Source organism: Panthera leo, chromosome C1 (genome assembly GCF_018350215.1).
Source record: "Panthera leo isolate Ple1 chromosome C1, P.leo_Ple1_pat1.1, whole genome shotgun sequence".
Lineage (NCBI taxonomy): Eukaryota > Metazoa > Chordata > Mammalia > Carnivora > Felidae > Panthera > Panthera leo.
Window position 1 is genome coordinate 188,510,535 of NC_056686.1, and position 127,613 is coordinate 188,638,147.

Sequence of the window (127,613 nt, forward strand, 5' to 3'; positions counted from 1 at the left end):
ACTGTATACAAGAAAATGTACACTCATTAGTTTGCAAAAGTTTATACCCTGTCTAAAGTGGTTCGGAGGTCACCACAGAGCACGACAGTACAATATGTCATTTAAATGTAAACAAAATAGAGTTCGCCTACTTGGAGGAGAAAGAATAAATATATTTAGACCACACAGTCAAACAGATTATCACATTTGGGCAAGAAAGTGGCTGTAAGATTTCCAGTTGCTAAAGTTATAAGAGAAACACAGTACTATATACTTTTAATTTTCTGACAACAGGAAGCAAATAAATCCATCAGCATATAGTTTTTTTTCCCTTTGAAACTGCATGAAATCACAAATAAATATCATGGGGTCTTGTATGAAACATAAAGATTTATGGAGTGAATAGAATCTTAACTTCAGTAGCGTAAAGGATACTGAAACAAACCCTCAAATGATTCTTGAACCTATAAAGACAGAAGGAATAATTTTAAGAAGCAACAATGAAGTCAATTTTGTAACAGACTGTTGATAAGGAGAAAACATTGTTTTTCCAGGGTTTAAGTTTATAAAGAGATAGAATGTGAGGCTCTATACCAGAGATTCTCAAGCATTAGTGAATCACCTTGGGATCTTGATAAAAAGGTGGATTCATAGGTCCTTTTTACTAAGGAGCTTTGGATTCAGTAGGTCGGGGGCAAGACCCAGAAATCTACATTTTTAACCTCGCTCCACCAAGTGTTTGAGGTGGAGGTTGTCCTTGGATCTGATTTTGAGACACACAGATGGTGTAAGTGGGCTTGGGGCAGGTGCTGGATCAAGAGCTATTTACAATTTGTGGGAAATTAACTGGAGGCACTTCACAGCCTACGTGGAGCTGAGGTTCATTTGGAAGGGGAAAGTGTCAAGGTCTAATGAAGACCAGGCACAATCTGAGATGCTTTGCATACACTGACTCATTTAAAGAAGTGAGGAGCCACAGGCAGTATTTCTCTTTACAACACATTAGATATCTATTTAAAGTCTCTGCCACAAATTGCTTAGAGCAAAAAGTCTACCATATCATAATAGTTACAGAATTATGTGAGCTTGGTGTTATGTCCAAGAGTCCCAAGAATATTTATATCCTCAAATGGTTTCATTTTTTTTTTTTGTTGCTCACAGTTATGAAACACAGAAGTTTATAGGCTGTGTCCCCATGAAAATAATTCACACTTTGAAGTTTTTCCTACATCCGAGCAATCTAAACACAACAGTGGTCATCATGAACTGGAGGGGTACGTGGGTGATGGTGATGGCAAGGGAATCGGGGTCAAGATCAGAGAGTTCCTTCAACATTTCCCATTGCTGCCGCCGCAGGCAGTATCCAGGTTTTGAAAGCAGAAACAAAAGAGAGACAAAACTCCACCTCGCTCCTTGGGTCTAAGAGTGGTTAGCTTTTGAGGGGTTGTGTTGATACACACCCCTGTTTGTGATGGAGTGCAGGTTAGAAAGCATGTGTAGGAGAGGGAAAGATCCATGACTACTGCTCAGTCTAATCCATGCCCCAGCAATGGTGGTACAACAGGAAACCTTTGATGGTCCCCTCAAGAGATTTCCCCATCACGAATCTTATTTGTAAAGCTTTCATTATACCAGAGAACAGGACATTGACCTTGGGACAAAGTTATGGAAAATAAGGAAAAGTCAGTCTTCTGGATTCAGACCAATCAAAGACTAGACAATGGCAATGTATATTCAGTACTACCTTCAAACCAAGTTGAAAAGTTAAAGTGTTATCAGACATTTGTCTTTATAATATGAAACAATTAATTGAACCACTTTTTCTTCCCCTCCATTAAATGGCTGATTAAACATCTGTTTCATCTCAACACTCTGATTTTCATTATTTATTGTTTAACATTTAGCCCTGATAATACTATCACTTTCAAGTGCTAAGAATATGTTTAAACCAACTAAAATAAATCCATTATGTTTTATTTAAGGGATTTTTCTCTGCTTGTCTTTTAGTCTTCTAAAAAGCAGACAGCCAACTTATTAGCTCATCTATTTTGGCACAATAAAACAATGAATAGTTTTAAAGACTTGGAAAATGTAAGACTTCAGAGAAATCACAACAATATCCAGTTTATAATGCTGTTTATGTACTTTCTATGGGATGTATAGGTCCTCCTGTGGAAGGATTTCCTCATTCTGAATCCCCCAAGGTCTCTCTGACTGATTTCCCTCTTCCTCTGGCACTGTGTGTGTTTAAAAAATAATGGCCAGGAGAAAAATAACCATCTTTCTGTTGCTTTGTAGACACACATGCAGTCCCATACAATTTCTATTCCTTCTTCCTCATAAGGGAGGAGATGAAGAACTGAGTTTAAGCACATCATCAAAATTGCACAGTAAGTGGTCAGGAGTCTTCAAATGGCACTAAAAGAGGCTGAGTTACTAGAGGAGGAAAGCACAGCTGGAAGCTAGCTATTGCATCATCTGGCCTTCCTCTGCTGAACAAAGAAAATTATTCTGTAAAGTATTTACAGATGCTCTTATTTCGAGTGCCATAATGCATTTGTTTCAATGGAGGTTTTCAATCTGCAACTTTGAAATTTCCCTTATTATGGAAAACCCCATAACAATTCATTGTACCCTGGAGTATATTTGAGGGAAAATAGTTGAATCTTAAAGCTAAACTAGCAATTTGGATAACCTTGAAGGCTGATTTTTCTGGGATGTTTCCATTTTATATTACAACACGGAAGTTCTGCCTTTATTTCAAAAGAGAAGGCTTTAGAAAAGGCTTTCTGTAGCCATGAAACTAGTCATGCTGTGTAATTTTCAATCTGTGTTGAACACTATGGTGTGAGTATTCAAACTGATATTCTTAGAACTGTGAATTTGTTCGGGAAAGCCAAGATCAAGATGGGCTTCTAAATGCAATTGTCATTTATTAGGTTTTTAGCTTATTAGGTTGAAGCTTCCTTCAAAAATCCTATTTAAAATTTTTTTAATGTTTACCATTTATTTTTGAGAGGGGGGGAAGGGGCAGAGAGAGAGAGAGAGGGAGACACAGAATCCAAAGCAGGCTCCAGGCTCTGAGCTGTCAGTGCAGCTTGAACCCACTAACCGTGAGATCATGACCTGAGCTGAAGTCAGATGCCTGATCAACTGAGCCACCCAGGCGCCCCTCAAAAATCCTATTTTACACAGAGCAGCAGAGACAGGTGGCAAAAATCTAAATATTCTCATGTTTAATGTAAAGATTAGTGGTAAATACACTGCTGGTTATTTTAGGACCATGAATCATTTGCTCAAGAAATAATTTCACATTTAATAAGGGAAAAGAGGAGGTTCTCTATGAGTCAGTTCAAATAATGGATGTGCCACTGTCACCCTTCTCTCTAATGTAGGAAAGTAGCTTGTGGAAAGGAGAGACACACAAATTGTTTTAGCGGGCCAAGAACATAATGAAAATGTGCAAAAGGAGAAGGTTCACTTGACTGAAGTCACTTGTGTCTTTCTGATACAGAATCTTGGGGGAATTTCTCTGTGTATCTCCTGGTCTCTACCTGACAGACCAAAATAAACAGGAATAACAAGAAGAAGTTTTCAGATATTTTCGTTTAGTATTGACTTTCCAATTTCTCAGAATTGCTGGCCAGTGGTATTCCCCCCATATGATGATTCATCTCACCAACCCTCTCATGTGTCTTTAGCTTCATTTCTTATTAGAGTAAGTGCTGAATAAAATATATGTTGCATTGGAGTTGGGTTTAATTAATCAACCAACAATTATTTATTATCTTAGAAATGTCCTGTGCTAGGTCCTGCGTTGGGATCATATGGAAATGCAAGCTATGATCCTTTTCAATAGAGAATTTAAATTTTTACATTTGTCATTAGGGTCTTTCCAGCCAAGGACCAAGGCTCTAGCCAAGTCAATTCATTTTTTGTCCATCCACAGGATTTAAATTCCTTCCTCTGGGAAGTTGCCTGTGCTATCCACCTAGAATGCCTTCCCCATGTAATTCTGGCAATTCACATACTTCAAGAACATTTCAAAATTGAATTCTTTCAAAAAGGTGAAACTCACCCCACTTTGAGTTTTCTGTGTCACCTCTGCAACTATGTATGGCACTTTCCACTTTGTGTGCTCGTTATGAATTCTTTGAACATGGAGACCATAATCTATTCATTTTTGTGTCCCCAGTATAAAAAATAAGCCCATTAAGAAAGCCCATAAAAATGATAATGATATGCCTTTATTTTCAGTGAAAGGACTGATCAAAAAACCTAGCCTGTCATTATTGGAAATAGAAATATGAATCTCTTAAGAATATCATGTACCCTGATCTCCTGATCACCTTTCCCACATAATGGTATCTTTTGCTTGAGGAGATAATGACAAGAAGCCTCTGAAAACTTGGTAATACTTTTAAACAAATTTGTTTTTGTTTTTAAGAAAAACAGATTCATATATTACTCATATATATGAATATAATGATCAGCAGCATCTTTTTTTTTTTTTAGCTTTTTATTTTTATTTTTATTTTTATTTTTTTTTAATATATGAAATTTACTGTCAAATTGGTTTCCATACAACACCCAGTGCTCATCCCAAAAGGTGCCCTCCTCAATACCCATCACCCACCCTGCCCTCCCTCCCACCCCCCATCAACCCTCAGTTTGTTCTCAGTTTTTAACAGTCTCTTAGATCAGCAGCATCTTTTACAGATGCTACATAAAGATAAAAGTGGCAATACCCGTATCAATGGGTGTGCCCATTGACATAATTCCCTAAGCTCCTTAGGAGTTTTCTGCCCTCTGATTGGGAAATGCAGGTTTAAAATGTTAATTGTTTGACTGAGTTTGGAGTTGTAGAGTGCAAGTTTAGACTAACTTGTAACAAGACAAATGCCACCTCTTATAAATAAATAAAATATTTATCTTATAAATATATATATAAGATAAAGATATATATAAAAATATATATCTTATAAATAAAATAATCTTTTGACTTGAAATTTAGGGTCCAGATTTTGTTTCCTTATTTTCTTTTTCATTTTCTTTCTCCATCCCTCTCTCCTTTTCTCCCTCTCCCTCCTTCCCTCTCTCCTTTCCTTCTTATTTGCTGAACTAGATGACTTGACCCTTTAAATGATGTATCAAGTCCAGTTCATTTTGGCCTATACTAAAGGCAGATTTGAACCTTGTAATCAGTAAGAATCATTAAAGTAATTAGTAAACAAGTTTACCATGTGTTAGGCTTTACTGCATTATTTCATTTAGCCCTCAGATCTCGGAGGTAGCTCCTCCTCTTCCTCTTTTCCTTCTTCTTCCTTTTTCCTTTTAAATATTAGTCTGAATCCAGATTTCCTTATCTTCATCATGCAGTTTGACCTTCAGCCTGTAGATTTAGCAGTTGTTAAAAAGCAAAAATCAATCCAGTTCCTATTTTGTTCCCAAGCTGCTAACAATAAGGCCTGGGAAACCTTTTTCTGGCTGACAATTATTCCAAACCAGCTTTTCCTCTACGCTGGCTGGCAGAAGCAGGGAGGCGGCTGGGGCTCCCTTGATTGCCAGAGCAAGGAGGGCTCTGGGGCAAATGGAGCTCTTGGGTACATTTCCCTCCTGGGCTGGGCTGCTTTTCTGTTTCTCCTCTTATTGTCATTGAGTGCGTGTTTACTTTGGTCTTGATATGCTTCTCTTAACAAACTTGGAACTCCTTCCACAGCACAGAGGTAAACAAATCTTCCTTCCCTCCTTCCTTCAAGACATTGAAAGCACGAGTGGGGGAGGGGCAGAGAGAGAAGGAGACAAAATCCCAAGCTGGTTCCATGCTGTGGGTGCAGAGCCTGACATGGGGCTTGGACTCCTGAAACCCTGAGATCATGAACTGAGCCGAAATCAAGAGTGGACGCTTAACCACCTGAGTCACCCAGGAGTCCCTCCACAGAGGTAATTTCAAAAGTATGTTTAGGTGGCCATGTCTGGGGTTTATTCTAGGGACAAAGGCTCTGATTTCTAAACATATGTTCTATACACAGCATTTAAAGTCATCATCTTGACAATGACCCTGTGGCCGAGGTGTATGAGCAGCTGAGCTCAAACTGTGCCGGATCCCACCTATGGCTCTTTATGAGGTACAAAAATAATTTTTTATGAATCACAGGGCAAGTCAGTGAATAATGTTTTGTCACCATTCTTAGTATCTTTACTATAACTATAATAACAAGTTTCACAGGGCAGTTCTTTATAACATGTTTTAATATCGGACTATGGCACAATGCTAAGACTTGCATCAGTAAAATTAACTCTACGAGGGGCAAAACACAGTGTGCAAATTTCAGATGGTTTGATTTAATTTGAGGATAAATTTTTAGTGTATTCAGTGCAGTGAAGAGGTCTTTCACAAATATTACTTCTTGAACAGCTGTGAATTCTAGGTTATGTGGGTAAGTAAAGATATTTTATGTTAGCCATTTCCTTTAAGGCAACGAGGAACCAGAGAAACTCACTGAGGGTCTATATCTAAATAGATAGTCATTCCCATCTCTAAACATGTGTGAGGGGAGAATACTGGTTTGTATAAAGAGCTTCTACATGTTCTTTTAAAACAATTTGGGCTCAATTCCAGCACACAGAAGAATAGATAATTACAGAAATAAAAGAAAAACACAAACCCCAAAGTCGTTCATTTAGCTTGATTAAAATTCAGCTGAAATCAGAAATTGGAAATATTTAGTAAGTAACAGGACCCTTGAAATAATGAAGAACTGTTGATATAGGTGCTCTGGGAACACAAAATATTGAGTTGGCTTCTTAACATCTTGTTTTGAAAATAAAGTATGTTAGAAAATATTTGCCTATCAGCACCATAAAATTTGGGTTAATTTAATTCCTATTTTGTTTCTTAGCATTGAGTTTCTATTTTCTCTTTAATAGAAGTAAATAATTTTCCTAAAGTATTGAGATTTTAATGGTTTCAAGGATTGCTGGCTTATAATTTTGAGGGTTTGAATACTTGAAATAAAAAATTATATTCATAGAATCCTCAATGAAGAAAACTGTTAAGTAGAAAACTTTATTTTCCATAGGAAGTTTTATTCATTAACTGTGAAGAGATTTCTATTGCACCAATGGTCACTTACCCCTTTTTTCACAGCAACAGAATTTTTAGCTGAGTATAGGGATACCTAGAATATAGCTATGTAACTAAATTATGGCCAATAGGATGTAAGCAGAAGTAATTTGTAAACTCGTGGAAATATTCTTAAAGGGCAAGAATATGCCCTACTTTTCTTCTTTTGTGGAGTCTGGAATGTGGATGGAATGGCAAGTTGTCTTGGACAATGCAGTGCAAAAATAGAAGGACCTGGGATTCTGACACCATAGAGAGGGTCATACCTGCCTAAGACCTTTTATATTCACACTTCATTTATATGAGACATAAATAAATAGCTATTTTATTATAGCTACTATTATTTTGGGATCATTTGAATGCTGAAAATCCTAACTGATAAACCAGCTTTGTGCTAACAGATCTGCTGACTCTGACCTCATTGATCAAGTTCTAACTCACTCCAACAGAATAAGACTTGTCAGATCATCTTATAATTAGGAACGTGGAGCACCTGGGTGGCTTAGTTGGTTGAGCATCCGACTTCGGCTCAGGTCATGATCTGGCAGTCTGTGGGATCGAGCCCCATGTCGGGCTCTGTGTTGACAGCCTCAAGCCTGGAGCCTGCTTTGGATTCTGTTGTCTCCCTCTATCTCGGCCTTTCCCCCACTCATGCTCTGTCTTTCAAAAATAAACAAACATTAAAAAAATTAAAAAAAAACTTAGAAATGTACCAAAATATATGTTTAGTATAAAGAGGCTATTTTATAAGTTGAATAAGAAATTATAGAAACATAATATAGAATCTCAATTTTCTGTGACAACTGCCAAGCCCCCAAAGGTATGTGCTTTAGACCCAGAGCTATCCAATAGAACTTTCTGCAATGATGGAAATATGCTATATCTGTGCTGACTGTGCTGCTTGATTTTGTAGCCACTTGCTACATGTAGCTATTGAGCACTTTAAACATGACTAGAATAACTGATAGGTTGGACTTTTAATTGTATATAATTTAAATTAATTTAGATTTAAATAGCCAGAGGCTTAGATCATGACCATAATGATTTTAGTTCTCAAAACTTTTAAAGCTTAATAGTGTACAGAGAATATCTCTCTTTGAGACTTTCAACTTTCTAGAGAAATTTCCAATATAAATGGATTACAAAATATACACTGAGATGTCCTGACTTGACTTGCTTTATAAGATTGTTAGCCATAAGACCATTAAATATTAGAGAAGGGGTCATCTACCAAATATGATGTTTTTGATATAGTTGATATTGAGCTACATTGGAACAGTAATTAGAAGCAGGGCCAATGATGTACTGAGGTCTCTCCTGGATAATGACAGTAAAACCAAGTAATTAGCTGAAGGAAAATGCTTCCTTTTTTGTCTTCTCTGGTGGGAATGGCATGCGTGCAGCTTAGCCAAAAGTGGCAATATGCATAGTAGTTAAAGCACAGATGAAATTAGACCAAGATTCCGGTCTCAGTTCAGCTAACTCACTGTGTGGTCTTGGGCAAGTTGCCTAATTATCATTTTTGGATCATCATCTGTACAATGAAGAAAGCTATGGAGCTGTGAGGCTGAAATGAGATGATACTCATTAAGAACTTGGTGCAGCACCAGGATCAGAGGAAACATGCTGCACCTTACAGAAGGATAGGTCACAATCTAGGTCTAGAACCAAAGGGTGGAAATGAAAAGGATGAACAAAGGAGAAATTCTCCAAAGGAGACAGACTTAGCCACCAATGGAAATGCATAGATCTTGCAAATGCTTTGGGGTACTTCCCTGTGGAGGCAGAAATAGAATTTATGAAAGTTAGAAGAGTATCACATAATTAACATATGTTCAAATAGACAAAACGTGACTCAATAAAGGCGATGTGTTAGGAAATAAATATGAGATCTACTTTTCCAACAAGTTGAATCAGAACTAGAAATATCTGTCATATAGAGCCAGAAAATTAAAAGCGGTCTCATGATTTTGGCAAAGATAAAGGTGGATCAAGTTTACTTTGTTTATTTGTTTATTTATTTCCCTGAAAAACCAGAAGATATTAAAGGTCAAAACCAATGCGTATGGAGAATTGGACGTTCTCTAGTCCATGTCTCTTACAGGCACACAATTAATTAGAAAATCAAATACACCCTGTATGCACTAATCCACATTTAGGGAAACTATCTCTTTTGGTTTGTATTGAGGTGGTGCTGTAGGATGAGAAGGCTCATGTTAGAAATGAACAAATTGACTATTCTCATTTTCTAATATTTTTGGTGCTGAAGTATTTGACTAGTCATTTGCTATTTTCTTAGGTATATTGGAGGAAAAAACAGAAGTGAGTTACGAGTAAATGAATTATGATCTTAATAAAAGTACACAAATCTAAGAAAATTATGTGGACCAAAAAAAATTTTACCAAATAATCGCTGATAACCTTTGTCAGATTGCTTTATCCAGTTTCAACCTAATATTTTATTATCATAATATTTTGTATATTCTTGCACTAAAGCCAATGATATCCCAGAGGACGTTATTACAAAATCATATGATTCTCATCCTAAAATAAAAATATGAGCAAAAAAAAAAGTCATCTGAAATTTTGGATTTTCTTATTTTTGTGATCTAATCTGGCTGCATTTCAGGGGAGGACTGTTGGTCATTCCAGGGATTATAGTCACTGGAAGATAGGAGTGAGTGTAGGGTAGGGTAGGATTTAAAGGGATAGTGATGAGAAACTGGTGTTACTTAGAATTGGCTAAAACCATAGCTACTCGTGTAGTATGCCATCCTGGATTTGAATGAAGGTGATCTGGTTTGAGGTATAGCTGTTTAACCTGTTCCTAGATATAGGGGAGTTTTCTGGCATTGTAGATCCAGCAGGGTTTTTGGTTATAAGCATCAGAAATTAACCCCAGCTAACTTAAATGAAAAATAAATTGGCAGGCAACTCACAGAATCAATAGAAGGTCTAAAAACTTGGGCTTAGGCTTGGAAAATAGACAGGAACCAAGAGAGACTTGGCTGCAGTAAACATGGCCAGAGTCTCACCACCTCTTAATGCCACCCTCACTGGACTCATGATGCTGGCACTGTCACCACGTACAACTTCTCAGCCATCCCTAGATCTTTGTGTCGCCAGCAAGAGTCAAAGTCTCTGATAAAAGCATCTGATTGGTAGAACCTGCACCCTTTAATTTGTCTTTCATGGCTGAGTTGAGTATATTCAGTTCTTTTAGTTTCACTTCAAGATATAGACAGTAGGGGATTATCTCCCAGAGGAAAGCTGTTCAGATAAAAAAAATATATAAATATCCATGATACTTTCTGGACCATATATACCTTGGAGTTGGATTTACTGGTTCCTTGAATGAACAGGACTGCTCTTGGAGGAGGTGGAGTTGGACATGGTGGGTTTGGGATGGGGCCACCCAAAGGAGGAATACATATCTGTGACAACTATAAATGTTTTCAGAACTTACATAATCAAGATATATCTTAAACATGGCATAGGGGATGCGGGGGAGATGATGTCTGAGAAAGCCCACCTTACTGCTGATAACTCCAAGCTAAAACTTCTCCTGGGTTAACTGGGAGCTAGGGCTTGGAGGCCAAGCTTCCATTCCCCCTACCACTCTAAAGCCAGATAAAGCCCAGAGAAAGCCTGGGGACAGTTTGAAAGCTACAGTTCCTGGGGAGGGCTTGGCCCACGGACACCCCCAAGCACTCAGGGAGAAGGTTGACATTAGCCAGCATGAGTGTGCCTGTCTTTTTGTTCCCCAGGAAGACAAAGAAGGCTGTTTTTCTCCCACAGAGAAGGTAGGCATCCTCTCAATTTCTCAGAAAGGGATTGAAAACCTTTTCTTCAATGCAATGGACCACACAGTCAGAGACCCCTCTGCTTTCACCACTCTCAAGATTCTAGTGCTACAGTATCCTCAAGGACAAAGGAAAATAACACTATATCTCAAGGGCCAGCAGCCATAGAGAAGAGTAAATAAAAGAATCACAGCAGACTTAAACAAAATCTGAGGAATTTGCTAAAGGAAAGACTTTAAGCAAACAATAAATAAACTAAAGACTTCAAGAAAGGAAAATATATTCAGGGGAGAGACTCCTGGGTGGCTCAGTAGGTTAAGCAATGGACTCTTGATTTTGGCTCAGGTCATGATCTCTTGGCGCATGGGATGGAGTCCCGTGCTGGGCTCTGTGCTGACAGCATGGAGCCTGCTTGGGATTCTCTCTCTCCCTCTCTCTCTGTCCCTCCCCTGCATGCATGCTCTTTCTCTTGAAATAAATAAATAGACTCTAAAAAAAACTAAAAAAAAAAGATGTTCAGGGGAGAAAACAGTGGTAAGGTAGGAATCTTGCTATATATATATATATATATATACACATATGTAGTTCAATAAAAGTGGATAATCATAAACTATCTGAATGTGTACAACCTAAGAGGAAACTAATATGGAGGAAGGTTGAAATTAATGAAACAGAAATTTTAAAATGACACAGAGACTAAATAATTCTGAAAATTGGTTCTTTGTAAAAGTTGGTAAAATAGATAAGTTCATGAAGATTTGATTAAGGAAAAAAGAGAGCAAAAATATGTGAAATTGGAAATGAGACAGGAAGCATAACCACGGAAATGTACGAGATTGAAAGAATTGCAAGATAATGCCAAATAACTCAAGTGCAACAAATTTGCAAACTTAGAAGAAATAATTTTCTAGAAAAATAGAATTACCCAAATTAATTCAAAATTAATTGGGAAACTTGATTAGACTAATTACTATAGAGTTATGATACAAATCAACTGTGCTTGCTAAAACTATAAATTCCTACAACTGATTGTATCCCAGATCTGATGAACCAGAATCTCAAGTCTATTATTAGGTCAGGGCCCAATAATTTCTGTATTTATCAAGAGCCTGCACTGATTTCTATTATCAGTGAACTTAGGAAATGCTGCCATAGAAGATTTAGGCTAGGTAATTGTAGGCCTACAATTTACAAAAAGGCTTTAGGATGGGATGTTTTTATAGCTGAGTTCTATTTAGCCTTTAAATAACAGGTATTTTCAGGGCACCTGAGTAGCTTAGTCCATGAAGCATCTGACTTCAGCTCAGGTCATGATCTCACGGTTCATGGGTTTGAGCCCTGCATCAGGCTCTGTGCTGACAGCTCAGAGCCTGGAGCCTGCTTCAGATTCTGTGTCTCCTTCTCTCTCTGCCCCTCCCCTGCTCATGCTCTATCTCTGTCTCCCAAAAATAAGTAAATGTTAAAAATTAAAAAAAAAATAAATAACAGGCATTTTCAGTATTATATAACTATTCCAGACCATAGAAAATGATGGAAAAATTCTTATGATGTCAACATAATGTTAATACCAAAACTTGATATAGTACAAGCAATGTAATAAAATAGCACATAGAACCCAGCAGTGTATCACAATAATAACACACTATCATCATATAAAATTTATTTTATGAGTATGAGGGTGATTATTTCAATAATAAATTGAAAGAGAAAAAAATATGATATCAATAAGTGCTGAAAAGACATTTGATAACATTGGTTCCTAATAAAAACTACAAGCAAAATAGGAATAAAATGAGATTATTTAAATATAACAATTTCTGTTTTCTAAGAATTAATAGCAACTATAATTACAAGTAGCAAACAATGCTAAAATCCTACTATAAATCTGATAATTTATGAATATTTACATATATGTATACGCACAAATTTGCTTGTATATGGCTGTATGTATGTGAAAAATAAAGAGGGGTGAGCCTTAATGTTAACATGAGCTGTAAAGTTGGAAATTGAGTCAGGGTGAGTGGAGAGAGGATGGGATGAGGGACAGAAGCAAGTTAAAAAAAAAAGCAAAAGCAAACAAAAAAACTTTCCTAAAATGGTCCAATGTGTAAAATGTAATGCTATTTATGTAAAAATAAATGTGTGTGTATTTACCTATAAACAAATATTCAAGCAAATGAATATTTTTAAGCAAATCCCAAATGCCATATGATTTCATCTGGAAGTATTTCAGTAAGAATTTCCAACATGTATCTTTGTGTATGCTGTGCCAATATCATGAACCAGGAAAAAGGAAAACGTGGAAGGATGCACACTGGGTTGCTAGTCTTGGCACCTCAGGGGGTGGAAGTGGAGAGATAGGGGCAGGAGGGATATAATTAGCTTTGTTTTCATATGCTTTGGAACGGTGTTATTTCACTTGTTGCATTAAACATGGAAAAAACATGGAAAAACATGGAAAACTTTGATTCTTAGTTGGCTTTAGAATCAAAAAGACTTTAGTGAAACCTGCCATCTTTTCTCTCATACTCAAGGTAGGAAGCTTGAACAGTTGTGAATATGAAATAGTTGAGTAGAAAAATATTAGTGAGGAAACCAATGGATTTTTACCAAATGGATTTTACCAAACCTGTTAAAGTTAAGATAATATTCAATGGTCAGAGAAAGACCACAAAGCTGTCAGGGAAAGAGCTTATGAATTTTAGGATGAAGAATCATATCTAAGAATAGTTTACATATATTTATTTATATGTATAGAAATGTAATCATATATGTATATGTCTTTCTATACATATATGTATAGAAATAATCATGTAATACATGAGTATGATATATACATATAGTAAGACTACACCTAAGGAAATAAACCTAAATCTAAATTTTGAAATTTTTTTGCATTAAATACTTTCAAGCCTCAATTTTGCATTAAATGCTTTCAATTTTTTGCATTAAATGCTTAAATTCTCCAGTTGATGGACATATAGACTATTTTCCAAATGACACTGTAGTAGTTATCTTTTTTTATGTTGTTATTCAAAATGATGCTTAAGAAGAGTATGTAATAGCTAAAACCTTTTAAAGTTAAGTAAGAGAAACAAAAAAAGCCTAGGCAGGAAGGAAATCTAGCACACTACTGCTAACAATGCTTGTCTTTCAAAAATGATACCATATATATTCATAAAAAGTTATTCTATTTTGTTTTGTCAGACTTTCTGTAATTAGCATGTATTTTTATAATGAAAAAAGAAATCAAGAAACTTAACACCTTTTCTAATTCAAGTGCAAAAGTATTTTGACACAAAATATTTGTAAGCATATTGTGGAGGTTGTTAGAGTCATTCTTTCACCCTTTGTGGCATTACACAGTTGGTGAAACATTACAGAAAGGCAGAAATACATATGTTTTTAGTAAGGGTCAAAAAACAACTATAAGAAATTGCAGACAGGAAAATATGACAATACTGTGATATTAGTATTTTGGATCCACTATCAGGAAAATACCAGCCTGGCAGGAAGTATTAAAGAGAAGCAAAAAAAAAAAAAAAAAAAAAAAAAAAAGATATTATTTGTGACCCAGTATGACAAAAATAGAAGCATTACTGGACCAGCTCTAGAGCATCCCAATTCCCCTTTCATTTAATTAGTTAATTTCACTTATTCATTGTCATTTATTCATTCATATAAAAATATTAATTCATTCAAATATCATATACTAAATTAGACAAGTTAACCTCTCGGAATGGCGGTTTTCTCATGTGTAAAATAGGGATCTTATGGATTACTGCCTACAGTGTATCTCTGAAGGCTAGGGATAATGAACGTGAAGGTCCTGGCATATAACAGGTACTAAAATAATAGAATCTGTTGTCATTATCATTCTTATTAGGTGCCTAGCTTAGTGCTAACTACTCCTGACAGAAGGTTTCACAACCATTTTACTAAGAAGGCATCAGAGTGTATTAGATACTATTTGTAATTAACAGTGTACAGAACTGTGTATTATATCCCACAAAGTAGATTCAGTATTTGTCTACAGTTTTTGCAGTAATTTTTATTGTCTGTGTCAAATCCTTAATTGAAAGATGCCTTTAGTCCCTGTATCAGGGCCGCGTGACTGCCACTAGACAGGCCCAGTGGTAGATGAAAACTTTTTGCTGGCAGAGGAATCACCTCCTACCCACACTAGAAGTGATGTTGTGGACCTCTCCAATCCCTCCAGATTCTGTTGTTGGTTTCTCGCTAGGAACTGCTAGGGGCAGTTGTTCTATGAGCACCTGGTAATAGCAAACATGTGTCCCAGTGGCTAATGCATCCCATGGCCATTTGGAATAGTAACAAGAGCCTCCAGATGGAAGGATACTGCAAATGAGATTGTATATAGTTAAAAGGACATTTGGAAGTCTGGGAATACACATGTATTTTATGTAATTCCAAATCCAATTTAGACGGACACTATGACCTTCAGGCACCTAATAAGAGAAGGCAACTCAGATGTATGTTCCCATCAGGTGCTAACTCTTAATAGCTGGAGTAGTGGTTACAGTGAGTGCCCAGCATGGTCAGCTGTCAATCATAGGGACTATCATTTCTGTTGTTGCTAGCATAATAATCATCATTATCAAGCCCTGTGGTGATTGAGAGCTCTACCAAGAAAGAACTTGCCCAGACCTCATTCTGTTTAACTTCATGATATACTTAGCGTAAGGGAGGCTGCTTTTCTGGTTATAAAATCTGGTCTAGGTAGTAAAGGATTGTAATATATGGAGACATCTGCTTTTTACCCCAAAATTCAAATGTTGGCAGTTCTTTTTCTGTCCTAGAAATCATAATGCTTTGTTTAAAAAATTTTTATGTTTATTTATTATTTTTGAGAGGCAGAGCATGAGTGGGGGAGAAACAGAGAGAGAGAGAGAGAGAGAGAGAGAGAGAGAGAGGGAGACACAGAAGCAAGCTCCAGACTCTAAGCTGTCAGCACAGAGCCCAAAGCGGGGCTTGAACCCATGAACCACAAGAGCATGGCCTGAGTTGAAGTCGGTTAGCTGACTGAGCCACCCAGGTGCCCCAAAATCATAATGCTTTAGAACAGCTTTTCTTAATGCTCATCCCTCTCTTACTCTCGGATACACATGAGTGCTACATACCCCTGGTGAATGTATTCAGATTTGATTAAAACCCAGAAAACTGGTGAAGTAAAGCACTACAGTAATTTATAAGTGCCACAACTATACATAGTTCACCAGAACAGACAGCTGTTTTAGTTTGGGTCCTCTCTGAAGCAGAGGCCGAGACAAGGATCAGGGTGTGAGTTATTTGGGAGAGAGTTCTTTGAAACAAGAGTGAAGGAATGGAAAGAGTGAGGCAGGGAGGGAGGAAAAGCTAACATAAGTGTGTATTATTGAGGTTGTTGCTTTAAGCAATGGGGTCTAGATTCTCTCAGAACTTTGGAAAAGCATACAGAAGACTCTCAGAAGCATCCGTCTGAAGGACTGTGTCCAGTCACCCATAGTGGAGAATTTCCTAGGAGCTTAACTGCCCTGAAATTCTGGGGTTATATCTGCACCTAGCTGGGGTGGGATTCAGAGATGACTATGGGGTAAAACAAAAACAGAAACAAACAAATCAGGGGTGTAAAGACCTCCAAAAATCTGCTCTTCTTTATGAGCAATAAAAACTGTCAAAATCAACCTTTTTTAGAACTCTGGAAATTAACTAAAAGTTTGCAATAATCCAAGGAGTATTTACTCAGGAAAAATAGCTGAATCTCAGAACAGTAAGTCTTGTAGCATTTCAAGGCTGACCACAAAACTTAAGAGGAAAAACTGGTGAATTGGGAGGTTCTGAAAAGCTCTGACATATTCCAACAAATCTGGAAGGCCACATGCTTGTACAGGACCATGCACATACTCAAGAAAGGCCTGGAAGGCGTTGCTATCCCACACAAGCAAATAAAAGGGAAAATGAATGAATGGAAGTGGTGCAATTTATAATGATCACCTTGAATTGCCTACAGTTAATTTTCAAACACGATTCTAAATTTTGTATTCTAAATACACTGCTAAGCTTAGCTTTTAAAATTCATTAATGATTTTTTTTTTCTTTATAACACATCTTACCACAGAAAGCAACCTAGATGGTGGGAACATGGTAAGAGAGCCACCGTTTACGTGATCATCTATCGCAGTGGATCCCAAGTTTTAGTAGCATAGGAGTTACTTCAGCTATTTAAACTGTTGATTTTGGATTTCTCCTGTTCTCTAGACTCCCCCTGCTCTCTTCGTCCCCCACTAAGGAGTGTGACTCAGTAGGGGGGAGGGTCCTGAGTGTCTGTATTGCCAAAAAGCATCCCAGGTGATTCTGATGCAGGCAGTCTGTGGATTCCAGTTGAAGAAACAATGGTCTTGTCTAACTCATGAGTTTTATAGATGAGATAAATGAGACACAGAAAGGGGAAATGACTTCCAGGTCACACCGTGGAGGTAGAGGAATAGAGTGACAGTCTAATTTCAAGTCTCGTTACTTGTGGTTTTGTGTGTTTTCCAAGATATTACAGTTCTTATATATTTGGGTTAGGATAGCCCTGCGGTCACTGGTCAGATGTGCCAAGCGAGGCAGTGGACCATGTATGAGGGAGTATTAAACCTGCCACATACCAGCCCATGGCTTGGGCAATCTGAATTTGTGCTACAATTTTTTAAAAATGTTTTATTTAATTTTGAGAGAGAGAGAGCGAGTGAGTGCGAGTGAGTGGGGGAGGGACAGAGAGAGAGGGGGACAGAGGCTCTGAATCGGGCTCTGTGCCAACAGCAGCAAGCCCAATTTGGGGTTTGAACTCACAGACTTCGAGATTGTGACCTGAGCCGAAGTCTGACGCTCAACCGAGTGAGCCACCCAGGCGTCCCTGAATTTGTGCTACTATTGCACATTAAAAGCATCTTATGCAGAGCATCAGAATGTGAGCAATGCCACTATGGCCACCATGAGAGGACCAGTGAATGCAATGATGTATTTGAAAGTACTGGGAGATTTCAGAGTGTGGTGACCCAAGGACCCGTTAATACTAATTGCTTCTTAGACTAGAGCTACACAGTGCTAAGCATTCACATATTCTCAGACATGTGGATCACTGATTTAAGTGTTCAGTTTCCTGCTGGCATCTGACATCATGAAACCACAACTGTAGAGAATTCCAATTCACAGTTATAAATAAACTTGGCTGCAAAGATCAGAGACAACAGAAGCTATGAGACAGAGTGTTATGCACACTTTTCTAGGATAAAAGATCAGTCTTGAAACTATATTATTGTAATTTGATATCACTGGGCTGGTGTCAGTTGGGGAACAAGGAACAAAGGAAAGCCTCCCATGCAAAGGCATGGTACCATAGGAAAATATGGTGCACTGGGGAGCTGGGAGTGATAGGGAATTTGGAGTGGCTTGGTGAAGGAGAGAGAAAGAGAGAGAGAGAGAGAGAGAGAGAGAGAGAGAGAGAGAGAGAGAGAGAGGTGAGACTGGTGGGTGGATAGGGAGGGGCATGAACACTGATCATTGAGGTCAGAGTAAGAGGCAGGATCCAGATCACTAAAGGCCTCAGATGATATTTTAAGGAGGTTGGACATCATCTTATTGACAACAGGGATCCACAGGAGGATTTCAAGTGACAGACTGCAGTTTAGAAAGATGTATGGTTGGTGTATGGAGGGAAGCTCGAGAGGGGGTTCAGGAATAAAGACTGATTAGAAATGGTAAGAACCTGAGCTAGGTTAGTGGTTAGCAGCTCTTCCCATGCTTGAAGATGACCAACTTCAGTTTCTGTTACTGAGTCAGTCTTCAGGAGGCCCAATCCTGCGAATTTTTTGCCTATTGCCTTTATCCTTCTTTCTTTTTTTAATGTTTATTTATTTATTTATTTATTTATTTATTTATTTATTTATTTATTTATTTTGAGAGAGAGCGAGTGTGAGAGAGGGAGGGAAAGAGAGAGAATCCCAGTCTCTGCACTGTCAGTGCCTGATGGGAGGCTCGAACTCACAAACCATGAGATCATGACCTGAGTTGAAATCAAGAGTCAGATGCTTAACCAACTGAGCCACTCAGGTGCTCCACTACCTTTTTATTTCTTAGGAGACATTCCAATAATCTGATTCGAGGACCAAATTTCAGAGATACAAGCTTGAATGATGGGAATAACTGTAACAAGAAAAAGTGGTTAAAGAGAGGGGAGGAGGAGATCAGAAAAGGAGAAGGAGAGAGGAAGAATGGAAAGATACATGAACATGTAAAACTTAGAAGAAGACTCATCACGAAGCTGCAAAATTATCTTAAAAGGATTGCTTTAAGAAAAACACCCAGAATTTCAAAGTGGATATCTTCTGTAGTGATTAAATTTATTTCTAAATGCATTTTTAAAGAGCTTATTAAAATTAATGAATTATCTCATAGTGATCTCATGCATATAGATCATGCCAAAGAGGTAAAAGTTTACTGAGTTGCACAAAGGAAGCTGATCAGTGTCTTGCGGTTTGACAATATGCATTCTGAGTAGGAGCCAGAACCTAACTTCACATCTCAGAGGAGCTAAAATTTTCTGAGAAGGGGATGAAAAATGTGCACTCACTGGGGTTGGTGGAGGAGGCTAGGGCTGGAAGCCAGGTTACCAAATCACTGTCTGGAGCAAGTGGGCAGATGTAAAAAGTGGGAGGAATGTTCAGACCACACCGTTTCCTAGTGAAAATGCTAATGCAAACTTGTAACCATAGCAACACAATAGACCTATTAAAACAAAAAAAAAAACACCTCAGTGTCAATTGCACTTAATGGTCACGTAAAAAACAATCTTCCTCTTTTTACTTTTTACTGACAAGTAAAATTTTGTATTCAGTTTTGTTTCCTTTCCATCCATCGGATTGACAATACTTTGTTAGAAGATTGCAATTTCTTGATAATCCTTTCTCGCACAGAGGCAAAAGTTTTACAAATATAATCTGCCTGGTAATTTTGGATTGAATGTCAGACATTGTGAATATTACCTTGTTGGGTGCTGGTTATTTTTATATTCCTATAAATATTCTTGATGCTTGCTCTGAGCTCAATTACTTGCATTCCTTTGAGGCTTGCTTTTAAGCCTTGTTAGATGGGACCAGAGCAGCTTCTAGTCAAGGGCTGATTTTCCCCTAACTACTGATTCTTCCACCCAATGGGCTGTGAAATAGGAAACTTTCCACCCAGGTTGGTGGAAGCAGGAACTATTTCCAGTCTTAGGTAAGCAACCAGTATTTTTTTCCCCTACTAATTCTTTCCCTGGCCTCAGGTAGTTTCCTTACATGTTTATACTGATCACTTTCTACCTGAACATTCCAGGGAGACTCTCTCAGATCTCTAAAGCTCTCTCTGTGGAGCTCTCACCTGTGAAACTCTAGCTGCCTTGGCATCCCTGAGTTCTAGCTCCAACTCCACAACTTGGGGAGCCCTCCTCCCTGCACTGCCTCTTGGAAACTCTTTCTAGGCAATAAGCTGGGATGATCACAGAGCTCTCCTTGTTTCCTTCCCTTCCTCAGGGATCACTATCCTGTGCTGCCTGGTGTCCAATATCTGAAAACTGTAGACTCATATATTTTGCCTATTTATTTTTATTTTTTATTTTTTTCCAAAAGGGAGCATTAGCTAGGTTCTTGTTACTCTACTTTGCCTGCAGTAAAATTCTCCAATTTTATGGCTTCTGGATGTGTTTGATGAATGATATATTTGGAGAACAGAATAAATTACATCTTGAATGATGAATTAAAGCTTCTTAATGGTTTAGGATAGCTTAATAAAATTTACAACATTTTCAAGTGTCAAAACATAATTCTCATGATTTTATATTTGTAATTTCCATATAAATACTTAGTGAGCAAGTATCAAAGTTTGATTTCTCATTAATGAAGTAACCAGAAAGATGATAAAGCCAGTTAGGAAACTGAAACACAGAGAAAGTAAGTGATGTATTAGAAGGGAAAGAGAAAGAGAGAGCAAGAGAAATCAAGAGAGAATATAAATAGAAAATTATGTTGGAATAGGATTGATAAATTAGATACAAAACTGGTTCATGTCCCATAGGTAAATAAAATCATAACCTTTGGGATTATCTTCTCAGATGAATAGAAATAATTTTTATTTCTATTATACAAAAACTCATTTATATAGTATTCATTTTCACAAATTAACATCTAACCTTTACAGACTTAACATGTCTTTAAAATGTCTCATGTCTTAAAAGGTGATCCTTGGGTGGGCTTCAGTCCATGTTTTAGGGAGGCATTGAATGGACACAGTCATCTTTTGTGATTCATTTCCAAGTTTTGGAAATCTTCTTAACATAAATATTACCTACAAGTCAATGAGATCTGCCATTACCTAGCTGGTCACTCGGGGTCTATGTTTGCTCATTAAAAAAAAAAATAAACTACAGTAGTGTTTTAAAACTGCAGTTGCATGTTAGAATCACTTGGGAGAGCTTTTAAAAATTACCAAGACCAGTAATATTCCAATATATGTATATTACATATGTGTGTATATGTATACTACATTTTCTTTATCCATTCATCTATGGATGGACCTAGAGGGTATAATGAATGCTAAGTGAAATAAGTCAATCAGAGAAAAAAAAACATCATGTGATTTCATTCATATGTAGAATTTAAGAAAAAAAACCCCAAATGAATAAAGAAAAAAAAAAAAAGTCTCTTAAATACAGATCGCAAATAGGTGGTCGCCAGAGAGTAGGTAAGCAGGGGGATGGGTGAAAAAATAAAAGGGATTAAGAGTCCACTTATCTTGAAGAGCACCAAATAATGTATAGAATTGTTGAATCATTATATTTTATACCTTAAACTAATATAACACTATATGTTAATTATACTTCAATAAGAAGAAACACAAAACACCACCAAAGCCAGGGTCTCTTACTAGACCAATTAAATTAGACTCTGAGGGTGAGGTCAGAGCGTTGTTAATTGTTTAAAAGTCCTCTGGTTATTCTAGCATGCAGCCAGGGTTGAAAACTACTGGTTTAGACTGCGTTTCTCAGACTTCTTTCCATAATAATGCTCTGTAATTCTATGGCTTGAAATATAGGCAACCTGCTTTTACGCTGAAGAAAGTAGACATAAATATAAACTCTGGTAGCTTTCTTGCACTACCAGCGACGTGGAAATGATTTAGGGCTGCAGTATTCATTCCATGGTGTGGAAGCAATGGGAAAGGCCAGGGGTGGGATAGCTGAATGACCGGTCTTTGTGTTCCAATTAGATATAGTCAGCTGGAAAGAGATGGGAATGTCTACAGACAATTTCTTTAAAGAAAAGAAAAGAAAAGAAAAGAAAAATCAAAATTCATTATGTGTCCCTGCTTCTCTACTGTTGCGCTCATCCATATTCCCAGAACAGGTATTCTTTTACAAAGTTATTATGGGAGATTGCATTTCTGATCTAAGACTGTGTATCAATAAATTAAGGCTGTGACCAATACTATCCATAAAAAGAAAATAATGGAACAAGTATAAGCCTTTAACATGATTTCAAATAATGAAATTCTACTTCAAATTCTATTCTTTCATGCTTGTTACCACTGAAAAGTATTTTGGGTAGGTTTTTTTTTTTAATTGAAAAGGATTTTTTTCATTTTAACGGTTTTTATTTAAAGCCGTATATAAGATTACTTTAGTACTGCATCTTCTCAATTGTTTCTTCCCTTTAGTTGCCCTTTTCCTTTCCTGCTTGATGAGATTTGCCTTTACCTTCAAGGATCTTTTTGTGGTCTTTGTCCAGTTTTAGTCTAGTGAAAACCACCTTGCTAGGATGATGCCCACATGGACAGGCATGCCATTTGCTTTCGCTCACTGTACTCATTCAAGGTAGATGATGTATTTCTTCTAGTAAACCCGGACTACTTTGCCAATTTGCTGACCTTTGTAGTGTCCTCACACAACCTGTACTTCATCATCCTTTCGGGTGGGCATGGAATGAACCTTGTACTTCTGTCTCAGCTCTTTGGAGAGAGAGGAAGACTTCTTCTTGTGAATGTGGGAAGATGCATTGAAATGCCTTTTGTGGTTCTTGCTCTGGTCAGAAGTCACAAAGGGATTGAACTTCATTTTGGCTGCTGGCGCTTTAGCGATGGCAACAAAAAGGAAGGGCAAAAAACAATTTTTGAAAGCAAGGGCTTTTGATACTCTTCACCCTAAACCTACTATTTATGAGAAATACAAAGTAAATGTAACTAGCCAGCCAAAAATTAAAAGTTGCTTACCTTAATAAGAGGGTTTTTATTTTAAATCATGAATTAATGTTGAATATTTTCCAGTGGTTTTGGGCATATTTCTCAATAATTATATGACTTATTTTCTTCTATCTGTTAATGTATTGAGTAATATTAATAGATATCTAAATATTAAACTATTTTTACTTCTGGGATTAAACCCTACTTGGTCATGATGGGTTATTATTTTAATATACTATTTGATTCTATTTCCTCCCTGACACTTTTAATGATAACAATCTTCTTTCCTTTATGGTGAAACATCCTTGTGAGTTGCATAGGAATGGGATTAATTTTCATAGCAATATGATAAATTAGAAAACTCAGACACAAATGTGGTAAATGACTTATTAGCCAAGAACAAATGGTAAATTAGTGACAAAATCTGTACTTAAATGTTTTATGCCTAATTTATGGCCTAAGAACTCTTCCCCATTACTCTCCTCTAGTAAATTTATGTTTTCATCAAGCAGGTTTCCCAATCATGAAGTATTTCAGATAACCTCACAATATTTCACATTACCTTAGAATACTATCTTGAAAGATTTTCAATTCTAGATAAACCATTCACACTGTTTAAAATCCTAATTCTTAATGCTTTTTCTTCTGCTCCACAGTAACAGTTCTTATAACTACATTTAACAATCATGGGGCTTAGGGAAGAATGTGGGGTAGATGTGGGAGGAGATGAGAACAAGAGAGGAAAGGTGTATGGTTGAGCCACTGGCTGAGTTAGAGAACCCACCTAGATGAGTAGATTTGAGGGTAAGCCTGAATGGATGGGTTTAGAGAGGCTTGGACACATTAGTTTGAATTTCCAGGTATGAAATCTATAAGGCAGTTGAAAATGTAGTTCTGAAAACTCTGAAGAGAGGTTGGGCTGGTTATGTACAATTGGTAGTGATTGGCATAGAGGTGGTACCAGAGTTTTGGGAAAGGATGAAATCACCCAAGGAGAGTATGAGAAGAAAGGATAAAGGAAAATGGAAGGCCAACATTTCTGTGAATAGAGAAAGAGGAACCAAGAAGAAAAACAGAAAGAAGGGTCACAGGGGCTCCTCGGTGGCTCAGTCAGTTAAGTGTCTGACTCTTGGTTTCTGCTCAGGTCATGATCTCGCGGTTCGTGGGATGGAGCCCCACGTCGGGCTCTGCACTGACAGCGTGAAGCCTACTTGGGATTTTCTCTCTCTGTCAGATTCTCCTTCACAGCCCTCAGGAGGAACCAACCATGACAGTACCTTCATTTTAGACTTCTAACCTCCATAGGGTGAGACAATATATGTCTGTCATGTAAGCCACCTGGTCTGTGACAACTTTGTTATGGTAACCCTCACAAACTAATACAGTAGGTGTCTACTAATTAGATGGGGTGGTCAGGGAAGACCTCTCTTTGGAGGTAATATTTAAGCTGAGGTCTAACTAAAGGCAAGAGCCAACCCTGTGCATGTGCACCCCTGCGCACGTGCATGCTCTCTCTCTCAAAATAAATAAACTTAAAAAAAAGAAGAAGAAGAAGAGTCAGAGAGTTGGAGAAAAACAGGAGTGGGCAGTATCCTGAAAGCCAAGGAAAGAGAGATTCTCCTCCCTTCTCACCCCAATCTTTTCTTCTCCCAGGCTTTCCCATCTCAGTAAATAGCTCACCATTCACCCAGCTGCTCAAGTAAGCAAACAGATACCTTTCTGATTACCTCCCCTCCCCAACCTCCTCCCACCAGAAAGTCTTATCAATTAAGCTCCTAATTATATATGAATGTCTGCACTTCTTTTTCTTCCACAGGCACCCCATGACTCCTAGATGCTAACACCTCTCCCCTAGACAACTGCAACAGATTTCTGAGTGGCCTCCCTGGTTCTGATCTTATTCTTCTTCTACCTAGACCATTCTCCATGTAGCAGACAGAATGCTTTTACAAAAGCATGAATAAGATCATGTCATTCCTCTGATTAAAACCCTCCAATGGTTTCTCATTGTACTTTGACTATGATCCAAACTTTATCTTGACCTAAGTGGACTCACATTAGAACCCTGTCCAGTTCTCTGACCCCATCTGCACATTCTGCCACTACAGCTCACTAAATCCAGCCACACCAAAGTCTTTTCTCTGTTCTTTAAACATACCAAATCCATTCTCCCTCTGGGCCATTGCATTTACTTATCCCTTTGTCTAAAGTGCTCTGCCCCAGACCTATGCAAGGCTGGCTCTTGCCTTTAGTTAGGCCTCAGCTTAAATATTACCTCCAAAGAGAGGTCTTCCCTGACCACCCCATCTAATTAGACACCTACTGTATTAGTTTGTGAGGGCTGCCATAACAAAGTTGTCACAGACCAGGTGGCTTACATGACAGACATTTATTGTCTCACCCTCTGGAGGTTATAAGTCTAAAATGAAGGTACTATCATGGTTGGTTCCTCCTGAGGGCTGTGAAGGACAATCTGATCCTTAGCTTTTGTGGGGCTGTCTTCTTCTTGTGTCTCATCGCATCATCTCCCTCTTTGTGAATCTCTGTGTCCAAATGTCCCCTTTACATAAGAACCCCATCATATTGGATTACCACCCTAATGATGTCCAACTTGATTACCTCCATAAGGACAATTTCTAAATAGTCACACTCTGAGGTACTGGGGGTTAGGACTCCAACATCTGAAAGGACACAATTCAACCCACATTGCCAACACCAGTGGTCATCACGTCGCACCGTTTAATTTCCTTCATGATATGTGTCTGTATCTGAAATTACATTATTCATTAAATTTTTTTTAATGTTTATTTTTGAAGGAGAGAGAGACAGAGTGTGAGCAGGGGGAGGGGCAGAGAGAGAGGGAGACAGAATCTGAAGCAAGCTCCAGTCTCTGAGCTGTCAGCACAGCCTGATGCAGGGCTCAAACTCACGAGCTGTGAGATCATTACCTAAGCCGGAGTTGGACGCTTAACTGACTGAGCCACCCAGGCACCCCTACATTATTCATTTTTTTGCTCACATTGTGTTATTTGTCTCTGGAAGCTCCACAGAACATGAATCTTGCCTGTCTTTGCAGCAGACTCTGCTGGTGCCCCTGACATATCCCCTGTTGCCATAGATACCAAGAGCTTCTCACTGCAAGCTTCCACAACGTTCTGTCTGAGGCTTTTCCTCAAGCATGCTGGTCCTCTTGTGAGGCAGGCTGGAGGAGCTGAGAAGTTACTGACAGATGGGAGGTGACAGAATATTTCCTTTCCTCTGCCCCGTGTCAGGGACAGTGATGAAGTTTCCATTCTGCTGTCTCTGAGAGGTCCAAAGTAGGACTGAGCCAAATTATCCTTCCTGCTCATGAATGTACCTATATTGGATTTTTCTCCTCTGTTTACTTCCTCACTCCCCTACCAGTGTTTCCAGAATCTCTTTCCAAATAAACGACTTACACTGAACTTCTGTCTCTGGGTCTGCTTCCTGGGGAAACACAACCTAAGGCAGACTTTATCACTGTATCCCTGGCACCTAAACTCTACATAATACAACATTTATGGTTCATGCTCAATAAGTCATGATGAATTAATCAGTAGAGGGTGGTGGTAATAGACAGCATAAAATGCTATTGAAAGAAATCCTAGAGAAGAGAACTTAAAAAAAAAATGTCCATTTGGTAATTGTGATCCTGGAGCCATGCTAGAAGAGCTTATTAGAACAGTAGTAGGGAGCAAGTCTGATTTTGGTGGGTAATATGAGGTGAGAAAGGTAGGGGCAGCTGACAGGAGAGAGTCAACTTCATACAACAGCGGGGTGGGAGACAGTTTGTTTTTTATTTTTTTTTGATGACAATAATTTGAGCATATTTGAGGCTGATTCAATGGAAAAGGAGAGAATGAGGACAGAAGTGAGAAGGGGGACACTGAAGAGTCAGAATTGTAGGTGATAAATTAGAGGCTGAGTTAGTGAGTACAGGTGGAGGAGTGGGAATGCACACATAGAGGCCTCTGGTCTTCCAAGAAAAGTAGGTAAGAACTGGTAAACAGAGATATCAACATCCATACAAATATACAGTAATATATTCTTTTTTACTCCCCGATTTCAAAAGTGACAGGTGTTCATCACAGAACATTTAGAACAATAACATATATTAAGTACTTACAATATTTTCAGGCGATGGTCTATGGGCTTTACAAGCATTAACTCATTTACTCTGCAATCTATCATATGAAGCAGGTACTGCTTCTGTTTCTACATTATAGAGGAGAGAGATTGAATCAATCGCCCAAGGTCACAAGACTGGTAAGTAGCAGACCAGGATGTGAACCTACCTTGTCTAGTTCCACAGTCATCCTGTACCAAATGCAAAGAAAAGCCCAGAAGGAAAACTTATCCATCAGAGAAAGTAAATAAAAATGTGTGAAACTTAGAAATAGTAATCCCCAGGAGTTTATTGTCATTTGCTTCTCTTTTCTCAGGGAAGTGGGTGGGGACTCTGAAGCAGGGAGGTGGAAGTAAGTAGAACTCAATAATAGTAACAGTTTGAAGATGTTTCTTCTGGAAAAGGAGAAAGGAACTGATGAGGAATTTTGAACAGCACTAAAGAGTCAGCTTGAGATTATAAATACTAAATTGGGGGAAGGTAAATCAGCATGGTTCAGAGATTTTTCTCAGGGGCATTGGACTGGTGGTTGGGGTAGATTTTTCCATGGGAGGTCCACAGAAGGCCAAGAGAAATTGACGGTCTTGAAGAGAGTGTGGTTAAAAGACTTGGATCTTTTGGCTCCTTGAAGGCAGACCTTGGGACAGATCTTCGAAAGCAAGCAGTTTACGGGGAGACAATTGTAGGAAAGATGCTGATAGGGGAGGGCAGGAAGCATGACAGGGGAGGGAAAGACACCAATAAAGGGTGTGCTCTGCAATCAACAGGAGCTTCATCCTGCTGGGGGACTCTGGGAGCCAGTGTGGAAATACATCTCAGAGTTATCTCCCCTGAGGGGATTCCCACTAGCCATTGGTTAGGACTGCTCCAGGGGTAATCATGCATGAGCTGAGAGCTTCCACACGTGGAGATACAGAAGACTCTGATGGCCAGAGAAAGGCTTCAGTCAAAGAGATGTTGGCTGTTGGAAGTCTGGGAAAATAAGGCCTGAGGGCATAATGACCAGGCATCAAGAGTGTCTGCTACAGATGGACCATGGATTTGCAGTTGGTCAGGGAGGTAGCAAACCTACAAGGAGCCTAGAAGAACAGTTCTGGGATGAACATCTTTTTGAAAATTATTTTAAATAGGTAATATTGGCACACAGGACAAAAGTATGAAAAGAATATGCAGTGAAAAGTAAATCTTTTCACCATCCATTTCTGTCTCCTACCATTGCTGGTGTTCTGTATATCCTTTTAGAGATAGTAGGGTACTATGTGTGTGTATGCATGTGTATATATATTATACACATATATTTATATTATAGTTATACTATACATAAGCTGGGTACAGTTAATATATGTATCATTTATTTTTATGTAAACTACCCCACACAAGTGGTAGCATATAATACACTTTGCCTCTTTCACAAGTATATCTTGGGCAATTTTTCATATTATATATATTTAATACGTATTTATTTATTTATTGAGAGAAAGAGGGTGAGGGGCAGATAGAGAAGGAGACAGAGAATCCCAAGCAGGCTCTATGCCATTAGCATGGAGCCCAATGCAGGAATCAAATTCATGAACCATGAGATCATGACCTGAGTCATAATCAAGCATTGGATGTTTAACCAACTGGGAACTTTTCATATTGTTGCATATAGATTTGCCTCAATTTTTTAAATAACTGCATGGCATTCAATTTAATGGATGCATCACACTTAATGAGTCTTTTTCTGAAATAATTATTCTTATACATGTGTGTTATTTAGCACACTCTAGTAATCTATAGCATAAATATCTAGGAACAGCACTGCTTGGTCAAAGGGCATGTGCATCTGAAATATTGACGGATAGGGCTGAATTTCCTAGAACCAATGTACACACCCATGGGATTGACTGTCATAATCAGGCCAAAGAGCAGAAGCACAGGAATAGGCAGGAGAAAAGGGAGGGGCAGTTGGATAATGAAATGTCAGATATCAAGATTCTGGTGTAGTAGTTCCCTCTCCTGCCAAGGTCCAGGGTGTAGCCATACCAGGAAGTTGTTGGTGTGGAGTGCTGTGCAGGTGAGGGTCAATGAAGAAGTCAACGAAATATGAGGTGTTGGAATAACTCACCCAGATGACAAGCCAGTCAGTCTATCCTGGTGTTTGTCATGATATGAAATTGTGAAATACAGTTACAGAAACCTTCACCTTCCCTTTAAATCTAGCAAGGAAAAGATGCCAGATGCCTACCAGTCCTTTCTACTCTGTGGAGCAGAAAACTCTTCCCACTTGAGCTAAGGGAGAAGTATATCAATCAACATGGCTGCCCCAGGGGACAGGCAGTGATATCTCTATTTTTTATAATGGCATCTGAGGCACTGGGACTGGCAGGGTTGTTTTCCCGAATCCTCCAACTTCACATGAATATCTGTTAGGCCTGTGGATAACTCATTTTCCAACATCACCGGTCTTCCAAGTGTTGCTGAAATTGCCAGACCAACCATGGCCTGGCACCCCTTTCTTGGTAATATAACCAATAGCAACAACAACAACGATAGAGATTAATGTGCTGAATCAGTTAGGATTTGTAGTTTGAACACTGGTTTAAACCAAAGACGAGTCCTCTTTTCTCTCAGATAACAGAATCCAGGGATAAGCATTCCACAAAAGGAGTGGCAATTCTACAATGCCAGTGTTGTGTCAGACTTCTCTCCTCTCTGCCTCCTCAGTGCTGACTTCTATCTCATAGTTTCTAGATGCCTGCTGGAATTCTAGCCATCGTGCCCTTGTCCCATGCTGGAAGAAGGAAGAAAGGGTCAAAGGTAAAAGGGAGCATGCCAGATGAATCAGCATTCTCCACCCGTATCTTTTAATGAACTTTCCCACAAGCCCCACTCAGTGATGGAACTTAAATCTCATTGCACAGAGTAGTCACATGGTCGCCCTTATCTCGGTTGTGGTCATCACAATCCATTGGCATTTAAGTACATTTCCAGGGTTGTGTAACCATCGCCATCATCCATTTCCAGAATATCATCATCTGAAATAGAAACTATAAACCCACTAAACAATGACCTCTCCACTCCCATCTCCCCTCAGCCACCGTTAACTTCTATTTTACTTTCTGTCTGTATGAATTTGCATATTTTAGGTGCTTCATATAAGTGATCAGACAATATTTGTCCTTTTGTGACATGCTCACTTAACTTAGCATAATGTTTTCAAGGTTCATCCATATTGTAGCATGTGTCAGTATTTCATTCCTTTTTATGGCTGAATGATATTCTGTCGAATGGGTATACCACACTTTATCTATTTGTCTATTGATTGTGGGTTGTGTCTTAGTCTGGTAGGGTTGCTATAACAAAACACCAATTTTAGTGACTGGAAATGCCAGGATAGTCTAGTTCTGCTAGAAGCCTTCTTCTGGGCTGTAGAAGGAAACTTCTTGCTCTGCCCTCATATTATGGGAGGGGTGAGGGATCTCTGTGGGGCCTCTTTTTAGAGGGACACTAATCCTATTCATGAAGACTCCACCCTCATGACCTAATCACTTCCCAAAGGTCCCATCTCTTAATACTATCACATTGGGCATTGGGATTTCAACATATGGTTAGGGAGACACAGGCATTGAGACCATTGAGGCTGCTTCTAGCATGTGGCTCTTTTAAATAATGCTGCCATTAACATTGGTATATGGATATCTGTTTGAGTTCCTGCTTTCAATTCTTCTAGGTAGGCACCTAGGACTTGCTGGATCACATGGTAATTCTATGTTTAACTTAAAAAATTTTTTTTAACGTTTATTTATTTTTGAGACAGAGAGAGACAGAGCATGAACAGGGGAGGGGCAGAGAGAGAGGGAGACACAGAATCTGAAACGGGCTCCAGGCTCTGAGCTGTCAGTACAGAGCCCAATGTGGGGCTCAAACTCACGGACCGTGAGATCATGACCTGAGCTGAAGTCAGACGCTTAACCGACTGAGCCACCCAGGCGCCCCTATGTTTAACTTTTAAAATGAGGAGCCCACAAATGCATTTTGTATTTTGTATTTTATTTAGTTTTTATAAACTTGCAGTTGTTGAAACCACACATTGAAATTCTGATAGAATTCTGATAGAGCCTCATACTCTGGATCCAGCCAGTTAATGCTGCCCACTGAGCAGGGTACTTCTGAGTAACTTATGCTAAAGTGGGCTGGATGGAATAATCTCCATTTTGGAAATGGGAAACAAATAAGAAAGGCTAAGCCACTCTTCTCTTGGTAATGAAAGCTCCACTAACTTTCCATAGCTCTACCCCTAGGAAGCTTCACCAAGTGCTTGTGGGCAGCCTTCATGGGTTTATACTAGATTCCCTTGATCCAGGGTGAACTTGTGAACACCACACAGTGGAGTTCCAGGCGGGAACTATTTCCACCCCGATGCTTGACCTCAAGCCAACCTGTCACAAATTTATCAAGGAGAGGGAAGATGAACTTAGTTCATTGCGTGATCCAGTAACAGTTCTAAACATGCACTAGTATAGTGGGTAAGGATATGGCCTTAAGGCTAGATGGCTTATGTTCAGATCCCAGTTCTACAATCCATTGGTTGTGTGATCTTCACTATAGTTATTTAACTTCTCTGTGCCTCAGCTTCCTCATATGTAAACTGAGGATTAATAATGGTGCTTTGCTTTTGCATATGATTGTTGTGAGGGTCACCTGAGTTAACACAGTTAAGAAGTACTTTAGAAAGATGCCTGAACTCTGGAAAGGCTCTGCGAGTGGCAGAAATTTTAGCACTATTGACATGATTATACCCAGGAAGTATAAATTCTATAAACCATAATAGTTATTAGCAAACTAACTATAGATCACCACTGTATCACTGGTCATGAAAAAAAAAAAAAAAGAACAAAATTAGGAGGACACACATGAACAAAGCATAGAGAGTCACAGCTAGATGGGTTGAAAGTCACTCTTCACTGTGTTTGGTCTGATGTTACAAGCCTGGAAAATGCTAACCACTTGGTCTCTTAAATTTGTTTCTCACTTCCAAATTGGAGATAATTGCATCATTGCGAAGATTTACTGAGGCAAAGATAGGGCTTTATAAGTTATTATCAGTAAACAAATATAAACACTTAAATTAACAACGTGAAGTAGGCCTTCAGCTACAACTCCCATTGTCCAAATGCTTTTGTGACCAGGGAGGTTGTGGAAAATATGGAGTAGGTTCAGAGGCCAAGGTCAGACATGAGTAAAAGGTGGAGCTTCTATGTGGTGCACTGGAACTGATTAGTATCTGCCCACTGAGGATGTGGAGAGGATGAACTGCACCAGAGTCTGAGGAATTTGGGCACATTTTTATACACAGGTGATTTGAAAATACCAGAAGGAGTTCTTGACGAAAATGGTGAAATCTGAACCCCCCCCTCCCCCGCCCATGAATATCCAATGTACTGGAGAAAGAAGCTGCACACCCAGTGTGTGGTTGTAGCAAAGATGGGGGACGGATCAGAGGCTCTCGAGCCTTGAGGCAGCTTGGTTATCAGGTCTGAAAGATTCTGTGATGTAATCTGCAACTAGGTGTTTATTTAGCAGTCACCTTGCGCCATCTATGGGTCGGGATGTTTCCTTGCAACTTTGACTGTAAGCCCTTGTGGCACCTTCAGATACAATGTGATTTCATTTTTGTGAAAGCCTTGTTTCATTTTTTGGTTTCCTTGTTTTTGTTTTGGATAGATTTAACACTTTCTGTGACTATCAGGAATCCTCTCTCTGGAACAAGGGAGAAATTTTGCCTTGAGATGTAGACATGCATGAAGAAGGACCTGGATGTCTGGATTTCATTTGGTAATGTGTTTCTAATAGCCAGGAAATCCTCTCCTCTACGTTAAATGACCAGGACGTCATTAAAAAAACAAAAAACAAAAAACAAAAAATCTGCGAGGCTTGCATTTTCCCACAGTTTTCTGGGAAAGGGGATGGGCCAGGCATTGGAGTTATTTCTACTTTCTATTGTCCCCGCGTTTTTTTCTTAGCGCCAGTTGGCATAGGGAAGGCCACTGATGGAACAAAGGTAAGTTCAAGCATTGTGAAAGGAAGGAAGGCAAGGGAAATCAGGGAGGACTCTTTGGAGATGAAGTAGGTTCTGGATTTTAGAGGAAATGAGAGCCACAGGAAAGGAGGAGACCACCTGTCCCCTGTGTCTGCAGTTCAAGACAGCCTCAGGTAGAAAGAGAAACTAGTTTCTCATGAAGTTGCCTCATATCAAGCTTTTTTCCCCCTTAAGTCTCCATTTCTGTGGCACCTGCCTGTTTCTGTGCTGAGTTCCCTTGTCTTCTCCCTGGTCCAACCATGCCGGCGCTCTCTCTTAGTTTCTGGAAAACGTCATGCTCTCCATCACTAGGGGCTTTTGCATCTGCTGCTGCCTCTACTTGAAACCCTCTGTATCCTGGTAAGTCCTCTTCATCCTATATACTTTAGCTTCACAGTCACTTCCTGAAGGAGGCCTTGCCTGATCCCCTTGGACATGCATGCCACATACTGACTGCATTCTGACCTCTCCTTTGGGTCTAACATCACTCTTGTAGGGCTACAGGTCCAACGGTTGTCTTCTGTATTGCATTCAGGAGATCCTGTCTATATCCCCACTGGCCAATAAGAGGACACATGGAGGGATCAGGAGGGAGAAATAGCAAAATTGTACATGTTCCATTATTAAGTTTTCTTTGGCGGTCTAATTTATTTTATTATTTTAAAAAGTTTTTGTTTTATTTTTATTTTTTTTTTATTTTTTAATTTTTATTATTTTTAGAGAAATAGAGTACATACAAGCAGGGGAGAGGGACAAAGGGAGAGAGAGAATCTCAAGCAGGCTCCATGCTTGGCATGGAGCCTGATGCGGGGCTCAATCCTATGACCCTGGGATTGTGACCTAAGCTGAAATCAGGAGTCGGGTGTTCAACTGACTGAACCGGGAGGTTTATTTTAGAAAACAAGCAAAAGGTAATAAAGTACCCAATCACCAATTCATGGTAGGGTTGAGGGTGAGCATGCTGTGTGTGCCATTTTCTCAGCGCAGCAATGGGGCAGGCCCCTGTTTTCTGACTCCCCTCTGGTCCTGTGGGGAGAAGGGAAAACACTCTAGGGTAGAAGTTGTTTTTATTCCTGTCCTTGAGGATAGATGTAGCATAATGATCATGCAGAGAGGCCTCTAATTGGAGCATAATAAGACCACCAGATTCAGGAAGGGAGAGAACTTTTCTCCATCAATGAATTGAGAAAAGCCATTTCCCAGAGTTCAGAGAAGAATTGGAAAAATTATGTCCATAATGCAATCCTTTGAAATATGTACTAAAAATATGTAATAAACTGTAAATCAATTACAAAGAGGACTGTGCTGGGGCTTGAATGTATTGAGCCCAACTGTAGAGCCAAGCATTTTGAACTGGAGAGAAATAAGAAGAGAAGGGGCCAAGTGATCCAGCTCTATGCTTCTTTTTTGTTTTGTTATGAATACAATAAAATCTTGTTATATTCAAAATTATACATATATGTGTGTGTATCTATATCTATGTGTATATATATATATACATATACATATATATATATATATATACATGTATACATACATACATGCCTTTGAAGGTGAGACAGAGAAATGGTGTCCTATGAGGTGATTTTGGCTGCAGTATTTATGGTGAATTGGAGAGGTCAGTCCAGGTAAAAGGGGTGACTGGTAGGATTAGAACCAAATATATGAAGCAGTGTCTAGACGACCTGGGGCTTAGAGACTGTGGGGTATTCAGGGTCCCAAGTGGGGTTGCCCAGATGTCAGGGGCACCTGGCTCAGCAGTTAGTGTCAAGATGGTCCTTGAAAACTGTTCCCAGTTTTGCAAGCAACTGTTGCCTCACCTGTCCTGAAGCCATGTGACTATCCTGTCAGCATAATTTGAGGCTCATGAGAGAATGGCTTTGCATTGACAGTGGGAAGTACCTGGTTTTGCAAAAGTGGGACAAAAATAGGAGTTGGAGTTTACATGCAGTCCTGGTCATTTGACTTCTGATTGGCCGAAGAGATATAGAATACTGAGGGGAAGGGCAGGAAACTACATCTTGATGGTTGTACCTTGGCAATAGTGTGTTTCCTGAGCAATGAGGTCAAGGCATAAGGAGGCTCACTGATACCCCTTTAAGTTTTAGAAAATCCACATAGGCTCAGAAGGAGTTGCTTATGCTGTATCCACAGAGTTGACTAAGATCTTTTGAATCCAGTCTGACCAACCCCATTATCCTGATTTTGACAAGGGAAAACCCCAAGTGTTGGATTTAGGAATATGTATTGAGTTTCTACTGTCTGTACAACATTTCATGGCTCCTTTCATTGTTCTAAAGCCCTCCTTTGCTAATATCAAGATCTGGTCCTTCAAAATTTCTTCGGAAGAACCCATCCTTTGGGGGAATCCCTGAGGAAGTAGTAAAAGAATGCTGACCTGTCAGGAGAGTCTGTGATTCTATTGGAGACACAGCCTTTAGGGAGTTATTTAAGGTTAAATGAGGTCAAAAGTGTTGGGTCCTAATCCAATAGGACTACTGTTCTTATTAGAAGAGAAAGACACCAGAGGAAAGGCCATGTGAGGACATGGTGAGAAGGTGGCTATCTGCAACCCAAGAAGATAGCTCCTCCCAGATACCAACCCTGCAGGGCCCTTGATCTTCCAGTCTCTGGGACTGTGAGAAAATAATTTTCTGTTGTAAGCTTCCCAGCCTATGGCATTCTGTTATGGTGGCTCAAGCAGACTAAACTATTTCCTTACCCCTCAAGAGCTAGATTATGATTTATTGGTCTGTGGCTTCTGGGTGAGGCTGCATTTAACTTTTTCCATCGACAAAGGAAGAGCAAAATAAACTTGATGCTGGAAAAGAAGGCATTCCTCTGCTGGAACACTTATAGGCCATGTCTATTAAGGCCCTAGTGATCAAGTCTTTCTCATAGTAGAGTCATGGATGTCTCTGGGGTATTTTCTCTGACACCGACCAGTTCTCTGACACACCACCTGGATATCCAGCAGTTCAACTCAATTATGACATTATCTACCTGGAGTTAGCATCATATCCCCCAACTTAAAGGACTGGCCTCACATCAGATGCCAGTGGCAAGTCCCAGGCCCCCTGTACTTCTGATCAACTAGCTATAGATCTGGGGTTCTTAGGACCCCCTCCTGAGGTATGGAAGTTTGCAAGAATGGCTCACAGAACTTAGGAAAACTTTACTTAGGTTTACTGGTTTATTATTATAAAGGCTACAACTAAGGAACAGAAAAATGGAAGTGATACAGGGCAGGTATTGAGGGGGTGTGGCACAGATTCCATGCCCTCTTCAGGCACTCAATTTTCCCAGCATTTGAGTGTATTTACCAACACTGAAGCTCTCCCAACCTCATTGTTCAAAAGTTTTTTATAACCCAATTTCCAGTCCCTCCCTCTTCTTCCCCAAGGTCAGTGGGTGGGGCTGAATGTTTCAGTCCACTGATCCTTTGTTCTTTGTGATGATGAGCTCCAAGCTGAGGCTATCTAAGGGTCTTACCTTAAGTCACCTTATTAGAATAAACTCAGGTGTGACTGAAAGGGGCTCATTATGACACTTCTATCAGGAAATTCCAAGGTTTTTAGAAGCTCCATGCCAGGAACCAGGGATAAAGACCAAATACATTTCTTATTATACTACAAATCCAGCATGAAACGCATATAATCTTGGGTGGTCCCCTTGTTGTTGTTGAGCCCGTGGAGCTACTTTCTGGGCTAAAACTGAGCATGGAAATCTGAAAAAGATGTAACTTGACTCAAGGTTTTGTCTGCAACCTCTGCCAAAATATCTTGGTTGTACAGCAGTGGATAGAGTGGGCAGCTGTGGGGGCAAGTGGACTGCAGGATTTCCAGAAAGGAAGGTCTATACTGTGATCCCAAAGACCTAGATCACAAGACAAAGAACACGGAGGTGTGGAGAGTTGGGCTGGTAGGTCTTCTCTTCCTTGGGTGTTCTCTATTTGGGGCTTGGCAGCAGGTGGACAGTGAGTCATCTCTCAGGACCACCTGTTTCAAGGACCCACAGAGGAGAAACAGGAGCAGGCAAGCAGCAACAAACAAACAAACAAACAAACAAACAAACAAAAACAAAACAGGGCACCAAATATAGAGAAGGGGAGTCCCTGTGAAGAGTCTGAGGGATCTGAAGACCCAGAGTAACAGCTATGTCAGTGTCCATGGTGGACTTGATCTGGACCCTGAGATTTCTGTGGGTCAGCAGCAGATCTTGTTCAGGCTTTCTTGGTGTGACAAGATGTTGACATTACTCAGTGGGATGGAGAATGCAGGGCCAAGGGACAGCTGTAGGTTCCTGTGACCACACTGTGCCTGGTCCTGCTGTGAGCATTATGCATGTGTGCTTGGATAGCCCCAGATCTGCCCAGCCAGACATACTCCCAGGGCCTGTGGTGAAATCTTATTTATTCTCATTCTTGGTATTGGAAGTATGTTTAATTTGGAAAACGACCACACTGAAATCTGACTTCATATTGTCCTCTCAAAGCAGCGGGTGAAGCAAAATGATTTCCTTCCTTTTGTCCGTCATTGACATATCTACACTAGAGTTCATAATGTCATTCCAAAGGCATTTGCTGAGAATCTTGGAGGTAAAGGATCTTTCTGAACCCTCATAGAAATAAATATTTTTAAAGAGTAGATACATATTGGGGTGCCTGTGTGGCTTAGTCGGTTTAGTGTCCGATTCTGCTCAGGTCATGATCTCGTGGTTCTTGAGTTTGAGCCCTGCATTGGGCTCTATGCTGATAGCTTAGAGCCTGGAGCCTGCTTCAGGTTCTGTCTCCCTCTCTCTCTCCCTCCCCCATTCATGCCCTCTCTCTCTCTCAGCAATAAATAAACATTAAAAAAAAAAAAAAAGTAGGTACATCTTAACGTTTTCTGTTCTTGAAAGTTCATAATCTATGGGCCAGATGGAGATTTTTCTATATCCAGAATACGTGATTTTTTCAGAACTTCTAAATTTTATTATATGAGTACATACAAGAGTGCATAAATATATTTCATCCATGTAAGAGAATAAGCTCTTTTTATGCACTTTATAAGCATTTTTTTAAAAACAAGATTATTTTGCTAATGAAACATATTATAAGAAGTATTAAAAGAATGTAACACTTGGAATTAATTGGAGTACTGTATGATCATCTAACATGATATTTCTATAAACGTAGAGATGTTGAAACCTGCAATCTAATTAATTTCTGAATCCTTGACATATCTCACTTCATCCAAATAATTTACTTTATTTTTTAATGTTCATTTATTTTTGAGGGAGGGAGAGAGAGAGAGGGAGTGGGAACGGAGGAAGGGCAGAGAGAGAGGAAGACACAGAATCTGAAGCAGTTTCCAGGTTCTGAGCTGCCAGCACAGAGCCTGATGGGAGGCTTGAAGCCACGAACCATGACCCGAGCTGGATGCTTAACTGACTGAGCCACCCAGGTTCCCCATCTAAATGTTTTAAGAGAGTTTTGTTTTTCTTTTTCCCTTTTTAGAACCCTACATTATTGGTACTCTATACAGGATACATCCTTGCTAAAATTTTGTTGGATATGTTTCTTTAAAAGAAAGTAGGCTGAACCATTTATTTGAATATCCCTGGAATTACCCTAACAGAATTGGGAGGCTTATTTAAAACAGACCCAAGACGACCGAAGGGAGCACAGATTTATAATTTGTGGTTTTAAGTATTCACAGTTCCTGGGTGCCTATTGCTTCCTCTCTCTGGACTGTTCCGCATTCAGTACAGTGAAGTTCATTGCTTTGATCTGTTTTCTTTTACACTCCACTAAACATGCAGCTATGTGAGCTGAGGTATTAAAAGCCCCCCGCAGGTGGCCAGCTCTCTGGTGGTGGGTCTGAAGAGAAGGAGATACTATTACTGGCCTAAGACTCCCTAGAGGTGGGAACAGCCCCGCTCCAGCTTTCCGAACCTTTTTATTTTCCCCTTCGGTGCTCAGAATCTGTCGGAGATTCTGTCTCAGCTGTAGGCAGCACAGACTCCAGCCGATTTTACCCCATTAAAATGACATTGGGTGGCTGGGAGGGTTCCTGGAGGAGTTGGAGAACTAGCCGGGCATGGAGCTGCAGTCGCAGAGCGCAATACCTGCCATCACGCCACACAGTGCGCTGGGCGGGGAGGGGATGCCATCGCCCCTGCCCCTGCCAGGTGCTGAACTCTGTCGCAGACGCGATAGCACTTCTGCTCCAGGTGCATGCGACCACTGCTGCCACGGAAACACCATCTTACTGCCGCTGGGCCACCTCCAGAGAGGGTCTCGGCGTGGCTGCTTCTCTGTATCACTAGCACCTGATTCACACTCTGGAGTGGGTGCTTCTGATTGGTGGATGCTGATCCTGCGCCCCTAACTACCTGCAAGGGATGCTGGAAGAGATGCCTGGAAAGGCAGTATCTGGCGTGTCCGTTTTTATAGTAGCAAGCGGGCTCTGCCTCCCCTGAAAAACTCCTAAGAAAGTCCTCAAATACAGAGGGGACATTCAAATGGTAGGCAGCCAGAAGAAGTGACAACTGTCCGTGATAGGAACTAAATTAAAATACACTACCCACCCCCCCGCCCCACCCCCAGCCCCAGGGAAGATAAAAACCTTGCTATACACAGATTCTTAAAAAACAATCCAAGACAAAACCTGCCAAAAGTGACCATGATAGCAAGGAGAGAGTGGTTTGTCCTTACCTTTGAAAATCTTCACTACAGGGGCGCCTGGGTGGCGCAGTCGGTTAAGCGTCCGACTTCAGCCAGGTCACGATCTCGCGGTCCGTGAGTTCGAGCCCCGCGTCAGGCTCTGGGCTGACAGCTCGGAGCCTGGAGCCTCTTTCCGATTCTGTGTCTCCTTCTCTCTCTGCCCCTCCCCCGTTCATGCTCTGTCTCTCTCTGTCCCAAAAATAAATAAAAAAAAAAAAACGTTGAAAAAAAAAATTAAAAAAAAAAAAAGAAAATCTTCACTACAGTGAAAATTATTTCAAATGTAATTGTTTAAAGTTCACTGGGAACTTTCAGTTTCATCTAAATATTTTCTTTAAGGGAGTTTTGTTTTTCTTTTTCTCTTTTTAGAACTCTACATTTTTGGTATGCTATGATATTGGATTGGAGTGGGTTACAAATATTTTCCATTCATGGAGAGCTCTAATTTGTATGTAGGAGTTATGTTTCTAGAAACTTCCAAACCAGAGAGCTTCAGTCCTTAAAACCCCTGTGGGAATAATTGGGTTCTCTGTAACTCAATTTAGCCAACATCTCCTCGGATTTTGTAAGAAATCAGAATTAGAGCCAAATGGGCCACTTCTACTTAGAAAACAAAACAAAACAAAAGCTGTCATATCTCATTTGATTTGTACTGTGTCACTTTGGCACTGAAGGTTTCCAGTTCATTTACAGTCACTCTTACATAGAGGTACAGTCTCAGAGTACAGGGCATGTGGCATAATGGTGAGAAAAGGAGAGAGTGATGTGGTGGGAAGAGTGAGAAGCCAGGCAATGGAGTTTCCTGAATCGTGTTGGACAAGCCATTTTATTTTCCAGAGAGCACCCTCTCCGCCCAGACCCTGCTGACCTTGGTCCAATTATTTCAGACAGTTCAAAATAGTCAACATTGCTACAACAAATGAATCGGGAATTGTTCTAATATGATTTCCACCTTCCCATTGGCAATAGCAAGTCTTGATCAAGGGCAAATAGAGAGTAGGTCAATGAGGTAGAAGAAAATTATGCATGTACTTAACTTACATCATTGTTTAATTGGCCAATTAGTTAATTCACTCTGTAACCATTTACTAAGACCTTATTACATACTAAGTGCTGTACTAACTGATTTACATTTATTACTTCATTTAATAGTCCCTGTGACAGCCCTGTTTTATAAAGTAGATCTAATTCCTTCCCCTATTTCAGAGATAAGAAAATTGAGGCTCAAAGAGCTTAAAAGGCTTTTGAATTTGGTCAGAATTTTATAGAATAAGGCAGAACAGCACATCTTCCAGTCATGCATTCTTTTGAACTTTTGAACTTTTTAGGTCATCATCACTGCATTCCTAGAATGAGATCTTCTTTCATGGTGAGTGTATCTCTGTCTCATACACTGCACAAACTGGGAGGCGAGGGAAAGTTCTCATGGGCAGATTGAGAAAAGTGGTCTCATTCACGTAAGGAATTTGTGTCCCATGTCAGGCACAGCTAAACACTGCCCTGGGAAAGCATGACATCGCCACACAAATTGGAAGCAGGGTAGGGGCACCTTTGTGGCTCAGTGGGCTAAGCATCGACTCTGGACTCAGGTCATGATCCCAGGGCTGGGGGGTTGAGCCCTGCATTGGGCTCTGTGCTGAGCATGGAGCCTGCTTAAGAGTCTCTCTCTCTCTCTAATAAAAAAATAAATGAGTAAATAAATAAAATTGGAGGCAGGGGAAGATATTGCTTGGAAGGACCCCTTGGTGGTGGGAGCATTAGTGGCGGGGGAGAGGGTTGTACAAACAAAGCACACAACTGCCTCCACTCCCACTTCCTTCAGTGCTGTAACTAGAGGCAGGCCTTTGGTCAGAACATCGACAGGTTAAAGCCTGTGTGTGGGCCTGCATATGTGGCTTAAACCCTAGAGTCAATTGTTGGTGGTCTATAGTCTTTTTCTATTGCTGCCATAACAAATTAACACATATTTAGCAACTTAATACTCATCTATTATTTTACAATCCTATGGGTCAGGGGTCCAGGCACACATGGCTCAGCTGGTTGTGTTCTAGATTTCATGAGGCCAAAATCAAGGTGTGGGCAGGCTGGTATTTCTTTCTGGAGGCTCTGGGGATGAATCTGCTTATAAGCTCATTTAGGTTGTTTACAAAATTCATTCCATGTGACTATAGGAATGAAGTTCTATTTGCTTGCTGGCTGTTGGCCAGGTATCATTCTTCGCCTCTAGAGCCTACCCACATTCCTTGGCTCATGGCCTCCTTTCATCCATTTTCAAAGCTGATCGCATCAGGTTGAGTCCTTCTCATGCTTTTAATCTCTCTGATTTTCACCTTCTGCCTCATTCTCTTCTACTTTCAGATGGAGAAAGTTCTCTGCCTTTAAGGGCTTATGTGGCTAGATAATACAGGCTAATCTCCCTATTTAAGGTCTGTACTTTAATTCTATCTGCAAAGTCCCTTCTGCCATGTAACACAACAAATTCAGAGGATCCAAGGACTGGAGTGTGAATATCTCTGCAGGCCATCATTCTGCCTTACCACAAGGATTGCTGGTAGTCCTAAAACACTGAGCTCATCCTGTATCTGATATGAGTGAGCTTCACCCCAAATCAGCATCTTAGCACCATTCTGGGGGGCCCAGTGTTGCATGAACCCATGAAAGAAATACTCCACCAGCAGGAGCAATCCATTTGTCAGGCTACCCTCTTGGAATGAGGCCTGGCCATGGGGCCAAGAGCTCTTTGTGTCATGTGGTCCACTTCCCACATGGGTAGGGGGATTGGGGTAGAGAGTTAGTATGTTGGTGAACATCCCCAAAGGGGATGCAACAGAAACGAGGGCCAACAAAGTTCCCTGTTTGGGCTCCTGCCTGGATGGTACTTGATTCTGGTTGTTCCCAGACATTGGAAGGGAACTCAAAGGAGGCATTGGAAGGGAACTCAAAGGAGGAACTCAAAGAAGGCATCCCAAAATATAGGGATCCTTTGAGACGGGTCAGGTTCGAAGGGCAAGGCAGCACTGCTTCCAGCAACTAACCTGACCAAAGCTTAGCTTTGGTCTTAGCCTTCATGTAATATCTCAGTAGAGTGTAGTTCAATGCCCTGTCGGGGTTTTCCCTGATTAGGCAGTGGCGTGTGACAACACAGAGGTTTTCATTTCAGCCAGCCTTGGTTCAAATTCCAGATATACTCCATATTGGCTGGATGACCTTGGACAAGATACTTAATCCCATGAGTCATAGTCTTTTCACCTGTATAGTAACATGAAGGCAATTATAGTGAACATTGGCACACAAAGGAATGATAGATATCATAGCTGCTTTACACTCCTATCTGCTTATTTCCACCACTAACATTGTGATGATCAAGGGAGATGGCATTTGTAAAAACACTTGGAATACAATAAGCATTCCATAACTTTCAACAACAAACATTAACTGAGCCTAGTGGTAGGCTGACAAATGTTTAACAACTGGCTCTCTGGGGGAGGAGAGGAGGAGGACTTGAAACATTTGTCAATTTCCATGGTGCACATACTCCCACGATGGCTAATTTTGCACTACCAACATGGTGTCACTCATCAGGGAGTTGTGAAGTGATGCTAATGGTTGAGTTGCCTGGGAACGTGGGAGCCAGCTCTAGCACCCATCGGTTGGGCTCTTATTGTGTGCCAGGCACAGTGTTCATGCTGGAGACAGTCAGTGATGGAAATGATGGAGCTCATAGTTTTCTTCTTTGTTCTCTTCCCCTTTCCCAACCAAAAGTACAGTCCTCCAAAATACTTTGTAAATAAGTAGTTCTAGGTAGAGAAGCATGAACCCAGTAACCTCTCAAGGTGTCTCTCAGTTCTTGGCTGAACCAGTAGAGGAAGTGTTATTTCTGGCTTCTTTGCAAGCCATCAGTCTTGTTTCCATAGAGCTGAGTGGGGTATGATTAAGGCCAGAAATGCTGCTCCTCTCATTGGTTTGGGGTTTGGGGTTTGGTGGAGACGTTTCATTTCCTGGAGGCCCACTCAGCAACACTAGGAGGGGAAGGTGCTGGCTCATCCATTCATTGTTGTGGGGACTGAGTGCCCCTGTGAGAACTGGAGTCATTTCCCAGTTGTATGGTGTCATACCCGCTAGCCATGCCCATGCTTCATTCTCCTGGGGCACTTCAAGGATGCCAGGAATTCCATTATGATTAGCATCTGGTAGTCTTAATAGGAAAGCAATGTAACTGTTTCAAAGTGGGAAAGATATTTTCTGAAGGTTGTAGAAGGAAGCAGTTTGAAAAATGTCTATGTGGAGTACTTGGAAATGTGTAAACTGGTAAAACGAGAGACCAAGGAGAAGTAGGTTGTCTCTACCTCACCATCTTGAGTCACTGAACTCATATACTGTAAGTTGCATTATACAATTTCTCAGAAGCCAATCTCTTTTCTCAGGTTAAGTTTCCATGTAAGGTGATGATATTAGGGGGGGCAAAAGCACAATGCAAGCACTGTTGTTACTAGTGTTTTAAAAGGGGCCATTAAAAATAAGGTTAACATCTGCCCTGCTTAATACTACAACCAACTGAAAGGTAATATAAAAGCTGAGATCATGACGGTTTTCTTTGGTGTGTGTATCAACTTACAACAAAGTGTACTTCGGATATTTGAGATTTTATTTATTCATTGTTTTTAGCAGACCTGGAAAATTAAAATATGTATTCATGCCAAATACCCAAGTTTTAGAGTAAAGAACAAACCGTCAGAATTTCAGAATGGCTCTACAATATAAATAAAAAGAACAAAGTAAGACTCAAATATGGTACAAAGGAGAAAAACAACTGCAGTTTATTTTTGGAGCAGCATGGGTATGGGTGGGGGTGCTTTCATTTCACTAACGCATAGGTGCCAGGTGGTTCATTTTTAAGTTTTTCCATTCTAGACAACTCTAATTCATTACTCACGTGTCGAGGAATTAGCATTGTTAGTTTACAGAAGAACTTTTACATTTATTATAGAATAAAATATCTTCTTCCAGGTTGCAGCGTTTGGGTTCAATATAGCAAATGTGTGATAAGAACTGGATCAATATTTTGCTCTATTTAAAAATATTTCACCCACTTTCTTTTTTTGAAGTATTATACAATTACAATATGAGGGCAAACATTTATTGAGTGCTTTCTGTATAGATATTATTACTTTTTGTTTCTGTTATGAAACTTTAAGGATAACAAGGCATTCTAGAAGTTGGCCTGTGCTGACAAGATCTGGGAACAGGAAAACATGGAGTTATGAGGTCAATGAATAGTGTAAATTCAACTGAGAAACATTAAGTTAAAATGCCAAAATGTGATTTTATGAGGATATGGTGATAGCCTTGAACGCTAGAGTAGGGTGCTTGTATTTTAAAATCATCAGTGAATTTATTTTGCCTGAAAAATTAAAGGTAATGATGGTGTGATATGATCAGAAGTGTAATTTGTAGATATATATGGAAATATATAAAGGGGGTATTGGGACAAAGGGAGGATAAAAACATGATTTAGAACTGGGATCATCAGAAAAAGTACAGGAAGCCCAGTTAAATTTAAATTTCAGAGGAGCAATGAATATTTTTTAAGTATAGGTATGTCCCAGGCAATGTTTGGGAAATACTAAAAAAGTATATGTACTTTACCTGAACTTCATACTTAATTGGGTACCCTATATTTTTTGCTTGCTAAATCTGGCAACCCTATTTAGGAGGCTATTATAATAGTCCAAGTAAGAAATAACAAAGGCTAATTTGGGCAGTGCAAAAAGAAGCTGATAGAAGAGTATGGATGTGAAAGAACTGGAAAGGAAAGATTGATGTGGCTTGCAATACTATAATGTGGTAAGATGAGCCAGGATCCAAAAGACTAATTTTCTTATAGAATATTCAGATATTTTAAGGAAAGAGAATTGGCCAACTTGACATAAAATAGTGATTCTGCAAATTGATAGCCTTGATTAGTACAGTGACACAAACATTAAAAGACATTATTGCAACTTTAAGTTGAATTAAAAATTTAATAAAAGTTATAGTCTTTGAAGAATAATTAACATTTTTGTAGATGTGTCACACAGTTTAAATATTTTATTAATAGCATTGGGGATATAAGTCTGCTTTTTCATAACCCAGATAAATGAAAGCTCATGGATCTTATTCTCCCAAGGCATTTAAAGTTGTACCCTAAATCAAACAACAGCTGTGTGTTTCATTTCTGCTGAGCCTTTGAAATGAATCTGTTATCAAGCTGGGCAAAATAACTTGTGTCTCATATCCACCAGTAGGATTAAAGGGTGTTTTACAAAATCCTACATCAAAACTATTAAACAATATTCTCATGTTATTTTAGCACAGTAAACTGGGCCATTCTATATTTTAAGCCTTCAATTTCTAGATATACCTATTATTAAACATATATAGGCATATATCCTATTTCAAGATGGTAGAATAAATCAGAAATTATAAAGATGTCCCTTGAGACCCTTTACACTCTTGTAAAGTCCATTGACATTTTTCAATAAATATTTATTGGGTACCTTTTGTGGACTTAGTTTCTACCAATTATGAGGAAGACAGATCCTCTTTGTCTTAAAGAAAAAATAAATTATGGAGTAACTAACTTGGAACAGAAGCTTCAGAAAAAAAGCCTTGTTTCTCTTTTTTCTGTTACCCCTACCCCTGTCTGCTGTGGTGCTGCAGTAGCCACCTGTATCTGCCAGGGTCCAGTTAGGGGACAGAAACCACACTATTTTTTTTTAATATATGAAATTTATTGTCAAATTGGTTTCCATACAACACCCAGTGCTCATCCCAAAAGATGCCCTCTTCATTACCCATCACCCACCCTCCCCTCCCTCCCACCCCCCATCAGCCCTCAGTTTGTTCTGTTTTTAAGAGTCTCTTATGCTTTGGCTCTCTCCCACTCGAACCTCTCTCTCTCTCTCTCTCTCTCTCTCTCTCTCTCTCTCTTTTTTTCTTCCTTCCCCTCCCCCATGGGTTCCTGTTAAGTTTCTCAGGATCCACATAAGAGTGAAAACATATGGTATCTGTGTTTCTCTGTATGGCTTATTTCACTTAGCATAACACTCTCCAGTTCCATCCATGTTGTTACAAAGGGCCATATTTCATTCTTTCTTATTGCCACGTAGTACTCCATTGTGTATATAAACCACAGTTTCTTTATCCATTCATCAGTGGATGGACATTTAGGCTCTTTCCATCATTTGGCTATTGTTGAGAGTGCTGTTATAAACATTGGGGTACAAGTGCCCCTATGCATCAGTACTCCTGTATCCCTTGGGTCAATTACTAGCAGTGCTATTGCTGGGTCATAGAGTAGGTCTATTTTTAATCTTTTGAGGAACCTCCACACTGTTTTCCAGAGAGGCTGCACCAGTTTGCATTCCCACCAACAGTGCAAGAGGGTTCCCGTTTCTCCACATCCTCTCCAGCATCTATAGTCTCCTGATTTGTTCATTTTGGCCACTCTGAAAAAAACACCCTATTTGACAGAGAGAATTTAACATAAGGAGTTTACCAGGCCTAGTGATGTGAACTAGGTAAATGAGAAGCAAAAAGAGAACTCCAATGTGCCAAGGAGATAGCAACTGCAACTACCACCCAGGGCAGGGTGAACAAGATGAAGAGGTTAGAATCACTAAAGCTTAGGTACTTACAGAAGGACCCTTATTTGTCTGGGACCCAGACCTCTGAGGAGGGGTCTCCAGTTGGTTAGTGCTGGTATCTCTGAGGAGTAGGGGTGAGAGCAGTGGAGCTGGCTCTGCAAGTGTTGGAAAAAAATTCAAAGTGGATCCAGCTGATGCTAATGGAAGAAACTGCAGCTGCAAAAGCAAAGTGAATCTTGGGTGATGTTCACACAAACATGGAGCAGACAGGAAAAACCAAGTCCCTTCTTCCTGCTTCAGCCTTGCAATCTCCTTTAACACCTTCTATTGACAGAGCCTAGCACAGATCCCATTGTTGAATGTAGAAATGTTTGCAGACTCTCAGCCTCAGCATCACGTTGGGTAGTATAGAAGAGTCGATGTGAGATGAGAGACCATAACTTAATGGCCAGCACGCCTCTTAAATGCTTCTCTCGAATCACCTCTTGCTTTTTCCAATGGGAGCTCTGTCCTGCACTGGAGTGTGATCTTTCCAAAGCTCTTCAAACTTTCTTACCATCTCAAAATAAAGGCAAAGATTTCTACTATGACCCGTAAACTCTGCATCAGTTGACTCCTAGACCTCTTTGTTGCCTTGTTGGTCTCCCTTCCAGTCCTAGAATGTGCCATGTTCTTTCCCCCTCCTGGGCTTTTGTCCATACTACTCCCTGTACCTGGAATGTTCCTCCCTTCCTCTTTGTGGAGTTTAGTCCTGTTCAATGTTGAGATCTCAGCTCAGGAATAATTACTCTCTTTAGGAAAGACTCCTTTGCTCCCTAAACTAGATGATGCTTCTCTGTTAAATGCTTCCAGGGCTTCCTTGCTTTTTCATGATTTTAAATGGCATTGTTGTATTTAACTAATGTTTGTTTCCTTACTATATTGTGAGCAACACAAGTTAGGGATAATGTCTGTTTTGCTGACCACTATTTTCTCAGTGTCTACAAGGTGTCTGGCATATAGTAGGTATTCGACAAATATTTATCGCATGACTGAGTGGCTGAATGAAATTCTTTTGTGAAGATGAAGGATTTATGTTCACACTTGAGGATGCCATTGTCATAGTTACTGTCATTTTATTATAAAGAAAAACTGTTGGTAAGGAGCACTCTGAAAACATGTTGGTTTTTCAGGGTCCAGGTTCAAGGCAGTGAGTCCCAAATAGTGGAAGACTTTTCTTTTGCAGCTCATTCCAAGGTCCAGTTTCCCAGGGCTTTTTTATTTCCTAGATTGGCCTATTTCTAAATGAGGTCACCTTTATCCACGGGATTGATTACAGACAACAGAACATAATAGACCAGTATTGTCATAGATAATGCACATTGTTATAGATAATGCACAGTGGTATATGTATGTGGGTAAGTGTGTGTTTGTGTATTTATTATTCCTTTCTGAATCCCAAAATTAAAGGGCAGATTGCTTGCTTGCTTGTTTACTTAGTTAATTTAAATCTTTCTGAGTTTAGGTCACTCAGGCTTTAGAAACACACAAGTTGGATTGTAATCTTAGAGTTCTGATTGCATGCCACCAGGCCCAGGGCAGTTTACTTTAACATGAAATGAAACTGGGTCTGTATACCCTTCATTTTCAAGGTCCCAGCAACAGATTTTCTGCATGCCTCTCTTCATACAAAACACTGCTCCATGAGAATAAGGGCAAGTGTGCAGACCCAGCATCATCCAAGTTCATTCTTAGAAAAGAAACATTTCTTCAAAGGAAACATGGTCTGCTTACCCTACAGACAACCTTTCACATTCTCAGAAGAGCAGTGTGTGACATTATCTGGTGTGACATTATCTCAGATATGTGTATTTATGATTAGGGTCTTTGCTCTATAAATGAAAAGCCTACTTGAACAATTTTATGGTCTGTATCAAAGATTTGAGTCTCCACCTCGCAAGACAGAAAAGTGCTTACAACCTTGAAATGGTGGTTCCAGTTTGTTTACCCTTCCCATCAATGCCTCAAAGATGTGAAGACTAAGTTACGGTCAGGGCTTAGGTTTAAAGAATCATGAGTAACACATCCCCCCACAGTCTCTGCAGAAAGAAAGTTTCTTACAAGCACATTTATCCATTCAGTCATCCACTCATTCAACACCCATTTACTGAGTGTTTACTATGTATGAGGCATTGTTTTGGGCACAGAAACTATTGAGTTGATAAGGAGAGAAGATCATAAATAAATAAGATAATGTCAGGTAATGATGAGAACCATGCTGAAAATAGAGTGATTTGTGGCCCTTCATTAAGATAGGTGCCGTTGATATCATTAATGACACCAATACTTAAGAGGAAATCTGAATGATAAGAAGGAACCAATCTTACCAAGATATGGGGGAAGAGTCCTTCAGGCAGAGGGGACAGAATGTGCTAAAACCCTCATGTGGGAATGAATATGGCTCAGCATGCATACAGCGTAGGGAGTGGGAGTCCTGGGAAGAAGAACCCAACCCAGAGATTATGGCAGAAAGGTGACTTCCCTCTTCTACACTCTGTATCACTTTGCCTTTACCCTGTGCTGGAGTTATTGCATTTTCTGTTATGTCCAGTCATGACTTCTGCTTAGGTTCAGCTGGATCATCCAGTTGCTTTACTACTATACACTGTCAGTTAAACTTCAAATATATTTTCTGAAAATGATAATACAGTTCTAAGCTCAATCTTGAAATATTTTGTAAGGTAGCTACTACATTATACACTTGGGATATTGGAAAATAAGATTAAAACTAGCTATGGGACCATGTATTCTGCTCAATACCCGCCCCCCCTTGCCCAACTTTAATAGAATTACTTCATTTATAAACGTTATAAAAACCTAAATAACAATGAGATATAACTACATGTCTTTTACAATGATTAAAAAAAAGTGCAAATGATACCAAGTGGTGGTGAAGAGGCAAAGCAACCGGAACTTTCGTACATTGCTGGTGGGAAAGCCAAATGGTTCAGCCAGTTTGACAGCACCTTATGAAGAGAACATACACTTTCCATATGACCCAGCAAATCCTACACCTGGGCATTTACCATAGAGAAATGAAAACTTATGTTCACACAAAAATCTGTACTTAAATGTTCATAGCAGCTCTATTCATAGCCACTTAAAAATAGAAACAACCTAAATATCCTTCAGTGGGTAAATGGGTAAATTATGATACATCCATCCAATGGAATACCACTTAGCAATAAAAAGGAACAAATGTTCATACACACAACCTGGATGAATCTAAAAAGCATTATGTTGGGGTGCCTGGGTGGCTCAGTCGGTTGAGCGTCCGGCTTCAGCTCGGGTCATGATCTCATGGTTTGTGGGTTCGAGCCCCGCGTCGGGCTCTGTGCTGACAGCTCAGAGCCTGGAGCCAGTTTCCGATTCTGTGTCTCTCTCTCTCTCTCTGCTCTTCCCCTGCTCATGCTCGCTCTCTCTCAAAAATAAACATTAAAAAAAAAAATTAAAAAGCATTATGTTAAGTGAAAGAGGCCAGTCTTAAAAAGTTACATAGTGTATGATGCCATTTATTTGCCATTCTCCAAAAGACAGAACTATAGTCCTAGAGCAAGTGGGTGCCAGTGATCAGGGCTGAAGAAAGGCATGAAAATAAAGGATAGCATGAGAGAGGTTTTTGGGGTGGTGGAATTGTTCTCAACTCTGATGATAGTGGTGGTCTATATATGTGTAAAAACTCATAGAATTGAATACAAAGTAGAAAAAGAGTAGATTTTATTGTGTGTTAATTTAGAAAATCAGATTAAAAACCTAAGCAACAATCATTAAGTATGTTGGTGTGTCTGAGAAAGAAAGCACAAATCTTTTAATTGATAGGCAACAGAGAAAAATCTTAAAATCTTGGTTGTAATCATTTCTGCATATAGTAAGTTGTTAATCTTTCCAAGCTGAAAGGTCATCACATTGATGTGAATTCAGAAAGTACTATTTACCCTGCAGCCAAAAAATTCTTATCTATTAATGAAATATAATCAGATTCACATAAATTAAAAAATTACAACAGAGTCAAACTTGGACCAGTTCAATTGACTAGCACATGCTATACGGTGTTAAGTAAAGGTACTTCAAGGAATAAAAAACAAGTAAGATTTATCTTGGCTCCCAAGTAGCTTGTGATCTCATAGGGAGATGACAAAAAGACAAATAACAGCAATACAAGGCAGTTTAGGAACTCAATGAAATAAGGATGCTAAGAGAAGCACAAAGTACAAAGTATCCCTGGATGTTGAAAGAAGAGGTCGTATCAGATTGGGGATCAGAAGTCCAACTGAACTGTTGATTTACTGATCTTATTTTCTGTAGTCCACCCTTGGGAGAAAGAGGTAAACAATAAGTTCATGTCAGAGATTTTATTAAAAAAATAAAAAAGAATTATTCATACGGTATCTTTGAGTCATTATGGAGTAAACCCTATCTCCAGGGAAGATTATTTTTTATGGAATATCTAGTGGGTCTAAAACACTTAGGGAAATTTTGGGAAATTAAGGCTCAGACAACTTTCAAAAGTAGTTTTCTGAACATTTTGATCCTGGTATCAGGAAATAGAGAAGAGGTTTGGGCTAATGCTGAGGATTGATCTTCACCAGAGGAAGGGAAAGGGAAAGTGGGTCACTGACCCAAAGATGGGAGAGAATGATCTCAAGAGGCACTAGGCTCTCATGCCAACTTCAGCTCCATTTTGGGACATGGACTGCAGGTTGCTAATTCTCTACTAGATTTTACAGCCCATAAGAATAAATTCACATGGTTATTAAGCCTTCATCAAAGCTGCTCAATGACTTCCCAGCTTACCCTAGAACCGAAGAGCCTGGGTTGGGATGATTCTCAGAGGTCATCTAAGAATCTACACCAATGTCCCTTTAATTCAGATATTGTTTTATATCCTGATGAATGATCATCCTGCCTTTGCTTAATGTACCCAGTGCTATTGTCTGTTTTTTGAGGAGGCAGCTCATCTCATTGTTGGATAGCTCTGGTTATTAATACAAAGAACGCTTTCTAAGTTGAATTCTTCCACCCTATCTTTTACCCGTTGGGCCTCATTACACCCTCAGAGCCTTCATGGATGTCTTATATGCTATGGGGAATTACTTCATTTTTTGAGCCTTACTTCTACAAAACCAGGGCAGTAATAACTACTCTGGTTATTCTGGTTACTCTGTGAGGAGTAATGAGATAATATACATTATTCATCTGGCATGGTAGCTGGTATAGTAGACATTCAATATATTTTAGTTTCTTCTCCCTCTATGGACATAATCGACTTTCAAATAGTCATTATTAGGTGTCCATGTTTTCTCTCTATAATAAAATATTTCCTTGTTTATTCATTTACCCATTCATTCATTCATTCATTCATTCATGTGTTCATTTTACAAATATTTGTTGAACAGCTACTTTATGAAAGCTCCAATGTAGGCACTGAAGGTACAGTGGGGAGCAGAACAGACAGTGCTCCTCCTTATCCTCGTCTCATGGGCGTCTTAAGACAGGCAAATAAGTGATATTAATTGAGTGCTGTAAGTTCTGTACCAGGTGTGTCATGGAGAAGGAAGGAAGAACTTTTCCAGGTTGGAGAGTGTATTAATTTTTTAAGGTTTTAACAAATTACCACATAAACTTTGTGGCTTAAAACAACAGAAACGGATTCTTTCATAGTTCTGGAAGCTAGAAATCCAGCTGGGCTGCTCTCCTTCTAGGGATCATAAGGGAGAATCGGTTCTTTGTATCTTCCAGCTTCTGGCAACTGCCCTGGCATTCCTGGGTTTGTGGCTACATCACTCCAACACCTTCCTTCATCGTCATGTGGCTGGGTCCGCTGTGTTATCTCCCTTTGTCTCTCTTATAAGGACACTTGTATGCCCACATGGACAATCTAAGGTAATATTCTTATCATCATAAGATCCTTAATTACATCTGCAAAGACCCTTTTTCCAAATAAGGAAATTCCAGGGATTAGGACATAATATCTTTGGGTGGCCATTATTCAACCTACTATGGAGGAGTAAGGATGAAGGAAGGCTTCTTAGAATAAAGCAATGTCTAAACCAAGACATAAAAGATAAGTAGAAGTTCTTCAGATGGAGAGATGCCAAGAGTGGTCCAAAAGGTTCCACAAAGAAGAAACTGTGTGGTAAAGGCCTAGAAGTGACAGGGGATGGTGATTCTGAGAATGTGAGTGGAGTGTGGTTATAACTGGAGAACACAGTAGGTGTGCATGCATATTTGGAGGAAGGCTGGAGAGAGGATGGGTAATAGGGGAGTCTGGAGACATAAAAACACTCGGTAGAGGGGCCTTGATGGCCGTGCTTAAGTTTTTGGATTTTGTTAATGTAATGGAGATCCTAGAAGGGGTTTAAGAAGTCTTCTCACATGATCATATTTGTACCAGCCTCTGGAGGACAGGTGAGTGGCATGAACAGATGCTGCCACAGACATTGCTGCCCCTTCTATCATGATTCCAGATGCACCACAATCCTTGTTCAGAAATCAGACCTCATTTACCACTGTTGTTGTGGTTCCTACTCATCCTTGAAAGAGGTGAAGTGACAGGGTCACAGAATACTAAGACAGTCCACTATTATTTGGTTTCCAAAAAGCCATGGGATTCTAAGCTTAACTGTAGAAGAGAAGCTTACTCAAAGATTCCATAAATGACACTTCTCTATGTCTATGTCAGCCCCTTGCCAGCATCATTCCAAAGACAGGGGTGAGAAGCAGGGGTGGAGAGAAGGCTACTCAATGAGACAAACAAAATAGGAACTTCCCAATATGTTTTCTGCCCTTTTTAATCGGAAGTATGGTCTAAGTGAACACACACACACACACAAACACACACACACACACACACACACATACACTCACTCACTCACTCAAAGGCATATGTAAAATTGGAGTTAGGTTAAAATTTTATTAGAGGACCTTGGGAAGGATCCTTCTGTCACAAGTCTGTCTCAAATGCTTGGTTGTTCTCAAAACCAGTAGAGGTGTTAAGCCTGGGTGTTTCTGTTGGATTATATACATTGGCCCGTCTTATGGCTAAGAATCCATAAGTACCAAATTCTTTACTTTGGATCTCTTGGACCTAGAAGCAGACCTTTATATATTCCTCTCAAAATAGGGCAGGGTTTCCATAGGGTGGGGGTTACAAATATTGAGAAAAAGTGAAAATATGCTTGTAATATGCTGTAGTTTGGCAAAATGGTGATTCTCATACTGGGATCTCTCCACTCCATTGCAGACAAATCACCTTGGATCATTTTTAAGTGTGCAGATTCTCATGACTCACTTCAGTCAAATGAATTCAGATTTCTAGGGGCAGGGCTCAGAAGTGTGAATTTTTAACAAGGTCTTCAGGAAAGTATAATGCTCATAAAAGTTTGAGAACACCTCTATGAAAGCTCAAGGAAAAGGAGAAACAAAGGAATGAGCAATAGTCCTGATGAAGAAGGAGGGAGGAAAGGCCACCTGTCCATGAGCTCAGACAGAAAAGGAATCCATTATGTAAATTTTAGTATAAATGTGTGGGGGATAAGCTTAGGAATCCCCCAGGCCTACACCAATGGGTTAACAAGGCACAAAGAAACACAAAGTCCTAAAATGCTCACACCCGAGTTTGGGTAACCAGATTGGCACTCCAAGAATAGGGAGGCACCAAGGTGCCAAGAATAGGGAAGTGCAAAGGCACCCCAAAATAGGGAGGGGGTGCTGAACCCCCAAAAATATATATAGAGAGGCAAAGGCCTGAAATAGAATAGGCGCAAAGGTGCCCAATACATAGGAATAACAAGATTAGATATTTAGGGTGAAAGCACCCCAAGTTTAGTACTACAGCAGAAAGCTGCTTTCATAGGAGAATAGGGCCAGGGCAGGTAAACTGGTGAACTGGACTTTGGACCACTGCACTGTAGGCAAAGCAGCCCAGAGCAGAGATAGTTAACAAAAGAAAAGGTGTCTTGTTAACCCTGAGGTTATTCCCCCTGTCTGTCTCATCCCCTAGGCTGGCAAAGATAAACAGGCACGGCGCCTCCTGTCTGCTGTTAACAGCCATCTACCCATCTGCCCAGCGCCTGGAATTTGTTTTATATTGACCCAAACCCCAAACACTGTATATCTTCAAAACCCCCTTTTCCCCCTCACATCCACAAGTTAATGTCCCTAGTTTGTCTCTTTGTACATGTCCATCACGTTTGCAAGCCTTCTGATCTGAATAAATACAGGGCAAGGACCCTTATTCGGGGCTCTTGTCTTTTCCCCCAGACATTAGCCATCTCCCTTTTTAATCCTGTGTCCGCTCTTTTGCTAGACAAAAGAGAACTTTAGACTTAGAGTCTACGACATAAATGACCATCATAAAATACATCAAATAATGCTGTAGATGAATATATGTTGACACAAAAATATGTCAAATGCAAAATAGTATGCATGGGTTAATTCCATTTAATATGTATAAATGCATAGAAAAATATCTCAAATCCAATCACCTTAAGAATATTGAGTTAACAGTGGTGAGCAAGACTAATAGAGTCCTTTGTCCACAGTCTAGTATGTATACATCTATCATAGTGTTAGCATACTATTTATTGGGATATAGGAATTTCTAGTTTATATGTGGTTATCATGCATTGTTTTTATAATAAAAATGAATATACATTGCCTTGATTTTATAAATCATGTTCTAGGCTGGTACATAAATTTTTAACAGAGTGTTTTTCTGCCCTCATCTTCTTTCAGTTTTTTCTTCTTCTTTTTTTCAATCATGATCTACTCTTTCTTTTCTATATCTGACTTATCAGCCATATTCCAGCAGCTTTATGTGAAGAAAAATCAAGTTCATTTCATTTATCGCCCACATACTATGTATGTGCATATAAATATCTGGTTGCATAAGTATTATTTATGACATCTTTCCTATAGTCTCTTCTCCTCTACGGTGCTTTTTTTTTTTTTTTTTTCCTAGCTCAGACTACCTGCTACACAAATGAGTAATAATTCTTGATAAAGAGGGTAGGAGTCAGGGGCGATACATCTCAGTGTATTTCAGGTAGGTCTGTAGAATGTGAGCACTCCCTCCAGTTTTATGTTCAACTTGAACTAGACCCTCTTCTAGGACTAAACAAGGCTGGACAGGAACTAACAGTAATCAAGTGACTTTAGCAGGGAAACACCTTCAACTCAACTGTCCTGGCTGGGAGGGGCCATAGAGAAAAGGGGAGAAAGAGGAATTATGTCAGGCAGACCTTCTTCCTTCCCCTTCCCACCTGACATGACTTGGTTTAAAGATTCTCTTTTGTTTCATAGACATAGTATCAAAAATCCTGAATTTTACAAGCTATAGAAAGACTGAATAGGTGCATTTCTTTTCAATTAAACTTTATTGGAGCCTGAAACCTGAGGAAGCCTATTGGACAAAAATTCAGTTACTCCAGATGATACAAATCAAGAAATGAAAAACACATTTTCTTTCCTTTTTCCTTCTTTCTGGCTTAGCAAAACCACTGAAATTCTAGGTTACCATGTTGTAATATGTTTTCAACATATTTTCAGCTCACAAATAAATGCCTTTGATTGCTTTTCTTCCAGTAGACCCAGTTCCTCCTGCATTTCTAATGCTAAGTCAAGCATATAATAAGTTTTAGGTTTCTTCTGGACCCGTATGAGGGCTTAAAACTGTGGGAGAATGTAGGTGGAAAGAGGGTGGTGTTTCTTCTTGGAGCCTCCCTCCCATACTCCATGCTCACTGTTCTGGGAATGAGAGAGAACATTACTGAGATGTTTTCTGTGTGACCAGGTTGTGTGCATGTATGTGTTTACGGGAGTTACAACTTCACTTCAGGGTTGCTTTCACCTGTAAAAAGGTTGTGATGCAGGCATCTTAAGAATATCGTTCTATTATTGTTGAATTCATTTCTCAGTCCAAACTATTGAAAGTCCCTTTCTGTGGACATCTGGAACCCATTTGGGATCTTCTCCTTATGCATATTGGAGGCTCAGCAAGTGCTGTCAACTCTAATGCACTTTGGAAACTGCAGATTCATGAGAGCAGCTGTGATCCTTAATAACATTCCTTCCAGCTTCCTAGTGAAAGTAGGGCTGTGTCCAGACCAAGATGGAAAGTTCTGATTTGGCATCCACATGCTTTTTCAATTTGACATTCCAGATCTAGATTTTTAAGAAGTCTAGGTGCATGACTGTTAGAATACTTGTGATTTTTGATACCTGTATGGAACCTCTAAATCATGTGAACTCAGACTAATTACTCTTTTGGAAAGGTTTGATTGTTGCCATTGAAAAGCCACCATAATGGAAGTCAGCCTGATAGGGTGGATGGACACCTGAATGTGCTGATTGATCAAAGAAAAGAAATGCAAAGAGGACATAAAAGGAAAAAAAAAAAAAGAACATAAAGATATGTTACTTTACTCCCCTCTCCTCTCAGAGATAATCTTGAAGCATTTTATGTGTTCATTACATACACACTCATCATTCAACATGCTGATGACATTAAGACAAAAGTGATATGATCTCTGCCTTTAAGGAATAGAATATGGGGAGAAGACCTGAAAATTATGAAAGCCAGTGGAGCATTGTGGATGCTGATAGAAGTATCTATAAGGTACAGCAGTGGCAAAAGCAATGGTAAATCTATTGGGGTAGAAATAAGGGAGGAGGGAAAATGTATTCATGGGAAAAGTAGGCACTTGCCAGGCTAATGAAAAGGTAGGGCAGCCCAGGGAAAAGGGGGCTGCCTGGGAAAATCAAAGTTTCAAAGATTCTGGTAGGTTCAGTGGATTCTTCAGACCAAAGAGCAGGGTGCAAAGGAAAGAAGATTCAAGAGCAGGCAGCAACTTCAGAGAAGTTGGATTTCCATCCTCCTGGCCATTCTGGGCAAAATTATTGAACATTTCCCAGACACCAGCACCCCAGGTTGCTGTTGCTCTTTAATCAGTGAATGCTCAGTTTTATGACCAAAAACTAACTAAAAAAACAGACTAAAATAATGCAAAAATGTTCACATTTATGAAATTAGCAGATATAGCAAAAAAAAAAGCTAGAAGTGCCAGAAAAGCTGCAGGATTTGTATCTTTATGATGGGAATACAAAACAATACATTTGGTTAGTACTTTATATACGTATATCAAACGCCGTAAAGTTTGTTGACTCAAGATCCCGTTCCTGGCAATTAATCTTAAAGAATAAAACTAACCTGTAATTTTAAGACAAAATCTAGGATTTAGTTTTTTTGCTTAAGTTTAGGAACATGAATGACTGTTACATCACCCTTGAAGTGGAGATCATAAAAATTATGCCTTGCTATTTGTGGGAAGTTTCAAGGAAGCCTACACGTGAGTGCATGCAGTTTGAATCAGAACTACCTGCGTGGAAATAAGTAACCCAGACCAAGGAAATAACATTAAAAGTAGTCTTTCTCTGGTAAAACACTTAAGATTCAGCAGAAGCAAATGAGAAACTGCTTGATGGGGACGTCTTCGCACCTGAAAACCCTGGGATGCCAACAGTAAAAAATTTCAGTGAAGATGAGCTCATGTAAAACAAACAAACAAAAAATCACACAATTCTAGGCTTCAAGACCTTCAACTACAAGGAGCATAATTGATGAAGGTTCTTACATTCTGTACTCTGAATCTATCACTCTTCCTAAAGCCATGCTTCCCAAGGGCAACTCCCAGCCAATGACTGAGTGTGGCAGAGACACTGGGGCAGGCCACTTCTTGAAAGACACAGGACCTTTGATAGCTCTCTTTAGAGTGCAGATTTCCCAGAGGTTTTTCTGAACCCCCACCCCCCTTCAGACTATGGAACCATTGGGAAAGCTTCCATTCAGCCTTCCTTCCCTCTCTTCTTTACTCATGGTTAAGGTTGCGTAATAGTCTGATGGTTCTCCCAGCATTCTCCAGCTCCTAAGTTGTATTAATAGCCTGCAGGAAGATATAGGCAGACTGAGGACTGTTAGGAAGCAGTATTGCTAAGTGTGAGAGTCAGAGAATTTCTGTGGTAGCTCTCAAAGAGGCCTTTATCCCTTGCAGTAGAGGAACAGATATAGCTAAGAGGCAGACTGAGACCTAATCATTAGAGTCTAGAGCCAGAGACATTTGAATGTTCAGCCAAGGCAGGTCTATTCAGGGATCTGGTGCGGAAATGTACAATACTGAAATGTGGGATAAAGATATCTGGATGATGCCTCAAGGATGTTGACTCTGCAACTTTCCCAAACCTCTGGGCTTGCAGAGGTGGCCCACCTTCCCTAATAAGGGCTAGTAGTTCTATGGTGCTGGAATATGCTGTAGAAACATCACCTCCATTACAGATGCCACCTTCAGGACCATCCTCATCTCCTCTCCTTTGGGTTAAGCCATTAACTAGGATTAAGCCCCAGTGTACTATGGCTGAGGTTATGCTGGGGCTGGTAAGTAAAGAGACTCAATAGCCAAAGAACTGCAATAATTAGTCACCATATATTTGCAGGAGTCAGGAGAATTCTCCTGGGATTGGATTTTGAGGAGCCTTGATAAAGGGGCTGGAATATAAGGTGGGATAAAAAAGAATTAATTGACTTAAGAGCACTTTCTTGAGGCAGGGGATTTAATACCCTACTGAAGTTGTTAAGGGATGTGGCAAACTCACTGCTGGGGTGCCTCTTAGAAGACTGGATAATGCCGTGCCCCAAACTCATGAAGTAGAAATACCTGAGTTGCCCTGGCACATGGAAAGGAAGGAATAAAAAAAAAAACAGGAGGTCGGCATGCTGGAATGGATATATTCTATGAGACCAGAAGAACCATCAGAGGATGCTATTCCATCAGAGAGACCAGAGAATAGCCAAGGCTATGATATGCTGGGAGAGGGGCATCAACATCTCAGTGGTTGCCTCCTCTGTATACCAGAGATTATGGTAAAAGAGGGAGTCACAGTGCTGGGCTTATTGACATACTTAGGGGTGATGGAGCCCTGGTAAGCTATGCAACTGCAAGAAAAACAAAGGCAACAGTGGAGGATCAGTAAACTGAGGAAAATTACCGCCATAAAAGGTCACAATCCCTTGCTCAATTCCTCAAATGATCTAATTTTCAGATCTGGAACCTGCTGACTGAAGAGGTGACCAGGTGCTTAGGAAGATGGACCCATTAGCACCATGGCAAGAATATACTAGGACAATTCCTTCAGTTCTTTCCTTGAGAGACTAGGACCACTTACTCAAATGGGGGAAGGGGAATAACCAGACATATTGAGAATTAATAGGCACAGAGTCTGAGATGACATCAATATTTGGAGTCCCAAAGTGTCATCATGGCATCCTTTGTTAGAGTGAGAGCCTATGGAAGCCAAGGGATAAATAGAATCCTGGAGGATTGCAAAATTGGAGTTGATATACTTGGAAATTGGAGAAACCCTCCATAGGGGATTTATGGTCTGTGGAATGAGTTATCTTTGGAAGGCCATGTAGAAATCTTAAAATTTCCCAACCTTCTTCTTCCCCATCCAAGATAGTAGACCCCCAAAACATTATATCTTGGGGTGAAGGAATGGTAGAGATTAGTGCCATCATGAAAGATATAAAGAATGCAGATCTAAATGTCTCCATTTAATTCACCAGTCTAGCCCCTTCAGAAACTGGATGGATTCCAATAGTTCTATAGACTACTATGGCAGTAGCAGCCCCAAGTACAGCTGCAGTACCAGATAAGGAGTCATTCCTAGAGCAGACTGTAAGGGCTGAGGCTCAAGGTAGGCAGCCATTGTTTTGATAAACACATTCTTTTTCATTCTAATTAGAAAAGGGGGTCGGAAACAGTTTGCATTCTCATGGGGTGGAAAATAATATTCACTTGCAATTTAGCCTCAGTTCTATGTTTTTCTCACCCTCTGATATGGTATAGTCTGAAGAGGCCTTGACTACCTGGGCATCCCACAAAACATCACACTGATTTATTTCATAGATGACATCATGATATCATGATGACATCATGACAGGTTGAACAAGAGGTGACTAGTATGCAGGGCTTTGGTAAACCATGTATGCTCTAGTGGGTATGAAGATTCAGGGTCAGGCACTTCAGTGAAGATTTTAGGGGTCCAGTACTCAGGGGCATGCTGGAATAGCTCCTTGAAAGCGAACGACAAATTGCTGTATCTTGTATTTTCTATCACACGAACATAAAAGAAAATGAAAAAAAGAAAGAAAGAAAGAAACAGCATTTGGTAGGACTCTGAGTTCTAGAGGCAACTCACCCCACATCTAGGGATATTGCTCTTACCCCTGTATCAGGGATATGGAAGGCTGCTAGCTTTGAGTGCAGTTCAGTGCAGAGAAGTATACTATATCACATCTAGAATGTGGTGCAATCGGCCCTGCCACTTGTGTCATATCACTCAGGAGACCCTGTGGTGGAGAAGGGATCACTGGTGGAAAAAGATGCAGTATGGAGTTTATTCCACACTCTAGCAGGAGAACCATAATGCAGACCTCTGGGATTCTGAAGTAAGGCCATGGCATTTGCACCATTACCTTTTAAAAAATAGAGAAATAGTTCTTGGCTTGTTACTGGACCCAAATAGACATAGGACAGTTTACCGTGGGACTCTAAGTGACTGTGCATCTGGAACGGCCAACAATGAGCAGGGTTCTACTAGAGCCACCAGATTATAAAGTCACATGGCCCCAAATCAGTCTATTACAAGATGGAAATGGTATATCTGGGATTGAGCCTAAGAAGAGCTGGAGGCCATGAGTAAGCTGAATGATCAGATGGCTCAGATCCCATGTCATCCACCACGTTCATACCAGTGCCTCTCTCCCAGCTTGTACCTATTGCCAAATGAGTTGCTTATGGGTGGCTCTGCCTGTACTTGCGTACCAGCTGAATGTTGACAGTGGCTGCTTTATAGCTTCATTTAGTATGGCCCTGGAAGACAGTGGGGGGAAAGAATCTTTCCAGTGGACCGATCTGTGAGCTTTCCTTCATCTTGTGGAAAGTAAAGTGGCCTAAAGTGAGAATATGGATCCTGGGAGGTGGCCGATGGCCTGGACATCTGATAAAGGACTTAGAAAAAAAGGATTGGGAGATTGGAGAAAAGGAAGTCTGGGGTAGAGTCTTGAGGCTAAACATTTGGAAGCGGGCACAAAGCACAAAACTTTTGTTTCATACATTAATGCCCATCAGAAAGCATTCACCATGGAAGAAGAGGCACTGAACAACTAAGAGGATACAATTATTTGGGCAGTTGACATTAGCCAGCCTTCATCATTGGTGGAAGAAATGGAGGCAACATATTCGTCCAGTAGTATGGACTTCTTACCAGTGCAGATAGCTAATGCTATCTATGAATGTCCAAATTATTAGCAACACCATGCCTCCCATATGGCACTATTCCTTTAGAAGACCAACTGGCTACTTGGGGGCAAGTTGACCACATTGAAACTGTTCCATCCCAGACAGGCCAGTGGTTCATTCTCACAGGAACAGATGCCTGTTCTTAGGAAGACTTGCTTTATCTGCCTGTAAAGCTTCCTATCAACACTACTATCCAGGGACTTCTAGCATGCCTGATCTACATGCAGAGTATTCATTCTGAATATCATGTGACCAGGGGATCCACTTCACATCGAAGGAGGTGTTGGAATGTACTCAGGTCCATTGGTTGTATCACATATTGTACCCAGACGCTGTCAGCCTCATAGACTGCGGTAATGTCCTTTGAAAGCAACAGAAGTGGCAGCTTGGAAAAAACACTCTGGGAGGATGGAGTGACTTCCTTTAGTATGCAATGCATTTACTAAATCAGAGACTCCTATTTTGTGCTGTGTACCCAGTAGAAAGGGAACATGAGTCAAAGAATGAAGGGGTGGAAGAGGAAGTGAGCCCATTTACCACCACTCCCATTGACCCATTAGAAGATTTTGTGCTTTCAGTCTCTGCTACTGATGAGGAACACTTTCTTGCTAGAAGACACAGAAAGACTCCCCAAGAACTACAGATTATGGCTGCCATGAGGATGCCTCGGAGTCCTCTGTCCCCGGATCAGCAGGCAAAAAGCAGTTTCACCACACTGGTAGAGGTAATTGACAATGATCACAGGAGGAGATAAGGCTGCTTCTACACAATGGGACAGGGAGGATTACATGTGGCACACAGATGATCTACTTGGATGTTTCCTGGTACTCTTGACCTATTTTAACTATGAACAAACATGTGTAGCTACCCAGAACTGTGAAGGATATGATTTTCAAGGGGTCAGATAATCAGAAATGAAGGTTTGGGTCACATCAGGAGGTAACTCACCCAGGTCTACTGAAGGGATAGCTAAGAATGTGGGGAAGGAATTTAGAATGAAGACTGGGGGAGGGAGAGGAGGAAGACTCGTTATGGGCTTGAGGTCAATTGCAATGATGAGGGTTGTTGTTCATCCACTAACTTCCCTCTTTTGAGTTTTCCCTCAGGAAGAAAGGCTCATAGGAAAAGTGGAAGAGAAGCTGCCTGAACCTAAGTGGAAAAGTGGATCCATGTGGCACAAGGGGTGGATTATGAAAATAAACCTCACAAATCCCCTACTGTAAGGAGGGTTATGGACCAAAGACCCAAGCTGGGGCACTCTGACATCCGTAGCCCTGTTTATACTGAGGCATTGCCTCCCATGGGCTGCTCCTAGCCAATAACTCTGAGTGGCAAAAATTCTAAAGCAAGCCTGTTCCAGATGGTTCACCTTGGCTCAAGGACCACTGACACTCTTGCCAAACCTCTCCTAGACTGTATAGGGGTCTAGCATGCTTCCACCCAACCTTCCCTCCCACTCTCCTTCCCTTAGGGGCCAGCTTTGCATAAATATCTGATGGTTCTTCCAGCTTTCCCCATCTCCCTCCCCATTTTCTTTCATAGATACTTCTCCTAATAAGACCTTTGCATGCTTAATCCCATTTTGGTAAAAAATGTCAATAGTTCTGAAGTTGAGAAACTTTGGCTTACAGAGATAATAACAGCAGGAGCTGAGTATCAATATTAGCTCAACTACTTTGTGATTCCCTGGAGATAGAGCTCCTGAGGATTGCGCCAGATGGCAGATGCTGCACCAAGAAAAATGATATTTCTGAGAAGCAGTTGGACTAAGATTAACAGTATTCTGCTTCCAAGGGGTTTGGTCAGAACTGACTTTCTCTGAGAAACCATGGTCTTAACAACCCTTGTCCACTCTGGCTTCCCTCCTTCCTTCCTCCCTTTCTTCTTTCGTTGTTTCATTCCTTAATCCCCATACCCCTTCTCTCTTCTCTTTCCTTTTCTCTCCTTCTCTCTTTTCTGGCCCCAGTGACTTTTTGTCTCTTGCCTTAATATTGTATAGTTAGTAAATGACAATGATTACTCAATAGTTCCATCATGAAAACACAATTCTCATGCAAGCAGTTTACAATGACTTTTAGTTTGAAATTTCTCATGGTTTGGTTTCGGATAAAAGGTGAATGTTCTTGGAAAGTTTGAACTTAATCAGAAAAGTTATTTTAGAATTATGATCTTAGGGTAATTGCTGGGCTTTTAGATCTGGAAATATTTTCTTACCAGTTATTGTCCACTGATTGCTAGGAGATTTGGGTTAATAAATTTATCACTTAATAATTTTTTCCTCCTCTTCAGTTCTTACGCATTTGCACATATTCAGTTTCACTTCTACGGTTAGCACTGCACCCCCAAATTAAAGCCGATTTTAGTCCAACGTCAGGTTCTAACTGGGTCAGGTTTGCTAAGAATCAAGCCCACTTTTGTCAATTCTTTTCATAAAATTGGTCTGGGTTTCAAGAACATAATGAAACCAGAATGTGGGGGAGTTTAGAATATAGTCTGGTCTCAATTCGTCTGCTCTTTGAAAACCACGGTCTGGTTTCAACCCAACTAAACTTGGATAGTTTAATTTAAAACAAGTAGTGACTAGAAAATCCCATCAATCCATGGAGCACAATAGCACTCTTCTAAGGACACTAAACCCAGAAGAAAAGGAAGCATGGAAGTTTTCTTGTTAGGTTTGCCAATAAAGTGATAGATATTCTAAAATAATGTTTCAGAATTTATGAGTGATAGCCTCTTCAGAAAGTGATCTTGGGTATCCAATCAGCCCTATTTATGTCTCATATCTCTGTATTGATCAGTTTTCTTCATCTGTGTCCCCAAATGTCTTGCCTCACCTGCAGGCCCTGTTTTTCCTAACTGAAGTTTTAAGGGTTTTAAAATTCTCAGTCCTTCACTGAATGAGGCTTGCATTAGTCACTATCCAAGACTTAGATCCAATGAAGTTCTGACCATGGGACTGTCACTTTGGAAAATGGCCACTGGGCTCCTGCCATACTCAGGTAAGGCTTAGATTTCCTCTAAGTCCCTTTGTCTGCATCTCAGAGGACTGAGTTTCTGCTTTGAGACTTTTGAGTGTCTTGCTCTGTCTTGCCCTTCCCCTGGGGCCAGAAACCCTGACCTGATCTCCATCTTTGTATCTTGGGGCCTGGGGCTCATCAGTATGTGGACAGGCTTTCTGAATAAAGAAGTATCAGGCTACTATCTGCCTGGAGTCCTACTTTTTGTGCTCTACTCACTGTGTACAATCTCTTTTCTGTGGGCTCCAGTGCTGTTACTTAAGTTGTGCCCTGCGAAGGTTTGGTGCGAAGGTTTGGCATAACTCACCATCTAGTCCCCCAGGGGCCTGAAGTTCAGCAGCAGTTTTTTTTTTTTTTTTTAATTTTTTTTTTTTTTAGCGCTTATTTATTTTTGAGACAGAGAGAGACAGAGCATGAACGGGGGAGGGTCAGAGAGAGGGAGACACAGAATCTGAAACAGGCACCAGGCTCCGAGCGGTCAGCACAGAGCCCGATGCGGGGCTCAAACTCACGGACTGCGAGATCATGACCTGAGCCGAAGTCGGACGCTTAACTGACTGAGCCACCCAGGCGCCCCATCAGCTGCAGTTCTGCAGTAGTGATGGCTAATGAGAGAATCAGCCTTCCTCCCCATGTTACACTTGCTTTGTGTGGCCATGGAGTAGGGTCATGACTCCCACTCGAATCTAAGATGTTCATCCCTGTTCTAGTGCTGCCACCATTACTGAAAATGTTCTTGGTATTTGAAGGCCTGTATATAGCACAATCCTTCTAACATCTTCAAAGGTAACACTTATTTATATGAATAATAATTTGATATTCCCTCCCACCGACAACAATTTCCTCATTATCTGAGGGATGTTGGTGGTTAAAACACCAAGATATGACCATACAGTAATAAGACACTGCATTTTTTCCCCCTCCATAAAAATGAGAATAATTCCAAAAGTGGCATCCCAGGGATTTTCTGAACAATGACAGTATCACTGGAAAAATATAACCTTCTAAGACGACATATTTGAAGGGCTGCAGTCATTTGAATTTGCAATTTTAGATAAAGCGATTGAACCTTTTATGACTGAAAGTTTTTGTTTTGTTTTGCTTTTTAACTATAATGAGTTGTGGGAAGCCAGTCAGCCTTACATTTCCTTGGAATTCTCTTTGTGAAATAGTGGAGCATCGCCTTGAATGTAGGGCCCCAAGAAGAACTTCTCTTTCTCTTGCTTCCTTCTGCCAGGGAAGAGGCTGGCGTGGTTAGGAGCCTTCAACTGGACTCCCATAGCACATCAAAAGATACTTTTAAGTAGGAATTCTGACATAGAGGAATTGGCCAGATAATTTTAAAAATGCTTAGGGTTAGTTCTTGAATTTTCTGTCTTTGTATGCTAAGTATCGTGTCTAATTTATATTACTGAATATCTGATTCTGACAGATTTTCCCCACGACACCTGAAGTCCATGTTCAACTGAGAGTGATCTGTTTGAATGACCTGCATGGTATGTCTTGAATGATTTCTGTCAAGTTGGAAACCAAGGACATACACTTAGAGAATGCAAAGTCTGCAGATGATATGAAGCCAGGCCTAACCATCTGCCCGTGAGGATCACTTTCTCTTTTTCACAAACAATCAGAGGGCAAGAGATGGACCTTAAAGTTCTGATTACCATATTCAAGATCTCAGTATATTAGGGCCTGGATAACTTAGACTACTTCCTCTTCTAAAATTTACCGCACTAATGTCTTTCTCCTATACTGGTCACATAATCCATTTATTTGCATGTCCAATTAACCATATCCAACACATTACTTATATTTGGGAAAAGGAGTGTGTTTCTGAACGTATACGATGTTTTTCACCATGTTCTAGGAAAATTAACACAAGAAGTGCTTTCAGAGTATTGTGATGCCAATGCGGTCACAAAAGTAGAGAAGTTGATGCTACAATACGTTGTGCTGGTGAAATTCCTTCTTTGGTTGATATTTCAGAAACCAGAGTTCTTGTATAAACTCATCTTATATTTCAAATCTCTGCATGAATCTTCTTTCATTTTTTTTCCCCCAAAATAGGAATGTTCAAGTTCTGATGAACGGGTATATACTTAGTGTTCTATAAACAATAAAGACTTTAATTTATATGGCTTGTAATATCTTATTTTTCTAGTCACAAATAATACATATACATTCAGAAAGATGGAAAATAGAGGTAAGATAAGAGAATAAAAATTCTATAATCACTGGTAGCATGTTGCTGTATATAATTCTGCATGTATTTTCACTTTATTTTTACAAAATGAATCATATTCTAAATACAGTTTTCTAACCTGCTTTTTCCATTTACATATCATGAAGGGAAAATATGCTTTTAATTAAAAATTATTTAGGGCTGAAAGTTAGAGTTTCTTTCTAATTGAGCCTCCTCATTTTCACAGATGAGAAAATTAAACTAGCGAGATTATATAATTAAACTGATTTCCATTTAGGTAGCATTAGAACCACATCTATAATTCAAAACTCTTAAATCCCATGTCACCATTTTATGCATTTTACACCTTATTTGCTACAACCAACCCTGAAACAATAAATCAGAGTTAGAGAGTGTGAGAAAATCTTATCTTCCCCTGATATGTTTTAGCTGGGCTAAATGTTTGCTGGAAAACACAGTGGTAAAGGTCAATTGTCTCAGAATTTATTGAAAATATCTTATAGAAAACAATTTGTAGATTTTACTAATTAGTTTTCAATCTTTAAAGCTTCAAATTGAAATCCGGGTACCAGAACAACAGGGCTTGAGGCAGTCAATCTAGGTGACATCCCAAACTGCTAGAAGTCTATAAAAAATTATTGTCTAACCGGTGTCATAGAAATGTGGCTAAATCTAAGTAAGAGTTTCCTGACTTTTAAGTTGATGACTTAAAAAAAAAAAAAAAACATTTATGCTGCAGTAATTTGAGTTAAAGACTTTTAAAACTGGTTCTATGAGTCTTATCAATCACAATCATTTTATTTGCTAAATTTAGTACTAGAATGACATTATCTGCACATTCTTTGTATAAAAACATCTAGCAGAGCATCTTTTTAGGGGCTTTGTGATTTCAAGAGGTTTTTGGGATTTTATGAAAGTTCCACCCACAATCAAAACCAATGTTCTCTTATGGTTGATTAGTTCTGTCAGATGGGTCGGAATTGATATTTCTTTGAATATATGCAAATTATCCTTCATTTAAAGTTTCTGCTTTGTCTTTTTTTTCTCTGCTCCATTTGCTTCTCATTTCTCTTATTCTTTCTTCTCATTTTCCTCTTTACTTCCATTCTCTTAAATTAAAAAATCTTGTGGATTTCCCTTCCAGTTTATTTTTTTGATATAGGAGATATTGAAGTCCTTGAATATATTCAGATTTACAAAGGCCATTGACTTACATAGACAGTTTATGATGCTAATTAAAAGAAGGCCTGCATATCTAGACAGAGTCAGAGGATTTGCAAGTAATTTGTTTTCTCAAATACAAACAGTGGTTCCAAGTGATAAGAAAAAAAATTGCATTTGCTCGATATATTTATCACCACAAACTTGGTTCCTGAATTTGTCTTATAAATCAGGATAATAAATTCCAGTACCAAAGATTTAATTTTGAAAAATCATAACTTCCTTTAACTTTCTTGTATCATCATGCATTAAAAATTTCTAACAACCTCATATGTTCTTCAGTACACATTGTCTATCATATCCAAAAGGTAAAATGCAGGGGATACAGTTGACTGATGTTTCTTGACCTGCTTATGTTTTGGGAGGACAGGAAACAAATGTTTGTGGTATATTCTACTTGTCAGTATTTTTTAACCAGATAACACAAATGACCAGAACTGCAAAGTTTGCATGTAGGGTAAGAACTGTATGTGATCAGAATGAACTCAAATAATGTTGAGAAATGACAAAAACGATAAGCAATGGATTCCTCAGGATTTTAAAGTCAGTGTCATTTCTGTAACAGGATTCTCTTAGATGGGCATGGAAGCTGGGCTCTATGTATGTGCCAGACAAAGACTGCAGACCCTGGGTTTTCATTTCAGTGCATTACTCTTACTGCCTTCAGCAGGCTCTGATGTGCTCATGTAAGTGCAATTATTCAGTTTCCTGCTCATGGATGAAGCTCTGGGACAGAGATTTTCCTCTTAGAGCATAATCCATGGTATGGGGCCTGCTAAGGAAAGCTGCTAAATGCAACCAGCTGCTCTCAAATTATATTCTCCTAAAACATGCTTGAATCATATAGTTCACTGAGCCAAAATTTCCTACATGGCCTCTCTCCATCTCATTTAGTTATTCCACAACTGAGTAACCTGTTAGAAAACTGTGCCCAGGGAAAGGCAAAGCCAAATGATCCATATCTCAGATTCTTGCTGGTTATGATTCAGTGTGATGTGTGGTCAGAATTGTAGATGATGAGGAAAAACAAGAACATTTCTCCCTTGCCTCAGCCAGTTAATGATGCATTTACCAGTTCATTCTTTTTACGCTTGGAGTGTAGTCAACTTGGCTATAGATTTTGTCCAGATTACATTCAGAGAAGAGCAAAACGTATGGTCAACACATATCGTAAGACCAGTGGTATGCTTTCTAAGATGGTTAATGCCAATTGAATCCATCATCATAACCATATTGTATATGTATGTATGTGTGGTAAAGGACACATAAAATTACCATTTTAAACATTTAAAAGTATATAATTCAGTGGTATTTAATACATTCATTATGTTGTGCAACCATCACCATTATCTAATTCAAGAATGTTTTCATCACACCCAAAAGAAATCCTGTGCCATCAAATAGCCACTTTCCATTCCCCCCTCCCCACAATACCTGGCAGTCAATGGTCTGCTTTCTGTCTCTAAGGACTTGCCTATTCTTGGTATTTCATATAAATGGACCATACAATATGTGGCCTTTTGTGTCTGGCTTCTTTCACACAGCATGATGTTTTCAAGGTTTATCCGTAGTCAGGCATGCATCAGTACTTCATTTATTTTTATGGCTGTATAATATTCTATTGAGTGGATGTAGCACATTTTCTTTATCCATTTGTCAGTTGATGGTCACTTGGGTTGCTTCCATCTTTTGCCTATTGTTTTTGGTATTGCTGTAAGACCGTAATTTTTAATTTTTACTCAAAATCTGACTTGCTGATTTGTGTTTGTCGGTACCAAAAACCTATGAGGAAGTTTGTTGGGGCTGGGCTTCAAGTTGTAAACTTGCAGGAAATTAAAACCAGAAGACATGTTAGTTTAAGAGGTCTTGGGAAGATGGTGGATGATAGTGAAGGCATAGTGAGAAGAGACTTTAAGTTAAGGACTTTGGGGCCTCATTTCGGTTCTGCCACCAATAGGCTATGCATGTAATTTGGGGTAGATCACTTCACCTCCCCGGGTCTTTCTTTTGTCCTCTGTAAAATGGGAGAGCAAAACTAACGTTTCTTCTAGGATTCAATGCCTGCAATAGGCTGTGCAAATACACTGTGCTCCTTATTATCTAATACACATTTCTCCACCATCATAGCTGCTAATGCTCACACTGCAAAGGAGCAAAGACACTCCTTTTCTATGCTTAAGGTGTGAACATAAAAGTTTCCTATGAACTGGAGGTGTGAAGGAGGTCATGGCCTGAAATCATTCAAATGCTACAATGGCAGTAGGGCTAGAAATAACACAGCTCAAAATGTGAAAACAGTGATTGCCTCTGTAACCAAGAAACTGAAATAAGTTCTTGAAGCTCAGATTATACAGGCCACAACTATCGTTAGAGAAATGGATTCCATCAAATGTTTGGTACTTCCAATGTTACTCTTTAGAGAGAGCTTGTAACTCTTTGAGGTTGGGTGGTTATTCAGCATTAAAGACAATTTTCAGTCACACTCTGAGCTTGCACTAGGACAAGAAAACATTAGTGACTTGTGACATTTCTGCTTTTGTAAAATGGAAATAATCCTGGGCTATCTCAACTTGTTCCAAATGGGAATCAGGTGTACTCTGGGTTTATCATTCAGGTGGGGTGAGCTGGGGTGCATCATAGGTCAAATACAAGACTATTTACCCTTCCCTTTTTCTTTTTTCTTTTTATTTCTTCTTGATGATAAAGAAATAAGATCTACATGCACAGGGATAAACCCTAAATGTGTGATATTGGGCAAGTCAATTAACTTTCAACATCAGTTCTCTGATCCGTAAAATAAAGAGGTTACCTATTTTGAAAATGTCTATTCCTGGCTTTTGATAAAGTCCCTCACCCAAATTATTCATGGTTGGCTATGTTGCAACAGGGGTGAAGGATTAAGACTAAAACCCAATCCAAATTTAATCTTATTTTTAGGTGTGAGAAGTTAAGGAGATTGAGGGAAAATCAGAAATGATAATGGCTAAATCAGAAATATAATGAGAGACCATTATATATAAATGGAGATAAGATATTCAAAAAGATTTAATCATATAAAGTAAGGAGCTTAGGCAATTGGAACGTAGATTCTTCCTACAAACGACTTTGTCATTTATTCATTCAAAAATATTTGTTTTCATTTCTACGTAAGTGAAGCTCTGACAGATAGGATTAGCCTTCAACTGAAGTGGTTTCAGCATTTCATTTTGTCATTAAGATCAGCAAATAAAACTTAGCTTCCCTGACAACCCTTTTCACTTTACCCTCAGCAAGGTGACAATGTAGACTGAAAGGACAGCAGTAATCTATTCTATTTTCCCCACAAAGGGGCTGTCAGAAGGTCCACAGCTCAGAAGCATCCATTTTTACCTGACTTTATGATGTAGATTACAGCTCCCTAGGGACTGAAAATTAATCTACCACATTTATTTAAGTGAGTTCTTGCCCAGCCCATATTTTCACCCTTTAATGGTAATGAAGCTAAAATTTCTTTCCAGTCACTTTGCATATCGTTTCCTTTCTCTTAGCTCTCTTTCGAAGTGAGATGATTGATAGGTCCTTCTTTAGCAATCACTTGAGTAGATGATTTTCTTTTTCCTTTGAAGTCAATTTTGAAAGGAGTTGTACTGTGATGAGCTAATTAGCACAAAAACAGAGTATATAACCTTAATTAGGCATGATAATAGGCTCAACGTAATGGGATGTCCTGAAACTGCAGGCTATGCAAATATTAGACTTTTCATTCCTCCCATTACATCTGAAACCATCAAGCAAAGGATGTTTTGCAGTATGTACCGCAGTCAATGCCAGGTGCACATCTTTCAACAAAAGGTTGGTTTTGGGGTAAGCTAGTTGGGGAAAGGATAATAGGAGGAGGGTTAGGGAAAAAAAAAGCTTAATAAAACTGAAAAGTCCAATTAATCTCAGAATGAGCTTTATAAATTCAGAGGAGTTTTATAATTAAGTAAAATAATGCAGTTACCCTACCCAAACTATATCTCATCTGGAATTCTGAAGACACCCACTGTAGGCATCACTTGAAATTATGCAAATCTTGAGAGATCTTTCAAATCCAGTAACCACTAAGAGTACTACAAAACCAGTCTGGGGTTTACTCAAACTAGTAGGATACAGGAAGATAGTGAGGAAATGAAATCACAGTGAATCCCCGAGCCCTAATTTTAGCCAATTATTTTCATTTCCTCTACCACCAACATTTTTTGTTGCTGTTGTTGGGGTGGTAAAAGTAAATAACAAAACCGACTCTCCCCTTTCTACCCTGAAATGAAAATATCCAAGGATGTAGTACCCCCAGACATTTGAGTATTCAACCACTGAATAACTGAGAGCTTACAATATCCTTAGGTTATGTCTAATGTGAGTTACAATAAGCTATTTGGTTTCAGATACTGATGGGAACACCGATAGCAGAAATTTAGTAAGTGTGTGAGTATTAGAATAGTCAGTCCCTGGCTTAAGTCTGATGTACCACTCATCCATTAGAGATGATAATGAAAGGGTTTATATAACAGCTGAAGTTTGAAACCCATAGTTTTCTCCGTATTTAACATATAAGCTAACATTTACTGAGCATGTACTATAGGCAGAGTTTTCAACATTTTATTGGCATAGTCTCACTGAATAATCACAATAACCCTATAAGATAGCTACCATAATTAGCTATATTTATCTTACAGATGAGGAAGCTCAGGATCAAAGAAGTTCAAAAACTGTACCTAAGATCACACATCATGCAGTAGAGTTAGGATTTGAACTCCAGTCATACTCTTCACCACTGTGCTGGGCTTGTTAGTATCTGTCAGTCCCCTGATTGAATCCTTACTTACTAGCCCTTTTCCCAGAGCTGGAAATGAGATGCCAGAAACATAAAATGGGTTGAGACCTAAATCGAAATGCAGAAATTCTCTATCACCTATTATGTACAAAGGAGGCCCTAGTTAGATGCTAGGGTGAATGTGTGAGTGCCATGGAAATAGAATTTGATATAGGTGAGATAGAAGAATTGCACAGAATTGACTGTAATAAATATGTTATTATTGTACATGAGATAATAGGGAAAAAGTAAGTGCTGGATGGGAATGAGACCAGAATTTAAATCCAGTTTTTGCTGCTTATCAGCTGTGGGACTAAATCAACCAGGGACTCTACAGCAAACAGGCGGTTCAAATGAGAGATTCAGCAAAAGGACTATTTTAAGAGGTATTAGGAGGGTCAGGAATAGAAGATGTTAATGCACACAGATGCTAGCAACCCTGGAAGGTGGTCCACTCCCAATACTGAAAGGACCGGGGGAAGAAATAGTGAGAATTGGCTCATAGAAGGGGCAGGCGGTACTCAACAAAAGCTGTAGCTGTGCAGAGCTACTGTTACTGCCAGAGATAAGGTCCTGAATCTGGGAGAGAGAAGAAATATCCTGATCTCTGCCCTCCTTCCTTTGGATCTTCTTCAGGTGCTTCCCATCCGCTGGTCCCTCCCAGAAGCCAATCTGCCAGGGAACCCAGTTGTCCCTGTGGGTCTGCCTCCCAGGTGGAAAATGGATGTAAGGAAGGGGGGGTGAATAACAACCTTGGGCAAGTCACTTCCTTTCTCTAAATTTCAGTCTGCTTATCTGTGGTATAGTGCCTTCCATAGTAATAGTGGTTCTACAATTTTTGCGTTCAGGCTTTTATTTTGAAAAACTTCAATCTTGCAAAGAATTTTTAAGAATAGTATCATGAACACACAGATATACTCTTCACTTAGCTTCACCAATTGTTAATATTTTGTCTCTGTTGTTTTATTCTTTTTCTCTCTGGGCTAACACAAACATACACCCGTATTTTTGTTGAGCCATTTGAGGGTTATTTACTGACATCCTGAGACTTTATCCCTGAATGCTTAAGCAAACATCATATAAAAACAGAATGTTTCCCTACAAAACCCCAGTTAAATGATCACACTCAGCAAATTTAACATTAATACAATCCTATTGTCAAATATAGTCTAAATTCAAATTTCCCCAAGTGTCTCTATAAGGTGCTATGTAGTTATTATTTTTAAATCAAGGATCACACATTGGATTTTATCATGTCTCCTTAGTCTCCTTTAATCTAGAACAATTTTCAAGGTTTTTTCTTCTTAAAATCTTTCACGATATTGACATTTTTGAAGAAGCAAAGGCCCATTTTGAAGGCCAGTTGTTTTGCAGAATGATCCCAATATGGATTTGCCTAATTGTTTTCTCACGATTAGATTCAATTTAACCCATTTTGGCAATACTACTACAGATGTGTCGTGTTCTTCTCAGTGCGTTATATCTGAAGTCACATGATGTCAAAATGTCTCATCATGGGTGATCTTTAGTTTGATCACTTGGTTAAAGCAGTATCTGCTAGATTTATCCATTATCTTTTCCCCTTTGTAATTATCAAATAATCTATGGGATGATACACGGGAAAAGAATATATCTTTTTCACCAACATTCTTTTTATCTAGTGTTTTTCAAAACAATCGAATTCTCTTGCTATTGCAGAAATAGTTTCATGAAAGTATAATTAGGGAACCTGGTAAGCTTCTTTGAAAGTTCCTATTACAACCTTCATGTCTTCTTATATTAAACTGTTTTCACTCCTTTATCTATTCATTTAACAAATGTTTATAGAGCGTTCACCTGAAAACTTGCCTGTGAAATTTTCATCAGTGGCTTCATGGTTGCCTAAACTAATGTCTTAACTCAGATCATTCTCCTGTGCTCCAGACCATATTAGCAATCGTTTTGGAGTCTTTCACCCTTGCATTCTGTAGATAAACTCAATGTACCCAAATGGAACTCATCATCTTCATTTCCTGATCTGCTTATGTTCCTTCCCTATTCCTGGAAATTGTACCTCTGTTTTCTCAATGAGCTTTCTTGAATATCCAGATACCATAGTAGTTCTTTTATACATGCTATATGCATGATCTCATTTAATCCTTACAACAGCCTTGAGTTGTAATCACTATTTTCTGGAAGACTTTGGGCTCTGAGCCCCAGATCAACAGCTAGCAAGTCTTCATACTAGGATTCAAATCTAGTTCTCTTGGACATTAAAACCTTTAGTGCAGTGGTGAACATCATTTCCCACTTCAGATCCTGGCTCTACCACTGACAATGGGGGATTGGATAAATTCAAGTCTTAGTGCCTTGGTTTTACCTTTTATAAATTGAGAAAACCTATGATCCCTGCCTTGTTTTGAGACTTGGATGAGGTAAAATTGACAAACATTTGAACTGTCACAGTACGACAGTACCTCTTAAGCCATAAATTTGGTGTTCTCTATGCATTCACTGCCTTTGGAATAGTCCTCTTAGGAACCTGTCACCACTACTGTCACTGCCTTACTTTACACCAGGAATTGGCAAACCACGGTCTGCAGGCCAAATCCAGCCTCCACCTGTTTTTGTAAATAATGTTCTTTTTTTTTTTTTTTAAATTAGGGTATAATTGATATTGTGAATAATGTTTTATTGGAACATAGCCATGCCCTTTCATTTATGTATTCTCTGTGGCTATTTTCACCCTATAACAGTGGAGTTGAGTAGTGGCAACAGGGACCATATGACTTGCAAAGCCTAATATATTTACTGTCAGTCTTTTTACAGAAGAAGTTTGTCAATTCCTGGTTGCCTGGGGTATAGCAATAGCCTCCTTCTTGGTTTTCCTGGTTACATCTTACTTCTTCTTGAACTTATCCTCCCCATCCTTTCTCCCGTGCAAGCAGGAATTTCCCTAAAATGTGAACTCAGCCATGCCAATTTGCTCCTTTTTGGTGCATTCACCCTCAGTGCTAAGAGCATCAGCTTCCACCTACTGTGGATTCCCATACTTGTCCTCTGGCTATAATGAGTGCTTTATGCCCTTCTCAATCTTGGCACATATTGTTCTTTTTGTTTCAATACCCAGCCCTTGCTCTTGTCCTCAATAATAAGCTCAGGTTTTACTGTCTCTGAGAAGCCCTTTCTGACTTCCACAGGCTGAACCAACGGCTTCTGCTCCTCTATGGCTGTGCAAGATACTTCAATTCCAGCATTTCTCTATTCTGTCATGATCACGGGTGTAACTATCTCCCACTCCTTCTGCTGTGTCTCCTCTCAAGGGCAGGAACATACAATTTTCACTTTTGTATCTTCAGTGACCTATCTGGGATCTGGCCCCTAGTAAAAGCCCATTAGGTTGCTCTTGCCTGTTGGCATCTCAGCTGGGTTGGAAGGCTTATATAAGGTGGTAGGCGAGTACAGAAAAAGGCCTCAGGAGAGGCTGTCATGTTGGTTAACTCCTGGACGATGAGAAGGAGGATTAGATATTGGGAGAAAATAGGCATTGGAACCGCATAAAGTTGATGAGACCCAAAAGAGGTGTTTTGGAGAAAGGACAAACGGAAGAAGGGGTCATGTGTGGGAATGCTGGAAGACAGGCTCACAAGAGAGGCATTAGGTCCATATTCTATAGAGCCTCCTCTGCTGTGCTGAGCTATATGGACAATGGGAAACCGTGAAGGGCTGGAATAGGCAAACATCTATTCATGCTGTAACTGTCTGTTTGCATGTCAATCTCCTAGAAGTCCCTTAAGGCATTAATTGTGTTTTGTCTGGTCCCCATTCAATCTAAGTGCACATACCATGGAACTGGCATAGGTTTTCAATAAATGTCTCTTTTGTTATTGAAGTATATGAAAACTCATCAGTTTTACGGTAGGTGGCCCCAATGTTTAGTATTCTCTTATAGAATGAACACTTGTACTGTTTACAGCTTTCATACATTTAGGAACTTCAGTCATATTTAACCTTAGTTCTTGGATTTTATACTTGAAAAATTCTCTTCAGAAAAAAAATGTCCATCTTCTTAAGGAAGAATCTCTTGGATCATTTTGGCTGATGTTTGCTGGAATGTCTCCAACTCTATTTTGTCTTTGTGAAGGCTTTCGAGAGTACCCGAATTCTTTCCTAATTTGCAAACCAGAAGCAAAATCATTCATTTCTTGTGATTTTGGTATTTTCTCTCAACAAAATGCTCAATGGAGCTTGGAGAAATAAACTCTTATTTGTAAGCTTGCCAGAGATGGTGAATACAGAGCTTTTATTAATAATGTCTACAGACTACTGCTGTCATTGGGTCAAGGGCTCAGAACCAGCAGCTTCATAGTTTTGGAGATGTGAACGAAGTGACTTGGGTGGTAAAAGATGCCTAGATAATTGGACATAATTGGGACTTAGGGAGACTCCTGCACTCCAGGAAATTCTCCAAGTCTCCACTTATCCTCAAAGTGAGCAAGAAGCTTCAGTTTCAAATTGAGTGCATTTTCCATCCATGGATTGGCTTGTTTTGTTCAGTTTTACTTTGAGTGTTTGAGGTTTATCTTTTCGACGTAACAGCTAAACCCACGACTTCCTTTCTCGTAAAACCAAAACAAAAAGGCTTTCTATTCAGGTGCCTCTTGTGTGTGCACATGTATAGTACATACCTGGGATCAAAGCCAACTATATAAAGTCCTTGATTCTGTGTGGGTTCAAACACATTTCAAAGCTTCAGGATCCTGAAAGGTTTCACTCTGCTTCCTGAAGACCTGAACACTGCTCCCATAAAGCCATGGCTTGCTTTGGATTCCGGAGGCATGGGGCTCAGCTGGACCTGGCTTCTAGGACCTGGCCCTGCACTGCTCTGTTTTCTCTTCTCTTTATCCCCGTCTTCTCCAAAGGTGAGTGAGGCTTTTGGAGCATGAAGGTGGAGGAGGTGTTTCTCCCACCTGGGTTTCATTTCTTTCAGCAGTCAAGGGCAGTGATTTATAACAAAGCCAGAAGCTAAAGGTAAAACTCCAAACTCCTGGCTTGGATAACTCTGTATTCCAAGACAGCAAAGGGGACAGCTGGCAGCAGCAAATGAGCAGAGATACAGCTCATAGCAGAGTCCCAGGCACTGACTAGGAGCTTAATAGATACATCTGAGTTGGTTTGAGAGACAAGCAATTTCATACACTTCTATATGATTGGAAGAAATTACTGTAAAGTTAAGTGAGTTAAGAGGAAAGATCTCCACAGGCCTTAATATATTTGAGCTTGGAATCAGGGTGAGCTCAAGATTTTCCTTTTTCAAAAACATTGATTTAAGCAAAACATATCAAGTTTCTTTCCTACCCAATTTGAGATTTTAAGATCCTCGAATTCACTTCTATAAATGAATCGGCTTATTTAAAATTTAAGCCTTCTTTACTCAATTCAAAGTCTTAAGGTCTTCAGTCAATTCTATAAACTAGTTAGCTAATTATTTAAAAAATGAAAGCAGTTTGAAACCATAACACACACACACACACACACACACACACACACACACACACAAAGAGAAAGAAAGAAAGAAAAGGAAGAAGAGAAGAAAGAACACCATCAGTCTGTTTAACCTAAGATACTTAATTGCCACCTGACCTATCTGTGGATTTCAGATGCAGATTCCCCAGTTTTCAGATGAAATAAAGCTCTTTACAGGTTGATTCTAGGTTTGCTACATATAAAATGATGAGCATTCTCACTGAATTTCAACCTTCTCTCTCTCTAGACCATATCAGTTAAGAAACCATGTGGTTTGTACGGTATATCTTGGATGCTCAAGGGTATTCCATAATTAAATTATTACCAATAATATTATAAGAAATATTTATATACATTATCTTATTCTACATGTTTTGAACATGTACAGATTAAATACTCTTAGAAGTAATTACCTTTACTTTGTAGAAAATTTATCTCTACCTGTTACTGAGATTCTGCCACTGAAAAATCGAGTGTGACCAGATTTACTGGTGATAATTGGGAATTGGCCTGGGGGTTGGGGGGAGGGCAGGAAACTTGGTCTTTAGGCTTAGCATCAATACAACAGAGATTATTGGGTGCTCATATGGGCAGATTATAATGGCCGCTCCTAGGAGTTATAAGCCAAAGGCGGAAGCTGCAAATTAGTGCGCAAAAAACCCTTTAATACAGGATAGAACTTGATTAAATACTGTGATGGATTTATAACAGTGCAAAAGATGCTCAGAGGATGTTCAGGGGATGCTCTGATAGACTGAGATGAGGGTTGGGGAAGAAGACTGTTATCTAGCCAGCCAGGGCTGCTGGATTAATTCTGGCAAGGGCTGCTACCATGTTGTTCTCTCTTGTAAGGACAGACGTTGTCCAGTTCAGGTACTTGGGAGAAAGGACTAGTGATAGAGCGATTTCTATAGAGTCATTTATACATAGGAAGAGGTGTCCTGGAAACTCAGACTGGAGTGATAGGTTGGGATTAGATCATAGAGGACATAAATGCCACTTATTTCATTTGTTTTTGCAGTCAATGGTATGCAAGGCATCAAAGTGTTTGAGCAGAATTAATTAGTGGCATGGTTCATCCAAGTGTTGAGTGTCACTTGTATGATCGACTGGAGAGGGGCTGAGTTAGTTGCAGGAAGGTAGTTTGACATGAAGCTAAAGTTTTTTTTAGATGATGCAAGCCTTTTTGAATGGAGAGCTGGCTTCCTTTATCCTGTAGAAGCCAGAGGGAGAAAGAACAAAGGAGCACGAGAGTGTTCAAGTGGAGGAGAGAGTGGCGGAAGAGGTGGTGGTGGCGTCAGGGGAAGCCCACAGAAGTTAATAGCAGGGTTGCCTCAACCTAGAGAGGAAACGACCCGGTGCCCTCTGCTCTGTGGCTTCCTTCATCTAGCAGCGTCCCTCCTTCTGATAATAACGGTAGGAAAGGTGACGTCCGGTGCAGTGACCTGGGGCTCAGCCTCTCTGGCCAGGTAAATATAGGCAGAGGTTTGTGACGTATGCATTGAGAGGTAAGGTGAAATTCTGTACCTCAACCTCCAAAATTTCCCCTGCTGCTCATTAAAGTTCCTGTAGTTCTGTGATAACCATAGAATATCAGAGGTGGAAGGCACTCTGTTCTCATCTGACCTAATCCTCTCTTAGTACATGTGAAGGAAAATGAAGGCTACAGGGGAGGCATGACTCACCCCAAATCAAGTATATTTCATGGTAGGGCCTGGCCTTCAGTTTGTCACATCAATGTTCTTCCTGCTACAACCAACTGCCTTCAAGAAACTCTGTTCTGTAAGGAAACACCATCATGGAGATGGGCTGGAAGTCAGCTGAGTGATGGAGGGGATGGATGGGGAGAGAAGGGAAGGGATGAAGAGTATTGGCTGAAGGGAGGGAAGGACTGGAAGGTGAAGCTGGAGAGTGTCCATCAAAGATCCACTTCCCTCAGCCAGAGATTTTGCCTGAGCCTGGTCGCGGGTGAGCAGGAGTTCACTGAGTTCCCTCTAATTTTCCCTTGTTAGGGATGCATGTGGCCCAGCCTGCAGTGGTGCTGGCCAGCAGCCGAGGTGTCGCCAGCTTCGTGTGTGAATATGGGTCTTCAGGCAATGCCGCCGAAGTCCGAGTGACTGTGCTGAGGCAGACTGGCAGCCAGATGACTGAAGTCTGTGCTGCGACATACACAGTGGAGAATGAGTTGGCCTTCCTAGATGATTCCACCTGCACTGGCATCTCCAGCGGAAACAAAGTGAACCTCACCATCCAAGGGTTGAGGGCCATGGACACGGGACTCTACATCTGCAAGGTGGAGCTCATGTACCCACCACCCTACTATGCAGGCATGGGCAATGGAACCCAGATTTATGTCATCGGTGAGCAAAACCTTATCACTAAGCTTACACCTTTTGCATTGCTGTCTTCTTTGCATGAAAACAGTTTTGTTCCTCAACTTCAGGTGGTTCATTTTTAGGATTATGGAAATTCTCTTTAAGAGTTCTTTGGCATACTGCATGGGAGTCTGGTTAATGGGTGGTGACCCAAACAGCATTCTGACTAAAACTAAAATGGGTTGGGGATAGTGTTTTTTTCTACTGGAGGTTGGGGGCACTTACTCTGGAGTGATAAGCATTGTAAAATTTGACTTTGGGCCTTTGATAGGACATTCCTGTAGAAGTGGCCCCCAGCAGTCAGACTTACTTAGGGGTGGACACCAAGGTCTGGAAGCTCTTTTTTTTCACTAATGGGTTGGAGGCGGGGGAGTAGGGCCCTTAAGTTTAAAGAGAGTCTCAAGGAAGCTGTGCTTTGTCTTCTGTTGCAGATCCTGAACCTTGCCCAGATTCTGACTTCCTCCTCTGGATTCTCGCAGCAGTCAGTTCAGGATTGTTTTTTTATAGCTTCCTTATCACAGCTGTTTCTTTGAGCAAAATGGTGAGTGCAATGCTGACAACACAACACTTCTGGTGGGGATGCCTCCAGTGATAGCAACTGACCGAATGATGCTGTTGAGTTCAGTTTTCTGGAGATGAAGCAATAAATGCAGAACAGTGGTAAAGGAAGGGCAGTGGTAAAGAACACGCTAGAACCCTTGGCATTGGCCTTTGAGGTTTCAGGATGACTAACATTTCAGATGAGTGTGTTTGACATTGAATGTTTGTGTGCTTCTGAACAGGGTTTCAGTTTGAGTAACCATTTGAACAACACGGGGCAGCTGTTTTGCACTTTATCTTCAAGACAATTGTACTTCATAACCCTGAAATGTAAGATTAAGTTGGACAAAATGCTGCTATAGAAGACCACTGGATGGATTTTAGTCTCCCCCTTCATGTCACTCCACTTCACCTGGAAGCCATCTCTTGGTGCCACCCTGCTTGTGCCTTCCTTGTCCAAGCTGTAGCTGTCCACCCAATACCTGTCCAGGGCCCCCTGTTATCCAGTCTGCTCAAATGGAGAGTCTTGCTCTCCCCTCTAGACCAGTGAATGAGAATACAAGGTTTTATTTATTGCAGTGTTGGTGGAAGAGATGGAAATATGGATTCAGGCCTCCTATCGGGATTTCTTTTTGGTGGTTCCTTTCATCTACCTCTGTCTATGGCTTGCTTTTGTCAACACAAACCTCTTCCCTGCTTCTCTTTCTCTCCCTGGCTTCCTGTCTTCCCCTCCCTCTCCTTCTCTCCCTCCCCTTACCCCTCACTGGATTCCAAGATCCTCTACTCAACCTGTTCAATTGCTGTAGATTCTTCTTACCTCATTTTCTAGAAACTGCCACATGGACACAGAATCTCAATTTACGGAGGTGATAAAAAAATGGGCACTATTGTGGGCAAAAAGTTATAAAGAGTATATGAGGAGTGGATATGAGAAATACAGCTCTTGAACAGAGTAACTGAAGTTTATTATCTTATCAAGCTCCTCCCCTCACAGATAAGATGTGGTCAATCACCATAGGCATTTTGGGTGTCCTTTTTAAAGCTTTCTCAAAGTCTCTTACTCCTCTCTTGCAGTCAGGGAAAATGATTGCCATTTTACATCAATAGCACAGAGTTATTTACCTAAAGTGAGTTGTAATAGCTGAATCAAGAAAATCTTCTGGGGCTTATAATTCTGTATGTGGTGAACATTCATTTTTCAACAGGATAGGGACCCAGTATTTGATGAGTCCTATTATGTCTAGAAATGGCTTCTGTATTTCTCAATAATAATTACTGTTTCCTTTTTTGCATTTGGCAGCTAAAGAAAAGAAGCCCTCTTACTACAGGGGTCTATGTGAAAATGCCCCCAACAGAGCCAGAATGTGAAAAGCAATTTCAGCCTTATTTTATTCCCATCAATTGACACACCGTTATGAAGAAGGAAGAACATTGTCCAATTTCTAAGAGCTGAGGCAATTCTAACTTTTTGCTATCCAGCTATGTTGCTTATTTGTGTATTTTGGGGGGGGATTCATCTCTCTTTAATATAAAGCTGGATGCAAAATCCAGATGAAGTGTACTACAATTTGAAGCAAAGGTGCAGGAAAACAGAGCCAGGATGTTTCTGTCACATCAGATCCAATTTTAGTAAAAGCATCACTCGGGAGCAATATAGGGATGCAGTCTTATGTTGTAGGTGAAGGATATGGGTTAGGGGGTGGTGCTGTCCAAAGAATACAAAGGAAGAGAGTTAGGGAGAGGATGATATTGTACACACTTTGTATTTACACATGAGAAGTTTATAGCTGAAGTGATGTTTTCAAGTTAAAGTTTTGTGCTGTTATTTTTCTTAAATGTGGAATTACATGAAGACTTTAAAAATACTCACGTGGCTATATTTTAGCCAGTGATTCCAAAGGTTGTATTGTACCAATATGTATTTTTTTTATTTGATAGTATTGTGCATGGGGGCCACATGTGCTTTTGTGTATTTGCTGATGGTTTTAATATAAACACTATATGGCAGTGTCTTCCCACCATGGGTTCAGGGGAAGTTTTATGGAGGGGCTCAGGACACTAATACACCAGGTAGAATACAAAGTCACTTGGTAACTGGCTTGGAAACTGGATGAGGTCATAACTGATTCTTATAGACACGTTGAGCTGAATTGGTGTTGACATGTGCTTTGGGCTTTTATGTTAGCTCCTTTCAAAGGTTTGCAAGGGAGTCCAGACTGGTGTATCTGATGTAACTCAATAGAACACCAACCTCAAGAAAATGGCTCACTCCAGGGGTCTTGTAGGTATGAACTTCAAGGAAGCTCTAGTTTCACAAGGGCCCCAATTCCTAACACATGGTTCATGCCATGGACAGAAAAAAGCAGCAGGTGGCAGAACGGGGTGATGAAAGTTTCTAAAAACTAACACTGTTGGTGTTTTTTAACTCATTATTTTCCATGAAAATGCAACAACATGTATAATATTTTTAATTAAATAAAAATCTGTGGTGGTCATTTTCCAGAGTTGTCTTTATCTTCCTTATATTTGAATATTGTGTTTCAGGTTTTTTTTAATGTTTTTATTTTTGAGAGAGAGAGAGAGAGCGCGCGCAGCATGAGCATGGGAGGAGCAGAGAGAGAGGGAGACATAGAATCTGAAGCAGGCTCCAGGCTCTGAGCTGTCAGCACAGAGCTCGACGTGGGACTGGAACTCACGAACTGAGATCATGACCAGAGCCGAAGTCAGACGCCCAACAAACTGAGCCACTGAGATGCCCTGTTTGAGTTTATTTTTAATTGATCCATTCAGCTGTCAGTGAAGTCTCCATTATTAGGAATATTGGGAACAAATTGATAAAAAGGCAAATAATGCTTCATGAGTCAGCTGTCCATCAGCCATTATCTGCAAGTCATTTTTGGAAGGAACTCCTCCTCTGTCCTTTTGGTTTCTTTACAACTATTTGAGATACAAAGGGGTTAGTGCAGATACAGCAGCGTTTATAAGTCACACAGCATTCTCTTTAGCATAAGTTCTCCATCTCCCCTTTCTTGCCTACGCACGACTTCCTCAGCGTGGCTCCTACGGTTGCCATGGCAACTCCTCTGTTGTCTATTGTGTTCCTTGCAGCCATTTTGATCTGCTTCCAAAGTAAATGGAGCTTTTTCTTGTGGCTTCCAAATGGACTATTTCACAAATGTGGGGAAAACATACCTGTGGTCCTGTGTTTTGCTATCAGCTGGCAGACGGGGGCCTGACCCACTGAGCACTCTGTGATTCTTGGTTAACCAATGTGTGGCCTCAGTCTGCTTGGTTTCCTCTCCAGGTTTCTTATTCTTGACCTCTATATCCTGTTATTGTCTTGTGAAATGATTGTCAGTGTGGCCAGGGACCACCTGTAACTGAATCAACTGGGTCACTTAGTAAAAATGTTAATTCAAGTGCTTAACCTCAGATGCATTGAATCAGAAGCTTTGGGTGATAGGACCAGGAGTGTGCTCTCCCAGCAAGCTCCCCAGTGCTTCTTATACTCATCAAATTTTGACAATCACTGTGCAGGCAGCCCCCTCACCCTCTTGCTACCCATAGCGCGCTCTATCTCTCCCTCTTTTTTCAGCAGGTGCTAACAAACAAATGGGACAGCACATATGAGAATTTCACAAAGATTTTAAAAATAAAAATGAATTTGTCTTTCAAAATATGTAGTCACAATTACCTAGAAAGAGCTCCTACTAGGTCAAAGACTGTACTTCTTGCCCTCTTAGGCTTTGATTGGAAGCCATGGAGAAACACACAATTTAGAAGCCCCAGTGGAGAGAGTGATACTATTTCTACTTCTTTAAATGTCTTTAGAGAGAAGATTCTTTTCCATCTTTGATGGCAAATTTAAATGACAAAGGGCCTTAGATGAAGGACCTCTCAGGTATCTTTCAGACAACATTAGACCATGGACTACTTTATATAAGCTTAATACCTGAAATTCTGCCATTAGCTATTGAGTTAAGCATCGCTCTCTCTATTCAGTATTAGCTTAAAAAAAATCTTCCTTAACTCAAAAAAGTTTCCTTTGAGGCAGAGGAAAAGGGCAAGAAAGACTGGGACCTGGGCTTCCACTGGAAGGGGAGATAGAAAATATAGAGGTTTTTGGGCATCAAATGAAAGCCTCTTCTGATCCCCATTTTTTTTTCTGAGGATAGATCCTTTACCTGCAATAATCAGAGAGATTCATTGCCCCCAAATCAAAGGACCAACTTTTTCATGGCATGTCAAACGTCATCATTATTAATTTCCAACTCTGGCATTAGGGTCGTGGGGAAGCCCAAAGACGCCACTCATCTCAATAGGGCTTGGTTCACTATGGAGAGGAAGGCTGGGTACCATAACACTTTTCCCTTGAACCACTGCTCCCAGGTAGGAATGTGGATGACGAAGGGAACATCCAGCACTGCCTGGATCAGCCCCTCCTCCAGCATTTCCCGGAACATACCTCTGCTCCCCTCCCTTCTTCCAACATGACACTCTCCTTTCTGCTACTTCTTATTTCCCTATTTCTCACCCCCAAATATCTTTAGCCCTCATTTTCACACCCAAAAAGATTCACTTCAAATTCTTCATCCAGCATCAGATTTGCTGACACGTCAAGCCCACGTTGATCTCTCCCCTTCTGTTTCACAGCTATACTTGGTTTCATCTCTAATAATTTCAAGTGTGGATGTCTTTTCTCCCTAGCTTCAGTGGCAACATCTCCAAAATAGGAAACAACACAGCTTCAGGCACCCAGAAGACGCTCAAGTCGACATATTGAAAAGCTGGGAAGCTAGGACATCTGGGACTATGAGAGGACAACTGCCTTCCATGTTTTCTCGGTCTCAGTCTAATCTCTTTCCCATTTGACCAGAAGAATTGTGTGTGGGTCAGTCTATCACTTGGCTTCAACCTTGAAGACTCTGGAGTGTGAACTCCAGCTGGCTGCCCTGCTTCAAAAATTTCACTTTTATCTCAATCCAGCCTTCCAATAATTTCTTCTTTTTTTTTTTTCTTTTGAGAGGGGAAAGGAGATGAGTCTCGTTGTTACTGCCTTTCTTTTTTCAACTGTAGGTTGTTGCTAGAACAGACTGTATATTTATACTGTGTCTGAGCCTTCTTCCACCCTCACAGTTGATACAAAACTTACTTGGGACAGAACTTGCAAAATGTTGATGTCACTGTGCTGTTAATTGGAGCAAAGCCAGCTAAAAAGCTTAAGAAGTTATACATTTAAGTTGTTGTTTTGGCAGGTCTCAAAGCAAAAGAGAAAATGGCTTTCTCTGGAAAGTTATTCCCGTTGCCTCACTTCTCTTTTGCACCTGCTGCCCTGGGGTCCTTGTTTTATTTATTCTTTATTTTGTCTTATCTTAGGCCAACTTTTTCTGTTCACACCAGAAGGATGACACATTCTATTAATGGTGAGAGAGGAAAGGTTTTTTCCTTTTTCCTTGATGTGACTTTGGCTGCAGGCTGGGATAGGAGTTTATAGGTAGATTTGCCAGATTCAGCCAACCCCCCACCAAACAAAAAGCCACAAACCCCAAAAACAGGATGCTTTATGTTTGATCTGACAACCCTATCAGCAGGAAAGTTAATACCTCTAATGTGGTGTGAATAAAACGTGCTGGAGACCTTCCGCAGAAGTTTCTGGGCAGGAACAACCTGAGAATGACTGCTTTTTCAATTCTAACACTCTGCCTCTCCTGTTCCCATTCCTGGGCTACTACTAGTAGCGTGGGACTACTACTAGTAGTGTGGGACTGCTACTTAGTGTTGTTGGGGGCAACAAAGAGGGGGCAGCTATTAGTTTTCCAAATGTTTTTCTTGGAAGAATTCAACCCACTCTGGTCTATATGGTCAGAAGTCCAACATTCAGACCCTTCTTGGAAATCTTTGCTTTCCTGGGTATACTCTATTATAGGTATTCTTGTATTTATTGTGTTTGGTAATTATTTGGAGGATTTAGAAAAAAATGAGGATTGAGGTGCCTCAGACCCAGAGCTTCTCATTTATAAGATTGGAGACAAGACCTAGGGATTTTAGTTATCCAGCACGTCTTGGCATCATACTTTCAGCAGTCCTGGTCTAACTCAGGATCCTACCATAGCAGATGATTAAGATTGGAGAAGGGACTTGGGGAATTATCTTTACGTTTCAGAAGAAAATGAGGCTCAGAGACATTAGCAACCTTGTCCTCCAAGTCCCCAGGGGAAGACAGGGTTTGAACCAGGCTGAGAATCAGGTCTCTAGATTTTCACATCAAGGCTGTGCATTGGGTGACACTATGAACCTTTCTGCCCAGGGGCTGTGTTTTTCAGGCTGCCTTGGAGTGTCACTATCACCATTCCAGCCTGCCCCCAGAAAACCTGCTTTTCCTCCCACCTCCACCCCAGCTGCTCTGGTAAGCCTCTTTGTGATCGTTACTGCTGTTTCCCATCTTGGCTGTATCTTTTCTAGCTCTCCCTTAACTTTCCAGGGCAGTAGCAACAGAGTCTCAGGTGATGCAGCCTGTCCTCAGCAAAGCTACAGAAGAATGCAGCAGAGGCAAACAGAAAGCACACCACTGCCAAGATTCTGCCAGCAAAGCCAACAGTATGCTGAGAAAGCTTCCAAATTCTGCGGGAAGTCATGTAACAGCCCAGTGAAAGGATACGTGCTCTTTTTATCACACGCAATCAGGTCGCCATAGCAACCAACAGTGTTTTAAAAACACAATATTAGTCCTACAAAAGAATCTTACCTAGTCAAACAACAAGAGGAGGCTCTCTCCGGGAGGAATTGTAGGAAACATATTTCAGGAGGCAATTTCGCATTTTAGAAAGCAACACAAATGATTTCTCATGAACAGCACTTTTCTGAGGATGTTTCCTTCCTCTTAGTGCTTCACCTTGACGATATTTTAGCCTGTGCTGCAGTCATCCCACTGTTAGCTTTTTTTTTTTTTTTCAACTTGTTGAAAATAAATCTTGCTTTCCTTCTTTGTAGTTAACTTGCAACTCAGACAAGGTCTCGAGTTTCCTATGAACATCTTTTTCTGTCCCTGGCACATCGAAGTGACCTCTAACCAAGACTGGACATTGAAGACAGGAAACTTGGGTTTGTGAAGAAAGAGCAGCATTCTCTAGTATTGCTCTCCTGTAGAGGAAGCTGCCATGGTGGCTATACTTCACGAGGTCCTTATTCTGAATGAAGAGGGAAAAGAAACCAACTTGTGAAGCCATTAACACCACGTGGGTATACACTGGCCTAAGTAATTCTCATGACATCTCTGCAGAGGAGGGACTGCCAGCATTCTCATTTTCCAGATGAGAAAACTGAGGTGCACAAAGGTTTTATTACTTCATGCTGTTTTTACCAAAGGCACATAACTAGTAAGCAGCAGAGTCAGGATTAGAAACGATGGTGAATTCCAAAGCCCACTTTCTTTTCCAACAACCGTTATCTTAATTCTGCGGGTTACCTGTGAAAGGAAGACGGCAACACGGAACGTAAATGGGAATTGGAGTGCTAGGGAAGTATAAAGCGTGTATCATGGGGTCTACAAATGGGTGTCAGAATAAGTAAATATTCTGGACAAATGTTTGAAAAGATTTTTTGAAGGTGCTCAATTATAAGATTAGCTCTAGCAGCTAAGTTGTAACCAGAGAGAGGAAAACAGGAAATCGAAGACATTTAACAGTGGACCGCTGGTTAGAATCCACAGTTGTAGCAGTAGCTGATTGCCCGTTCACTGGCACTGAAGTTAAGTATGACAACATTGCTGGCTGATCGCAGGTGTTACAGCTTCTCACTCGGAGATGAGGGAAAACGGAAACCATTTTTGACAACCAGTGGGGAGGGTTGATCTTCATGTAACTGTGGTGTGCTCCCTGAAAATGGGATCATTCCGCGTTGAAAACGGGCTGATAACAGAAGGCAATGACCAGTGGAAGTCAGTAGGACCCACCCTGCATGTATCTCTATGACCCGTGGAATGGGGCTGGTTTGTGAAAGAATAGTAATCAGTCCGGAGCAGAAGGGAAGGTTGGGGGTGAGAGTAAAGAGAAGCGAGAGCCTCTGAGTTGAAGGTGAGGGGTGCTGGAAAATAGCAACAAGTCCCTTTGAGGTAAAAAAAAAAAAGAGAACAAAGGCAGAAGACAGGGGCCTGAGGATCCCCTCCAGAGGGCAAACAAAGTGGACCAGTATTCTGGGATCAAAATTATAGAGCATGGCCCAAGGCCACAGGCCACATGGAAGAGTGAGAGAAACCCATGTCAGAACAAGGGCACTATCCAGGCAAGGTCGTGACAGAGGTAGGTGCGTAATTTCTACCAGAAGTTGATGTGTGGGAGCACCTGGGCCCAGAAACAGAAAAAGGCTTTCCCTGCCAAGAATGGGCATTAAAGGCAATGGTTCCACTTTGGATGGACGGTGGTGGAGGCAGAGGTGTGTGGTGTGGGAGTAAGTACTGCACAGGGGTAAAAGCTCGTTGTGAGAGAGCAGCAAGGACTATCACAAAGGAACTGCTAAGTACTTTGAGCCTGCACAAAGCTAAGTAGCACGGATTGTAGTTGTGCCAGTTTGAGCGTTTATAGTGTTTGTAATCTGTGCTTGAGAAGACGGTTCAAGGAAGGCGTGAGAAATGTTTTCAAGATGTGAAGGGCTATCATATGTGGATAGAATTAAATTTGCTTTGTGGGCTTCCTAGAGCACTCAGCCCCAGTGTTCCACAGGGGCACATGGTAGAATAGGGGATCAGCATGATTTTTCTTCCTATATGTAGACATGGGTTCAGCCCAGGGAGAGTACATTTTATTGGGTCATATTGCAGATTGGCTCAAGGCAGGCCCGCCGAGTCCTCATCAACATCAGCTGGTGGGGAAGGGGAATGCCAGGAGATTGGGTGGGGCAGGGCATTGAGGAAATAGACGCGGTTGAGGAACTAGCCCCTGCTGGGCAGGCAGCTCTCCTATGGGCTGCATCTGAGACCTGAGATGGGTTCAGGCTTCATTCAGGCAGGCGTCACTGTCCATAGACGCTAACTTGGTAGGTGAGCGCCATGGCACGAAGTGATATGGTAGGAAATACCCAAAGCCAGATGGTCATTGCTCTTCTGGAGGGTCAGTTGCTTCACATTAAGACGCCTCCAGCTATTTGGGGGTACAGAGATTAGGATACCATGCTCGGGGTGGGGGCTAGGAAGGGTGTCAGGAAGAATTGGCATGCTGGGCAATTAAATGGAGGCCAGAGTCCAGTTGAACTTCATTAGTCAAGGAGGACCCTATTTTCCTGGAGATCTTGCCTAGAGGTATGGCCATAGACTAGCTCTGGGATTAACCTGTAGGCCATTGATCCCAGGTACCATCTCAGAATCCTTTTCAGTACAGTTCTCTGGGAAATTATATTCATGACAGATGGCATTCAAGATGTTATTGATAACCCCAGGGATTGTAGCCTCCTCTTCTGCCTTTTCCAAGACACAGCTCCAGTGTTCCTTCCTCTAAGAGCCTTCCTAAACCCTCACACTGGTTACCCTCACCATACTAGTCCTTCCCCCATTTAGCTTTCACCCCTCTGCAGTATCGTTTGGGTCTTCTCTAGATTGAGCTCACTTGTGGGCAATGGGAGAGTCCCTCTTACATTTGTCTACCTAGACTTTAGATAGGAAGATATGACTTCAAGTTTTGTTAAATAACTTGCCCAAGATCTCATCACAGTAAGTGGCAGAGGGATTTGAGTTCAAGTCAGTTCAAGGTGTGCCTTTCAGCACCTTGGCACCGGCTTAGGTAGGAGGGGAACAAGGCTGCCTTTTTGAGCATAGAGAGACATACGAAGAATTCCCTGGCTACCCTGGAAGCAGAGTCCCCAATTCCCCCCTTAAGAAATGCATCTTCTTTGGTGCACTATATACACTGGGATCAAAGTAGTGTGGATGAATTTGACTTTTGACAACCACCCTAGCACCTTTATTCAGTCGCAGCTGAGCTATCTCTTACTTGGCTGTCTAACATACAAATTTGTGCAAATTAGATGTATTTATGCCTAGTGAAACTGAATTATTTTATAATCATACTCTCTGGAAAAAAAAGAGTCAATGGAAATTTTTAATAAAAAAGAATGCGGTAGAAGCACAATTTAAGTCATGAATTGGAAAACATGTGGCAAAATCTTTATCCACTAGACTACGACCATCTGTGGAAATTCATAGGTATTAAATTAGATACACACTGGTTTTTCTGTTTGCAGAACCTAACAGAAACCTAATTGAAAACCACACAGCAACATCGTAAAACCAAATGTGATGTCTATTCCCTTCAAGGTCAAAATGCACGCGCAATGTAAAGAAAATAATTTGCTTTGCCCTAGAACAAAAGACCGCTCTGTTAGAAAAATGCAGTATTTAATAAAAATCCTGAGATAGTTAAGAAAGGAAATATAACCACCCACCGTGAGTCTAACTTAAATTCAAAAGTGGTGATAACAGAGACAAAGGTGTAATGGACAAGGTTAGCCTTACTTTGCTTATATTCTATTATTTGAATGTTTTCCTGTGCATAGATTTATAGTTCTGTGTTCAATTCCTTAAAAATACTGGTCACTGGTTTTCCCACAGAACCGTGAAGACGAATGCAGAAAAATTACTTCATTTGAGAAGAGAGCGTGTGTTTCCTGGCCTGAGGGCAGGAGGCTGGCCAAGGTGACCCTCTGGGGTCCCGTGGGGTGAAGTACCACATCTGTACTTTGGAACCCTGTTCCTAAGGAAATATCTCTGGAGCCCTGAAAAGCAAATTGTCAAGGGCAAGGGGACCAGCAGTCCTTGTTTAGAGAGCTGGGAGACCCCGGATCTGTTGTTGGCTGTGTCCCAGCAGGTTAGCATTTCTGGGGCATGTGCTGTTTGATAGTCACCAGGTCACTCTGCTGATTGCTCCAGCCCCAGGTGAACCCTCATCCCTGGAACTTATTCTTGTGCTGTTTTGTATCTATATAATTTTTGATGTAATTGTTGTTTGACTCTCAAAATTAAGTTTTCATACATTAATATTACTCTCTCTCCAAATACATAATGAATTCCCTCAGGGACTTCTTTCACTTTCTAGAGGCCATGTGCAGGAGAGGTTAAAGCATGAGCTCTGCTGTCAGGCAATTGGGGATAGTTCTGTTCAATACCATATATCTCTGTTCCCTCATCTATAGAATGAGGTTGCAGATGAAAAACGTTGGTATATATAAAGGGCTTAGAATGGACTTGGCATACGCTAAACACTATGTTATGTACTAATATACATAGCAAGTGTATTGCTACAGAATACTTTTATTATCTCTTCGTGACCCCCCAAAATACTTGGTAGAGTGCCTGGCACAGGAAAGTTCTGTTTTTCCACTTTGTTTTCTTTTATCTTTCATTTCCCCTTCAGCAAATATTAGGCAAATGGAGCCTTGGCAATAAGACATATACTGGTTCAAATGGAGATGCTCTTTTTAATGTAGATGTTGGGTGATCGAATTCACTATATCCACTGGTTATTCTTCTCCAAATCTATTCTCTATGCTTCCTGCCCTGCTATGTGGGGAGAAGCTGACCTGAATGGACCACATCACCTGTCTTCCTCTGTTTTTCCCTTTTCCTTAAGCCCTAGGGAAAGTAAAGAATTTTTGCTGTTGCTGGGATCTCAGTATCTGCTGTTTTCCTTTAACCCTGTCCACAACTCTGTAAATAGTCCCTTTATTCCAGTTTCTTTAGGTGAACTATCAGAGGTGAATTCTGTTTAGTGCTGAGATCCTAACTAATACATCACATATCCTTGGAAATGTCTCCTTGCATCCAGATCTCTATTTCCTCCCTTATAGCATAAGGGGGTTGGGTGGACTTGCTATGTCCAAGGTCCCTTCGGTCTGAAAGCCTACAGAACTATCATTAGAATCCAGAGTAATCTTGATAAACTGCAGAGGTTTTCAGATACAAACAAGATGAATTTCAATTAAGAACAAGTGTAGAGAAGCACGCTTGGGGGAAAAATAAATGGTGGAAATGCCCGGTGATTAATGCCTGGCTGTGTGAGAGTACATGAGCAAAAAGACTCAGGGATGAGTAAGTAGTACATGATGTGGCTCAAATTGAGTAAATCTGGGGGATATTCACAGAGCGTGATCTGTAGGAAGTGCAAGGCAATCCGTGAGAGTAGCTTGTCACTGCACAAATCAGACTTGGGTGCTGTGATTTGATTTGGCTCAATAACTTAAAAGATAGGAACTTAAGAGAGACGCAAAGTTAGATTGGAAATGGAAACTGGCTCATACAAAGATCAATTGCTTTTTTTCTTTCTTCTTTCCTCCCTTTGTTAAGAGCCTAAGGGTAGAATTAAGGAGCAGTCCTCATTCATATGGAAGGACATCTCAAGTCCCTGTGTCCTGGACGTGAACTATGTTGAGCAAGTTGCATCTTGGCTAATTATGAGTATAATCCCAGACATAAATTACAATTGTCAGGGATTTGAGGTCATTTGTGGGTTTCTCTGTGCTGGTGTCAGGGTCTTGAAATATTTTCTTTCCACTCTGCCCATTTTTTCAACCGTAACAGGTTGGACATTGAACAGTGACTGGCAAAGAGTAGATTTTCAATGAATATCTCCAGTGGAATGAGTACCTGATTGAATATGAAAAAGGGGCTAAGCATTGAAGAAACTTAAGATCAATATAAAGAGAAACCCTCAAGAGGTTGGAGGGCATTTGCTTGCTAGGTAAGAAGCTGTCATCTACTTCCCAGGGACTGATAGAAGAGCAAATTGTATGCTGGAATTCTGCATATTTTAAGAACAAACCTCAAGCACAAAATTCCATTAACACATTCCTCAAGTGGCTGGAAGCGGACCTGTGTCGAGGTACATGGGAGTAGGCAGAAGCCCACGGGCCTCCTTGGTGGATGACTTGGGGAGGAGGAGTATGTCATCCATAGAGGGACAACTTAGCGCCATGTCTGGGTGTTTCCCAAATGTCGTTTCAAAGCAGAATATTCAGTTATTTTAGAGGAGAACCCTTTAAGTAGGTCTGTTCTGCATTTTGATGTTACACTCTTTCAGTTCCTTTTGGGTGGTAAAGGCCTGAGTATAGTGCTTATTTCTAAAGCATGTTCTTTTAAAATGGTCATCTTGGATGGGTATTGAGGAGGGCACCCGTTGGGATGAGCACTGGGTGTTGTATGGAAGCCAATTTGCCAATAAATTTCCTATTAAAAAAATAAATTAAAAAAAATAAAAATTGTCATCTTGGTTTCACGATGGGTTCAAAAGGAGAAATTGAAAAGGTAACAGGGTCTAGGGAGGAAATACTGCTAGACAATAAAGATGACTAGCCCTGAGTCCCAGAGACAGTACTATTTGGTTGCCGTTTCATGCAAGTCATTTAACTTCTCTGAGTGTGAATTTTCTCAATACCTTCCATTTGAGGAATACATTTCTGTTTTAAAAGCATTTTCATGTACATTGCTGAAATGTAGCAGTGAGAGGAAATGGCAGTTCTTTGGACCATCATTACTGCCCTAAGTAGGTGGTGCCAGGCTGCTTGACTTATTTAGATGAGAAAGTCAAGGCTTAGAGATGTTAATTAGCTTAGTTTAGCGACAGAGTCATATTAGGCCCAGAACTTCTTACAGAATGTTTTTACTGTTCAGTCTCTTTTCAGCTTTATTTTATTATGGCACTACTTCTGGATATATTAGTAAAAGAACATAAATGTTAATATAATTATTGTCCTGTACGATTGAAAACAAGCAAGTAAAACGTATTCAACACAGGCTGTTTTCCTAGCACCTTCTTACTAGAATGTTAATTTTTATTATTGAACGAAAGGAAAGTCATGTGATTTTTAAAATAATGCCCTTCTCTCCTCCTCCTTCCCTGCCCCTAAACCTCAGAGCTCTGCTTTTTGGAAAGAACTCAATACATAAGCTCCACAACCCATTAGACTCTCAACAAATTAGACCACACACTTGGAACAGTAAGAATGGGTTTGGTGAGGTGTGCTCATCAAGAGAGGAAAGAAGCACAATTCATTTCTGAATTGGTTATCAAATTCTTCTTGTAAGTGACACCATTGAAACTGCCAATTGGCTTTGCAACCTGCTGAGTTTATATTTCTACATCTGTGAAAGCTCAGCAAATGAGCCCTTCTCAGCAAAGCAAGAGGGTTTCGCCAGCAAGAAATTTGATGAGGTGTTGTACCGTGTGGCCAACCATTTCTCAAGAGACCTCTTTCTGTTTCACCCTATTGAATTCCTTTATGATTGACAGGCAGCTTTACTCATTACTCAGATTTTCCTTCATGTTATCTCCTTAGCAAATCTAGTCACCGGTAGATTTTTAAAAATACAGTCACATTACTATTATGGAATTATTCAACACTAGTGCTTGAAGAGACTCAAATCATTTAGCTAAAGTCCCTTCTCTCATTCTGTTTTCCCATGTTGAACTCTTATCAGGTGAACCCAACAATCCTCTGTTTATGTTGAAAGACCCCATCAGGAAGTGCTCTTCGAAGTCTTTCCATAGTACCATTCCAAATCTTAGCCCTCCAGCACCACAAAATGATGCCTTAACTTAAATGAGAAGGTGTACTTAAAACTATGATAACAAAAATATTCATTTCCTCTGAACAGGAGGATTTTGCTTATCATTTTTAGCATAATGGAGATGAACAGAAGCATGATTCTGACTTCTATAAAAGGTGAGGCATCGTGTGAAGGTCTATCAATGTTTGAGGAATAAAGAATAGGAGCTCATCCCCTTTGCCCCAGCCTTGGGGTAATGATCTTCTACTCTTTTGGTAACTACACCTTTCCTAAAGATGTTCTGAGGAGTATGATGTGTTTAATATTTGTGTAAGGGACAAAGAGCATTCAGAAAAAAATGTTATATGCTTACTTTTTTTTTCGTCTGGGTGTTTTCCTTCCTTCCAGACATTATAAGTCTGTTTCAAAGACACACTTCTAATAACAGAACAGCTACAGCTAAATGAATAAACACATTGTCCATCTAAGAGAACACCATTCAGACTGCTGAAAACAGAGCCAAGTTAAACAATAGGTGCACAGAACCAGTAGAGTGGCATTTTGCCACTTAATGAATTACAAGAAACAGATGTGAGCTGTTTTGTTTTTTTTTTTCCTTACAGGGATGCATAGCCTGAACTTGGCACATTTGTTAAGAATTAATGAAAAGACTTCAGATTCGTGATTCAGAGAAAAGCCATGAATTCATTTGTGTATACACATGCATTTGATGATCCCATCATATGATTTTATGGCTTTTCTCATTCAGAGACCCATGTATAATTGGAGATACTTAATGCTTTTGCTAGGCTGGGGGTGGGAAAATGAGGAATTTGTTTAGTACCTCTTGTTCTCACCATATTATGCCATAATATCATTCTCCACACATGGAATTTACTAGTCATTTTTTTCTTACAACGTAGTATAGTGGGAGTCTGCCCTAAAAATAATTTCTAACTGGGAATTACGGCATTCTTGCTATAGAAATCTACTGCAGTCATAACCCTTGGTTGTCTGTTTGGCCTCAAGTCCTAGTAGAAGGGAAGAGGGCATAGACAGAAGAGAGGAGACGACCATGGGGTCAGTTCTGTTGAGATTTAGCTATACTTTCAGGCTCCCTGGAACAGCTTCTGTCAGCAAAGCTATACCCGAAAAATCTTCTTTAGCCACCTCCTCACTGATAATCATCTAGTTGAAGAGCCCCAAGCTGTCTATGTCCACCTGCAGAGTCAGCATTTTCTCCCATTGCTGGTAGGTTGGCAGAGAGGACTTTCACAGACTGAGAATGGAGGGATGGCTTCTGGGTCAATGGGGTATGCTTAGATTCAATTGTTATAGCTATGAATTTCCTGTTGATGGATGAAGAAACAGTGAGCGAGGTGGGTGATTACAAAGGCTGCCCTGTCCAAGAAACTTCAGGGAAAATGATAGTGAACTCATAAAACTAAGAGAAGACCCTGACCAAGAACACGTAATTAACCTACAGGTTCTAGAATAATCATGATTATAGCCATTGAAAATGACATTTCTACAATATTGGCAAGTGGTATTTTTGTGTTTGCATATGTTTAAGAAAAACCATGAGAGTCTTCCGGGATAATAATTTACAAATATTTAGTGCTGGCTATGCACCAAAACTGTTCTGAAACTTCAACATTGAATTAATTTATTTTCATAAGATGAGGTAGGAACTGTTATTACTTTCACTTGGAAAATCAGAATTGGGGAGGTGGCATCACGTAGACAGCTAAGATCTGAGTGATTGTGAGGGCATTTAGGGAAAGGGGAGTATTTCAAAGACAGGACAACTAATTTCAAATGACCTAACTAAGCTTGTGGAAGAGAATCTATGCTAGGTAGGCTGAGGGCATTCCTATCCTTGCCCCATAACCTATTTTCAGATTTCTGACTTGTTGGAAAATCTTGGGTCCATAACTTCTCCTTTTCAAGTTGGGGTTTGAAACTTAGAGACAGGAGGTTCTTGTTAGACATTAGTTTCTGCACACCCTTTGGATTCTACTAGGAGTGGAGTGAATAGTCAAAGTTCATCTCACTCATTCTTTTTGCTCTGGGTTTAATGTATACCACTAAAATCATCTGTGCAGGGGGCTAAACGTAGCTAGGACTTAAAACTTCAGTAAGGAAGGCATTCACATCAGTGTTGATGTTGAAATAAGACCCAGTATCACAACCTTGCCATTTGATTGAGTGTTAAAATCATATCTCTCCCCTGTTTTCTTGCGTTATACTTCAGATTCCAAGTCCCATTAAAAACATGTTTTTTAAAACAAAGAAAGCAAGAAAACAGGATTCATGGGTGGTGAGTTGGTACTTTTAAGTAGTGACTGTTAGAGATTTGAAACATGAAACCATTTCACTTTCATACAAGAAGAGATGTAGAAGCTGTTGTTTGGAAGTATGTCTTAGCCAGGGGGGGAGAATCTTCTGCAGCAAGACAGAATCCAATATGGCTGCCATTCAGAAGATGTCTGATGCCTTTGCTAGATTTTATCCTGAACTTCCAGTAGGGAGGTGGTTATTATTCAGCTATTTATTTCTCAAAATACATAACTCCCCTTCCACATTATCAGAAGGGAGAGGTTGAAGAATACTTTTGGCAATGTGAACTATAATGTTAAAAATAATGAAGACCTAAGGCTCTTGAAAGGCTATTTTCAATTTCAGTTAGCACCTGGCCATGCTCGGTTATAGCACAGCTGCCAAGGGTGAACTTCTCACTTCAAAACACAGCATCTCAGATTTCACAGTGGTCCTAGAGCTTCCAAGCTGTTAATGCCTTTAGTTCCTGTAAGACCCCACATAGCAACTATTGCTTCCCAGGTCAGTTCCCTGGTGAAAATGATTGAATTCTTGCAGGCTAGATCTTTGGAGTAATCAGAGGAAATGGATCTGGAAAAAGCTATTATTCAGGGCCTAATCTTAGGTCACATTTTACTAATTTGAATAGTCTCCTTTCTGTATTCAAACTAGCACAAGAAAATAAAGGAAAGGAGATGTATTAGTGCTTCATTATGTATGCTGGTTATTTAGATAACCAGATAGCCAGCAAGAAATATTCATAGAGGCTCCTGTATGACATGAACTGCTCCAGGTGCTTTAAAGGATGCCTAGTTTGCAAGAAATAATTAATAATAATTGGGCTCCCCAATATTTTGGTTAATTCCTACTGGAGGTACTCATACAAGGCAATGTAATGTAACATTCTATGGATGTAGAGCCAAGATAATGTATATTTCAGTTCATTTTATTCATTTTAGTAACTCAATTTCAGATTTTGATTTTTGACTGCAAGCTTCATTCTGCTAGGCTAGTGGAAAGAACTATTAACCTCAGCCCTTTCTGGGGTTTCCCCATCTCTCCCCAGGATTGTGTCATACTTTTGTATCTTGCAGTGTTAAGACATGGGGTTAAGCTGTCGTCAGATCCTCCCACACCTCTCCAATTCCATTATTTCTGTCTTCTTGAACCTTTAGGGATAGTGGCTCTAAGCCACTCTCAGGCTCAGCTTGGGGGCAGGGGTGCCTTGGATGAGGCTGTCTCCAGTCCCTTTGGCATGTGTGCATCCTATAGCCATCCCTTCCTTCTCTGAGGTCTTGCTGTTTTCCAGGTACTGGCAAAAGAGAGTGAAATATAGGTACTCTCTGCTTTCTGCTCTACCTCTTTCTCCCCCAGATCCCTGGGGGAGTCTCTTTGGGAGGGAGGAAAATCCTCTGTTCAGGCTCCTTTGATAGCTTCTCTTTCCCTGGGGACTTTCGTTGGAAAAAGGGAGAGACACTAATGGGAATAGTTCTGCCTTTTTCTCTGACACATTCTAATTGTTTAGGATTGGATGGCTCCAATAGAATAGTGAGCAATGATTAAATGGCCTGTGGGGCAACTGGAATGTAGGATACTTTTTGAGGGGAAATGGACAAATAGAAAGAGGGGAGGTAACATTTCTCTGAAGTCATTTTTCCTCCTACTTTGTGAAGATAGCACTAATACTCTGAGTCAGTGGTTCATAGAAAGATTGTTGGAGATCATATAGTTGTATCATTTAATTCTCTAAAGGATGGAAAACTCATAAAATTTGCCCCCAGTTGTCTAGTCCATATTTAGTTCCATGGCAAGAATGGAACTAAACTCAAGCCATTGGGTCCTTTGTGTTCTCTAGAACATTCTTCTATATTACAAAGCTATTCAACAATTAGGTTATTCTAAGGATAAGAACAAACTGAAAAAGCACATTTTCATCAATGCCAATGCAACACTATTTTAGTGGGTTTCAAGACAAAACCCTTTGCCAATATAACCATTCCTGGCAGTTTATTTCCAGGAACTGAAGATGTCATCTAAGGACTTGGCATGCACACAGTGAATCACCATTATATTCTCAGGCTCGGAAGTCCAGGCCAGCTGCATGGCCAGATGGCTCACCGGTCCCAGTGGGCCTATCCTTCTGGCCTGAGAACTAGAAGCAGAACAGAGAGAGAGAGAGAGAGAGAGAGAGAGAGAGAGAGAGAGATGGAGAGAAAGAGAAATTATAGTCAGTGGCTGCTGCAACTCCAGCTGTTGATGTGATTCCAGACATGAGCACAATGATGATCTGGTTGCCAAAAGAATAACACTTGTTCTGGTCAGAAAGACAATTGCCAAGGATCTGATGATTTGCTTCAATAAATGTCTTGTGTCATGAGTACCCAGAAGATGAGTGAAACTCAGTTGGATTTTTTTCTTCAGTGTTATTCTAAGGGATATATTTTGTGATTTTGTGAGTTTGCTACCCAAAGTATAGTTCACGGACCAGCAGCATTGGTGTCACTTGGCATTAGAAATGTAGAATGTTGGGCTCCACTCCAAACCCAGTGACTCAGATTCTACATTTTCAACAAGATCCCCTGGAGATTTGCATGCACCTTAAGGTTAAGAGCACTGAAGGCAGACAGAGTCAAGTTGTAGGACTGGGTCAATAGGATTGGGTTGCAAATCTGGCTGTGGACAGCATTGAGGGATGTAAAGAAGACCAGATTGAAAGATGAGACCTGGTTCTAGACCCTATTCTGCCACTTTCCCTTAGTGTGATCCTGGGGGAAATCACTCCCTTTCTGTAGGCATTGATTTCCTTTTCTTTAAAATGGAAGAATAACATCTGATTTGTTTACCTGAGGATTGTGGTAAGGATGAAATGAGATACTACACCAAGAAAATGATCTGTAAAGTAGGATGCACTTTTCAAGTGCAAGAGGATGAAAATTGTTGTACTTGCTCAGATACAGCTAAAATAGAATTTGGGCTCTTTTGACTTTTGAAATGAGTCATAGGACATTTAAGTCAATTATGATGAAAACATATGTGACCAGCAAGAGCAGCCCATGAATCAAGGAAACATCTCCTCTGAGCCACTTTCCTCAGATGAACATAGAGTTCTGACTCATAAAAATGGATACAGTAAGGCACTGTTTATGAAGTTAGCAGTGGTTCTTGGACCCAAGTTGTTCACTACAACCACTTGGGAGATCTTGTAAAAAAACTATTGTTGCTTGGGTTCCAACTCAGACCAATTGAATCAGAAACACCAGGGCTGGGATGCAGGCATTATGTTTTAAAAGCTTCCCAGGTGATTCTGATGTGTAGCCAGGGTTCAGAACCATAGATAAAGTGTTCATCAGACCAAGTTGCTCTGTGAAATTGAACATTTCTTGTCATGGCTAACTGTGGAATAAAACTAGGACAGGGAAATAGTTCTGTATTTCTTCCTGTTTCCAGACTTCTTGTAAAGGAATTCATTTTAAAATGTGAACTTGGAGAACTGAGGAAGAAGCTAATCTCATTTTACAGCACCAGAAACTGAATATAAGACGTTCTTTGGGTTGTCTGTTATGATGTGATGTGGTCAAGTTGGGCATCACAGTTCTGGGTTACTAGGCTTTATCACTGATAAAGAAGGATGCTGAGAACTAAGGAATGGGCACTTAGACCAGAGGAAGCCCAGCAAAAAAGAAAATGTGGTTAGGAAAAGACTGAGGACTGTGAACTAGGAAGGAAGACCCACTTAAAGATTACCCAGCATTATATGGGATGGCCACCATAAGTTACTTTGGAGCCACGTAAACCTTCTGAGGCCTTGTGTCTCTGCTCTGGGTCACTGAGGACATAGACTCTCAGTACATCATTCGTGTTTCTTCACTCCAGGGACCACCTCTTTTCTGAGTAGAGCTTAGCTTAGCCGAGGATGTGACTGGCCTTTCTGACACCATTCCCAAGGAATGTGGTCAGAAAGACCATCTTTTTAGTATAAGCCAGTTCCTTAAGATGGAAGTGGTTTGCTAAGAGGATGAACCAGAGTACAATGGTTAGATACTCTCTAACACCTAAATTTCATTGTCTTCTGAAGCATGAGACATGGTGACATTGGCTTTATGAAGCGCCATTACCTGTCTCATGTGTACAGAGAGATTTACTTCCGTCTCCTTTTCCTGAACAGCCTTTGCCTACCCCTCCAAATGCCTACTGAGGCCGTGACCTACTTGGCCATCCTTTGTCAATTACCATTAGCTTGTCTTTCTGGTGAGGACCTCATCCCTTCACCCATCATCTGAACCTTGCTGACCAAGAATCACATACTTCATCTTGTCCCTTTAACAGCTGGTGCTGGCTCACGGCACCAAACATACTAGACTTAGACCATCCAAAACAGAGGCAGGACATACATCCTTTCCTGCTAAGGGTTATTAATTTAGCCTCTCTCACAAATCTTTTCTTATGGGAATATCAGTCACTGAATATCATGAAAACCAATGGGATTTGGGAGAGACATTTCTTTCAAAGTTGTCCTTAATGGAGCAAAAGAGAGCTATAGCTTAATTCTTCTCTGTACCTTTTACTTGGAAAAAAGAAAAAAAATTAATAGATTAGCAGCTATTTTGAGGATTGTTTTAAAATGTAGAATATCATTAGCATTAGATTGCTTACATATGTTCATAGCAACTGCTAATAATACTTACAATACTTTCCTAGTGTCTGGCACTTTCCTACTCTCCAGGAGATTTAAAAAATTATAGGAAAAAAATGAAACAAATGTCTTTTTAAGTTTCCTGTATTTTACATCCTCTCCTCTCCCCTTTCCCAATTTTGAAGAAACATATGATGGTACCTGGAAGGGACAAAGCCTCTAAACTCAGACAGCCTTATCTCCCAGCCAGGCTTGTAAGTTAAAGACATTTTGATTTAATTATGAGTCTCATTTGCTTTTCTTATATAAAAGAGAAGATAATTATGCCTACCAACCAATGTTATTGTGAGGTTTCAATGTAGTAATATCTTTGGCCTCATCAGTAGTTCTAAGAGTTTTAAGCAATCACAATACAAGCGATTCTTTTCTCATATATAATTTGAGCAATCATGTCTCCAAATATCAGAGCATTTAATTCTTATTTAAAAACCCTACAAAACCCTTATTCCCTGAGGTTAAAATAGATATACTATATATATATCAGTAATATTGTCTGGAAAGCCATTAGCCAAAATTCCTAACCCCACCCCCACCCTGCCTTACTATTTCCCTTGCTTAAGGCCTGCAGTTTGCTCCTGCTGGTCCCCAAGCTGTGTGACAGTTACAGTGGTGGAGAGACTGCTCCAGAAGGGTGAACCTAGAGAGGCTAACTCTGCTGAGAATAATTCAGTTCCTGGACAACGGCCTAGACAGTAAACAAATACTGGGCATTTCTACTTCTGTCTCTTTCATTTAATTTATAGCCCAGTTCTAAATATGTTGCTTCTAGTCTTTTACCCCTTGCCACAATTCTGAAGGAGGTCAGGAAAACAACATGCCATTTCTGGGGCCTCAAGAATCAAATACCCTTTCTCCCTTTTCCGGATCTGTCAGAAGGTAGAGAGATGAATTCTTAGGTGTGGGGTGGGGGATCACATGCACCCTTTGGGGAGGTTTCCAGGTACATTATTTGGTAGGAAGGTTTTTAGCCTGGAAGGGTGTAACCAGATTTGATCTCCAAAGTGTGGTAATTAACCAACCTCTCTTTAATTTTTTAAAAACAGGATATTGTTGCTCAGGTGTGTTACATTTGTGGTCTTATTGGGCGTTCTCCCTAGTATCAGTACTGGCACAAGCCATAGAAATAATGGCTAAACCTCCTTCCTGCCTCTGGTTGGACTCTAGGCTATGTAAGCCATTTGATGGCCTAAAAATTCAGTAAAGATGCAGTCCACGCAGTGGAACTGCAAAATGTACTTTTCCTAAAAATAATCCCTGTTCATCACCCAAAAGTTTCAGAGGAAATTGTACTTAAGGTCGTGAAGTAGAACCTTCATTTTCAGGGGGCCACTCTTGATTTCTTTAAATAGTGAGTTCCTCATCGGTCTTTCACTTCCCATTAGAAAGTGCTGACATTGCTTCTACTCTTTTGCAAACTTATTACTCTGTGTGACTTATGTAGGGCTCCTCATTTTTTTCTTCCTATTATTTTGATTTTTGAACATTTACAAGGTATTTGGTGTCAACACCCATTACCACCAACTAGAGGCCTTTAGTCTTTTCATAGTGGGACTCTGAGATCTTTATAGCCATTAACAGAGAGCTCTGTGGTTTGCCAAAATTCCAATCAGTAAGTAAAAGCTCCTCTTCCATTGTATTTTCTATTATGGCTTTTTCCCTCCTCATTCCACTACACTTGTGAGCACAGGACTTTGGGGGAATGAAAATGGCTCCTTTTCATCAAAACTTGGCGGCTCTTGCTTTCAAGAAAGACCACAAAGATATAATGCTATTCTCATAAAACTCTCTGCCTTTCTAAAATCCTCCTTATGATTTAAGAGTAAATTTCTCTAAGCCATATCTTACCTTTTTATTCTTTTTCTCCATTTCATTCTTAAATGTCTGCTGTAAATGAGGTTATTATTTTAGCTCTAGTTTATCCACCTTCTTACCCAGCTCCAAATGAATGGGCTCAGAAAGGAGGTCTTGGTACGTCCTCTTCCCCTGGCCCCACAATCCTCCATAGCTTCTTGGCCAGGGACAGTTGTCAAATATAGATGTGTTGAGAGCTATATGGGCACCTTTGCCTCCCTTTTACCCAGACCCAGAAATCTCAGAAAGTCAGCGACGACAGATTGTGATGGTTTATTTTATGTTACATTGATTGGGCCATAGCGTGCCCAGAAAATTTGCTCAAACATCCAGGTGTGAATGTGAGGGTGTTTCTAGATTCGATTAACATTTAAATTGGTAAACTGAGAAAAGAAAATTGCCCTCCCTAAGGTGAGACCTTTTCAATCAGTTTAAGACCTGAATAGAACAAAAAGACTGACCCTCCTGCCAGTAAGAAGGAACTTTTCCTGCCTGATTGCCTCCTAACTGGAATGTTGGTTTTTTCCCAGCCTTCAGATTGAACTGAAACATTGACTCTTCCTTGGTTTCAAGCCTGCAAGCATTTGGACTGGAACTGTACATTGACTTTTTTGGGTCTTCAGGTTCCTGACTACTTGTCAGCCTCCGTAATGGGATAAGCCAATTCATTATAATCTCAATATTTCTCTTTCAACCTCTCTTTTTCTCAATCTCGCTCTCAATCTTCCTCCCTCCAACAATTTCTCATCCTATTGGTTGTATTTCTCTGTAGAACACTGACCAATACACAGATGTAGTGATTTTATGTCTGGGTATAACAAAATCTCTTGTTGTTCAAAAGAGAAAATCTTGATTTCTAGGTTTTCATAATAAGCACTGTTAGGAGACTTTATCTCCTAGTATACAGACCTTGGATCATATATTTTTGTGTGTAGACTTGGATTTGAGACCTGGTTTCTAATCGCATCTCTGCCACCAAGTAGTCGTGTGATTAGGGACAAATTAGTTCTCTCTGGGTTCCATTTTCTCATCTACTGTAGGAAGGAATTAAAGCATATTATCCCTACTGTCTGTTTCGCCTCTAAAATCCTATGGTTTTCAAAACTAAAGTAATTAATACTCATTCAGATCATCTTCATAAATTGAAATCTGAGAGAGGGTTGAAGAGAATAAAGGGAAAGACAGGACATCTAGGGAGCTGGGGAAATGTCTTCCATCTTACCTCGTCAAGTATTCTCTTTGTTCCTCCTCTCATCTGCTCTGAAGTCATTACCACCTGGATCCATTAGAATTTAGGCTTTGGGCTATAGGTAATTGAAAATAATGATTTGGATTGGTTTAAACAGTGACAAAAGTTATCATCCTACATGGCAGTAAGTTCAGAGGCAGGATGGACTCTAGGCACAGTGCAGTTAGGATCTGATTTCACTTCCCTTGGCCCCCGGTTCTCCCTTCTCTGTGTTGATTCATATGGCAAGATAGCTGCAATTGTTTCTTGGCGGTGGTAGAGATGAGACTTCTCTCAAGAACCCTCAACAGATTTTCCCCTGTATCTCATTGGTTAGAATTGGCCGTGCTGTCTTCGAAAGCAGCTACTGAAGGGGAATGAAATTATTTGACAGGCTAGACAAGGGATTGGCAAACTACAGCTTATGAGTTAAATCCAGCCTGTGGCCTCTTTTTATATGACCCATGGTCTAAAAGGGGTTTGTACATTTTATTTTTTTTTATTTTTTATTTTTTTTATATGCTAACTAATTTGGATGTAAATTAAAAAAGGGAGTTTGTACATTTTAAAAGGGTTACAAAAAACAAAAACAAAGAAGAATGTGTGAGAGGGATTTATGTAGCTGAAAACCCTAAATTATTTACTATCTGGCCATTTAAAGTGCATGTTTGCTAACCCCTAGCTTAGATGAATCAAGATCTACCTCTAGAGCTGCAAATGGGGTCAGTTGTCCCCTGAGTTGCATGAGTAGGAGGTTGGATATCTGAACAAAATTGAGTCCTGTTAGAAGAAGGGAGAAATGGATGTCGGTTGTGTGGGCAGTCAACTGGGTCCACAATATTCCCTCTTCTCAGCTCCACTTCTCTCAGATGTGGGAGGTAGGTATACACTGTCAAACTGAAGCACTGGCAACGATCTGTCAAATACAAACTCAGGAGATGCCATTTCTGAGAATTAAGTTCCCAAGTGGGAAGAAGTATTTTCTCTCCTGCATGTTCTGCTTTCTCTGTATAAACACATTTTCAGTTAATGGTCAGCTCTTGTTTTTCTTGGTGGAGATCTGAACAGAGTATTTTCAGGACCTAGACACGGGGTGCCTGGGTGGCTCAGCTGGTTAAGCGTCTGGCTCTTGGTCTTGGCTCAGATGGTGATCTTGCGGTTTGTGGGATTGAGCCCTCCATCAGCCTCTGTGCTGTCAGAGCAGAGCCCGTTTGCGATTCTTTCTCTCCTCTTCTCTGTGCCCCTTCCCCCTCAGAATAAAAAAAAAAAAAAAAAAAGAACCTAGACCCAGATACATTCTCACACACTCACTCACACATGTACACACACTGAAACATGCACATACGAAGAGATACCCGTCCTGAGTCACTCACTCAGATAGCACTAAATGAACATTTAAGAAATTAAACTTGTGCACGTGATTTGTACAGGGAAAGGCTAATTGCAGTTCCTGGTTAAGTTTTGGGTAAGCACAGGTTGTTAAATACACCCAGAAGCAAAGAAGACCCTGTAAACACCCTTTGCAAGTGCTGGTCTTTGAGCATTCTTTATGACCCTAACAGAGCTTGTATTGGGAATTAGAATTCACAGACACGAAGAGCTGAATACTAATAAGCGTTCATTTTCTTTAAGCCCGTTATTGACTTTGGCATAGCATTCTGTATTCTGCAGGTCTATAAATTCTTAAAACCAACTGAGGACACCATCCTCACAGCCTCTGCATAGCTGGCCAAGAATAGTGAGAGTGAAATACAGCCTGTCTGTGCCACCAGAAATTCATAGCTGAAATTTATTCTGCATGCGCTCAGCATGCCGAGCAAGGATATGGTTTTCCTTGCCCTCTGTTAAGACTTTCAAGGGGAAAGTAAATAGTAAAGCACTTTAAAGAGATTATTTATAAAGCAAAGCACCTTTAGTTATTTGTTCATTCATTCAATATTTTTTTCCTGCACTGCTATAGGGCAGATCCAGTTCTAGGCTCTGTCAATGTCGTAGGAAAGAAGCAGGGAAGGATTCCTACCCTCATAGAGTTTACATTCTAGTAGTCTGGAAGTACAATTTGGGAGTTGTAGTATCTGTATAATATTTAAAACATGAGACTGGATAAGATCACCAAGGAGTGAATGTAGATAGAAAAGAGATTTGTAGGGACAGAGGCATAGTAGCAACACATGGTAGGATAGATGAAGAAGACACTGAGAAAGAGCAGCCTGTGGGATGGAGGAAAGCCAGGAGAGTGAGCTATTATGCAAACTAAGTGGAATGTTTCAAAGAGGAGAAAATATACAGATGCATCAGATGCTGACAGGTTGAGTACAATGAGGGCTGAGAAATAACCAGAGAATTTCATCATGGAGGTTATTGCTGATCCTGGCAAAAGCAATTTTGGTGCAAGGGTGGGGAGAAGGGACTTGACTGGAGTGTGTTCAAGAAAGAGTGAGAAGAAAAATAAATGGCCAGGGTGGGGGTGTAGGTGGAAAGCCCTCTAAAAGCAGTGTTCTGTAAGGGATATTTCTTATCTGGTCTTTTTGTTCATTTGCTTTTCAATACCCAAATCGTGGATAGAAATGAAAGCTGTAAGCTGATAAAAATATTAGCCTCCAACAATTTCAAAGTTTTTGTTTTTTAACTTGGAATTGTAGACAAAGATTGTATTAATTAGGATACTAGTTTGGCTGCTATAATAAAGCCCAAAATAGCAGTGGAACAAGATAGAAACCTATTTCTCTATTACTTAATGGTCTGAGTGAAAAGATTCAATGATGTCAGGGACCTGGGGTCCCTTTTTTCTGCCATGCTGGACACATGGCTTCCATCTTGTGGTCTGTGATGGCTGCTGTAACTTCCACCATGATTTCCACATTCCAACAAGCAGGAATAGGGAAGAGAGAAGAGTATACTGCTATCTTTTTAAAGGTATGACCTGTAAGTTGCACGTCACCTTTTCTAATTTCCTATTGGCCAGAATCTAGTCATATGCCATGCCTACGTGCAAGGATGGCTGAGAAGTGTAGGCTTTAGCTGTGTAGTTTTGTGCCTAGATAAATCTTCCTATTACTAAAAAAGAAAAAGAAAGAAGGGGTGTGTGCCGGGGCGGGGTGGGGGGTGGGAGCGGGGGTTGGGTGGGAAAGATTGATTAAAAAACAACCGAACTGTGACTAGGAATGAAAACTTTAAACATTTTTTTCCTGTATAGTTAACTTCAGCATAATTATATTCAACAAACAATGAATAGTCAACAGTGGGGTTTTAATATTAAACTTCAAGTTTTCTCCATTAGGAATTAGCCATCAAGTCATGATGCTCATTTTCTGTGCTACGACAGTTATTCCTTGGGTTTAGCTTGCATTGTGTATCTACCTATTATATAAAATTCTTAGTTTCTGAAAATACATTTGTTTAGAGTATAGTCTACAAAATTCCTGCTGATAGTCATTTAATAAGGCAGGACTTCTCTATTTTTCTATAGTATCTTGAGATCTTTCTGTTACTTCTGTCCATTGTTTCCTACATCAGTATCTTTCTAAATAACACTTCTTAACTCATTTTATGATGCCAGTATTACCCTAATACCAAAACCAGATAAAGATATTACAGAAAACTACAGACCAATTTGTCCTATAAATACAGGAGATCAACAAAATACTGGCAAAGAGAATCCACCAGCATGTAAGAAGGGTTATACACCAGAATGAAATGGGATTTGTACCAAGAATACAAAATTGGTTCAACATACAAAAATCTATCAATGTAACGCACTATATTAATGGAATAAAAGACGGTCTCAGTAGTTGCAGAAAAAGCATTTGACAAAAACCTAACATTCTTTCATGATAAAAACACTCAACAACAAAGTAGTAATAAAAGGGAACTTCTTCAACCTGAAAAATGTTATCTACAAAAAACCCGAGCTAACGTGATACTTAATAGTGAAAGACTGAAAGCTTTTCTCTTCAGAACAGGAACAAGACAAGGATGTCTTTTCTAGCCCCTTCTAATCAACATTGGGGAAATTAAGCAAGAAAGAGAAATAAAAGCACCCAGATTGGGAAGAAAGAAAGAAAACTCACTGGCATAGGACATGACCATATATACAGTAAAACCTAAAGAATCCACAAAAAACAGTCTTAATACACAAGTTCAGTGGGGTTGAAGAATACAAGAGCAATATGTGAAAATGGATTGTATCTACTCGAAACAAGATGGAGGTGGGTAGTTTGCCTTTTTTTGGAAAATACAATCACTTTCTGATAGGGGTTCAAACTAAGAAAGCTCTGAAGTTGCACATGCCAGGTGTTTGCTACATAAGTGCTATGAAACTACCCTGTGCTTGCAGTATCTTGGGCTTTTCTGTTCAATTTCATGTTCACAATGGAGTCGTCTAGTGGTTTTCAAATGCCAGGGCCTACAAGGAGGAGTGTTTTTCTTTGACAAAGTTTCATTTGTCTGCAGTGAGATGAGAAAAACACAAGTGATGTAATTCACTTTTAATTCCATTTAAAGAACTGTCATTATTTTGCGAATGTATATTCTTCCTTACATTTCAGTGTCAAACATGCTTACTTTGTATGACTTTGTTATGGTAGTTTACAGTAGGATCTTTGTTGTTTTAAAGTGTATTTAAACTTAATGTTATTACTTGGTTAAGTGAAAAGCTAACAAAGTTCCCTGCTAATTGATCAATTTAGCTTTGAACATTTACTTTGTGAAACTCAAGAGTCCGGGAACCACAGGTGGATGCTACACTAGCTTATCTTTATCCTTCTTAGACTCCTCTTCCTTTTTCTCTTCATCTTTTTAGTTACTCTAACAGGTTTTTCTCCTCAATTATTTTGTCTGTTATGAACTAGAAAATCCTTGAAGGATTTGAGGTTGCTTAACTTGGAGTCTTTTTTTTTTTATTCTTTTTTTTTTTTTTTTTTTTTTTTTTTTTAGTATTTATTTATTATTTTGAGAGAGAGACAGAGTGCGAGTCGGGGAGGGCCAGCGAGAGGAAGACACAGAATCTGAAGCAGGCTCCAGGCTCTGAGCTGTCAGTATAAACTCCCATGTGGGGCTCACGGACCTCGAGATCATGACCTGAGCCGGACTCGGACCCTTAACAGACTGAGCCACCCAGGCGACACTTAGCTTGGAGTGTTAATATCATTCCTCAGAAATAGAGAAGTTGTACTGCAGAAGGCATGGACCTTAAATATTTTTAGACAATAAAATAGGAAGAATTGGGTTAAAACTGTTGATCACATGGTTGAGCAATACAAAGGAATTCATGAAATGGGGCCATTATTAGCCTTGGAACAGTCTAACAAGTTCCAGCTTGGAGTTTTTGTCCCTTTGGAACACTGGCCACGTCAGTTCACATCTGCCCAAGTCTCAGACACTGAAGCTGGGCCTGGTAACCCCTCAAGAATCATTCCAGCTATTTGATTACAAAACATTTTGATGACCTATGCAAAATTTCTGTATGATTTTTACATTATAAAATACATAACTTTCCATCATAAAGAATTTTCTAAGTTCTTTACGTAAGTTATACAAATCAGCACTGACCCACAGGCTTAAGAAATGTGCTTTGGCCAGTGAAGTGACAAAAACAACCAAGCAAACAAAAACAAAAAACAAAAAAGTACTCATAGTTTGAACTACTTCATTTTTAATGTTTTAGTGACTTCACTTATTTCATGATTACCTCATTCATAAAGATAAAAGCTGGTAAACCTTCTGCAGGCAAGCCAATACATTTTTGGAGAGCCTGGAGTGTTCTTTCAGTGAAAGAAATATTGCTACTCTACAAAGTTATGTATTTTTTCAACACCGGACTTAGAATCACAGAAATGTTTCCCTTACTCTGAATGGCACTCTGCTTTGCTTTTTTTTTTTTTTTAACTAAAAAATGTTCTTCAACTCTCTATTATTCATGCAGGAAAGGAACATAGACCCACAAAGGTTAACCATCTTGCTTAAAGCAAGGCAATTAGGTTTAGAAGCCACATTTCCCGATTCCTAGCTAATTGTTCTTTTTCCACAGCATCGCATTGTGTTTCTCAGGATTTCTGCTCTGAAAAAGTAGACTGTAAAGGGAAAGATTTAAGCAGGGTGAGAGAAATTATGGCTTTTCATTTTTGATGGATGCTCTGATTTAGTTTGCAGAAAGGGAGCCCTGGCACTGTACATTTCAACAAGCGGTGTTATTCGATCAAACCGGACTGTGTTCACAGATCTGTGGGGTGTTGAAGCCTGGGGGACTTCGGAGATTGTCCAGTCTAGGAGCTTCCAAATGATTCAAAGCTGCGGAACTCTTTCTTTAAATGAAGGCTTCCATAAAAACCCACCATAAGAAGCTTTTCCGGGTGAAACTTCTCTCACTGAGGTAGGGGCAAAAGTTGCGATCTGTCCCTGGTACCCATGTTGTCCCTGGTGCCCCTGTTGGAACATTGTGCTCTGTGGTGAGCCGTTTCAAGACCAAAGTCCTGGTGTTTGCTCTCATTTTGCCTCTGAGGAAATTGAAGACATACCTTTGCTTTCTTAAGTTATGTCCTCAAGTAAATTCTTTTTTTTTTTTTTTTTTTTTTTTTAGTTTTTTAATGTTTATTTATTTTTGAGAGAGAGAGACAGAGACAGAGCATGAGTGGGGGAGGGACAGAGAGAGAGGGAGACGCAGAATCCAAAGCAGGCTCCAGGCTCTGTCTGAGCTGTCAGCACAAAGTTTGATGTGGGGCTTGAACTCATGAACTGTGAGATCGTGACTTGAGCTGAAGTCAGACGTTTAACTGACTGAGCCACCCAGGTGCCCCTGTCCTCAAGTAAATTATTAAGAAAGGGTGTGTGGAAGGCACAAATTTGATCCCATGCAAGTTTGGAAATGTTTTTCTTTTGCCCTCACATTTGATTAAGGATATGTGAGTTGAAAATTTTGCTTCAGAACTTCAAAAGTGTATCTTCGTTGGCACAGGAGTCTGATGCCATCTGATTTTCTCATTTCTTATGTGGGAAATATATTTTTTCCCTCTCTCTAAACAGAATCTGATTTTAATTTTTAAATTTTCTTAGCTACATTTGGCCTTTACTATCTGTAATTATTTGTATTATGTATAACACACAAATATAAGTGTGTGTATGCGCATGAATATGTGCATTCTTTATTACCCTTAACATGTTAGCATTCCAAGTAGTCCTTACTTTTTGGATCTTAACTCACCTATATGTTTCTGCAGAGAAATTATTCACTCCCATAGCAGCCAGTGTTGTTAATCCCTCCCGTTTCTAGAGATGAGAGGTCCCTGCTGTTACTGTCCTAGAACCCACTTTAAAAAGCTACCTGGACTTTTTAAACAATCTATAGGTTCAGAGATAAAGGAAGGGCAGATGCTATGAAAACAGAATGATCTAGAGCTAATTTTGAAGCTAGATTCTTAGCAAGATCAATTCTTCCTATTCCCATGTGGCTGTAATGGTAATTTTATGTGTCAACTTGGCTGGACCATAGGGTGTGGAATATTGGACAAACATTATTTTGGGTGTGCCTGTGAGGGTGTTTTTGGATGAATTAACATTTAAATTGCTAAACCAGGTAAAGCAGATTACTGTCCCGGATGTGAGACTCAGTCAGTCACTTGACCTGAATGGAACAAAAGGGCTGACCTTCCCCTGAGTAAGAGAGAATTCCTCCTGCCTGACTGCTTTTGAATTAGGACATCTGCTTCTTCCTGACTTCAGACTTGAATTAAAACATCTTCCTGGGTATAGAGACTGCTGGCCTTCAGACTAGAATTACACTGTCAGCTCTCCTGGTTCTCAGGTCTTTGGACTTGGGCTAAAGCTATACCATTAGCTCTCCTGGATCTCCAGCTTGTTGACTGTAGATCTTGGGGCTCGTCAACCTTTATTGTTGCATGAGCCAATTCCATATAATGTGTACACATACATATATTGCATGCATGTGTGCACACACACACACACACACACACACACTCTATTGGTTCTGTTTACATGGAGAACACTGACTGATGAGGGAGCAGAGGGCAAGCTGGCACCATGCAACCCCACCGGGATATGTGGGATATTCCTCAGGCACCCCTGACTGCCCAAAAACAAAAGGAAGGGAAAAAACAAATTGTTAACTGATAGAGATCACAGTCATGAAGGTCATGAGTCTCCATCAGTTTACAAATGTCTTGGTAAATTACATGAAAAAGGCAATCTTATCAAGACCCCAGCCTCCAGAAACTCATAGACTCAGTTTCCTGGAGCACTAACGTCACCCTCTCCTCCCTAGAGATGTGAGAACAAAGGCAAGAAAGAAATGGTAGGTAAAATTAAATTTCCTTGTAACCTGCAGACCATTGACAGGCAGATAGGCAGAGTGAAACATTCCTCCAGGTACTCCCTACTGTCCTCATGTCAATGCCTTACTAGAGGGAAAAATAATCTTAGCTTGACAATAGCTAGACCTCCAGTATTTCATGAGTCTTCTTCAGCATATGAAGTCTTTTGGAAACCTCCTTTTGCTTGTACCTCTGAAATGCTTAAGTATAAACCTAATAAAATATGTTTAAGATCTATCTAGTTTTTTAACTACAAAATTCTGATGAACAAAATTAAGGAAGAAATAGCAAGTCTTTTTTAGTGTTTATTTATTTAGAGAGATTATGAGGGAGGGGCAGAGAAAGAGGGAAAGAGAATCCCAAGCAGGCTCCACACTGTGAGTGCAGAGCCCTATGTGGGGCTTGATCTTAGGACCATGAGATCATGACCTGAGCCAAAATCAAGAGTTGGACACATAACTGAGCCACCCAGGCACCGCAAGAACTAACTAAATAAAGAGGTATTCATTGATAGACTCAATATTGTCAATATATCAGTTCTTCCTAACCTTGATCTATAGATTCAATCATATCCCAATGAATAGCTCAGAAAGTTATTTTGTGAATATGGACAAACTGGTCCCAGAGTTTATATGGAGAAGCAAAAGATGTAAAATAGCCAACTCAGTATTGAAGGAGAAGAACAAAGTTGCAGGACTGACAATACCTGACTTTAAGACTTATAAAGCCAGAATAATCAGGACAGCGTCTTATTGCTGAAAGAATAAACAAATAGATCAAGGAAGCAAAATAGAGAGCTGAGAAATAGACCCATATAAATGTAGTTACTCGGTTTTTGGCAAAGGAGCAAAGGCAATATAATGGAACAAAGATAATTTCTTCTATAAATTATGTTGGCACAACTGGTCATCCATAGGAACAAAAAGTGAATCTAGACACAGATCTTCAACTCTTCACAAAAATTAACTCAAAATGGAAAACAGACCTAAGTGTTAAACCCAAAACTTTATAAAACTTTTTTTTGGTATATTGAAAATATTTTTTTATATACTAAATGTAATTTATTGTCACATTGGTTCCCATACAACACCCAGTGCTCATCCCAACAAGTGCTCTCTTCAATGCCCATCACCAACTTTCCCCTCCCCCCCCACCCCCCATCAACCCTCAGTATGTTCTCAGTATTTAAGAGTCTCTTATGGTTTGCCTCCCTCCCTCTCTGTAACTTTTTTTTCTCCCTTCCCCTCCCTATGGTCTTCTGTTAAGCTTCTCAGGATCCACATATGAGTGAAAACATATGATACCTGTCTTTCTCTGCCTGACTTATTTCACTTAGCATAATACCCTCCAGTTCCATCCATGTTGCTACAAAGGGCCATATTTCATTCTTTCTCATTGCCACATAGTATTCCATTGTATATATACAGCACATCTTCTTTATCCATTTGTCAGTTGATGGACATTAAGGCTCTTTCCATAATTTGGCTATTGTTGAAAGTGCTGCTATAAACATTGGAGTACAAGTGCCCCTATGCATCAGCACTCCTGTATCCCTTGGGTCAATTCCTAGCAGTGCTATTGCTGGGTCATAGGGTAGATCTATTTTTAATTTTTTGAGGAACCTCCACACTATTGCATTCCACCAACAATCCAAGAGGGTTCCTGTTTCTCCACATCCTCTCCAGCATCTATAGCCTCCTGATGTGTTCATTTTAGCCACTCTGACCCGTGTGAGGTGGTATCTCAGTGCGGTTTTGATTTGTATTTCCCTGATGAGGAGTGATGTTGAAACTCTTAAAAGATAACAGGAGAGAAACCTAGATGGTTTTGGGTATGGCAGTAACTTTTTAGATAAAACATCAAAGGCATGATTCATGAAAGAAATAATTGATAAGATAGAATTCATTAAAGTTAAAAACACCTGCTCTGTGAAAGACAATGTCAAGGGAATGAGGGGACAAGCCACGAACTGGGAGAGATTATTTGCAAAAAACACATCTGATAAAGAACTATTATCAGAAATATACAAAGAATTCTTAAAACTCAACAAGAAAACAGCCCGATTTTAAAAATGTGCAAAGGCTTGTACAGACACCTCACCAAAGAAAATATACAGATGGGAAATAAACATGAGAAGATGCTCCACATCATATGTCGTCAGGACATTGCAAATTAAAACAGCAATGAGATACCATCACACACCTATTAAAATGGCCAAAATGTGCAACACTGGCAACACCAAATGCTAGCAACAACATGGGGCAACTCTTACTCTTTGCTGATGGACATGCAGAATGGTACCACCACTTTGGAAGACAGGTCGACATTTTCATATAAAACTAGACATAGGTATACCACATAAACCAGCAATTGGACTCCTTGATATTTACCCAAATGAATTGAAAACCAATGTCTACACAAAAGCCCGCACATAGATATTTATAGCAGTTTTATGTATGCTTGCCAAAACATGAAAGCAACCAAGAGGTCTTTCAGTAAGTGAATGAACAAACTGGTACATCTAAATAATGGAATATTATTCACTGTTAAAAAGAAACGAATTATTAAGCCATGAAAAGATATGAAGGAAACTTAAATGAATATTACAAAGTAAAAGAAGCCCATCTGAAAGGGCTACATACTACATGATTTCAACAATATGACGTTGGAAAAGGAAAAACTACGGAGACAGTAAAAAGGTTATTAGTGGCCAGGGTTATGAGAGGGGGGTAATGAATAGGCATAGCACAGAGGATTTATAGGGCCTTGAAACTATTCTATATGATTCTATGATGATAGATACATGTCATTATACATTTGTCAAACTGCATAGAAAGTATAGCACCAAGAGTGAATCCTATTATAAACTACAAACTTTAGGTGATAATGATATGTCAGTGTAGGTTTGTCAACTATAACAAGTGTATCGCTCTGGTGTGAGATTTTGATAATAGGGGAGGTTGTGCATTCATGGGGACATGGGGTAGTATGAATTAGTTTTGGGGGGTCTTTTTTCTTCTACAAAGGGGAACGTAAGCTTTGATAATGAGTAAGAAAAGAAAGAAGATGGTAATTTTAAGACTTAGAGAAACATAATGGCGTCGAACCTTGGAAGGCTAGAAATTAGTAGGTGATAGGTAGTAGAGGAATTAAAATGCACCAGTGTTAATTTTTTCTAGTTAAAAATTGCTATCTAGGTTTGGTCCTATGTTGTATGAAGTCATTGTTATGTTTACATGTTTATTTTTCTTTTATAACTCGGTTACTTGCATGTGTCATTTTGTGTCTTCCTTTTCAAGGCTCTCACCCCTTAATTCCTTTTCTTGTCTTATTGCATAAACCAGAACTTCTGGAATAATGTTGAGTAACCATAGAATGATAGTTGAATCCCTGGCCTTCTTTCTGACTTTAATTTGAATGTATACAGAATTTTAATCTTAAACGTAATGCTCACTTTTGATTTCTGTGAATAATCCAGGATTAGAAAGATACATCCATAATAGTAAAGCGTACTAATACATTAGAAATGGCTATTGAATATTGTCAAATTTTAATTAAATTATTTTGTTTTTAGTTTTTATAACGTTTGTTTAAATTTCTTAAATATTTTTATATATACACATGCATAATTTTCATAGATGTTAAGTGTGTGATGTCTGTACTTTTTACATTTTTACCACACTTTCTGCTATAACTTAGATTAACAACCTAACATGTATCCTTTTTTTTTCCAAAATGATATAATTCTTTACACATGTTCATTGCATGCACTCTTTTGGGTTTGGCTTTTCTTATTCAACAATATTTCAGTGGAAATGCCTCCAAGTTAAACAGATGTTACATTTTAGTCTTGCCTCTGGTATTTATTAATTGCATGTCCTTGGGTAGGTTAAGTAACCTTTCTGGCACAGATTTTCCCACCTAAGCATGAGGATAATTATTCTTTTCTCTAAGGACTATTGTGAGAACCAAATTATATCATATATATAGCTCTAAACCAGTGTTACTTGATTTCATGCCCAGTACAGGGAGAACAATCCCTTTTCCTTTTTTGGCAGTCATGACCTTTGGTCCAGGAATATGTAATTCAGCAAATGCCTGAGCACCTGCTGAGGGGCCATGAGGGAACCCTGCTTTGGTTCAGAGAAACAGTTTGGGAGCCCCATTTGTCTGCTTCTGAATCCATGCACCATCACTTTGTAGTTACGTTCATTACCTTGGACAGGCTTCTTAGCCTCTCTGTGCATCAGTCGCCTCATCTTCAAAATGGAAATAATAACAGTACCTGTTACCCCTATCATGGGTGTAAATGACATGATGCATGTGGCGCACTTGGAAGAGTGACAAGCACACTGAAATAGGGACAGGCAAGTAAGGTCTGGGCGTGGGTCTCGAAGTCAATAGGCTTACCTTTGCCAGTTGCTGGTTGTGTGACTTTGGGGGTTATCGTGAGCTGTTTAATCCCCATCTTCATCTGGAAAATGAGGATACTAACACCCACCTTAAAGCATTGTTTGAGAGAAATATAAGGTAAGGAGTGGTCAGTGGTGGCAGCCTGTGCATTGTGTATTCAGTGCAGGATGCTTCCCTCCACCCTTGCTGCATATGGTCCAGCCTATGACTGCATGTGCTTTGGTCACCCAGGAATTCTAATCATCCTTCACAGTTCTCACAATTCCAGACTTGGACCTGCCAGTGAACTTCCAGAGGGCATGCTCTCCATGAGTTGGCGCATGCCTGTGTCCTGACTGTTCTCTTCAAGTGTTCCATGAGCTATCCCGGGGGTGCTGGGGTCATGGTCTGTCCTCAGTAGCCTTTGTTTCCTTGTTTTGTTTCCTTCCCGCGCGTGCAAACATGCATTTTGTTTTAAATTTCTACAATTTTCAAGGGCAAGTTTATCTTTCTCTGTACATTACAGATTTACTGCTGGTCAGGCAAGCACAGGAGGGACACTATGAAGTGCGTTTGTGGTTAGAAACAGAGAAATTGGACCAAGATGAGCCTTGCAGATGCATATTGATATCAACTGGCTTTCTTGCCTTCATTGAATGTTGCAATTCTCCAAGGACCTCTCACTTTCCTTCTCAGAGCTCTGAGGGGGAGCTCTCCCACCATCCCCCAAAGCAAAGCAAGACAAAAAGTGCATAGGTTTTCAGGCAGTCATCTCTTTCAACAGAATGATTCAAGGGAAGGTATCACTACATGGATTTGCCCATCTCTTCATGCTGAGATTTGCTTGCTTCTGTTAGCAATACAGGGATTTACAGAGTTATCTTTATGAGCCTATACTGCAAACTGTTAAAAAAACAAACAAAAAACCCCACCCCCAAACCTTTCCTCTTATACTGCATTGCACACAGGCCTGTGGAATTGATGGGTGTTTTTTATTTTTTATTTTGTGAGTTAAGTATGATTCCGCAGCACCCCCTAGTGTCTATATTTGGAAACTGAGATGTAAACGATTCTTACGACTTCAAAGCAGGAAACCTATAAATACATATTCACATATTTTTTCTTTTTAGTACCTAATAATATGAGCCACCCTGATACTCCTAAGTATGTTTAATTATATACAACTCTTTAATCACCTCATTACTTTGATTTTTCTTTGGGCAATCCAACTGAACAAATAGAAACAACCGGACCTCTCTGCTTTGGCCTCAGGCGTCACTGGAATGTTACATCTGGGCCACACTTCTGCCTGTCTCCACTTAAGCAGCACAGCACCAAGAAGAGGTGCCCAGTTCTACTCTTTCATTAAAGAAGATTCTGCCATTCAGCCATTCACTCATTGGAGTGAGTAGCGATGAACACAATGGATTCTGTATTCGACCACAGGCAGCTCCATTTTGGTATCACTTTCTGTGCTATGGATGCCACTTTTTTACTGCTTGTAAAAGGAATTATCCTAGCTAACTACAAACAGGTCAAATGGTTCGGTTTCTCCCTCAGACATTCTATAAGGTAACATTAGAGTTACCTTATGTATTCCTTACATAGGTGATTAGGTTTCCCCTACTTGGAACCTAACTACTCTTGTACTTTGTCCTAAAGTGATACCATTTTTCTTCCTTTGGTAACTGAGAAGACACACCAGGGTCATCATCCATTATCATAAAACCTGATGGATAGGATCTCTATAGTATAGTACTGGCTTTTAAAAAAATTATTAAACCTTAACAAGCTGATAAAACGAAACACTTATGCAGTTGAGCCAACTGGAGAATATAGAAGCATAATGGGAAAAAAGAGCGGACTATGTGAATCCCAGCCTCTGCCAGTTGGGATTTTCTTAAGGCTCTCAGTTTTTGTATTTGTAACATGGAACTTCCATGAGCATCACATGAGATAACGTGTGTTAAGTTCTTAGCACGGTGTAGAAACTTAAATACATGTCAATTCTCCCATTTGGTGTTATATAGGAAAGGAGAGAATTAAAACAGAGTTTACAGTTGGTGAAGCTTGAGTTGTGGATTTGAATTAACTGATGCTGTGGCTTTTAAAAAAGGTCATGCTTACAGGCCTGGCCTCTGGAATTCTCTCCCTGGGTTCAGATTCTGGATCTGCCACTTAACAAGCTGAAGGACATTGTACAACCTACAACCTCTTTGTCGCTCAGGTCCCTTGGTTGCAAGGCAGGGATAATAGAGCAGCATCTACCTTATCAGATTTCGTGGGGATTACATTATTTAATACAAGTAAGTGTTCACAAAAGAATCTGGCATAGAATAAGCTCTCAACGAACATTAGTTGTTATCAGTATCAAAAAGCAAAATACGTCAAAAGAGCCTAGAAAATCTAGATGATTAAATCCATACATTTCTGCTATGAACATGCTCTTTTAGTAAGTCACATACTTATTTTCTTATGCATGGTGTCAACCAGCACTGCCCAATAGAACAATATTGTGGGCCACTTATATAATTACAATTTTTGTACTAGCCACGTTAAATAAAAGTCAGAAGGAATAAGCCACAGTACCATCACATACTCCTTGATGGCATGCACGGAAAAGGACAATTCTCATCTGCAATTTTCTTGCCCTAAAGCAATAGCCTCAACCCAATCATGAGAAAACATCAGATACACCTAAACTGTGGGGCATTCTGCAAAATAAAATGTAAGTACTCTTCAACAACATCAGGATCATGAAGGACAAGAAAACCCTGAGGAAAATGTGACAGATTGGAGGAGACTAAAGGAATATGACAACTAAATTCTCTACGGTGCCTTGGATTGGGTCCTGGAAACGAAGCAAAACAAAACAAAATCAGTAGGACAAAGTGGTGGAATGTGAGTATATTTGTAGTTAATCATATTGGATCGATGTTAATTTTCTGGTTTTGACAAGGGATACAGGAGTACTGATGCATAGGGGCACTTGTACCCCAATGTTTATAGCAGCACTTTCAACAATAGCCAAATTATGGAAAGAGCCTTAATGTCCATCAACTGATGAATGGATAAAGAAATTGTGGTTTACATGCACAATGGAATACTACGTGACAATGAGAAAGAATGAAATATGGCCTTTTGTAGCAACATGGATGGAACTGGAGAGTGTTATGCTAAGTGAAATAAGCCATACAGAGAAAGACAGATACCATATGTTTTCACTCTTATGTGGATCCTGAGAAACTTAACAGAAACCCATGGGGGGAGGGGAAGAAAAAAAAAAAAAAAAGAGGTTAGAGTGGGAGAGAGCCAAAGCATAAGAGACTCTTAAAAACTGAGAACAAACTGAGGGTTGATGGGGGTGGGAGGGAGGGGAGGGTGGGTGATGGGTATTGAGGAGGGCATCTTTTGGGATGAGCACTGGGTGTTGTATGGAAACCAATTTGACAATAAATTTCATGTATTAAAACATTTTTTTCTGGTTTTGAGAATTACACTATGGTTGTGTGAGATATTAACTTGAGAGGAAGCTAGGTGAAGATTATATGGGAACTCTATACAGCTGTGCAAGTTTTCTGTGAGGCTAAAACTGGCTCAAATATTTTAAAAATTAAAAAGAAACAAGCAAACTTAGCTTTAATGTCTTATTAAACCCAATACATCCAAAACGTTATTTCAACACATAATCAGTATAAAATTATCCATGAGGTTTTATGGGTTTTTTTTTGTTTTTTGTTTTTTGATTTTTTGCACAGTCTTAAAAACTCTGCTGTGCATTTTACCCCATCAACACATCTCAGTGTTTACTAGCCATTTTTAAGTGTTCAGTAGCCACGTGTACCTGTAGGCTGCTATACTGGACAGCACAGGAATAGAGGCAGTGATAGGATGTCATTCAGGGGCTCAGTGACTCCTTGGCAGCCTTTCTCTGGGGTGACACCTCTTCCAGCTCTGGTCTTAGGCTTTGTCCTGAGAGCCTCCAGAGGTGATTAATCCCTAGAAGGGGGCTCAGGTTAACTAAGTCTGGTAACATCGTTGTCTGGTCTAACGAGAAAATGTATACTTTGTAAAGAGCATGGTCTTTTCTAAGGAATGAAATGCTCATAGCCCCAGTGCTCTCTAAAGCATGGAATGGATACCACTAATTTTAACAGGTATCAGAAAATAATGACTTTGGGTGGTATTTGGACATTGAGTAACATTGACTCACAAAGTGAGAATATATTTTCCCATTTCAATTTTCACTTTTTTGGATTACATCAAAGAACAAATCTCATAGTTCTCTATATCTTTAGCACATTACTAACATTTGTTCATCTTAAACTCTTTCTCTCTTTCTGGCTAGAATTTAATGCATTATTTGTTCCCATTTATTATTATTATTATTATTATTATTATTATTATTATTATTATTATTATTGTCATTGCCTTTTATTCTTGGCAAGTAGTATTGGCTTTCCATTTAATTACTGATATGAAAAATTTTAAAGTTTTTTTTTAAATAAAAGGCTTCCTTTTAATATTTTATTTATTTATTTATTTAGTCATTCATCTCTGCCCAACATGTCTTAAACTCAGGACCCCAAGAGTCACATGCTCTTCCAACTGAGGCAGACAGGTGCCCCTCTAAGTTTTAAATAAAAACATAGAAGGACAAATTTAGTAGAAACACAAATGTTAAGATAATCACAGCCCAAGTGGCATTGGGAAATAACAAAAACAGAAACAGAAGCAAAACCCAAGAACAACAACAACAAAACCATCCTGTGACTACAAGAATGCTTCAAATTTGGGGAACTTGTAGATCAAGCCTCTGTTTCCGAGGCACCCCCTTTTGTAGAAGCCTCTCAGAAAATACTTAAGCCTAGAAAGGCGGAATGGGGTGTTCTCAATAAATCAGTTCCCTTGTTAAACCCTTCCCTAGAAAGAGGAGTTTCCTTCTCACAGCCTTCTCTTCCTCTGGCTAGTTTCTCTTCTTTCCTGTTTTACTTTCTCATCCCCCAAGTCCTTTCTCTGTCCCATCTCACTGTTTCCTCTTTCTTCACCTATTCATTGGCCAAAGTTCCCTCCTCATCCACCAATGGCTGCTGCCTCTGCCTTTATGTGTTCTGCCATCTGACCAATCAGGGTGCTGCATTTGACATTTCATGCTTTCTAGCTTCCTCTGATGTCTTCAGAAGAAAACTCCTGTACACAAAGGACTCTCCTTGGACATTCTGAATCCCTTTAAGGCTACTTTAACAATTTCTGGGTTCAAATTCTGGACAACTGTAGGGTACTATTATTATCCATAGAAAGTAACCCCCCTCACCCCGCCCCCCCCCCAGATGCTTTCACTCTTGACTTCCCTTGGACACAACATGTGGGTTTTGCAGGCTGTAGTGCACACTAGTTTGTTTTATGCACTGCTGGGACAGCACAATGGAACTTCTAGAATTTGGCTTGGATAACTTATGTCCTTGAAGGATTGATATTATTACATTAAATTCTGGGAATTAAGGAAATTAGGGAAAGCACCACCAACATGAAACTAAACATATCCAACGGGATCGTCAATTTGGAAACTAATTAGGGGAAAGTAATTACTATTTTCCTCTCTCCCACCATAATCACGGATGGAGTTTGATAGGAAGGAAAGACGCAAGGGAATTTTTCCTACTATGAGACAATATGAGAAAACTCCCCCCCCCCCCCCCCCCCCCCCGCCGCCCAGACCTGAAAATAATGTCGAGTGTTGCATTTAGCATCTTTGACATTTCTCCTTTCTCATGTGTCACATTAGTTGTCTTCTCCCTACATTCAGCTTTTGAACACACATAATACAGAATACCTTTAACTTTTTGTTAAATCTTACAGGCCAGAGTAGAGAAAGTTTAAAGTAATTAAAAAAAAAAAAGATAAACAACTCCTGCCTCTTCAAAACAAAAGCCCACTGAGGAAGCTGGTGCCACATAAACCTCACCACCACCAAAGGCCCAGCTCAGAGTCCCTAAAAGACAGCCTGCGGTATTGACCAGTTAACCACGCGGGCCACCGCGGAGAGGTGTGAATACGTGGGGAGAGTCACGTGTTGTTTCTCTGCTGCTTGAACACCAGCGGCAGCTAACACTTACCTAGCAAATAGAACATGTTCCATACCAGTGGGAGTACTTGACTTGTGAAAACTTGCTCAATTCCCCCAAGAAGCTAACGAGGCAGGTATTGCCATGGTCTTCATGTTACAGGCGAGAAAACTGAACTCAGAAGTTTAGGCACTTGCCTGTGGGCCTGGAGCTTAGGAAGTCGGTGACCTTTGGGCTTAAGGCCAGAAGATGGCTCCAGAAGCCCAGCTCTCAACCTCTGCACCAGGAGCAGCCCTTTCTGAGTGAGGTACTGTGGCTTCCATGGAGTTTGTCGCCAAGAGTCTGTGAAGGGAATCCAGTTTTCCCATTTGGGAATCCAGTTGTATTCCTCAGGAAAAATTACTAGGCACTGGGGGCAATATATACCACATTTAAGAAGGAGACAAAACTTCTAATTTTATATGTTTGAAGGAAAAACTTGCTCATACAAACTATTGTTCTCATGAAGCCTCACTAAAGTAAATAAAAATGAACAGCTCTGGAACATGAAACTAAAATGAGACAGGGTGAAACAAATGACTCCATCAACAGGGCTTCTGTCACATATGACATTCCATTTTTGAGGCTGAGATCTTTAAAGCCTTAGCAATTTAGTTTTGATTTTCTTTGAGTTTGTTTTTTAATCAGCCCCAAACCTACTTGATGCTTTTACATTTATTTCTAAGGCAATGTTCCCAGGCACAAATTTCAAAGGGGAATTCTATTGCTTTTTTTTTTTTTTTTTAAATCAAGTATAGCTGGCATACAATATCCTATTAGTTTCAGGTGTACATCATAGTGATTCATTATTTTTATACATTACAAAATGATCCCCATGATAAGTGTAGTTACCATCTGTTGGTATACAAAGTTATTACAATATTATTGAATACATCTCCTATACTGTACATTACATCCCCATGACTTATTACTTTTTAATAATTGCAATAGAAGCAGGAGGTATCCTGGTAGTATTTATGCCTACAGAGAGAGAAAAAAATAAATGTGATTGCCTGGGGCTCTTTCTTTGCTTTGTTCTCAATTGCTGTTTCGAACTCCCTTCTTCATCTCGGGCACTAACCACCCACAAACTGAAGAGACCACTAATTCTTAGCAAGCAAATCCTGCAAATTAAGAGGGTTGGGTTAGGTCAGGGTATGGGCGTAAGGAGACCCAGCAGTCTCAGAGAAGGCACTATGTGCCTTTGTAATCTTTGTTGGAGTAGCAACGCCTAGGGGTTGGGTAGGCAACTGACCTCTACAATCCAAGAATCTTATCTTACCTTATTTTATTGCTTACTGGTCACATCAATTGAATTCTCACATCATTGTGTGAGAAGAGATAACATACAAAGTCCTAAAATGCCAAGTCCTTGTTTAGAAA

General features: G+C 40.0%; 1 protein-coding gene and 1 pseudogene across 3 annotated transcripts; one reads left to right on the plus strand and one right to left on the minus strand.

Annotated features, from left to right (window-relative positions):
* The first annotated feature begins 6,070 nt into the window (after window positions 1–6,070).
* CTLA4 (cytotoxic T-lymphocyte associated protein 4) lies at window positions 6,071–85,280 on the plus strand. Of its 3 annotated transcripts, none has more exons than XM_042949835.1 (4): window positions 6,071–6,107; window positions 81,890–82,237; window positions 82,684–82,793; window positions 84,093–85,280. In XM_042949835.1, the coding sequence occupies exons 2-4, from the start codon at window positions 81,892–81,894 to the stop codon at window positions 84,195–84,197; spliced, it is 561 nt and encodes a 186-aa protein (XP_042805769.1). In that variant the 5' UTR covers window positions 6,071–6,107; window positions 81,890–81,891; the 3' UTR covers window positions 84,198–85,280. The 3 variants fall into 3 exon arrangements, with proteins under 3 accessions (XP_042805769.1, XP_042805767.1, XP_042805770.1); XM_042949833.1 differs by lacking the exon at window positions 6,071–6,107 and adding an exon at window positions 79,046–79,273; XM_042949836.1 differs by lacking the exons at window positions 6,071–6,107; window positions 82,684–82,793 and adding an exon at window positions 79,046–79,273.
* Window positions 22,605–23,038, minus strand: LOC122226070 (annotated as a pseudogene).
* Window positions 85,281–127,613: the final 42,333 nt, after the last annotated feature.

What these genes read in the sequence shown, in the direction of transcription:
- CTLA4 (XM_042949833.1), top strand. Translation starts at nt 79,165, where the DNA reads ATGGCTTGCTTTGGATTCCGGAGGCATGGGGCTCAGCTGGACCTGGCT. An exon ending in TATCCCCGTCTTCTCCAAAG is followed by an intron (nt 79,274 to 81,889) that starts GTGAGTGAGGCT and finishes TTCCCTTGTTAG; the next exon opens with GGATGCATGTGGCCCAGCCT. An exon ending in CTGTTTCTTTGAGCAAAATG is followed by an intron (nt 82,794 to 84,092) that starts GTGAGTGCAATG and finishes TGCATTTGGCAG; the next exon opens with CTAAAGAAAAGAAGCCCTCT.